At 40.2% G+C, this 144,179-nt stretch overlaps 2 protein-coding genes across 5 annotated transcripts; one reads left to right on the top strand and one right to left on the bottom strand.

Moving 5' to 3' along the window:
• Nucleotides 1-31,442: 31,442 nt before the first annotated feature.
• Nucleotides 31,443-61,172, top strand: Tbpl1 (TATA-box binding protein like 1). Of its 4 annotated transcripts, none has more exons than XM_042682098.1 (7): nt 31,443-31,719; nt 54,587-54,659; nt 56,500-56,582; nt 56,746-56,809; nt 58,135-58,238; nt 58,336-58,430; nt 60,636-61,172. In XM_042682098.1, the coding sequence occupies exons 1-7, from the start codon at nt 31,568-31,570 to the stop codon at nt 60,713-60,715; spliced, it is 651 nt and encodes a 216-aa protein (XP_042538032.1). In that variant the 5' UTR covers nt 31,443-31,567; the 3' UTR covers nt 60,716-61,172. The 4 variants fall into 4 exon arrangements, with proteins under 4 accessions (XP_042538032.1, XP_042538274.1, XP_042538112.1 ...); XM_042682340.1 differs by having other exon boundaries at nt 31,637-31,719; nt 54,482-54,659; XM_042682178.1 differs by lacking the exon at nt 31,443-31,719 and adding an exon at nt 32,423-32,729.
• Nucleotides 61,173-64,093: 2,921 nt separating this feature from the next.
• On the bottom strand, nt 64,094-113,529 carry Slc2a12 (solute carrier family 2 member 12). Its single transcript, XM_042681981.1, has 5 exons — nt 113,300-113,529; nt 92,547-93,887; nt 74,040-74,162; nt 70,579-70,711; nt 64,094-64,913 (listed from the first exon to the last, which is right to left on the bottom strand). The coding sequence occupies exons 1-5, from the start codon at nt 113,412-113,414 to the stop codon at nt 64,760-64,762; spliced, it is 1,866 nt and encodes a 621-aa protein (XP_042537915.1). The 5' UTR covers nt 113,415-113,529; the 3' UTR covers nt 64,094-64,759.
• Between the last annotated feature and the right edge of the window lie 30,650 nt (nt 113,530-144,179).

Consider the following 144,179-nt stretch of genomic DNA (forward strand, 5'->3'; position numbering starts at 1 on the left):
GGGGATTCTAATTTGATTCTTGAATGCATTGGCCATAATTAGAAATACCAGCATAGATTCATCTCAGTTTTTCTCTCCTTTTTCATTTCACAAAGTACATTTTATATGACCTATCATATTTTATCTTCAAAATAGCCCTGGCCAGGGGACATTATCATTCTTACTTTTCAGGTGAAACAACTAAAGCTCAGAAAGGAAATATATATATATATATATATATATATCCCCAAAGTGATATATTGAGTAAGAGAATAGAGAATGGAGGAAAATTCCTGGGTTCCAAGGAAACTGAGATGGGCTGCTGCCCAGAACATAGCCAGGTCCCAAGATTGAACAAATCCCAAAGTAAATCACAAAAAGGAAAGAAATGGTTCAAATTAAACCGTGACGTGATGATTTGTTTAATATGATGCTCCTTTCTTTTCATTGTTATCTTCAAATAGCTACACAAAGGTATTGCCATTTAACAAAGCAGTTTATGAGTACAATGCACCTTGGTCATCATCACCCTTTTCAACATTCTCACCCATCCCTCCCAGACCCACCCCTTCCCTCACTCTTCTGAATTTTATAGGATTTACATTGGATTCTTGACTATATTCTCCCCCTTTTCCTCTTCATTGAGATGACGTTTTTTAATTAGAACTTTTACCTTCTGCTTATTTAAAGGTCTCTTGTAGAATATGCTATGATTTAGGTAAGTATCTCTAAAGATTAGAGGCTTTTACTCACCTGTGGCACTATTGGGAGGTAGTGGAAACTTTAAAATGTGGAGCCTAATGGGCCATGCACAGAAACAGACATCTAGACCAATGGAGTTGAAGAACCAGAAATAAACCCAAAAGCTTTAGACTTCTGATTTTTGACAAAGATGCAAAACACATACATTCAAAAACAGACAATCTCTTCAACAAATGATACTAGGGGGAAAAAATCACACATAAAAGCCCAAAACTAGATTCCTACTTTTCCCTTCATACAAAAACTCTAAATGGATCAAAGACCTTAATGCTTACATTTGAAACTACTAAAGAAAAATGGACAAAGGCAACTACTTTCTGAATAGAATCAAATAACCCAGGGGGAAAAAAAAGCAAGAGGTAAATATGGAATTGAATCAAAGTTTGAAAATTTCTGAACATTAAAAGAAACAAATGCTAGAATAAACAGATAATCTATAGAATGAAACAAAGTCTCTGCCAGATATTTATCTGATAAAGGATTAACAGGGAGCCAGAACATATAAAGAGCTCAAAAATATGAAAGAACAAAATAATCCAATTAATAAATGAGCAAATAAATTGAACAAATAGTTCTCAAAAAAAAAAAACAAATGTCAAAGTAAATACATGAAGAACTATTCAGCACCCATTACATAAAGGAAATGCAAATCTGAAAAAAAGACAATGAGATTCTATCTCTGCCCAGTCATATTAATAACCATCAATATCAAACAACTAATAAATGCTAGAAAAAAATTGGGAGAGGGAACAAAGGATTCTTATAAGTGTGAAGTTTCCTCAAAAAAATGGAAAATAAGCCAGGCACTGGTGGTTCACTACTGTAATCCTAGCTGCTCAGGAGGTTGAGATCCAAGGATCATGGTTTGAAGTCAGCCCAGGCAGAAAAATTCATGAGACTCTTTTTTCAATACTTTTTATTGTAAAAATACTGTACAGAGGGGTTACAGTTACATGAGTAAGGTAATGGGTACATTTCCTATCAAGCATTGTTTGCTTCCTCCTTTGTTTTCCCTTACCATCCCTTCCTTCCTACCTCTCCAACTACCCTCTCCCCCACCTCCACCCCCCTCCACTGAAGTTGTAAAGTTCATTTTCAACATAGTGTCTTCTACATCTCATTGTTACAATGGGTCAACCTGTATCCCTATTTAAACATTTTGTTTTTTCCCTTCCCCTCCCCAAATTAGAAAAGTGTATATACAAGATGCAGGGCACCAAAATCTTATCTACAATAAACTACTTAGGAAAAGCCAGAAGTGACACTTTGGCTGAAGTGGTTAGCTTTGAGTACAAAGAGGCTCAGGGACAGCAGATAGACCCTGAGCTCAAGCCCCAGGACTGGCAACAAAACAAAAAACAAGAAGCAAAACAAACAAAAAACCCTGAAAACATCAAATGCAGCAAGTGGTACTCAGTACTACATTGAAAATGAACTATACAACTTGTGGGGGAGGGTAAAATGGAAAATCTGAGAGCAAAGGAAGGGATGACATTGTCCAAAAAGAAATGTGCTCATTACCTGACTTATGAAATGGTCTGTATATCACCTTTATAATAGCAATTTTTAAACAACTAAAACTATAACTACCATACGATCCTCTCATATAACTCTTGGGCAAATACCCAAAGAATAGACCCTATAACCAGCACTATTCACAATAGCTTAAGTTATAGAATCAGCCTAGGTGCTTACCAACCAACAAATAAAGAAAATGTAGTATATGTATACAGATGACCATTAGTCATTAAAACAAAATGATGTTGTTTGCAAAAAATAGATAGAACTGGATATCATTACATAAAGTGATAAGTAGGTATCAGAAAGATAAACAACACATTTTCTCTCATGTGTCTGATCTAGACCTACCTCCCCCCCCCAAAAAGCACAAATGTACAAGGAAGACTCTTTACAGGGGTCAACAAAGAAGAGAAAAGGCAAAAGGAGAGGGGCATGAGGGCATGAAAAAATTAAAATATACTATGTTAAAACTGTGAGAGGCCTAGTCGGAGGGATTTTTGGTTGTTGTTATTTTTGTTTTTGTTTTTTCAGTCATAGGGCTTGAACTCAGGACCTGGACACTGTCTCTGAGCTTTTTCACTTAAAGTTAATTAGCTCTACCACTTTGGGCTGCAGCCCAACTTCCCAGTTTTCTGGTGGTTTATTGGAGATGAGAGTCTCACAGATTTTCCTCCATGGGCTGGCTTTGAACCTTGATTCTAAGATCTCAGCTTCCTCAGTAGCTAGGATTATAGGCATGAGCCACCAGCGCCTGGGTAGTAGGAGGTTTTTAGTTCATTAGAAGCATTCCTTCAAAGGGAATAATGGAACTCCATACAATCTCTTTCTCTTTTTGCTCCTCATCAATGAGATGAATGTTTTCTTCACTGCCACATGCTTTCAGTATAATGTGCTCTGATGGGGTCAAATCAATGGGGTTAATCAATTAGGATTCAAACCTCTAAAACTTTCTTTTTTCTTTTGGTTGGTCATGGGGCTTGAACTCAGGGCCTGGGTACTGTCCTGAGCTTTTTCACTCAAGGCTAGTACTCTACCACAGTGCTATTTCCAGTTTTCTGGTGGTTAATTGGAGGTAAGAGTCTCACAGACTTTCCTGCCTGGCTTAGAACTGCAATCTCTTTGTTCTCAGACTTTTGAATAGCTAAGATTACAGGCATAATCTATAAAGCTTTCTTTTTATGTTAAGTATCTCAAGTGTTTTTTTTAATTTATAGTGATAGAAAGCTAACAGACTTACATTTATATTTTAGCACCATTAAAGATACATAAATGGAAACTTTAGTCAGACTAATATACCAATAATAAAATATTAATTTTAATGTTTAATTAATTTAAATTTATTTATTTAAATAATCAGCTGATAACACAATAAAGTATTCCAAAGGTACTTTATATTCATAATACTGAAAATCTGGTGATTATTCACGAAGAATATATGAATTAGTCTTTTCCATATAGTAGCTCAAAAGAAATGAGCTTTTGCCATTGCTCACAGTGCTATGACTCATTTGTGACCTAGGCCAAGTTCTACTCTTCTTACTGGCCTAACTCATGTAACTGTGGTGATTTGCTGGGAGCTAGCTAATAAAGGATAGCCACAATCACCTGTCTGGTGTTTGGCTGGTGTGAGTTTGACTGAACCATGTGTTACTCATCATCTGATAGGCTAGTTTGTACTTGTTCTCATGGCATCTAGGGAGGAAACAGAAGTACACAGGGCCTCTTGGGCCTAGGCTCAGAACAGGCTGCTGCCCTTGCTGCCTGTGTTCTATCAGCCAAAGCCAGTCACCAGGAAATCCCAGATACCAGCCATGGGGAAATGGATTCTACCTCTTGATAAGAGAAGCTTCCAAGTCATGTTCTATAGAGCATGGAGACAGAGAAGGGTGAAAAAAAACCCACTCGAACTATTTTTATAACTAATCTACCCTGTAAAGATTTTCCTAAAATTTCTTCATGCTGCAGTCCAGTTCCTCTGAATCATCCCCCATTATGAATTGTCAATATCTAGTGATTTGGACCCAAAAGTGTCATCTTAGTTATTATTAAACACATTTCTCAGATAAGTTCCCTGTTGTTGCTAAGGCTTTTTTCACAACACTGATACTGGTTCTACAAGTTTTAGGATACTCACTAACAGGATACTAATCAACTTTCTTTCATTTATTATTACAAATATGGAAGTTCTCTGATCCTATTTCATTGTTTGATATATATAATGGGCCAAATGATGGCCCCAAAGATATCAGAACATAATCCCTGTCAATTTTAAATAGTATCTTATATCTTATTTGGAAACAAAGTCTTTATATATTCACATGTAGATGAATATTAATGATATTGGCATGCAAATATTATCCTTCATTATTTAGGTAGGGACTAATGGCCATTATAAATACCCTTACAATACAAAGAGAGAAAGAGATTAGATGCACACACTTATATCTTATTTGGAAACAAAGCCTTTATATATTCACATATAGATGAATATTAATGATATTGGCATGCAAATATTATCCTTCATTATTTAGGTGGGGCCTAATGGCTGTCATAAATGCCCTTACAATACAAAGGGAGAAAGAGATTAGACGCACACAAAAGGTGAAAAGTGATGTGAAGACAGAAACTGAGACTGGAGAGATGTAGCCACAAGCTGAACATCAGAGGTTCCCAGGAATTGAAAGAAGCTGGAATGCATTCTTCCCTAGAGCCTCCAGGGAAAAGATGGTCCTGCTGACACCTGGATTTTTGCTCAGCAAAGCTAATGTCAAACTTTCTGGCCTCCCAAACTAAAAGAGCATAAATTTCTGTTGTTTTAAAATCACTGTTTATTGTAATCTGTTACAGCAGCCATGGGAAAATAATACAGTACGGGTTAGCCAATTCTCTGCATGTATCTTGACAGTAAAATGTGACAGGATCATCTATTTATGGTTCACTTCCTTTCTTACATCATTGAAAGTGCTCTGATATTCATTTGTTAGAAATGCTAAGTTATGGACGCTTTCTAATTCATGCTTTCATTATTAAACTCGATTTACATTCCTTCCTGTGCACGTATGAAATTAGTCAATCATCTTCTTAAAGACACATTTAATTGCAATGAAGCCCAGCATGGGCACTACAGACAATCTCAGTAATTGAAATAGAGACCAATGGTAAGATATGTCCCAATTTCAGGAACCTGAAAACCCAAGGGAAGAAATGCATACTACAATGATGACATACAGCAACTCATTTCATCTCGTTCATCAATACCGATGGTCTACAATCCTGGCTCATGAACTGGATGGAAATGAGTAAGATGACACGCTCCGGATCTTTAGCTTGAGACTTTCTCCCCAGAGAAGCTTTGACCACAGATGAACAACAAACCAAAACACATTTCTTTTTTTAAAAACTTGCCTTTGCACAAAAAATTGTGCATGAATATTTGTAACAGCTTTATTTACAGTAGCCTCACACCATAAACAATTCAGGTATCTTTGAACAGATGAATGGATACACAAATTTTGCTATTGTTATATCATACTGCTCAGTAACCAGAAAGAAAATGAGCTATTAATACACATAACCCTCAGGAGGAACCTTTTAAAAATATGCTATGTGAAAAGGCCAGTTAACATTCACAGGCAAAGAAGTTTCTGCATTAGTAGAGTGATTTTTCTTCTTCACCAAGGGGGCATTGGGTTGCTGCTTTGAAAAAAAAAAAAAACAGCAAAGAAGACTAGAAGATAACCTACGGTGTCTCTTAGTGCAGCTAGTTCTTTAATTTTTGAGGTGGGTATGTTCTACAAAATAGCTTCAAACACTGAATTAACAAAATATGGTGCACCACTGTGTCTAGGGGCTATATTTTATATAATGTACACATATCTAGCATAAATTATTTTTAAATCCTGAAACCAAATCATCCTGGCATCTATTTTCTTTGTTGTACAAAAATGAAAAATACAACCACTGTCTCAAAAAGTTTGAGTTGTTTTAAGTGAGATAGCTCAAACTTGCCAAATGACCTGCCTGAGGCCCGGTGCATTACGTGCCAGAATTTTACTTAAACCTCATCAGCCACAAGCCCTAATGACTGGAGCGTCTTGCTCTTTATTACACTGCCCTCTACTGGTCCCATCCTGTAATCATCTTTATAAAATAGTCGGAAAGCATTGCCTTCATGGCAATCTAAGATAGAAACACTCCCAGCGAAAAACTTTATTTTTCCTCTTCTCCTCTCAGATAACCACATGAATCTGCCTTTTCCACTTGCCTAGCCAGCCCTATAATTGTGTAAAGGAATTCCTCACAATGAATCTCTTGATGTATATCTCTCCTGACTTGACTTCTCTGATTGACCCCTTCCTGATGGGGAACTAAGCTTGCTAATCAACCGCAGCTAACTTTAAGAAAGAACAATCCTCCTGGGTTATCCAAGGTCAATGGTTGTAGTAGCCCCCCACGGTCCATCAAGGTGGAGAAGAAGGCGGGAGACTTGTCAGAGTGATACAACATGAGAAAAACCTGACCAACCAGCTATTGCTGCCTCTGAAAAACATAAAAGCAATTCCAAAGGAGGACTAGAAAGAACCACAGGCCAAACGCTGGCAGCCTTTGGGAGAAGTTGAGGAAACAATTTCCCTAGAGCTTTGGGAAGAGGAAGCTCACATGTCTTGACTATTGCCCAGAAAAATCAATTTAAACCTATCTCCTCCATACTTACAGTATAACAAACTTGTCTGGTTTTTAAGCCACCACATTGTAGTAATTTGTTTCAGCTGCAGTAGAAAATTAATACACCAAATCTAAAAGCACTGTTAAGATTTTATTAGAATAGAATGGGAAGTACACAAAGGGGTTTGCAAACACAGCATGCGTGCACTTAAGTGAATATGTTAGTTTATAAAATATATGAATTCATATAATTAGTTTTCACTCAAACCAACCATTGGCTTCCTTTGTTTATGCTTTATAAAGAAATCTTAGAAAAACTAAATTTGACACTGGTGTTAGCCCTTGTATAAGACAATTCTCACACTGAAGTTTCAGCTGAGAGAGCAGAGGTAACAGATGGAAGAATCAAGACTGAGCATCTTATGTAGCATTTATCAAGGAAATACCCCCCCCCCCATGGTTGTATGACCCTTAAATCCTTCTATCAAATAAAAAAAAAAGTATGGAGAGAGCAGATATTTTTGTGTATATTTGAGATCTTTGGAAGAAGATACTATGAATGGTGTAGGATTCAAGTGTGTGCACCAACCACCACCCCCTTTCCTAAAGGGAGAAAGGAGGGACTTCTGTGTCAGGTGGGGAGGGAGTTTCCTGAGGGCTTCTCAGAGAGCCATTAGTGTCACGCCTGCCCAGGCATTTTCTTTCATTGAAGCCAGGTGCTATAGTAGATGAGGATCTAGATAAAATCTAGATACCCAAAGCATGTCACCCACTGGAGAGAACCACACGTGAGCTCTATCTCTTAGGGCTCAGCATAAGTTCCACCTGAAAAGGCAAAGTGACCCAAATAGGGAGCTCAAGTCCCTAGATCAAGTCTCAAGCAACCTTCTGAAGTAGAGTTGTATCATTCTGGACAAAACTGGTGCTAAATACTGGCAGTTCTGAACACAGTGGAGTCAGGTTAACACTGATGCCCTGCTCTTAGATCTATCCTTTCCCCCTCAAGAATCTCCAAACCCAGCTTTTCCTATTTTAACTTTTAGGTGCAGAAAACAGCAGGATTAAGATAAAGACAAAAAGAGAGGGCTTACGGCCAGGAAACGAACTCCATGCTTTGTTCCACCTGAACCCTGTGAAAGATCTATGAGGGAAACTGAGCTTTAATGCATGCTATAGTTCAGAATTTCTATTATCTCGAGTTGGACTTCTAATTACTGAATTGTTGCTCTGTGATATTTAGAACTGTCTATGGTCTCAGGATCAGCACAATGTTATGGAGATCTGCCATTTTTTAGGGGAATAAGAAGAATCCCCTGTCAAACCCTGAAAGAGGCATGAAGAAAGTGGATAAATAAGTAAAAGAGAATGTTTGGGCAACATTGGTATGCTCATTCTATTTGCCAACGGGACTTGCCATTCCTCACAGATGATCCCAAAAAGCCTGGAAACTCAACACTAACACGTAGCCTCTCTGTTCACTGGATGCAAAAACTGTCAAGTTTTCGCTTGTAGCTACCCATTCAGAGTAGAATGCATTCTTCCTTGACATGGCTTTTATACGTCTGTTTCTAACTTTCCATTTCCCATTCCTCAGACCTGTGAAAATAGGGTGCAGTTTCATGATAGCATGCATTGTAACTCAATTTCCCAGCATAGATCTTTCAGAGGGTGGAGGTTTCTATGTTTCGATGTCTGGCATTCAAAGTCTTCCAAACTATAACTCTTCCTACTCTGTTCTTACTTGCTCCATATCCAGTGTGTTTATTCCAGATGAATGGGTACACTGCACCTTTCCTTCATCTGGGATGGTCCTCATGATTGCAGCTATATTTTTTTTTATTCTTCGTTGGTCATGGGGCTTGAATCTCAGCATGGGCCCTGTCTCTGAGCTCTTCAGCAAAAGGCAAGTGCTCTACCACAGTGCCACTTCTGGTTTTCTAGTGGTTAATTGGAGATAAGAGTCTCACAGACTTTCCTGCCTGGGCTGGATTTGAACTGCAACCCTCAGATTTCAGCCTCCTGAGGAGTTAGGATTATTGGCATGAGCCATCAGCGCCCAGCCTATAGCCATATTTTTTTTAAAATCCCATCTATCCTTTCTGCATATGGAAGTCACTCAAACATCCTCTTTACATATTTATCTACTTTCTTGATGCCTCTTTCAGAAATTGGTGCGGGATTATTCTTATTCCTCTAAATAAAAATGGCAGACTCCATAACATTGTGCTGATCCTGAGATCATAGACAGGACTAAATGTCACAGAGCAACAATCCAGTAATTAGAAGTCCATCTCGAGATAAAAGAAATTCTGAATGATAGCATGCATTGTAACTCCATTTCCCAGCATAGATCTTCCAGAGGGTGGAGGTGGAACAAAGCATATCACCACTTCCAGGAAGCTTTGCTCACTCACCTCAGCTGCAAAGCATAAGCTGTAGATTCTAAACAGGTACACATCACCCTAACCAACCCATAACAAGAAGAAACATCCTATTTACAGGTTCCTATCACTATTGATTGGACTCTTCTGTGAAACGTTCATATAAAACAAAGATGGGATCCACATAAAGAAACAACATCCCTATTATGCATTAAAAACTTCTCAGAGAAAATATGAGAGACAGAGGAAATGGAGTCACAAGAAAGGTACTTAAATGACAGGAGGAAAGACGTTCAGAGAACACGTTATGGTATATTCCTACTGAGAGAACAAGCTTGAAGGAGAAGTCCCCTTCTCATCGCTGGGGGTCAAAGCTTACTAAAGAAATTCGTTGGACAGAGAAGGTCCCTGGATGTTTAGAAGCAGACTCCCTCCTCTCCCCTCCCCTCACCCCCCCCCCCCCCACTGATCTGAGCAGAGACTAGTAAACTAGGAATTTCAGCGGTAATAGCTGGTGAGTTGAAAACAACAGCTACTAGAAATGACTGGGAATTTGCCCTTTGGGGTTCAAGAAAAAGCCAGTCACATAGCCAAGTCCTTGTAAAGCCGCCTGATGCGATGCCACGTGGACAACTCCACGGGGTGGTGCTGTGTTCTGGCCACCAGATACCACTGGCTGCAAATGCTTGACTTTCAGAAACTGGTATACCTGCTCGGAAGAATGCAGTGGTGAGTTGGAAAGAGCCCCTTCCTCCTTCAGTGTCCCTCTGCTGCCCTCTACTGACAAAACTAGCCCACTGCAAAGAAGAGAGGCTCATCAGGTCCAGCTGCTTGGGCTTCAGTGGAGCCCACAGCAGAGGGTAGATTTGGAATTTTATTCCTTCTTTAAAAAAATTTTTTATTTGAAAATGCTAAAAAAAAAAAAAGGGTTACAGCTACATAAGTCAGACAAAGAGTACATTTCCTTTTGGACAATGTCACCCTTGCCCTCACTTTCTCCGCTTTTCCCTCCTATCCAACCCATGAGTGTATAGTTCATTTTCAACGCAGTGTCCAGTGAGAACCACTGCGTTTGTTCACCCTCTGTCCCCCCATCTCTCCATTCTTATTGTTCCTTAACCCTAATTGTTCTGTTCATCAGACAAACTGGATTTGCAAATAAAAATTTCAGGTTCCTAAACCCCATAGTTTGGGGCTGGGAGGGTGGCTCAATGGTAGAGCACTTACCTTGCATGCATGAGGCCCTGGGTTCGATTCCTCAGCACCACATAAGCAAAAAGAAAAAAAGCCAGAAGTGGCACTGTGGCTCAAGTGGTAGAGCACCAGCCTTGAGCTGAAGAGCTGAGGGACAGTGCTCAGGTCCAGAGTTCAGGCCCCACGACCAGGACCCCCCCCCAAAAAAAAAAACCCAACTAAACCCCACGGTTTCTCTAGATCTTTCTCCCATCACCACTGTCATGAAAAAATTCCAGAGGAAGAAAAACATATTTATTGAGACAGGTGTTTATACACATTATCTTTCCGAGATAAGATAATATAATGGGCAGCGTACAGTTTTATAAGCAATGTATAAGCACTGCTGCTGTTTTTACATTACAGATGAGGAAACAAGTTCAGTGACATCATAGATCTATAGCTTTTCTCCTGGACACATGTGAATAGAACATTGGTGCTCTATTCACCATCTTAGGTTGAGTTTCTCAAGTGTAATGAGATGTGCTTGAAAAAAATTGCAGGTTCTAAGTTACAAATGTGGCTCCTCTGATAAGGTCTTGCCTTTGAAAAAAATCTGCTGACAAACAATTTTGTAGATGACACCTTCTTTATAAAGCCTTAAGAATGCAATAGAAGTTAAGTGTTTCCATATGAAATTTATTAACTTCAGTGTGAAGACACATAGTCTAGGCACACACACATTTCTACTACAGGTGTTTTTGGAGCTGTGGAAGAGGCTAGGCAAGTGACAAATACCAATGTGCTGTGTGTGTGTGTGTGTGTGTGTGTGTGTGTGTGTGTGTGTGTGTGTGTGTGTGCGTGTGCCAGTACTGGGGCTTGAACTCAGGGCCTGGGTGCTGTCCCTTAGTTTTTTTGCTTGAGGCAAGTACTCTATCCCTTAAGCCACAGCTCCACTTCTGGTTTTTGCTGGTTAACTGGAAATAAGTCTTTAGCAACCCTCAGATCTCGACGTCGTAAGTAGCTAGGATTACAAGTGTGAGCCCATAGCACCCAAATCAAGTATACCCTTTGCTACATAGTCTTTGTCACAACCCAGGTATTATTATTCTGTTTTCCAGATTAAAAAAAACCACAAAACAAAACTGTCCATGCCCAGCACTGAAGGTTTTTTTCCTTTTTCTTTTTTTTTTCTTTGTCAGTCATGGGGCTTGAACTCAGGGCTTGGGTGCTGTCTCTGAGCTCTTTTTGCTTAAAGCTACCACTTTGACATACAACTTTACTTCTATTTTTCTGGTGGTGAATGGAGATAAGAGTCTCACAGACTTTCTTACTTGGGCTGGCTTTGAACTGGAACCCTCAGATCTCAGCCTTCTGAATAGCTAGAATAACAGGCATGAGCCATCAGTGACTGGTGGATTTTTTTCTGACAGACTAGAAAACTGAAAAGTGGGGAGATTAGTTAACTTGACCAAAATGATGACCTACGTGGTGCCACAAATAATTCAAATTCCACGGCTCAATTTCTTGGCCATGCCATGAGGTCAGAGCCCATACACTCGACCTCCACTGCCTTCTCTGTTAGGCAATTTTTTTGTTTCAAATATTCTAGATTTTTATATTTTAAAAGTCTGAACCTGGAGCGAATTTATTTCTTAGCTGCTTTCAGTGAAAGGAAATGGTGCAAGGTACTGGTGGCTCATGTTTGTCACCCTAGCAAGCGGGAAATGGCTGAGTTTTGAGGCTCCAACAGAAAAGTCCATTTTATCTCTAGAAATGAGCAAAAAGCCAGCAGCCCTGAGTGAAAAAGCCAAGTGAGAGTGCAAGGGTTGACTTCACCCCTAGTACCAGCACACAGACACACAGAGACACAGACACAGACACAGACACAGACACAGACACACACACACACACAAAGTTGCCTTTTTGAAATTCACTCAGATCCCTTAGGACCATTACACCGTCTTGCAGGGCGGGGCTGCTTTTGGTGATCCAGGAGGGACACCCCTGACTCATGGCTTCTGCCCATTCTAATCGATACTGGTGACGCAGAGCAATGGGGTAGGACATGCCATGAGGCAATTGGAAGCTGTCTAAGATAGGGCGAGCCGCTGAAACGTAGTCCCCATTGTCTTGTGTCACGTCCTGGAAGATTTGCTAGAAATGTGTCCTCAGGGTGGGTCTTTATGAAGTTGTGAGGCCTCTTGGGTCTCCACTTTATGTGTAACAAAAAGCAGATTGGCTCAGTGATGCAAGCCTGTAATTTCAGTACTTGAGAGGCTGGAGGATCTAAAGCTGAGGCTAGCCAGAGATACATATTTTTTAATGGGAATAAGCACAACTCAGTGCACACTTCTGTGCACACTCAAACTGGAAAAGAATGTGCACAACTGCTGAAGGCAAAAATCTACTTTAAATAATTAAAACAAATATTTTCTTCCCCTAGCATTCATTAAAATTCTATTTATTTGTAATAAGGGGTAAAGACAAAATGATGAATTTCAAGAGTTTAATATCCTATAACATTTAACTTGATTTTATGAAGTAAAATTGGGTATATTTATGCCTGTTTTTAGGTCAGCAAATTATTCAGAACAGCCTTCCATGACATGATGAACATCTGTCAATGATCAATTCTTTCCTGCACCAGGATCTAATGGTTGTGCCAGGATTTCCTGAGACCACAGGAAGCTAGAGAAAATGTCATATTCTTGTAAACTCCATAGATCATGATAACAAATACAATTACTCTTTTGCAAATTATTGTTAAAACCAATGCATCATTTCCGCACTGCTCTTTCTCTTTCCTTTCCATTCACCATGTCCACCACATGGGGGCAGCCTGAGTATGAGGTTTGGGAAGAAGAAAAGCAAAATCTTCAAAAATCGACTGTTACAGAACCACATTTATTTTATTAAACTAGTCATAAAAATAGTATGAAGTTGTTTTCTTATTTATAAATCTGAATGAGGTAAGTGTGGTGGTAGACTCAAGTAATCTCAGAACTGGAGAGATCAGGGCGGGAAGATTGTGAGTTTAAGGCTAGCACAGGCTCCACTGTAACACCCTGTCCTAATAATAATAATAATAATAATGCACACAAACTCAAACAAGATGACCATTAAGAATCCTTTCTTGCTCTAACTTATGATTCCTAAGCTGACTGTCTACATTGAACTTGGTCCTTCTAAGCTTGGGTTCAATGGGGGGAACTTCAGACAAAATAAACTATGTGGAAAGGCTGAGATGAAGCACTTTTCAGAAAGAAGTTATGAAAACAGCTCAAAAACCGTCTTTGAAAACTTGAGGGTTTCCAGGTCAAAATGAACTAAGAAAAATTGTGGCAGAAGTTGAAAGTGAACTAGAAGTCACTGAAACGTAAGCTGGATGCCAGTGGCTGCTGCCTGTAATCCTAGCACCTTGGGAGGCTGAGAATGTGCTGAGGATAAAGCTTCCAACTTAGCTGGGATAGGAAAGTCTAGGAGACTCTGTAACCAGGGAAAAAAATAGGGCTGGAAGTGTGGCTCAAGTGGTAGAGTGCCAGCTAAATGAGTCAAAGCTGAGCCAGCCGAGCAAGCTGGAGCATGTGAGTGCAACCACAACAGGCAAAAGGAAAGAAAGAAAGGAAGAAAGAGAAAGAAAGAAAGGAAGCAAGGAAGGAAGGAAAGACAGTGTGTGTGTGTATATGTGTGTGTGTGTGTGTGTGTGTGTGTGTGAGAGAGAGAGAGAGAGAGAGAGAGAGAGAGAGAGAGAGAGAGACAGAGAGAGAGAGAGAGAGAGAGAGACCTATTCCATAACCTGGAAAAACATGCTAAAATCAATCCTTGCTGATTTAAAAAAATTACCACCTCAGAAGAAAATTAAAATGAATCCATTCCTAACTAACTCTCTAACTAACCATTGCTCAAAGGAGAAATGCAGAATCACATCCAATCAAGGCATAGTTTCAGAGGAGAAAACAAATACCTACCTGGTCTGTAATCGTGTAACTCCTTTGAAGAAAAAGCATAAATAAAAGATAATCATCTAAGTGGTGCTTCTTTGAAAAGGAAAAAGAGAACAATTTTATTTTCCTTTTGTTCAGGAGAGACAGTCTTGCATATTTATATATATATATATATATACGCATAAATAAAAGATAATCATCTAAGTGGTGCTTCTTTGAAAAGGAAAAAGAGAATAATTTTATTTTCCTTTTGTTCAGGAGAGACAGTCTTGCATATATATATATATATATATATATGTATACATATATATATATATGCCATTTGAGGTATGGGTACTTTCAAATAATGCACATACTACCTTAGTACAATCTGTTTGCCTTGATGAATAGCCAAGTCATTTTCTTTGGGTGAATTTTCTGATCATTGATGCTCTTTGCTATGGAGACACTATCTCAGTGTCAATATTTATTTGGAAGCAGTACAGTAAAGTGATGCAGAGTGTACATTTTAGAATCAGGCAAAGCAAGTTTAAGTCCTTGCCCTGCTACTTGAGCAAGTTAGTCAGCTCCAACTATTTTCTCATCTTTATACAGATAACAATAACACAGGGTTACTTGTGAAAATTAATGAGACAATAAATGTGAAGTCTTGAGCAGAGGTTCTGGAATACAATAGAGACTCAACCATTGTAGATATTGCTACCAAGAACGTAATTCATTGGATTTCATTGATTTCAGTGGACATTTTCAATTGATTTTATTGGGGTACTCAGACCAATCAATAAAGTAATTTTGCTTTGTCTTTATTAGTACTATTGCTTCTTCCCACCCCTTCCTTCATTTCTTAGAGAAATTGTGAAATCTGTTATTCTGGATAAGCTTGAATCTCCTGTAATTTTATGTAAATAGAATCATAGATACTAACTTTTGACTATCTTTTACGTAGCACACTTGTAACTAATGATGCAATTTATTCATGAATCTCAAATCATTAATATTATTATTTCAGCAGCAACAGCCACTTATTTTTAATTTACTTATAATACCACCATTTGTTTACCAGTTCACTTATTAATGAATATATTTAAATTGTTTCCTGATTTGAGCTGTTACAAATAAAGCTTCCAGGAACTGGTGTGTGTGGGTGTGGGTGTGTGTATGAACTGGTAGAACTAAGCAAAGCCCTGGTGTGTGTGTGTATGTGTGCGTATGAACTGGTAGAACTAAGCAAAGCCCTGGTGTGTGTGTGAACTGGTAGAACTAAGCAAAGCCCTGAGTTCAATCCTCAGTACCATAATACCTGTCTAGATAAATCCTCCATGAACATTTGTGTATACGACTTTGTACAAATGTGTGTTTCATTCCTGAGTGGAATGGCTGAATCATATGGTTAAGTATAGATTTAACATTTAACAGATTGTTAAATGATTTCTGAAGTGTTTTTACATCCCCTTCATCAATGTATAAGAGATTTAGTTTTCTTCACGTCCTTGCTAAAACTTGGCAGGATCAATTTTTAAAACTTTTAGCTGTGTATCAGTATCTTGTTATGGTTTTATTCACATTTCTTTGCTCACTAATGACGGGGCATTTTTATGTGCTCTTCTGCCACCTGTGTATCTTAAGTAACATGTCTATTTAAGTCTTCTGCTCATTATTTTATGGAGTTATTTTTTAGAGGTGAGTTTTACAAAATACATGATTGCAACTATCTTCTCCAAATCTCTGGCTTACCTTCTCATTCTCTCTATAAGGTATTATAAAGAATAGAAAATTTGATTTAAATGATATCCAAGGTATTAGTCTAGGATTAATGGATATTCTTTCGATACAGTACCTATTTGCCAAATTTGATATCCTAAAGGTTTTGCCTATGTTTTCTCTTAGAAGTTGTATAGTTTTAGGCCTGAAATCAATTTGAGTAAACTTTATTTGTGATATAAGGTATAGATGGAATTCTCTCTTACTCTTTCTGGCAGTACAGTACTGAATTCTCAGCCTCCTTGCCATTTGTCCCACTCCTCCAGACCGTTTCTCTCTCTCTCCCTTTCTCTGTCCTTCCCCTTTCCTCTCTCTCCTCCTTTGCTATTCTTCCTCCTTCCCCTGTTCTTCCTGACCTGCCCTTCCTTCATTCCTTTCATTCTTCCTTAGTTCTCTCCCTCTCTCCCTCCCTCCCTCTTTCCTTCTTTCTTCTTCTTCCTCTTCTTCCTCCTCCTCCTCTTCTTCCATCTCCTCTTCCAAATCCTCTTCCAAATTCTCCTCCTCCTCTTAGTTCTCCTCTCTCCCTCTCCGCTTTTGGCTACCAAATGATTTCAACCCTAGTTTTTGAGATTATCACTTTTCCACTATTTACTTCAAGAAATTTGCATAACTTTTATTTCACATTCATTTGGTTACCTTTTTTGGTAACAAATCATTCCAGTTTTATAAAATGAAGCTGGAGGCATTTTCCATTATTCAGCATACATTATGTAAGATTTCTCTTATATAATTTTCTAATTATTTTATTATTTAAAATATATTATGTAAGACTGCAATTGAATTTTTTCTTGGAGTCTTTGGCAGATGTACAAAAGCCATCTGAACCTGGAAGTTTCTTTGTAGAAATACTTTTGACTACTAATTTGAAATCTTAATTACGAAAATTTTTTTCTAGGAATAGTTCCTAAAGGAAGAAAGGAGAAGAGAAAGGGGGAGAGAGATAAAAAGACTAGAGGAGTGATCCAAATGGTGAATTCAAATTAAAATTCAAAATCCAATTCAAATTTGAAATCTTCATACTCATTGTTTATAGTAATGTTTATCCTGTCCTTTTACTGTTTTAAATAGCTACCCTATCTATAGTGATTTTTTTGTTATAGCAAATGTTTCTAACTTTCTTTTCTCTAAATTAAATAAGTATTTGTAATTTTAATGGTTATTTTAGGGAATAAACTTTTGGCCCTATTGTGTTTTTTTTCTTTAAAAAACTATCTGACCTAGCTATATTAACTTCATTTTGGTTAATGCTTATATACTCTTGTTCATACTTTTGCTTTGTCTTTTTAATTTTATGTAATAGATACATCTTATAAACTGTATATAGTTGGATTTTGCTATTTTATTTTTCTTAATCATCTTTGATAAGCTTCACTTCTAACCACATATATGTAACATAATTTTGTATGTATTTAGGGTTTAACCTACCATTTTTGTGCATGCTTTTTATCTTTCTGCTTACTAAATATTTCTCTTCCTTTTATACTTTTCAATTAATGCTTGTTACTTAATTTTTCTCCTTTACTCATATAGGTCATATAGTTCATATGTACTTTGTTATCCTAAAAATTACAACAAGCAGAGTTAACCTTCTTCCTTTCTAATAATACAAGCAGCTTGTTATATATAATTCTACTTATCTTTCCTTAACATATGTTATTATTAATTGCACTTCAGTATTCTATGTTAGATGTCAAGTTATTGCATTTGATTTTGATGTATATATTATGGAGCTAGCCATCACTTTTTTCTCTTTATTCTTCCTTGTGTCTTCCATTTCCTATCTGCATAATTTAGCTTTTATTTAATCAAATAATAATCATAGTTTTTCTATTACCTGCTTTGTGACTTGATGAAATACACTCACTACGTAGTTGTAGGTCTATTTCTATTGTCTGTTGTTTCTGTTGGATCTTGCTTACACTGCAATCTATCTTCACATGCACATTTAAATCTGACTACATATGTGCTGGTAGTAAGAGAAATGCATTCATAGAAATAATTTGAAGTGTGATAAAACTCTCTTTCTACAGAGAGATCTTTTAGTTTCTGCTAGGCATCCAAATGACACTATCAGTCTGAGATCACCTTCATCTGAGTTCAAAGCTGGAAATTCCCTAGACAACAAGGTAATAGAAACCAAGTATACGAGAGCTGGTTTACTTCAGGTATGTCTTCTCCTTGGGATAGAGGCTTTTATGTCTTACTTTAGAGTCAGAAAGTTGTCCTGTTCAACTTCCCACTCCCTTTGATCTCTGGGAAATTATGATTACTGAGAACATCAGAATGAATGCTCAAACTCTTACATCTGGCCACTGGTCACAGAGCATGATTACTTCCTGTATTCATTTTCCATGTTTGGTGTGGCTATTTTTTTTTGGGGGGGGGGGGGAGGGTCTTGGCTATTGGTGTATGTATCTATTTATTTTGGTCTCATTGTTTCTTGTTCTCTTAATATTTGTCTTCAAGAAGAGTTTCTAGATTCCCCTCTTCCAGCATTTTGTAGTAGTTGTAGGGTTGGTCAATTGCAAAAATTCAGTGTTTCTTCTTTCTACCTGAGTCACTTGTGCTAAGCTATCTTTTGATTTTTATTTCATCAGAATGTTCAATTTTATTGGCAGGGGGTTGTTCATGGTGTTCTCTTTTATATTCGCTTAATCTTTGTTATATCTGAAGTTAGCATTGCCTCTGGTTCCATTCCTAATTGGTTTTGAGCATCTATTAATTTTCTAGGTGGTGGCTTCCACAAAACCTGACTCATTGCTTTTATTTTAAAAAAATCAAAATAATTTTCTCTGTCTTCAGTTTCTTTTTTACTTTATCTCAACATGTTTTCTACTTTCTTTCCTTTTTCTGGTATCATTTTTTTCATTATGTTTTAGTAGTACTAGGATTTGAACTCAGGGCCTTCTGCTTATAAGGCAAGTGCTTTGTCACTGTAGCCATGCTTCCAGTCCTTCTTGACTTTAGGTAATTTTCACCCAAAATAAGATCATGACTGAGCTGTTATTTGTTTCTTTGCTTGATTGGCTGGTTTTCGGTTTGGAGTTTTGTTTTTTCGTGCTTGTTTTTGCTTTTCTCTTTGTTGTTGTTGTTGCTGTTGCTGCTGTTGTTTGACCTAGGACTGATGGTGAGCTATAATCCTCTCACCCCCCATCTCACAAGTATCTTGGTTTACAAGTTTGTACCATCATGCGCAGTCCTTTCTAGTTCCTTTAGATGAATTTCGAACCTTTACTCTTCAAAGTAAATAACACATTTGTTAATTGTATTAGTTAAATGTTCTGGATCTCTACTAATTTGTATCTACTTTATCCAGGGAAATTTATTGTCACACTTTGATGTAAATTTATCAATTTCTCACCATATATCAATTTTGCTTTTACTTTGTCTAATGTTAATATGGCTACTAGTTTTTATGATTAGTATTTCCTGGAGTCTTTTCTTTTTGTGAGATAGGATTTTGCTGTATTGTTGATTGGGATAGTTCTGGGTGATAAGTTGAAATGATCTTCCTGTTTCAACCATCCAAGTAGCTAGCACTACAGGTGTATGCCACTCTGTCTGGTTTCTTTTTCAGTTTTTTTAAAAATTGTATTGTATTGTAAAGATGCTGTACAGAGGGGTTAACACTTACATGAGTAAGATAATGAGTACATTTCTTGTCGAGTCCTTTTCAGTTTTTTTATTTTCCATTTTTCCAGTCTATAAATATAAAGAATATCTTACAAACAAAGGAGTTCCTTTTTGTTTGCTTATATTTTAATGCACCAGAATAAATCTGTCTCTTAACTAATCAAGTAGCTCAATATAAAAATATGTATGTGATGTAGAGTTATTTTGACCAGTTATATTTTGTGTCATTTAGAGGGTCATTTTATACATTTATAAATATTAAATCAGCCAACATTTAGAACTTGTTTTCAGTATCTTAGTACTTCCCATTTGCTCTATTTTTTGTTTGTTTTATTGTGTCTCCTTCTGACTTTATATTTGCTAACCTATATACTGCTTTTCTTATTTCCTGTTTTTTGTTCTGTTATAAAAGGATTTAAACAGTATGTGGTAGCAATCTAGTTTTCCTAACAAGGAGAGATATTAAACTCACCAAATTTTTCTTTTGAACAGTACAAGACTTAGAGACTAACTTAATTGAGTTGTGAAGTTTGCAGAGTAGAAATAAAGCAGATAACTTTCCCCACCACAAGAGGGTGAAATGCATTTTTAAAATAATCATTTATCTTATATATTTCAAAATAATGTTAATATTTGTTCTTAATTTTATCTTGGTTCTAAATTGTATTTTTAATGCCCAATTGAACTTTTGACCTAGCAATAAATATTTATCTCTTTACCCTTCCAAAATTCAACTGAATTAACAAAAAATACCAATACAAAATTAACTTAGAGAAGTACTAAAAACCAGTCTGAGAGGCACCAGGAGACCACAGAAATGGAGAGTCCAGACTGTGTAAATAGATGTTCTGAGAAGGATTGTATGAGATAAAGGGAATTGCAGGCTGAAAGGGATTCAAGCTGACTTGATTTTGTGCATGTATATTCTGCACTTTCCAGATAAAATGTATTCTATGTTGTGTAGAAAAAGAAGTTACATAATCATTTATAAACCAACTATATGAATATTGAATACAGATTTGTCAATAAAACGTAGCAAAGCTGAGTATCTTAGAAATCCATTTGACAAATGTACAGAACATCTCCCCAAAGCAGTTAAGCTCGGAGACAGTAGGTGTCTATAATCCATGCAGAATTTATTTGTGTCATGAAATAAAGATCTTACTCTCTGTATTTCAAACAACTGATTGACTGCCTTCATTAACAGTTGATACTTTGCCAGTAGAGTTGAAATGCCACTTTATCACTTGCTATATTCCTTAAAACATATAGATCTCTACTTTCTGATCTTTTATACTCAGAGTTATGTCCATCCTGTTCTACTACTGTGCTGTATTACTTATTTTGGCTTTTCAGTGTGCCTTTTGTATCTATCAGTGTTAAAATTAAAATGGAGTTACTTGTTCTTTTCCTTTCAAGATACCTCAGGCAGAGAGGTCATGAAGAAAGGGTTCCTGAGAATAGATAACTGACCCAGGAGACAAGTCCTTCCACCAGATATCTTTATGTTAAAGTTAAATTTGTATCTTTAATAGTTTCTATTAAAAATATTCCCACTGATTACAAATATTTTAAGTCTATATTCATAGAGTTATTTCATGTCAGGGTGCTAATAAGCACACAGTATTCTAGGACTTACATTTGTAAACAAAGACAATATCAGGGCTGGGAAGGTGGCTCAGTGGTAGAGTGCTTGCCTTGCATGCATGAGGCCCTGAGTTCGATTCCTCAGCACCACATAAGCAAAAAAGGCTGGAAGTGGCACTGTGGTTCAAGTGGTAGAGTGCTCGCCTTGAGCTGAAGAGCTGAGGGACAGTGCCCAGGCCCAGAGTTCAGGCCCCATGACCAACAACAACAATAGAAAAACAAGATAATATCAGATCCTGTCTTAATGATTCTTTCAAATCCCTTAATGTTTTTGCATATATTATTCACATATGGGAAAATATTACTCTGTTGATATATTCTAATATTTTTTGTTAATGCATTTCCTTCCTTAATTCATTGTATGGCTTCTAGTAAAATATAAAAACAAAAACAAACAAACAAAAACAAACAAACCCCACAGGATGCTTCTAGTGTCATCTGATCCTGACAGTTGAACAATGAATTTCCCATCTTGCCCCTTGATAGGACAATACTGCAGATCCCTGCCAGGTCCCCAGAGGGACAACACCTCTATTAAATGAGGAAAGACTGACCTCCATCGATCAGCTTCCCTTAAGATTAAGGGACTGAATTCAGTTAGAAGGAAAATAAGGCAAGAGAGGTCATAGGAAAATGAAGCATAGGAAACATCAGTCAAGAATTCAGAAATAAACCAGGCTCTGGTGGCTCACACCTGTAACCCTAGCTATTTACGAGGCAGAGATCTGAGGATCATGGTTCAAAGCCAACCCAGGCAGGAAAGTCCATGAGACTCTTATCTCCAATAAACTACTCAGAAAACCAGAAGTTTTACTGTTGCTCAAGTGGTAGAGTGCTAGTTAGCATTGACCACAAGGCTCAGGGACAGAGCCCAAAGCTCTGGGTTCAAGCCCCAGGATTAGAAAATAAGAATAATAATTCAGAAACAAATACTGTATTAATGAATAGCTTGACTGAATGCACAGAAGCACTATTTTTTTCTTCACATGCTCTCATAAGCTGCAATGTTTAATAAAAAGGAAAAAAAAAGAGCACTTTTGCTCCTCACCTTGCCTGCAGGCTCAGCAAGTTAGTACTCTAAGACTGAAGAAAGACAAGAGATACTTATTCAGAGAAATGTTCCTTTGGGTTCACAGTCATGCATGTGCAAACATGCATGCGTGCACACACACACACACACAAATGCACAAATGCTTACTGAGAAAATATTTATCTCAAGAATGAACACCGTTCTTGAAAGCAGCTTGTGACAGGAGCCATCCTTCATCTGGACAGAAGTCCAGGCATCAATGACTCAAGTTTGGAGAAAAATCCATCAGTCTCTGGGCCCAAATGATACAATTTTAATAGCAAAAAACAAAATAAAGGCCAGGTGACCATGGCTCACACTGTATTCCTGGCTCCTCAGAAGGCTGAGATCTGAGGATCCTGGTTCAAAGCCCAGGCAGGAAAGTCTGTGAGATTCTTATCACCAATAAGCCCCTCAGAAAAGTGGAAGTGGTGCTGTAGCTCAAGAGGTAGAGTGCAAGCCTTGAGCTGAAGAGCTGAGGGACAGACAAAAAAAAAAAAGGCAAAAATCTATCAAGTGTTAGAACAAAGGGCAGCACATTTCCTAAGGTGAATTTGAGCCAAACCCCGACTTATTGTTCCATGTAAAGACCCAGGAAGTTAAAGCACTCACATCGCATGTGTTGTCAGATGTGCCCATGCCCATATCTGGGTTATATACTCCATCTTCTTTTCTCTTTGTTTTACTATTAAACTTTCTTGCTCTCTCCTTTGATGTCTCAGATTCTTCTTGGTGACATCAAGAACCTGTTACCTAAGGACCAGGCAGAGGCCTTCTCTCTTTGGGAACCTTCTTCCTAAAGCATCATTGCTCACCGATCCTGTAACAGCAGTATCATCAGTATTCTTCCTTTTTCCATTTCCTGGGACACATCCTTGAATTTTCTCTTTCCTAGGATTATTGGTTGTGATTAAAATAACATTAAATTTATCAGCTACATTTTGGGAGAAGTGACATCATTATGCTACTGAGCCTTTCTATGCAGTCTTAACACTTGCTTGGGTTTTCTTTTCATCATTTGTCTCTGCTTTTCTCCATGTCATTTGTTACCTGCTAGCGAATGCCATACTCTTTGTCACAGAGGAGACAAGAGATACTGTTTTCAATTCATATTCCTCTTGGTTTCACTCTCAGAAAAGGAAATGGTTTCTCCTAGATGTGCTTTAATAAATCCTGAGGTAGGCAATTCTTGGACCTGCTTTGGTCCCATACTTCTTATCCAATCTCAGTAGTCAGCAAGGTGGGATTTGATTCGGTGCCCTGCATCTTGTATATACATTTTTCTAATTTGGGGAGGGGAAGGTAAATAACAAATTGCTGAAATAAGGATACAGGTTGACCCATTATAACAATGAGAGGTACAAGACACTATGTTGAAAATGAACTTTACAACTTTGGGGGAGGAGGGAGGAGTTGGGGAGGTAGGGAGAGAGGGGTTGGTAGGGGAAAAACAAAGGAGAGAGTAACAATGCCATAGGAAATGTACTCATGACCTTACTCATGTAAACTGTAACCCCTCTCTACAGTATCTTTACAATAAAAAAAAATTTTTTTTAAGAATTCAACTAGGAGAGAGAACACACCCCATAATTGAAACAGAGACTGTAAAGAATTGTTATGTTGAATGAGATTAGAGTAATAGGGCTTGGCTGGTAAGGAAAGGAAACTCCCTGAAATACGGAAATAACACATATATAGAGCAGGCACTACACCTAGTGCTGAGTTGGAAGTACCAGGTCTGCTGCGCACGCGCATGTGCACACACACACACACACACACACACCATGGCTGAGCTCCCGATCTATTTGTTCATGCTTCATGGAATTTACTAGAAATCTGTTGTTAAGGAAGGTAGCTTATAGCAAAGTGAGGGGATAAAGATAGGGTAACTACTACAGGAGCTGCACATTAGTGCAGCTGTGTAGGTCTCAGGGGTCACACCCTAAAGAGGCTGATCATAATGTGGAGGCTGATGATACTGTAGCAGCCTGTGTACTGCAGGCCCCTATCTGACTTACTCACCTTCCGCCTTCCTCCTTCTATAGCCAGACAAGGCTATCTTCTGTGTAGTAAGTTACAATGAACTTCACCTTTTCCCCCAACTAGAAAACAGAATCTTAGGAGTCATTGTATCCATCATAGACAATGTATCCATTTTCAAATTCAGCTAGAGTTCAACTTAACATGCTGCTGTCTGAAGAATAATTGTGAAATTAACTTCTAAAGGGAGTTGAATGTGGCTTCAAAAAAGTCTAAAAGTAACAGTTTTGATCCTGAGGTAAGGGACAGAGGGTAGTTGGAAGCCAAATAAGAATGGCTACTAATTGTTATAGTGTTTCTTTTTAGACCAGGAAAACATTCCAACTTAGATTGTGGGGAAGGTGCACAACTCTCTGAACAAGCTATAAACAATTTTACCCACTTGAACTGAGTTAATTGTATCAAGTATAAATTCTATCTCAATCAACAAAACTGATTTTTAAAATTATTATTGTAAGGGTCATGTACAGAAGGGTTACAGTTACATAGTTAGGTAATGGGTACATTTCTTTTTGAAGTATCACCCCTTCCCTCCCTTTCTTACAGTTTTTCCTCCTGTCCCCCTCCCCCGTCCAGCACAGGTTGTAATAATTCATTCTCAACATAGTGTCTAGTGAGTATCACTGCTGTATTTGTTCACCCTAACACAACTGATTTTTTAAGAAATGATATAAAGTCCTACCCTTCAGCCCTTTCAACTGGACACTCAGAAATGCAACCTTGACAAATATAATTAAATCTTGAGACAAGTCTCCTATTTTAAGAGCCAGGCCCTAAAACCAATGACTGGCAAAAAAAAAAAAAAAAAAGGAGGTTTAAAGGAAGAAATGATGTGGAGATAGAAGGAGATTAGGGTGACCCTGTAATAAGCCAAGGAATGCCAAAGAATGTCAGGCAGCCATCAGGAACTAGGACAAAGGGCTGGAACACTACTTGGAGCTTCTGAAAGGAACCAGTCCTGCTAATACTTTGATTCTACATGTTTGACTTCCAGTCCTGTGAGCGAACATATTTCTGTTGCTGTAGGCCATCAAGTTGTGGTACTTTGTTATAGCAATCATGTTGATAATTTGAATATACAATTAAAATGGGAAGGATTTAAAAGAAGAAAATGGGGTTAATAAGCACAAATAGACAAACATAGTGAGCCAACAGAAAATATGCAGGAATACCACAGTCTTTTTGTTTCACAGGCTCTAAGTGGTATCTATGGCTTTCTTATTCCCTTCCTCAATCTGAATCCCTCCTGCCATCAACTAGAACCTCTGCTGCTTAGGATTCTTTACCTGATGACATGACCCAAATGTTCACTTTTTTCCAGGGTCCAGGTCCTCAAATGACCTACCTTTTATCTTTCCTTGCTCTCACTTTTCACACTTCTTCACGCTGCCAAGTATTTAGAGGATTCCCCTGGCTTCCTGATTGTCCTCAAGCCAATTCCTCTTTGGTAATTAGGCTCCATCACTCCAGCCTGTCGACTGCCTCCTGTTTTTGCCTTATTCTTTACTGTGTTAAGAACTCAAAATGGCCAGGTAATAGTCTTATCGAATTTCATGGAATAATTAATACATCTCCCGACAGTAGCACTCTTTGCTTGGATCACTAAAGTCTCTAAAGCAACAATGAACTTCCCAGGCAAGAGCAGAGACATTCTGAAAGGTTCTTAGGTAAATTACTGCCACACCTGATTCAAATAAATCTTGCTATGGGAGAGAGAGTGCTGCACGACTTAGCAAATATACTATGTTAAGCAGAATACCATTTTCCCAAGGTATTGTCTCTTGGCTAGGATCACAACTGGGTTTTCTGTAAGTTATTTCACTGTTCAGTTAAGCCAGCTCTTTCCCAGTGGTGGTGTATTCCTCAGGTACTTCTTTTGGTATGAAATGAGTTTCCCTGAGCAGAGGCACTGAGGATAGTTAAGGTACTTTGCTCATAGATACTGGTGCTGTTAGAAAGATTACACAGAGTAAACGTAAAACCATTTCAAGAGTATGTGATTATTCTAATAAGGATGAATCTTTGTTCCATCCCTGATGGAAGTGATCCAGTGTAATCAACCTGCCACCAGATGGCCAGCTCATCGCCCCTGGGAATGGTGCCATGTTAGAGACTCAACACTGTTCTCTGCTCTTAGCAGATTAAGCACTTGGCTGCAGAGTTGGCATGGTGAGTGTAAGTGAGGCCACTTTGATCAGAGGACCATTGATCAAGCAGTGATATGTCGGGGCAAAGATGCTGATAGACAACTTCAGAGCACATCACTTATTGTACATTATGATAGAATGTAAATGTCTATATAGTCTCTGCCTATTCAGGCATGTATATCCATATACCTCTTTCAGAGACTTCCTTGTCAACCATTTTCCAATTCTATTTCATCCAAATTCTTGACCTTCAAGATGAACCATTAGCAGCTGGTTAGCCCATTCTGGTTATCTCTCACTCCTTGATTGTCTATCTATCTACACTTTAATTATGTTGTACAGGCTGGCTCAAGTGACCTTCCTGCCTAAACCTCCTAAGTAGCTGGAATTACAGGTATGTACCCCTTACCCCAGCTTTATCTCTTACTTTTGACATTTTGCACAAAACAAATAATCTCTTTGAATGAGGCCATTTGGAGACTTTGTTACTGTTCTTCAGACCTCTGAGGAAGCCACCTCAGGTGAAGGAGGATTCTAGTTCAACCTTCTATTGCTGCTAGAGCCTGTTCCTAAAGCATGCTGGGATTGGGAAGAAAACCCTGTCCTATTTCAATGTCTCTCCAACATCCTCAACTCATAAAATTAACCTTGCAATAGCATCTAGTGACTGATTGAAAGGTTTAGATCTATCTTTACAGTGCAGAAATAGAACTATTGGAAACAAGAGGTAGCAAAAATACAGAATAGTTTCTACCAAGCTAGCACAGCTTAGGTCAGAAACACTTCTCTATCCATCACTGAGGATACTGAGACTCTCTTTCAGCTCTCTGGTTAGATTGAGCACAAGCCAAGCAGAGTAGTTGTTCAAAATAAGGACAAGCACTCTTCTTGATAGAAGAGTTCTAGGCTAATAACTGAACACAGATGGCTCATGCCTGTAATCTGAGCTTCTCAAGAGGGTGAGATCCAAAGCCAACCCAGGTGATAAAATCTGTGACATTTTTATCTCCAATTAATCGCCCAAAAGCCAGAAATTAGCTGTGGAAAGTGATAGTACTCTAACTTTAAGCACAAAAACTCAGGGACAGCTCCCAGGTCCTGAGTTCAAGTCTCAGGACAGACTTTTTTTTTTAAATTTCCCTTTCATTTCATATCTGTGGACTTGCTCTTTGAAAGTTTTTCCACATGTAATCCAGCTGAGATACTATGATACTGTTGGTTTATTTTAACCATTGAGCCTTTTGTTATGTCTGTAAAGTTTGTCTTAACTCATTTAATAAAATTGTTCATCTGTAAAATAAGTCCTCCCTACACACACACACACACACACACACACACACACACACACACACACACACACACACACACACACACACAGAGGTATGTGTGTGGTGGGTAGGTTTTGTTTTGTGCTCATACTGGGGCTTGATCTCAGAGCCTAGGCTCTATCCCATAGCTTTTTTTGCTCAACGCTGGCATTTTCACTTAGCCACACTTTCACTTCTGGCTTTCTGGTGGTTAAGTTTCATGTACTTTCAAGCCCTGACTGGCTTCAAACCTCAGTCCTCAGATCTTAGCCTCCTGAGTAGCTAGAACTATACGCTAGAGCCACCAGTGCCTGACCAGTATGACTTGAAATAGAGCCCCTTTCCTTGTTTTTCCTGCCTGATGGAAATTTAGCCTGGTTGCTCTGCTGGTCACCTAAGATCTTTGTTCTTTGATTTTTGTTTTGGACTGTCTAGGGAAGATGGGAGGGAACAGGCTGGGTTATGAAGCCAGATTATAACACCAGGCTCCATCCACAAAATTAACTAAATGTGGCCTATGAAGTTATCTTTCTGGTAAGGCACATCACAGAAGATATTTGTGACAAATCCTGAAGGAGACATCATTGACTCCACTGTTCTCCTAGATCTCTGCATTCATTCTAGTGTATTAGTTTTATATAAAGTAGGAAGGTTATTTCAGTTGGCCAAGTAGATATTATCTGATCCTTTAATATACAGGAAAATTAATCCACTAGCAGAAAGACTTCTCCTAACAATATTTGTAACCCCCCTACTGCCACCCCATTACCTGTCTTTCTTTTTCTTTTTTGGGGGGGTCCGGTCGTGGGGCCTGAACTCTGGGCCTGGGCGCTGTCCCTTAGCTCTTCAGCTCAAGGCTAGCGCTCTACCACTTGAGCCACAGCGCCACTTCCGGCTTTTTTCTTTTTGTTTATGTGCTGCTGAGGAATCGAACCCAGGGCCTCATGCATGCAAGGCAAGCGCTTTACCACTGAGTCACCTTCCCAGCCCTACCTGTCTTTTTCAGAAAGGTCATGCTGAACTACATGACTCCTAACCCTTACAGCCAAGAAGTAATCAACATATTACAACAGCCTGTTTTAAAAAATAAATTGTTCTACTTAACACACACAGCATAAACCTTTGTACATTGTATATAATCTATAAAATTTTACATATATGTGTGTTTGAGTATGTGTTCTGTAACTCTAGAGAACTACCACAGTTCTCTCAAACTGATAAAAACAAAATTTTTTTTTTATATATTTATAAAGTAATATATATTTTTTGGTAATGGCACTGGGGCTTGAACTTAAGAGATTTGGACTTAAAAACAGGCATTTTACCAGTTGAGCTACATTCCCAAGGCCTTTTTGCTCTAGGTATTTTTTTTAGATAGTATTTTATTTTATTTATTTATTTAATTTTTTGGGTCCGGTCGTGGGGCCTGAACTCTGGGCCTAGGCACTGTCCCTCAGCTCTTCAGCTCAAGGCTAGCGCTCTACCACTTGAGCCACAGCACTACTTCTGGCTTTTTTTTTCCTTTTTGCTTATGTGGGAATCGAACCCAGGGCCTCATGCATGCAAGGCAAGCGCTCTACCACTGAGCCACCTTTCCAGCCCTAACAAAACTTTTGTTTAGTCACCAACCTGTCACTAACCCTCCCTACCTGCCTTCTTTCCTTTTTCTTTTTTCCAGTTCTGGGGACTGAATACAGGGCCTCACATAAACTAAGAAAGCTCTCAACCACTTGAGGTCAGCCCTTTTGTTTGCATTCCAGTTCAGAGATAGTGCTGATAACTTGCCCAGTCTAACCCCTCAATGGTGATCTTCAAGATTACCTGGAATTACAGATATGTGCTGCCATGCTTAACATGCCAAAATGTTTCCACAAAGTGATATCTTCAAAGGCCAATGCTCTATCAGATTATTTCAAAATGCTCCCATTTCTACATATATTTCATTGCTAACTAGTACAATCTGCAGACTGGCTTTGGTCTGTGTATTGGATCTTTCTTGGGGGAGGGTAGGGGAAGGAAGTCCTGGGGCTTGGACTCAAGGCCTGGGCACTATCTTTGAGCTTCTTTTGTTCCAAGGCTAGCAATCTACCACTTGAGCCACAGCCACTTCAGGCTTTTTTCTGAGTTTATTAGAGATAAGAGTCCCAAGGACTTTCTTTCCCCAGGGCTGGCTTCAAACCAAGATCCTCAAATCCCAGCCTCCTGAGCAGCTAGGATTACAGGTGTGAACCACAGCTTCCCGGTTTGTACAGTGTATTTTTAATAACCAATCTCAGCAATGAAGTTTGACATTTTTCCAGCCTAGGAAGAATGAATCCTCATCCTCCTCACCACCTTGAGTAACCTAGGTCTACTTTTCCCGGGACCAATTTTTGTATTAACGGAGTTAAGTTCAGAACATATACTTCATATTCTGACTGACACTATGTTCTAACCTACAGAACCATATTCTAAACAATGCATTCTTGAATAACAAGACTCATTATAAAGAGCAGTGACTTTTTAATCTCATTGCCTCTCATTGTGAATTTGATTAGAGAAACTGTGTGATAGCATATATGCATTCAATAAATCTATTATTAATGAGGCATGGTGTTTGCACAGAAACCATATCCAATTCCGGAATGAGGAAAATTGTTCACTGACTCATGACCAAAGTCCAGAGTTACTGACATGCTAGATTCCAGGTAACTTGCCAGCCTGGAAGAAGAGGGTGTCTTAGTCACCTGTTGTAAATTTGACTTTTCACCAGTGGCAGTAGCCCCAGGTACAGGAACTTTCTCCGGCCAATTTCCTTGGTTTGTCAGATCTTGTTAATTTTCCACTTTCTCTAGCATTGGAAGAAAACTTAAACCCCTTTAGTCTGAAAAAAAAAATGCATGGTCCCCCAGGCTTTAGTTTTACTCCAAATTTTATCTTGTAATTCTTTTCTGTGTTCCTGATGTCCTATTCAGCCTCGTTCAGCAACACAGCAAGCTCCGAACATACCTTCCTCTCAGACCCACAACTCGAAAATGTGACCGCACAGGTATTACTTTATAACCCTGATTCCTGTTCTGAGTTATATGTGGTATAGGGTACACTGACTTGATATTCCTCACAAATAAATTAGTATGGAAATTGAAACAAATGCCACGTTCCACAGAGGTTCCAAAGACATTTATTTTTCTCTTAACATTCAGCGAGAAGCGAAAGCTCAAGAAGCATTCTTGGAGAACTGGTAAATATCAGATATTCAAGTGGATACATACTCCCAGATCCTCAGAATTAATTCGTCCATGTCTTCTCTTTCTAAAGGACAGCGGCATTTTCCGTTTTCATCATCCCGCACACCAATCAGAAGCCAGACCCCCACCCCCACCCCCACCCCCACCCCCACCCCCCGAAGCTGCCTCGTGCCTGGCTTTTTAATAATTAAATCGGAGTTCCCTCAACCAGGGCCGCAGGGTTTTGACTGCAGCCGAACTCGAGAGCTCCAGCCTGGGGTTCCCGGACACCCCACGCGGGCGTGGCGTCCCCCACCGCGGGGGCCGTTATGAGAGTCCAGTCCCGTGGGCAGCCCCGCAGACCACCCCGAGGTCGCACTCGAGCACCAGCTCGGCGGTTCAAACTGGCGAGTGTGCACCCCAGGACCCCCCGATCACCCGAGCCGCGGACAGTACCAGCCCTTCGCTGCCCCGCGTCCACGTGAGCGTCCTCCCACCCCGCCGGCCACAGCGGCCGCGCCCCACTCCCGGGCCCGGCGCTTCCCCCCGACCCCGCCCGACCCCTGGGGCCCAGCGCCCCCCGCCCTATCCCAGGCCCACCCATCCTCCTCGGGCTGGAGCCGGAGCCTCGGACTCGCTGGTGCCCGGGCCCGCAAACCCCAGCGGCGTCCGCCGTACCCGAGGGACCCGCGACGGACGCGCGCGGCCCCGGCCCGGCCCGGCCCGCTGTCTCCACCGCCGCGACTGCAGGTTCCGAGCGAGCCCCTTACCGCGACGTCGTAAAGGATCGCGCGGCTGGGCGCGGAAGCCGAGCAGGGCTTGTCCTCGGGAACAGGCCAGCGGTGTGGCGTGAGGGCTGTTACCACGGAGGTGGGGGCGGGGTTCTGACTAAGAAGGTCTGGTGTGTGGTGTACCGTAGGCCAGAGACCCTGCTTAGAAACCAGCAAAGACCACCCCGGGGAGACCCAGTTCCCCAAGCCCTTCCCGAGCGGGTCTCCTGCCCCGCGCTCCTTTGTCACGCCGCCAGCCCCAGCGGGAGGACTGGGGCGCGGGCGGGGCTCGGCCCCCGGACCGGAAGGAGGAAGCGGGCGGGAAGCGAGGGGCGGGAGGCGAGGGCGGGGGCGGGGCGAGAGTGACGGGAGCAGTGAGAGCCGGAAGTGATTGGCTAGCGCGGAGCCCCGGAGAGGCCTGTCCGGCGGCGCTCTAGCCCCGCGCGCGCCGTCTCGATGCTCCTCCGCGTCTCGTCTATTTATTGTCGCGGGGAAGCGGCGGCGGCTCTGTACCCGGAACAACAAAGCCCGAAAGACGGGAGCCCGAGCCTCGGGGGGAGGGGAGGGGGCTCCTAGCAACGGGCCGGGGCGGGAGTTCCATGGAGACTGGGGAGCGCGCCCGCCTCATCTTCATCCTCGTCCTCCAGCTTCTCCTTCGCATCCGACGCCACCGGCAGCAGCGCTGCCGCCGCGTCCTCTGCGGCCGCCCCATCTTCCCACGGTAACCCCGTCGGCGACGCCGGGCGGGGGAGGCGGGCCTCGGCGGCCCGGGTGCGGGCCGCGGGGCGTCCGGGCGCGCGGCGGGCGTGCGGGCGCCCGGGCCGGCCCGGGCGGGCGGGGGCGGGGGGCTGCGGGGCGGGCGGGGACGGGGAGCACGGGCGGGCGGCCCGGCGGAGCCTGTACTTCCGAGGGGGACCCGGGGTGATAGCGGGGCACCGCGCGGATAACGGGGTGGGGGTGGGGCGCACCGCCGGGAGCGGTGCCCAGCAGGGTGCCGGCTAAGCCGCGCTGGGCTGGACCGGGAGGGGAGATCCCCCCGTGCCTCCCGAACCCTCACCCCGAGGAATCGGGGCGTGCGGTGATGCCGGGGTCCCACGGTCCCCGGCCCGAAAGACTGACTCCCGAATAGCGGCTTGGTCGGTCGGGCTCCCGCTTCTGGCAGTGCCGGTGGAAACGGTCTATTAAAATAATCAGCGGCTCACGCCCGTAATCCCAGCTCCTCGGGAAGGCTGAGATCTGAGGATCGCGGCGCGAAGCCAGCCCGGGCCGCAGAGTCCGTGAGACTCTGACCTCCAGTTAACCACCCAAATGCCAGAAGTGGAGCTGTGGCCCAAGGGGCAGAGCACCGGCCCTGAGTGCCAAAAGCTCAGGGACAGTCAGTGCTCAGGCCCCGATTCCAAGCTCTACGACCGGCTCGCACACACATAGCCACACATCTTTATCATTACTGACCAGAATTAGGCTTTGACAAGGAACGGATCTGGAATTGAGGAAGAGAAAATGAATTATGGATAAGGGTGAGCAAGGATTCGAGTAGTGATAATCGCTTAATGATAGCCAGTAACAGTCCCCCGAAAGGATAATAATGAATGATGGTTTGTGAGTATGTATTAAGAAGCTCTCCTTCTGCCAAGATGTGCATCTGCTGGCTTTGTCAGTGTGTGCTTTGCAATAAGACTCAAACTGCAGCAATGTACATCTGGAAGCTCTCTGCATCTGTCACCTGCAGTTCCAAAGCGACACTGGCAGTAACTGGTATGAGCTTGTATACTTAGGGTTAAAAACAGTGCCTTCAAATTGTGTCTGCAGAAAAGAAATTAAGCTTGTTGTGGAGTGTTTGTGTGTGTGTTGTGTGTGTACATATGTAGAAGCAATGACAGATTCCCTGGTGAAATTAAAAAGGAGAAACACAAGGAGAGGACCATAATTTGTAGTCTCTTTCAAAATTTAGGAAAATGGCATTTTATTCAAATCAAGAAGTGACAGCATTGTCTGGTTGAAAACTCAGAGTTTGGCCTGTTCAGTTTGCCACAGTTTGTTCTTTAGCCTCCATGACAAACGACTTGATGGATTTTGAGTTCCTAAAACCATTTTAGGTCAGTAAGCGAGTTTTTTTCTGTGGCACACTGGAAAGGTCACATACCCATTCAATAGTAATAACATTTTTGTGGTCATTGGGAACAAAGCTCTTAATATAAAGTTGAAGATTAATTAATGTTGAAAATTAAATTGATAATCAGGCAATTATGTCAACTACAGATTCCATTTGTACTTTTATTAAGCCTGCATTTCTTAGGCAAAACTGTGTCATGTTTGGTCCTGGTCCCCTCTTTTCTTAGTCAATGCTCAAACAGTAGGAGGAACTGTAACGATTTAGGAAAATATGCTCTCCTGAAAGAGGACTAGTCAGTTTTTTAGTCATGCGTTTTCATTTGAATCTGGAATTCAGGTCCATTGTCTGTAATTGAAGTAATTTCAGATATGTGCAAAGAGTTCGACAATTTAACCGAGATTGGAAGTGTAAATATTAGGAGACTTCAATTTTAAAACTGACCAAAAAAAAAAAAAAGCCCAGTATTATGATCTTTGGGATGATGAATGGAAAGCTTTTCTTAATCCTTTCCTGTGGCTGTGTGTGAAGGATATTCTGGGAGGACCTCACCTAAGGCTATGGATACTGAGTCCTGGGAGTCATCTTAGAGTGTAGATGAGATTTAATGAAGTTCCTCCACCTCAGGGCTGTGATCAGGCTCACTTTGGTGGAATGTTATTTGCTGAGGCTTCTGTGCCTCTGGGGTCAAGTCCTAGCTTCTTTTATTAACAATCCAATTTCTGTTTTCTTTGGTCTCTGCCCAGCACCTAGCATGTGATAATGTCCTAGTTCCTTGCCTTACTCAGTCATCTTCCAATCAAAAGAAAATCATTTTGTTACTGGTATTTTTTTTCTGTTTCTTGAGGACATTTTAGTATATGTTCTAACAGTTGTAAGTACATGAAATAAGAGCTTCATGTTGGAACTCAAAATATAGTGTTGAAACAAAAAATGTGAAAATCATTGGCCTTTTCAGAAGTCTAGGTGGTGATACTGAAGTTGTAGGCATAGTCCCTTTTTTAAAAGTAAAAGGCTCTTCAGGAGCCTGCTGTATGTCTTAAATTGTACCTTAGATTTTCATAGTACTCTGTAAACATATGTCTTTCTGATTATTTTGTATGTATTTTGCAAAAATTACATTTGCCAAATTTGCTAGCACTACCATTGTGATTTCTACATGATTTTCTTCATGCGGACATTGTTACATCGAAACTGTTGAGTGGCTCCAAATACATAGTATGTATAGAAATTTCTATAAACAAACATGAAAAATACTGCAGAATTTGTTTTTATCATAGGTGTGGCTGATATTTAAAAGTTAGCAAAGATTATAATGTGGTAGAGAAGGTGTGAGCATTATTTTTAGATAAAGGAGGGTGAGTGATTTCCTTCGGTTGCATCATAGACCATGTGATGAAATTATTGCTATGAAAAATAAAATTGTAATTGGTTTTAGAATAATTGATAGTGGAACGTTTCCACAGTGTCTCCAAATCAAAATTTGTAGGACCTGAAACTTTGTAGTTATATTGTGACATCTGAACTAAGAAAGATTTTCTGAAATGTTATAGTGCCTTTATATGCCTGCTGCCACTCAAGTGTGCAAAGCTGGATAAAAGGCATGCCCTTCGTGCAGTGTACATGGCAAAGAAACGACAGATATGGTAACAGAACATGGCAGGCATGAATTTGAATTTTAGGTAGTTTTTTACATACCACTAGGAATATAGGTGCCATCCTGCCTGGTAGATGGGAAGTTTCCTGAGGGTTAGAACCATCTCGTCATCATTGTGCTGTATGTTCATATTCTGTATGTGTGTCTTTGGAAGAGTAATGCATTTCTGATGGAGCTATGTGTTTATTTTTATTCCACTTCAGTGACTGACCCAGTAGATGAGGAACCACTCCCACCCCTCCCAATGCTAGGGCTCAAACCCAGAGGCTAATCTTTTGAAAGTGAGTTATTGTTGCCTAAAATTTTTTGTCCTGGCTGCAAAGATGCAAGAATTTCACAGATTTATTTTAACCAGATGAAACAGCAAAAGAAAATGATGAAATGCTACCCCTTGAGTGGATATTGGGTTCGCTCTTGTTACATGACTACCATTTTCAGAGATTTCAAAAGGGTGAGTCTACAGATCTGAGTTCCTTGATGGCTGCATAGACCAACTTGGTTTTTAGGATACAATCATTTGTGTAGAAGAGAGATGGAATATGTGTAGTTGTGAAAAGGGTCACATTGGAAATTCTGCTCATTAGTCTTATGAGTAAATAAGAGATAAAAGCTTTGAAATTTGGCTTAAATGACTGATTTTGTGCTAGGAAGCATGTTAAATGCTAGTGTTTAATAGCACATTAATACATACTGACCATCACAGTGAAGTGATTTCTGGGGAAATTCTGGTGTTCATTCAGATGGGAATCAATAATGAAACTTTAACAGATCATCAAAAAATGCAGCACAAAAGTTTGGCTGTTACTTTCACTGTGTCACAGTATTTATTCATTCTATATTTGGACTGGATCTAGTAGTGCATGCCTATAATCCCAGCTATTTGGGAGGTGGAAACAAGAGTTGCTGGTTGGGAAATCAAAGGAGGCAAAATTGCCAAGACTCAAAAAATAAGCCTGTAATCCCAGCTACTATGCAAGTAGAGGTAGGACTAGGTCACAGTTCCAGGCCCACCCAAGCAATGTTAGTACAAGACCCTATCTGAGAAAAAAACAAAAAGCAAAAAGGATTCAGGGTGTGGATCAAGTGGTAGAGCTCTTGGCTAGTCAGTACAAGGCTCAATCCCTAGTTCAATCCCTGGTCGGACAAAAAAAGAAAGGTCGTACGTTACAGAGTTTTCGCAGGACATGTGAGGAAGGCTGCTAGCGTTGATTTGTCCTGAACACAATAAATATGTATATATAGACACTGGTGTGTTTTGGTTTAACTTAAGACATCTTGAAAGAAATAGTACAATTTCTTCCATTAATTAAAGTGTTCAAAGAATCATGTGTTAAACTTTTTCCTCCTGATAAATTACAAGTTTTGGTTTTGTTGTTTTTCTGTCAGTTCTAGGGTTTGAACTCGGATTCCTGCTTTTGCTATGCAGGTGCTCACATGGTAATGAGCCATACCTTATTCACTTTTTGTGGAGGATCTTGAGTTTTTTTGCTGGGGCTAGCCCCAAACCACAATTCTCCTACTATGATCTCCAACTAGCTTAGCTACCTCCCTACCTACCTTTGGGCTCCCAAGTGGCTGTATTAAAGGCACATGCATCAGAAGGCCCAGCTTATTGTTGAGATGGGGTCTTGCTAACTTTTTGCCTGAGCTGGTCCCTGAAACTCTCCCGAGTCTTCACCTCCTGAGTAGCTGGGATTACAGGCATGCCCACCCTAACTGCAAGCTTATTATCAGTCAACAGTTTTGATCAATTGTAATTTTCTAGGGATTAGGATTTATACAACATTTGATAGTGTGGGCTGTGGATATAAGCTCCCTATGTATGTCTTCCCCTGCCCCGCCCTGGCCAAGTCCTGGAACTTGAACTCAGGATCTGGGTACTGTCCCTGAGTCTCTCTGTGCTCCAGACTAGCACTCTACTACTTAGGCTACAGCGCTGCTTCTGGCTTTTTCTGAGTAGTTTATTGGAGGTAAGAGTCTCAGACTTTCCTGCCTGGGCTGGTTTTGAACTTGGCTTTGAACTGCACTGTGATCCTCAGATCTCATCCTCCTGAGTGGCTAGGATTACAGGCATGAGCCACCAGCATCTAGCCTGGATCTGTGGTCCTTGAACTCAGGGCCTGGGCATTGGACTTGAACTTCTTCAAGATTAGCACTATACCACTTGAGCCACAGCACCAATTCCAGCTTTTTCTACACATGTGGTACTGAGTAATAAAACCCAGGGCTTCATGCATTCGAGGCAAGCACTCTACCACTAAGCCACCTTCCCAGCCTGGATCTGCTTTTTATGAGTGGTATTTTATTAGTGCTATGGTCTTGGACATGTTTCTTTCATTGCCCCCCGCATCAGAATCCTCATCTGCAGTGTGGAGTTAATATTAGCTCTGCCTCATAGGGTTGCTCTGAGAATAAAGAAATATTATCAGGTGCTTCTAGCAGCAGTACCACGTAGTGCATTCACAGTGAGCCATTAGATCACGTGTGTGTTCCACCAAAGCATTGGAGCGTTTTCTTCTTTGATCACAGACTAGTGGACTCATCTCTGCTGTAAGCTTTGGGAGTGGATGTACTATTTTTTTTTTAGGTTTTTTGTTTTTTAATTGTCACAGTCATCTGGTTATCACTTAGGGCAGATGGGCTAAGTAAAGAGAGACATCTACGTTTCTGGGAAAAGAAAGCCAACAAAGCCTGGTCTGACACCAGGCTGCAGCTATTGAAATGCGATTTCCCTGTGGACTTGACTGATTGTTTAGCTGTATGATACTTCTGAATAAAAGGAATGGATCCCACTAGTTTCACTTAGCAGAATTAGTTTTTTTCTTTGGAAAACACTGCTTTTTTACTTTTATAGCCTTTAATTGATGGTAAACCTGAAAAGTTGTTAGCGTCAATGTCAAGCCTTCAACTTGAGTTTCCTTGGTCACTATAAATATTATAAGTAGTATAGCTTCCTTGTAATTTTAGAAGTTGCTGAAATTGCTGCTCTGCTCCAGTAATTCAGATGCTTTCAACTTTTATGATTGGTTAAAACCAAATACTGAGGCCACCTGATCAGGGAAATAATTTAATGATTATAGCTTTGTTTAGGCTATTATTGAGATGACTTTTTAAAGTTAAATCCCAGTGTTAGAGATAAGTTAGACATTTGAAACTACTAAAAAGTAACTGCCTCTGCTTAAACAAAATGTTTGCCCTTTTGTCTTTCCAGGTCTTACTTTTATTTTATAATAGAAAGTGTTATAAACTACAGAAGTTTTTATAAAATGCAGTTTAAAAGTTAAGCTTATTTTTTATTTGGGTTTAATAAACTTTTACACCTGAAGAAATAATATATTTGTATTCAGAGATCTGACTTTTGTTTTCCTTTTTAAAGAAGGTTAAATCTGATTGCAATTGGTTTAGTTTTGCAATTGGATTGGCCAAAATAGGTTCTGTAACGATGTAATATTTTGTTAACATTGTTCTAGACATTATAAATTCCATATATCAAACATACTGAGATGGAGAAGGTGACCATGACTATGCTCCCCCCAAAAATATTAAGATAGAGATTTATAGCTTTTAAAAAAATAGGCACTCTAAAGATAGTGTTGGGAAATTTTTAAGAAAGTAAGTCTCCAGGTGACAGAACTATTTCCTACAATAGAATTGGCCTGTTCTGAGACAAAGGTCTAATTCGTTAATGTTTCCCTAGTGTTCTCTGCACCATAACGCTTTTTCAGGGGCAGATGTTGCTGTCAGTCAGATATGAAGATAATAAAGCCAATGTGCAACCCTAAAGTGCAAATATGAAGATGATTAGTTGATTTATGGCTCTGGTCAACATTTGTGGAGCCTCTTATTGTGTGCATCTCAGCTAAGACTCACGGTGAACCGGAAGCTTTTATAGAATAAGAACCAACCCTTTTTATTTATTTACAAGGTACTTTTGGTGAACCATAGAGCCTTTGCCCTTGCATCTGCTTAGGCTGCATCTCATTATTTGGACACATGTGAAGCCTAGTGATGGGGTACTGAGCATCCCTCACTTGATCATGGATAACCACGTGCCAGCATCTTTGCTGGGTAGAGATGCACAGTCATGTTGAAAGCGAAGTCACCAACTTAGATGACCCTCAGTACACTTTGTGTGCTGAACAATTTTCCATTCTCTACCTTGGGGTACGTGAGAAAAAGGGATGGCACAGCAAATAAAAAGCTTTATGAATAATAATTCTATCAGCTCAACAGCATAATCTGCAGGTCATTAAAGCAGAGAAAACATTTTTTTTTCCTGTACTAGGAATTGAACTTAGGTTTGCACACGCTATTCAGTCTCTTTACCAGGTGAGCATTGTTTAGACAATAATCTTGAGCTTTTGCCTGGGCTGGCTTTTGACAGTGACCCCTCATACCTCTGCCTCCTGAATAGCTGGGATTTTAGCCATGTACCGTGATTCTCTACTTGCTTCTCAGATAACTCTTGATAACTTTGCCTGATTTGCTCTCAAACATGGTCTTTCCATTTCTGCCTCCCTGGCCAGTGATTTTAAAACTTCTAGTTCAGTATATAGTACAAAACTAGTTTGCTAGGCCACCTAATGATGTAACATTACTAATGTAGATATATATATATGTAATAAATAGTGATGTATATGATATATATTAGTATATATATGACAATGGTCTTACAAGTATTATAGAACTATACAAGCATTATGGAACTATCACCTGATAGTTTTGCTGTTTCTTTTCTATGTTTAGATATGATTAGTTGCACAAATACTCTCCATCAAGTTGCAGTTGCCTACAGTATTCAGTAAAGTAATGCATAGGTGTAGCCTTGGAGTTGGGGTAGACCTGAGTGTGTGCTATAGGCTGAACCATGTGAGTTTGAGGAAGTTCATGTTGTTTGTTGTTACACAATGACAGAAATTGTCTGTTGATACATTTCTCAGGCTATGTTCTTGTCAGAGAGGAACACCTGGCTATATTTCACTATGTGTAACTTAAGAATGTCTGCCTTTTATTTACTCTGTTGATGGTTTTAGTTTTTTGCCTTGTTAAAATTAGAAGAGTTTCAAATGCCTAAAACAATATTTTTTTCTTTGAAATGTGATTACATTATATACCCCAGGCTGGTCTCAAACTCACAATCTTCTTTTCCCAGCCTCCTGTGGTATTATAGACTTGTGATACCATGCCCAGCTTCGACGCCATATCCTTGTTTGTCTTGTGCTGCATTCTCACTCTCACTCTCACTTTATAAATAGAAGAGGAATACCTTTATGAGCTGATAATTAAAATGTCCTGAAAATGATTGGCTGGTGAGTCACTCTATGATAACCTGTTGTCTTGAATAGCCTTAAGATATGAATGAGTTAAAATTCTTGGGAGAAAGTAACTTTAAAGAATTCTTAACTGGAAGTGGTGCTGTGGCTCAAGTGGTAGAGCCCTAGCCTTGAGCCAAAAAGGACAGCACCTAGGCCTAGAGCTCACGCCCCACGCCCGACAGAAAGAAAAAAAAATCTTTAAAAATCTGAGCAGTACTAGGGTGTGAACTCAGGACCTGCTTCAATGCAAAACTCCTTGGATAAGTATTTAACTTGGGTACACATTTAGGATCCATGCCCGTTGATTTATTCTTTCCTGTGTGAGTCTTAATCTCTAAGATTTTTATCATCAGCTTAAAAACGTCTACTCTTCCCTCTTATCCAAAAGCCCCACCACCCTTTCTTTGATTTATTCTTAAAGAATTCATGTAATTGAACTACTTTTTAGTGAGTTTAGAACCAAATGTTAATTATGGAGCCAAGATCTAAAGACACACTTTAGCTAAGCAATTCTCTTGTGGAAGCTTGGTGCTTACAGGCTAAAAGGCAGTTTCAACACAGATTCATTTGCTGAGCCTTCTGTTGCAGTTCCCCTCTCCCAGTGTTTCATGTGACAGGCTTCTTAAGATTTCATTTTAACAGTCATTTCTCTTCAGGAGGGTGACACGTGAGGATCACAATTCAAAACCAACCCAGGCAGGAAAACCCATGAGACTCTAATCTCCAATAAACTACTCCAAAAAAGTCAGAAGTGGAGCTGTGGCTCAAGTGCTAGAGCACTAGCCGCCAGCAGAGGCAGCTTGGGGACAGCACCCAGGCCCTCAGTTCAAACCCCAGGACTGACACCAAAAAACAGGCATTACTCATTTCTAAAGTAGTTGAAATGTTTTCCCCACGTCCTTCCTCTTACATTTTTCTCATAACGTTATTTATTTCCTAAGCCATAGTCTTCTATTATTATTGGCCTATTAGCTATTTTTCCCACTGGAATATAATTGCTGTGAATGATCCTTGCCTGATGGTTTTGTTCTGAGCTATATTCCCAGTGTCTGCCCACAGGCCATTTGCCATTGAAAGCAGGGTGGTATAAAGTTGAGAATGTTAAGGTATATTACAAGTGGGAACTGAGGTTACAGGGGGAGATTAGAGATGAGAAGTGTACTGCATTTCAGGCTAAGCAAATGAGATTCAATTTTATCCATTTAAGAAAGCCCTGAGATGTTTTAGAAGTAGGAGTGTAGCAAAATTAGATAATTCTGGTAGCAGTGTGTAGATGGACTAGATCTTGGAAACTTCGAGCAGTGAAGAGTTTCATTCAGAGGCTATGACATGGAAGAGAACCTAAAATAAAACTGCTGCTTTAGGGCTGGGAAGATGGCTCAGTGGTAAAGTGCTTGCCTCTCATGCATGAGCCCCTGGGTTTGATTCCTCAGCACCACATAAGCAGAAAAAGCCAGAAGTGGCACTGTGGCTCAAGTGGTAGAGTGCTAGCCTTGAGCTGAAGAGCTGAGAGACAGTGCTCAGAGACAGTGAGTTCAGGCCCCACAACCGACCAAAACAAAACCCAAAAAAACCTACACCTGCTGCTTTGGATACAGAAAAGATAGATTTAATGGGCATTGGAGAAAAGTGATAGGTGAAGAATGATCCTGATATACTTTATGTAGGCAAGTGAATGTTGTATGGTGACACTGTTAATGAACATTAAGGGGAGTGGAGGTGTTTCTAAGAGGATAGTGGGTTTGGCTTAATAAATTATGCATAGTAGATAATGGGAATATAGAATCAGATCTGTAGTCAGGATTGCTCTAGAAGTCTGCCATAAGATCATGGAAAGCTCATTGAAGTCTGCAAAGCCTCTGAAGAACTAGGGTTTACAACAGTGGTTTAGAGTCTTTTCACATCAATTATTAAACCCATTGAGAACAGGAAGGAAACAATGGTGTCCTCAGGAACACATGTAGATTTATCTATATACAGTTTTTCAGGGGTTCTAGAACTATTGTTTTAACCTTTTCAGGGACTGAAGTAGACTTCAGCTAACAACTTCTGGGTTGCAGGGATAACCCAGGAAAGGTACTTCAGAAACCTGATTACAATGTAGGTAAGGATGGAGAATTTTGAGAGGCGTTCACAATGCTTTGTGCTCTGAGAGGAACAGTAGGCGGGAGTTTCAGCTGCACTGGCAGACAACTATCCATTCCGAACTGTTGGTACTGTGTAGAGGCAGAAGGCAAATTTTGTCATTTTAGAGCCTGAAGTGGGATTCAGGAAACAAGGCACAGTAAACACAGTGAAGAAATCTTGATGTTCTTTATGATAAAACAGTCCTAATAGAAGAAGGTAGCCCATTTTAGTAACTTACCGAATGGGAAATTCCATTGCTTTGGTTACCTGTGATGATGTTTCAGCCCAGTGCTTTTCATCTAGCTGTAGTATCATGTAAATGTTTTTAAAAGGCAAGGGCTACTAAGGTTAATTAAATCTCAATTTCTGTGCAAGTGAGCATCAGTATAATTTTTTCTTTTTGTTTTTTTTCCTTTAATTTTTTATTTCTTTTTGGCTTTCCCTTAGTGGTTTAGAACTAGAGTTCTTGCTATAGTTTGACTATGGTTGATCCCCACAAACAATACAGGCAGATAGATAGATAGATAGATAGATAGATAGATAGATAGATAGATAGATAGATAGATAGATAGATAGGATTTATTATATGGTATGTAGTAATGGTACTCAGAAGGTAAGTGGTACCTTTGAAATATGATTAAGTTTAGATAAAGTCATTAGTATAGAGCCTTCATAATTGAATCCTTGTGACTTTATAGAAGAGGGCTGGAGACTAGACACACAGACGTGTGCTGTCTTGGGCTCTGCCAACAAGAAGACCATCACCATCACTGAGCAGGTAGCTGCCAGCACCTTCCCTGTGAACTTCCAAAACTGTGAGCTAAACAACTCTTATTTATACTTAGCCTACATCAAATATTTTGTTATAGTAAATAAAAGTTGACGAATGCAGTTTCAAGATGAAATCTTTATCATTCATGTAGTATCTTCTTAGATATTTTGCGGTAAAGTTATCATCAGATCACTTACCTAATGGCAGTGCTAGTTTTAAATCAGTTTTCTTTAGTCTTTGTCATAGATCTTAATTTCCAATTAAAAAAAAATGGATGGCTTTCTGCTAGTCTAGCCAAGTTCTTCATATTTATCTTTTTTTCGTTGTTTTTTTTGTGGGGGTTCCGGTTGTGGGGCCTGAACTCTGGGCCTGGGCGCTGTCCCTCAGCTCTTCATTCAGCTCAAGGCTAGAGCTCTACCACTTGAGCCACAGTGCTACTCCCAGCTGTTTTCTTTTTGCTTATGTGGTGCTGAGGAATGGAACCCAGGGCCTCATGCATGCAAGGCAAGCGCTCTACCACTGAGCCATCTTCCCAGCCCTTGGTATTTATCTTTTTTGTGAGCAATACAACCCTCAGTTACTTAGGTCTGTTTTGAATAAAGTAAGAAATTCTTAATGGTGCTTCTTAGAGGAATATTCTGTAGGTCTTTTTGCTTTCAGCATGTTGTAATTTTTGTTCTTTTAACCAGAAAAACATTTTAACCAGAAAAATTTGAATTCTACACTATTTTCTTCAATAATTTTTTAGTCCCTTCTAAAGATGTCATTAATGAATACTATAGACATTAAGTGTTTTGTCTCTTCTCAGGCTGACATTTCATATGAAGTGGAGCCCTGTAAAGGCAGTAGAAAGCCAAGTAACCAGAGAAATGTAACCTATTGTATTTTCACCTTGCTGTGCTTTCTCTTCATCCTTTTTTTTTTTTTTTTTTTAAGAGAAGTGACATGTGGATTTGAAATTAAGGCTTTATACTTGCTTGCTTGGCTAGCACTTTGCCACTTGAGCCATGCCTCCAGTTCTGCTTTTTGCTGGTTATTTTGGAAACAGTAATGGAATTTTCTTCCTGGCCTGGCCTTGAACCTCAATCCACTGCATATTAACTTCTTGAATAGCTAGAAGTACAGATGTGAGGCGGCACTCCACTGATTAATTCTTGATGGTATCAGTGGTTCAGTTTGAATGCTGCACTCATATTCTTGAAATAAAAATTAAATACAGAGAAGTTTTATCTTATGATATGACAACTCTTGATACCAACTGGGAGCTAGAAGAGGATGTGTTTGGTCTTTCTAGCTGGTGACTATGCTTGGAAATAAAAAAAGGTTTAAAAAAAAGGGTTTGAAATGTGACTTAGCAGTAGAGTGCTTGCCTAGCATGCATGAAGTCCTGGGTTTGATTCTTCAGTCCCACAGAAACAGGAAAAGCCAGAAGTGGCGCTATAGCCTTGAGCACAGAGAGGCTCAGGGACAGTGCCCAGGCCCTGAGTTCAGGTCCCAGGATTAGCAGAAAAAAAAAAATTTAATAAAAAAGAAAAAATAACCTTAAACTTTTCATTAGCATTGGTTTAATAACTAAATTAGTCTTGTAAATTGGAGTCTCCTTTTCTAGTCTCCTTAAGACAGATATCAAACTTCTTGGTAAAGAGATAAATTTCTTAGTGTTGTAAATGACAGCCTATAGTAAATAGGGACACATATAAGACCTATTCAAGAAAACTGATACCTTATAATTGGAAATAAGCATCTTAAGTTTAATTTTCAGATTTAATGTTCAAAGCTGTTATTCTTATTTTCTGGCATATAAGGTACATACGTAGAAGTTAGCAAAACATCTATTTAGTAATATATAGTACTTGGTTAATCTTTCTCCATCTCTTTCTATTTTCCTCACCATCTTTCCCCCAGCTTTCTTCCCATTACCACTTCCCTCTAACAACTACCCATCAACATTTACTGTTCATTTTTCTTTGAAATAGTTTTGCTATTTGTTGGGATCTTTTTAAACTCATGGTTAGATTTAGAGGTTTTGTTTTTTTTTTGGGGGGGGGGGGTGGTCCGGTCCTGGAGCCTGAACTCTGGGCCTGGGCGCCCCTCAGCTCTTTAGCTCAAGGCTAGCGCTCTACCACTTGCTACAGCGCCACTTCCGGCTTTTTTCTTTTTGCTTATGTGGTGCTGAGGAATCGAACCCAGGGCCTCAGGCATGCAAGGCAAGCGCTCTACTACTGAGCCACCTTCCCAGCCCCTAGAGGGTTTTTTTTTTCTGTACTAATAGTATTTACCAAGTACATCAAAACCCTATTCTTTATTTTATTTTCCAATTTTTTTTTTTTTTTTTTTGGTCGGTCGTGGGGCTTGAACTCTGGGCCTGGGCACTGTCCCTCAGCTCTTCAGCTCAAGGCTAGCACTCTACCTCTTGAGCTACAGCGCCACTTCTGAACCCCTATTCTTTATTTTACCACTTGCTTTTAAACTTGAAAGGGAGATGATCTAGTTTTGTGTTTCAAAACCTGAAGAGTGCAATGAATCACTAGTAATCCTTTCCATTTTTGAACATTTTTTTTCCTTCATATAAGATGAAGAAAGGAGATAATAATAGTAATGATGAGAATAGCGAAATTTAAATGTTTACCATGTACACATGCTGTGCCAAGCACTTCATAGAAGCTTTTATTTCATTTTCACAACACTGTTAGCTGCTATATTTTATGGATGAGGAGTATGTAGGCACTAGAGGGTTTAGTAATATTCCCATGGTGGTATGGCTCCTAAATGGTAGGTTTGGATTTAGCCCAAGCAATTTGCTGAGCTCTTAAGTGTCTCTGTGTGTGTGTGTGTGTGTGTGTGTGTGTGTGTGTGTGTGTGTGTGTGTGTGTGTGTGTGTGTGTGTGTGTATAAACCTTGCCTTTTAATCTCAAGATAACAGCTTAGCTCTGTAGACATTTTATTGAATGTGTATAATGCTCTGGGAACTGTGAGAAGACTGGGGTACCAAAATAAATAAGGTTAGATCATAATTCTGAGGAGTTTATTATTTATGAGTAAACATACAAAGTGGAAATATTTCACTGTAGTGAAATTTCACAAATGTGGAATGTTGCTGTGATAGAAGTCAGATCAATAATATATAATGGTATTCAAAATATGAAACACGGATTTAGTCTTGGGTATCAGATTTCTTAGTTCCTTATTTTTTAAATTTTACCCATGATGATTAAAAAAAAAATTACTGTGGCTAGGTGCTGGTGTTTCACACCTGTAATCCTAGCTACTCAGGAGACTGAGATCTGAGGATTATGGTTCACAACCAGCCAAGACAGGCAAGTTCGTGAGACTCTTATCTCAAATTACCTACCAGAAAACTGGAAGTGGCACTGTAGCTCTCAAAATGGTAGAGCACTAGCCTTGAGCAAAAGAGCTCAAGTATAATGCCCAGGCTCTTGAGTTCAAGCCCCATGACAGACAAAAATAAGGTAATTAATACTGGGATTTAAATTCAGGACCTTATTACTCTTGTAAGCCAGCTACTTTTCACTACTGAACCTCACTGCCAACCCTGATCTTTGCTGGTAAATTTTATAGGGTTTTGATTCCTACCAGGTTGTATACCTAGCAGCAATCCACCCATATCCACAATGGGTTAAGAAGGGATCTCTTAAAATTTTCATAGACAAACTATGAGCTTCTTCCAATCTGAGCATCCCAGGAAGCTAGAATTACAGGCATGAGCTACTGTCCAATATTACTACCTTTTTAATTAACTTGTTTATTAGGATTTCCAGGCTTACACTGTGTGTACATGTGTGTGTGTGTGTACATGTGCATGCAGGCACACACATACCAGTACTGGCACTGAACTCAGAGCCTCTATGCTGTCCCTTAGCTTTTTTTGCTCAAAGCTGTTGTCATTTGAGCCACTTTCAGCTTTCTTGTCATTAATTGGAGATTGTCATTTAATTGTCAACTAATGGGGATTGTGATTCTTAGATCTCAGCCTCCTGAGTAGCTAAGATTACAGGTGTGAACCTGGCTTCCAAATTCACATTTCACGTCTAGACCTAACCTCTCCTCATCCCCAGATTATCATCTCCTCATCATTTTTAAGTGAATATATAAACCATGTTTTTTATGGGTTGTTTTTTTTTTTTCCTGCTCTTTTGGCTCAATTTTGCTCTTAGGATAAATCCAAAATCCTTAGCCAGATACCAGTGGGCCAGGCCTCTCATTCTAGCTATTCAACAGGCTAAGATCTATGAAGTGAATGGTCTGTTTGCAGTTTACAAATAAAAAGTAGGCGCAATTCAAGTTAATCCATTGTCACAGATCTTCAGTTAGGATTGTGTCTTCACATTCAGGTTTTTAAATTATGTTTATTTCTCTGTTCCATCAAATTTTTACTAGGCTGGTGTTTAAATGCTTGGAGTGAGCATTAGATTATATGCTTTTATATTGCAAAACATATAGCATCATTTTAAGTGCCCACCACCACCTTTTGGGCAGCACTACAAATATTAACCATTAACTAAAGCATATAAAATGAGCTTGTCATTACCTGTGTGTGTGTGTGTGTGTGTGTGTGTGTGTGTGTGTGTGTGTGTGTGTGCTTAATATTTGCTGACACCCATCAGAATTAATTTCCATAGGAAAGAATATTTTTGTAGCTCTGCAGATATTTAAAATCATTTTGATGCAAGTATTTGCAAGAGTGTAATAACTATGTTCAGACTTTATAGACTGTCATAGGTGAAAGATCTATGCAGTGAAGGTTAACTTTCTGTTTTATTTAATGCAGTGATGTTTTTGCTTTTACACTTAAACATTTCTAAAAGTTTTATGTAACGTACGTGGTATACTACATAATTCCTCTCCTTGGGAAGTTTTGTTTTGTTTTTGTCTTGGGTTCCTTTTTTTTTGTGGCCAAATGTACAGTTAAAGTTTTCTTTACATTGCTAGACTGGCTTATAAAGTATGAGCCTTTGGTCCAAACACTGAAATGCCCTTGTGATACACTGTCACCCTACCAAACAAGTTAAAGGGTTTTAGTTTTTTCATGTGGTTGTGCTGTTACCCCTCTAATGCCTCTCACTGTCCCCTTACTGGCTCTGTGAACAGCAAGGAATCATGTTAAATGGAAAGTGGCAGGTTCAGTCTTAGGATGATAATTTATCTTAACTGGTACTAGAATTAAGACAACAGTATCATTGTTAAATGAGTCTATGAGTTTTCATCGTTTATGTTAAACTCTTGGAGGCTTAGAATTAGATGCTATGTCTTTGAATAAATATTTCAAATTTTCTTGGTCCTGCGTCAAGATTTCATACGTAAGAGCATCAGATGAAATTCTACCCACATCTATTTGTAACTGAGTTAAGAATAGTGAAAGACAACATGTGTTTGATATTTAACGTAAATCACAGATGTGACATTCTATCCAGAATATATCAGTACAGTCTCTTAAAAAAAGCATATTTGTCTAGTTAACTACCAATTTCCTAGTTTTATCACTCAGATCCATTCAGATCTCTCAGCTCACTTATCCTGATATGTTTCTTCATCCAGGATCCAATGAAGTACTGGGCCCCATAGTAAATATTTTGTAGGCTTGTGGGTCATTTGATCTTTGTCAGACCCACTCAGCCATACTGAATAGTCAGTACAGGAGCACATGAGCGTGGCTGTGTTCCAGTCAGACTTGGACAAAATGGGCACTGGCCCAATGATGGTAGTGGACTGACCCCTTCCTGACCTGTTATGACCTGGTTTTTTCCATCGGTTACTGTAACAGTTCTCAAGGACTATCATTTCATTAAATAATAATGTTTAGTTATAGTATTTGACTGAACATGGTAGTTGCTATGTTTTTTACATAGATAACCACATTTAATCTTTCAAAACAATCTTGATAATACTGATGATACTATCACAGATTTATTTATAGAAGTAAAAATGAAGATTTAGAGAGAAGTTAGGTGAGTGACAAGCTGAATGTAAACGCTAATTCAGCATCTCCTTTGTAGGATTTATGCTGTGTTTTATCAAGTAGATGTAAAAGACAGACTATACCCTTTCTAGTCGGCAAAATGATGCTTTGTCTTCACGCTGGTCACAAGCTTATGCTGTGAGACTTGTCAGATAGTGTATTGGAATCAGAATTTCTCATCTTCTGTTTTGGGAGCTTTATAAATAATGTTAGGTTAGGAAGTGGTGCTGTGGCTCAAATGGTAGAGCACTAGCCTTGAGCTGAAGAGTTCAGGGACAGCGCCCAGGCCCAGAGTTCAGGCCCCATGACTGACAAAAGAAAAAAAAGAGGAATGTTAGGTTAATTTGGATGCTCTGTCTTATCTTTTAGAACAGTAGGATCTCAAGGTGACTCAACATTAGTTATGCTTTCAGTACTGATCTATTACCAGTCGTCCCCTGCTTCTGCCAATTCTCAAATTATCCACACTAATTTTGTGGTTAAGTTCTTGAGACCTCTCCCCCAGCCTAATCAACTGCAATATAAATATAGTCCAAGGAGGGGGTTTCTACTTTTGTGTAGAATATGATTTATTTAGTTTGAATTTTTGAACTTTCATTATGAATTTGAGTTTTGTATGACAGTGTTTGTAGTTGCTTTTCAGTTTTCCTTACTTGCCTGTATGGAGAATGTAAAATGTAGTCATCTTTGCTGAAACTTATCTTTAGGACCAGGAGGTGGCAGTGTTTTCCAGGTAATTTAAGGTTACTGTGTATTACAGTTGCTGAATTAAGGGTTTGCAATGCTACTTGTAAGTTGGAAGACCTAAAATAAGGCTGTATATATTCTTGTCCATAAAGAAGGAAGAAAATGTTTTTCAGCATTCAGGTGCATTTTCATAGCTTTTATAGAGAGCTAGAAATGGCATAGTTTTTAACTTTCAAACTTTTCCTTTAGGAGGGAATCTTTGACAGATTAAACTCTTATTAGTCATTTACTTCAGAAACAGAACAAAGCACTTGATTGAACCCTGCCTTAATAAGTAGGCCATGGACAGTGGGCAAGTTATTGATACTTACTTAAATAAAAAAGGAAAATCTATTTTTCTTTTTTTTTTTATTGTAAAGCTACTATACAGAGGGTTACAGTTACATGAGTGAGGTTATGAGTAACATACAACATCAAGACTACCAAGTAGAATGGGAAGAATTAATGCCAGTGACTCATACGTGTAATCCTAGCTGTTCTGTAGGCTGATGGGATCTGAGGATTGCAGTTCAAAGCCACCCTATACAAGAAGGTTTGTGAGACTTTTATCTCCAATTAAGCACCAAATGGTGCTTAAAAGGTAGGCACCTAGGCCCCGAGTTCAAGTCCTAGGTTTGGCACCAGAAAAGAAAAGGAAGTCAGCCTGATGTACCAATCCTCTGGATAGAATACTTTTTTTTTTTTTTTTTTTTAACATTTTGGCAGGTATGAGTGTTTATAAGTGCCTACATAGAGAAAACAAAATGTGCTCATTATCAGACTTAGGCAGTTTTTTCCCACTAAAAACAATGTGGAACTGTAAGTTTATGCTTTATGAAAGTATATATAGTAATGTGTTAAATGGGATTTGCTGTGCTTTATTTTAAATAAACAAGTTTCTTATTAACAGAATTTCTACATATAATCAATCTTATTGTACTTAACTCAGATATTTCTCGATATGCATGCTTAGTGATTATAATTCTATATAGCACTACACACACACACACACATACACACACACACACACATTTTAAATTGAATACTAAACACCAGATGACTTTTTGTACCAAATCTGGAAGAAAATTCTGGTTTACTCATAACTTTGCCAGCCCTGTGTTGCCAGTATAAGTAGGTGCTACATGATTCGTTTAACATTTCCTTCACTACTAAATAAGCTGAAAAAAAATTCTAAAAGCAAATCATTTCTAAATCATTTATACAAAAAATAAAATTTAAATATTTTTATATCAAGGGTATAATGGCCTTTTAAAAAAAGAGCAAAAGTGTAATGTACTAAACATTCAACTTAAATACTTCACAATATAAGAGATTAGAAAAAGTAAAGTATATCAACAGAAGGAAAGAAATGTTTAAACATGGGTTTAAAAAATTCATAGAGATGATTTAAACAAAGTAGAAAAGCCTTACATCAAGATTGAGAGAAGGCCGGGCACCAGTGGCTCACTCACGCCTGTAATCCTAGCTACTCAGGAGGCTGAGATCTGAGGATAGCCGTTCAAAGCCAGCCTGGGCAGGAAAGTCTGTGAGACTCTTATTTCCAATAAACCACTAGAAAACCGGAAGTGGTGCTGTGGCTCAAGCAGTAGAGCACTCGCCTTGAGCTGAAGAGCTCAGGGACAGTGCACAAGCCCAGAGTTCAAGCCCCACGACTGACCAAAAAACAAAAAAAAAGATTGAGAGAAGCACAAATACTGATACTGGTGTTTAAGCATGTTCTATTTGGATCTGCACAAACTTGCAAAAGTACTACGAATCATGATCAATTAAACTACATACACATTTTCTTGAATTTTGTGGTAAAAGGCTTACAGAGATGAAAATGGCTGTTTTCACATTCTTGAACATGGGTAGCATTAGGTTTGCTGCAGATAACAAAAAGCCAACATGAGAGAAATTTCTCTCTCATGCTCATGAGATCCAGAATTAAGTGCAGAGACAATAGGGAGATTCATAGCACAGGACTGAGGCCACGTCTGTCTTAACATTGTCTCATGGCCCTAGATACCTACTTGAGCTCCAGCTCTCATTTCCAAGAGTCCTTGCTGGCTTAGTTTCTCTTTCTAAGCAGACATCCCAGAAAACAGTAACATATTTATGGTATTAGCCAGAACATAGTCATATGGCCATTTTGGCAATACCTGTTGCTAAAGAGTCCAAACACTATAGTGTTTTATTTCTGTCACTGTGTCATTATGAAGGAAGAATAGAGTGAGCAACCAGAAGTTTCTGTCTCATAGTCACTTCATAGTTTTTGTAGCAAAATAGCTGAAAACCTAGTGGTATAACCCATAAGAATTAATAATGAGAAATACCGGATTACTTGTTGTATTTACCTTATCAGTAGTAATGACCATCATCCATCATCATTTTGAGGTGAGGTACTGGGTATGGAATCCAGGACTTCATGCTGTGAGACAAGCTGTCTACCACTGAGCCCCACCTCATACGCTCGGGATACTCTCCACACCACTCTGTAGTTGGCACCATCTGCCCTATGCTACATGTGAAAACACTAAGGCACAGGCCTCGCGGCCACCCTGCTCCATGCCTGTCACAGGAGGATTTGAGGTAGCTCAAATGTACACAAGGAACAGAAAAACAAATTGATACACTGATTAAAGAGAAAATGGGAATGAAGGGGAAAACTTCCCATGAAAGTATGTTTTTAGGAATAATGTAAGCATTTTGCACTGTAAGTACTTGTGAAGGTGTTATTATTTATTTAATGTTAGCCATTTGTAACAGTACTTACATTTGAAACCAGAAAAGATACACAAAATTGATGCACAGAGTTGAATATTACATGCTGCTCTTAAAGAGGTATTTTGTCACTTAGATTTGTCACAAACTAAAATGCAGAAAAGAATTTTTTTTAATTGTGAATTTTTTAATTGCAAATTTTCTTTATGTGGACTCTTGGCATCTTCAGTGTATCATCATATAATTTCACTCATAAAGGAGAATTTTTTACATATTGTGGCTGTAAGGAATCTTGAAGGTTATTATAGTATGTTGTTATTATTTGCTGGTTTGTGTGAGGGGAGAGGTTTAGCTTAGCCAAATTGCCATTGTTTGATTAGTGTGTGTGTGTGTGTGTGTGTGTGTAAATGGGCACACATGTGCATGTATATCCATGCTAGTACTGGTGCTGAAGCCCAAGTTCCAGACACTGTCTCTTAGCTTTTTCACTCAAGGCTAGTGCTCTGCCACTTGAGCCACAGCTTAATTGGAGATAAGAGTCTCAGACTTTCCTGCCCTGGCTGACTTCAAACTGTGATCCTCAGGTGTGAGCCACCAACACTTGGTGCCACTGTTTCAAGTTAAGAAATCAGTTAGTATGCCTGAAATAGAGCAAAGTACTACCTTCCATAGCCACAGCAGGTTGTGTGAGGTGGGTATAATTCTAAAGTCTGGGCATTGTTACTGCTGAGTCCAGCTCCTTAAACGTGGTACATATCAGGTCTCACCATCACTGTGGTATGCCTTGGACATAGAAATATTAAAAATGGGTTGCTAGAGAAGAATCCAGCAAATTCTTGACATGTTGTAAAGGTTATTATTTAAGGAAAGAAAGTTATGTCCAGAGTTTGAACGACTATTACATTGCCCCCTTTAAAGTGACAGTTTTTGTGGAGAAAAGGAACATGATTTAATCCTATAACCTTCAAAAAGAATATAGATTCATTTCATTCTTTAATTTCAAGATGATTTGTGTGAAATAAATAGAACATTCATTTAGTAACTCCATTTTGTTTTATTTCTTAGGATGTGATCTTCGTGGTGGGAAGCTCAATTGTAAACTTTCCCAATGGATGCAGACAGTGATGTTGCTTTGGACATTCTAATTACAAATGTAGTCTGTGTTTTTAGAACAAGATGCCATTTGAACTTAAGGAAGATTGCTTTGGAGGGAGCAAATGTAATTTATAAGCGTGATGTTGGAGTAAGTATGTGCATTTTGGTATGTATGCATACATATGTGGCCTATATAGTGCGGTGAAGGATGCTGCAGTGCGTGTATCTATAGATAGTTTCTGAGGACATATGCTCAGCCCTTGGATGCTACCCCTCATCTTATGGAGGGGGCAGGCTTTGGAAATAATATTGTAAATAATTTATTTCCAAGTTTTAGCAAAGCTCATTAATTATAGAGACATATTGTTCTCTCAATTTCTTTAAACTGAAGCAAGGAACCTTTATGCTTTTGTGTTTGCTTATTCAACTATTGCTACAATAATTTTAGGATGTTTTTAATTATTACTTTTTTTTTGGTCGGTCGTGGGGCTTGAACTCTGCGCTTAGGCGCTGTCCCTCAGCTCTTCATCTCAAGGCGAGCGCTCTACCGCTTGAGCCACGGTACCACTTCCAGTTTTCGAGTGGTTTATTGGAGATAAGAGTCTCATGGACTTTCCTGCCCAGGCTGGCTTTGAACCTCGATCCTCAGATCTCAGCCTCCTCAGTAGCTAGGATTACAGGCGTGAGCCACCAGTCCCCAGCTTATTACATTGTGCTTTAGTCAAGATAGATTTTTTTTTTTATTTATTAACAATAGGTAAAAGTAATATTGTAATATTGTTCATATCTTAACCTAGACATTTTAAATTTAACTTTAGTGTTTTTCAAAACCTTTTTTTTTTTTTTTGTGGAGTAGGGGATCATGAGTTCTTACTAGAAATGAAGTTACAGTTAGTTAAATTCAACTAAAATTTCAGAGATTTAAAGATTTTTAAATTTATTAGTGATACCTTAGTTTTGGGTTTTTTTTTTTTTCTTTTTGTAGGATGAGTTTGAGGCCACCTTGGGCTACCTAGTTAGAGCATGGCTCAAAAATAAAATTGAAGCCAGGTACTGGTGGCTCATGCTTGTAATCCTAGCAACTCGGAAGGCTGGGGTCTAAGGAACATGGTTCAAATATAGCTTAGGCAGGAAGGTCTGTACGACTTAACTTCAATTAACCACTAAGAAGCCAGAAGTAGAGCAGTAGTAGAGTAATCTAGGCCAGCTTTAAGCAAAACAGCTAAGGGACCGTGCCTAGGCCCTTAGTTAAGCCCTCCAGTACTGGCACAGAAAAAGTAAAGTAAAATAAAATCAAATATTTTTTAATGCCTTTCATATATAAGAATCTCAAATAATAACTCCAGCTTTTGCATTTCTCCTGCACTTTGTACTTTGAAAATCATTCCCATTTGGAATTTGTATATATACAGTGGGCATCTCAGCTGTAAGATACGCTATGAGGTAATGACCCATGAGTGTTGTGAATTGAGAATGATGGAGGGATGGGTAGTTTTGGGGCTAGTCAGGGCAGGGTTCTCCATGAAGGTGATGTCTGGTGTCAGCTTGTTGAGGAAGAGTACTCCAGATGACATTAGCAGCAAACACAAAGCTCTTGGTGTGTGAAGACATTTGGCATGTATTAGCACCCATGTAAATTCCATTGGTGTGACTGGAATAAAATGAGAGCTGAAACGTTTAATGTGCCTGTATATTGTTGATTCTTTGTATATAACGAGAGATTTATGTTGATCTCACTTTTAAAAAGTATACTTACTATTATTGTACATAGCTGATATGCTGTCTCAAAGAAAATAAGTCCTTGGGGAATAGAATAATTATGTCTTTGTGTTAAGTATTGAAATTGATTTCAGAATGAGCAATTTAGAGAACAGGTATTTCAACCCTGATAAGCTTGGGGTAAACCTTGGATATTTAACATAGCCACATAAAACAACCATATGGGAAGGTTAACAATGCTTACTAGGTAATCTTTTTTTTCTTTCCAGAAAGTATTAATGAAGCTTAGAAAACCTAGAATTACAGCTACAATTTGGTCCTCAGGAAAAATTATTTGCACTGGAGCAACAAGGTAAACATACTTGGGTTATTAGTTTTTATTTTCTGTATTTCTCCCCATGGAAAGGACATTTTTTGAAATTAAAAAAAAATCATATGTAAACTTTGATGTGTTACTCAGTGTAAGATTTACTTCCTGTATAACTGATCATATTTTTTCTTTCCTGAAAATGTAGTGAAGAAGAAGCTAAATTTGGTGCCAGACGTTTAGCTCGCAGTCTACAGAAGCTAGGTTTTCAGGTAACATTTTCAAAAACTGTCCATACTGAAGTACCCAAAGGTTTACTTGTGTAAAATTCAAAACTTTAATAAATAAAACACAAGAGTTCTTATGATGGAACTTTACCAGGAATTTTTTTTAATTCTGCCCTTGGTGTGAAAACTAACAACATGCCTATGTGATATTTTTAGAAGATCTTATCCTTTCCTCTAAATTATCCCATTAAGTCAATTGCCTGTTCAACAGCTTTAGTTTTTTACATACCTGTCTCTCTCCTCTTATCCCCCATCCCCAATTAAAAATATGCTTGGTCATCATGAGAATGCTGAGTCGGGCTGGTAAGCAGAGTTGCAGACCCTATTGACCTGAACCCTGGGTGGCAGTAAGATGTTGAGTTGACTTGCTGGCCTGGCAGCTTTTCAGTTAAAATTACTGCTTGTGATGAAAGATTTGCTAGGCCATTTGCAGATGAGTTTGTGACCGTGGAAGGTGAGATGTGGCCCTGAAAGAGGTGAGCCAGCCTGTTTGGGATGTGGCAACATTCACAGAAACAGCTATAGGAAATTGTTTATCTGACTTCAATCTCAGAGGTACAAATTCAGAATGAAGTTCCAGTAGAAAGCCGGGCTTTTGGTGTTGACCATTGGTATCAGAGAGCCTTGAGGTGTAGCTCTGTGGGGGTGCTATCTGGCATTTTGCTGGCTTTCTATTGCTTTGTACAAGTACTGAGTTGGAAGGATGGTTAGTTTTCTCCAGAATTCTGGTTTTAGGCAGAATGTTGAAAAGATAATTAGATGAAACAGTTCAGTTATTTGAATGGCTATTAAGAGAACATTTTCAGCCTTGGAGCTTCTTAGGAAAGCATTAAAAGTGTTGAGGAAGGCTCAGTCAGTTAAACACATAGTTTTATCATCCTTACTACAAGGAAAATAAACATTAAATTTACAGAAATGTTGTTTTACCCTATTGAATACAAGAGCAGTATATCACCTTTGAGCCCAATGCACACTCTGTTTATTGACTTTTTTAAATGAGAGCTTTCTGTTTTGTTTATTCAGAAGGAAGACCTGGCTTTGATTTTTTTTTTATTTTTCCCCCACTTTCTCAGTAGTCTAGAATACCCCATTTTAAAGAATTAAAATTAATCTGAATGTAATATTCAAAAGACCTCAGATATTTAGACTTCATTATGCAGTTATAGGCTTTTGCTATTTTCTAATGAAGTGTTTATTTTTTCTATCAAATTATAGCTTTCAGTTAATAATAGACTCCTGCTTAGGATATCTGTTAAGCAGGTTTTTCTTGTTTCAAAATAACTCACTGTGTTTTACTTTTTCTCCCAAAGGTAATTTTTACAGATTTTAAGGTTGTAAATGTCCTGGCAGTTTGTAACATGCCCTTTGAAATTCGTTTGCCAGAATTCACAAAGAACAATAGACCTCATGCCAGGTGGGTCTTTGAAGAATCAATATAAACTTACCAAATTTGAAATTGCCTATCAGCTTTAAATGCATATACTACTTGTACCTTTTTTTTTTAAATATAGTTACGAACCTGAACTTCATCCTGCTGTGTGCTACAGGATAAAGTCTCTAAGAGCTACATTACAGATATTTTCAACAGGAAGTATCACAGTAACAGGTAATCTATGATGGGGAAGCCAAACTTGACCAAACAGATTGAGCTATGTAAGAGATAACCATACCAAAATTGAAACATTGTCTGGTTTGTCCTGTTTTAACAGTATAGATCAGTATTATCTGCTTTTGTGCTGTCTGTACCTACTACTTACTGTGCTTTTTGTCTTGATTTTTCATAGTGAGCTTTGTCTGTGTTGTTCCCTGTCATCCTTACTAGATCAGTCTCTTGGTTTTCCAGTGCTCATTGTGTGAGTGTACTCTCCTTAGATGGTTGAGTAGTTTTCAGTTTTCTCATATATATATATCATCATAGTATACTTTTTTTAAAAATTTAAATTTATATCTTGCATATCTTCCCAAGAGGAACAGATTTACATAAGCAAAAATATTCAACTCTAACTAGTACCTATTTACTATGTATTTATGGCATTGTTTGAATATTCAACTTTTGGGAAGGGTGGTTTCAGAAGATGAATCCTGCATGTCAAAGGGTAGTGTTGACATACAGGGTGATTTGTAAAGTTGCCACGATTATAAATTACACAAAGGCATTGTTTGGGAGTCAGACCCAATGTTATACATACTTGAATTAAGGAAAATATCTTTAGTTATCTTGAATACTTCACATCTTCGAGGAGAATGAAAATATCAACAAGTAAGCCTTAGGATTTTGTTTTATTTTATCTTGATTTTTTTTTTTTTTTGTTTGTGCCAGTACTGGGATTTAAACTCAAGGCCTGGGTACTGAACTGTCCCTAAGCTTTTGCACTCAAGGATACCACTCTGCCAGTTGAGCTACAGCTCTGCTTCTTTTTGGTGGTTATAGATAAGAATTTCACAGACATCCCTGCCCAGGTTGTCTGGCTTCAAACTATGATCCCAAGATCTTGGCCTCCTGAATTATTAAAATTGCATGAATGAGTCTCTGCCACCCAGCCAAGCCTTAGTTTTGACTCATCCTGTGGGTTTTCTCATCTTCCTTGGGGTTCTTGACACCAAATGCCAGGATCCTACATGAATCTTAAGGAACAGGTCTTCACTGTCTTTTGCTTTGCTCTGAGCCAAGATTCTGAGACTCTGACATAGACTTGCTAAATGTAAAATCAAATAGCACACATGTAAAAAATATATTTTGTAGACAAACACCATAACAAACTGAAGACAGTTGACCTAGTAAACTACTATGTAGCTACAGTGGTTAACTATAATAGAACTATAGAAATATAGTAGTTAACTATTATACGTCTGAAATATCAGATGAAATGTGAATGTGCAATCACTGGGCCTTTCTATGTGCTATTCTATGTGGAGGGATTAAAATGAGTTAGAATGGAACAAACCAAGACACAGGATATGTTCATTACCTTCAAAGTTTACAGTGAGTGAATACATAAGTTTTCATGGTCTTCTAAAGAGGCCAGTTGCATTAGTGAAACCATTTTTGTTATTTATATTTACTCTTACTGTTTTGTGGTGCTGGGAATAGAATCTAGGCCAAACAGAGAAGTGCTCTGGTAATCTATCACAGAGCTACATCCACAACCATGAAGCAGTTTTTATTCAAAATTTATGAAAATATTTTTTTCAGTGTTTTTAAACATTTGTCCTTGCTTAAATATTACATTTTTCAAGGTTTCTCAAGAGTTCTACGGATTAATAGACAACATTGCCTCATTGCTTGTGTTTTCCCATCCACACTGACTTTGGAAGAGCTTAGGGGTAACTGTCCACTTAGCGGTAGACACATGGGTGCCATGTGGTGGGAAATAAGAGGGGAAGTTAGGTCATTTAGTGTAAGACATTTGACAGCAGCTTTGTTTCATTCCACTGAGTTTCACCATACTTCAGTGATCCTCAGTTGTCTAACCAGCAGACGATTACCAAAAGGATAGTGGGCATCTGGTTCCATTTGTTATTCTCTCCATGCTCCTAAGGTCTTTGATTCTCCTCTTTGATGATGTAATTTTTATAGGCTTTGCTTTCATACTGGTGCCCTAAAAATAAATCACTTTATGCTTCAGACTCTACATTGTCCAGAGAAAATTCGCATTCCCTCGGTAATTATTTTATGTGTAAGTGTAGTTTGTTGTTTAATGGGGTTGTAGTCCCCGCTCCGCACCCCTCCAGTGTATATATATACCGGAAGTTGGTTTTTCCTAGTGTGCTCCTCAGGTTGGCTCACCCTTCCTCTCTGTGTGTGTTATAGGGCCCAACGTGAAGGCTGTGGCTACTGCTGTGGAACAGATTTACCCATTTGTGTTTGAAAGCAGGAAAGAAATTTTATAACTCATCACTTAATTGGTTAGAATCTCTAACTGAGCACCTTTAAAGCCTGCTGCACATTGGACTCAAAATAAAAGGAAAACTGGACCAACAGTAATTGAGGAAAGAGACTCTTTTTATTCACTCGTGGCTACAGTGTAAGCTCCAGTCCCTTTGGATTTTATTTCAAACTTTGCTGTAATATAAAAAGGAAGTTTACAAGACATGACATTGCTGCTTTTAAAAAAGGACATTCTATTTATTTTCGCAGTAATTCTCATGTCCCATAAGCAGAGCTGTCACAATGTGCACTACCTTAAATTGTTTTATTGTTGTCATTGTTATTTTTTTTCCAGTTTGAGCTAATGTGTTTTATTTGTGAATAGTCTTTTACATTTTTGTATGCTGAATATGGGCACCAAAGAACCTGTAAAAGTTATCTTTTTCAATTGAATGTGCACAAATAAAAGTTTGGAAAAGATCTCTCTTCATAGCCATTCTGTAAGTTTTATTCCCCATTTTCTATCTTCAAAAAATTGTATTCATAATTCTTCTGTTTTCTTTTTAATCTATGCAAGCTTAGACTTTGGCTGAAGTGTGTTGGCTTATTTTTGAAGTGTGTTTTACAGATAATGTATATACTGTGTGTGTATAGTATCTTTTCATGCTCTGTTACCAAATATCAAATAGGAATTTTTTTCTTGCAGATTTAGGAATAAAAACATGTATATAAATTCTAGGGAACTTGGGTAGAACTTTATAGATAAAGGATGTTTTATGTTGCTAATTAAATATGGTAGGAAAAGATAACTTTTAAAAGTTAAGAAATTATAGTTTTGAAACAGAAACTTCTTACCCCCTAGATGGAGAGCGATGCTGAGATGGGCTCCACCTCTCACGTACCTGAGTTATTCTGGAAGGACTCAGCTCTAGATGTAGGACGTGATTGAGGTTCTGAGCCTATTCATTTCAGGATGTTACTCAAGGCTATTCTAAATTTCTTCAGAGGTCGATAACATTGTGCTGTTTTCAGAAGAAGTGCCCCCAAGCTGCCTCTGTGCCACAGGATAATTATAGTTCAGCTTGGACTTGAAAGCCATTTTGCAAGATATGTCTTTCCCCTCTGTGTTTTATGTAATGGAGCTAAAGAGTGACTTCAGTACACAAGATTGCTCCTCTTAACGTTTTAACAGATGAACATTTATGAGACAGGGTCCTAGCCTACAGGGCTTGGAAATGGTAATGCCGGATCAGTCCACAAACTCACACCTATGGGTGCAGCATAGCTAGTCCTGATTTTATCTAGAAATAAGCTGGGTGTAGAGTCACAGTCTCCTCTCAATGGAAACATAATAGAAACAGTATTTCTTATGAAAACTTGCAACACCTGAGCCTCCGTGGTTAGTATATTTTTTTGTACCATACACCATATTATAAAATCTTGAAAAGCTAACTTAAGCACTGACACTGAAGAGTACATACTATTTTTTGTTTTCTTCCTTCTCAAAAGCCTTCCCCTACCCTGCTTCTCCCCTATAAATAGGGAGGGAAAGGCCATTATACATTTTTATGAAAGATTTGTGTGATTTTTAAACTTTAATTTTTTACATTTGTGCTTTTTAGTTATCAGTAGCATAGCTAAACCTCTAAATAGAGAATAAACTTAGATGAAAGCTACAAGCAGACCTTTTTAAAGTTTTGAGATGTTTCCATTTAGTTAATTAACAGTAATAAGTGAGTCTCTATTTTGCAGTACACACACACACACACACACACACACACGGAAATACAGGAGAGAAAAATGTAATTGTATAGCCAAGGTGCAGATCCAGATGCATTTCTTTTGAGTGTTCAGATGACTTGGAAACCAGGCAGATCAGAAGTTTTGGAAATGCCTGTCAGGGTCTGGATGCGGGGCAGCTGCGTGCTCAACACCTGCCAGTGTCTGTGGGTGGATCCCCTATACGTAACAAAGCTAGGACAGAGTGTATCTGATGTCTTCTGGTTTTTCACAAGTACTGTACATTTTTTAATAAATAAAAACTGTGAATATATGCATACAAATTATAAGTATCTCCCCTTTTTATTTTTGAAAACCATAACAGTTTATTTGGCGGGGGGCAGGATGGGGGGGCAGGGAAGGGGCAGGTGGGTATTGGGTTATCTTGAAGACAACAAAATTGTTGAGTTACAGACAGGATAAGAAAAGGAGAATAGGAGAGAATGCTGGCAACACTGAAGTTGAAGTCTAGTAGTAAACTAGCTTGGTTATTTCCTGCACATTTGCAATGAATAGCCAAACCAGAAAATCACCAAAGGTTATGTAGTGTCTGAACTTGAACTGTGCAACAGTTTTTAAAACTATCTGATGTTTAACCAAATCAAAAAGTTCATGTTAATAACCTGTTTTGGGTTTTTAAGACTCTTGGCATGTAATTCCACCAGATGGCATGCTAAATTAAATTGATCCTTACAGAATGCACTTTCCCTTCACTTTCCAAAACAAAATACATGGCATCCTCTTAATTGCGTATGAAACATACCACGATAGAAATGAAACTTCCGGTCTTCCCTTGTGGCTTCTTCTGCCAGCTTTAGATGACATGTTTCAGAAGTAAGACAGTCATGCTCCTTAGTCATAGCTAATTTCCATTTTACTGTTGCTTACATAGATTTATAGTCTTCTTACTTAAAGGGGAGCAAGATCATGAACCCTTCTGCCAATGGTGGGGACTAGTAGGAAAATTACAACTTAAATAACAAAGGAGTTTAGCCTTTGGCTTCTCTTTTCTTTAGGTTAATCATAATTTTTAAAAAGTTATTTTCAAGCTCTATCATCTGTGCTTTTCAAGCTTTTGTGTTTCTATAGCTTATATTGGTAAAATTCCCTATCAGATCTTTAAAGTTTTAACTAAAGAAATACAGGACAGAGCATTCCATTGTATGGGTAAAAGCCAAGTTGCTGATGTAGGTTGGCTCTTTCTTCACAACGAACATAGGAAAGAAATTGTCCTAATGTCTGAATGTCATTTATTAAATCTGCATTTATCTATAAATCAGCATTGATTGTAGCCTGTGTGCCGTAATCTGAGGTAGTTTCTATTCCTGAGCAGTGAGAAGAATTGCAGGAAATTGAATTACTATAAGCCATCATGAAAAGCATCCAGGAAGAGAATAGGTGACTTAATAACAAACATAGTTGTTCAGAGATTTAGATAAATTGCCAACTTTTTGATGCTTTATTAACAGCTGCTTCTAAATAATATGGTCCCCAGATTTTGAAATTGACCTTTCTAATTACTAAAAAATATAAAATAAAAATGGAAAAAAATGCTTATTTTTCTCAATCTTACAGAAGCATTTCTGTAAATGTTTTATAATACAAAATTCATAAAGGTTTTCCATTAAATTGCACTTCATAATTTGTCAAATAAACTGCATAGTTTTTCTACTTGTGGACTAGGAATTATCACTAAAATCCTAGCCAAAACCCTATCCTAATCTAGAACATAGGTGCAATTAAATTGTCCTTATTATGTGTTCTGGGCTTTTTTTTTTTTTTTTTTTTAATATGAGACCCAGGTAAGTGTATCTTAGTAGGAAAAGATGAATGGTAAAGTGACTGGCCTTCATATATACATACATATGTATGTATATATGTAATGTTTGTTGTTTTTTGTTTTTTTTTAAAAAGGTAGATCTCAACACTAGGACCTGGTCTTTCAAAGACTGCTCTGTGAAAAAGCAGAAAGTGTTGAGTCTGTTGGTTTTGTGTGTGTGTGTGTGTGTGTGTGTGTATGTATGTGTGTGTGTGTGTGTGTGTGTGTGTAACCTAATACCTTGTTCATAATTAAATATTGCTTAGGTCCTTATAAGTCATCTATCTCTTGTAGTTCCTTACAGGGAAAAGCAGTTAAATATTGGGTATGTTTATAATGTCAGTGTGTCTCTTAAAAACAGTTCCTGGAAGAAAGGCATGGGCGTGACCCATGTGTGTTGGTACAGAGACACTCCACAAATATTGTAGTGTTCTTGTGCTGTGTCCGCATGTGTAAGGTCTTGAGGCTGTCAGGGGTCTAGAGAAAGCTGCCGTGGCTCTTCGCTCCCACACAGCTTTTTACACTCTGGGATCTGCTCCTGGGGTTTTCTTTTTTGAAGCTGTGTTGGCACTAACTCTTCTTTGTGATGACTCATAAAGCAAATGTTGTTTTTCACATAGTTCCTGAGAGAAAGAAACACTAATGAAAATGTCGTTCTTAGTTTACTTGAAGACAAATGTGTGGGCTATTATTTTAAAACCCACCCAGGGATTTTAATGTTTTAGCTGTGATAAATGTATCCTGAAATTCAGTCTATATCACAAACATTTGGTCATGCAAAGGATAAGTTGGGTTGTATCCTCAACACAACCATCCTTCTGCAGACCAGGACTTCCAAAGGTAGCATTACATACTAGTAGAGAGTTCATCCCAAATCCTATTTCATTGTCTTTGGTTTTTCTAACTCAACCAGTATGCCTGTTAATTATGTCTGCATGTTTTTGCCTTCTTGCATTTACCCCAGCCTCCTGCATTAATACATTGTTTCTTAGAGGTTGATTCCATCAGCATAAAAATAGGATACAGCACTTAGCTTTTATTTTTTTAAAAAATTAGAGAAGGGAGCCACCTTTGAAATTCCCTCCTATTTAAATCTTTTTTTGTACCTTAACCAATGAACCAAGTGACTGTCACATTAAGGTAGTATGGGTGGGGTGGCTGAAGGCTTGTTTTCAAGGAGAGAAACAGCATGACATTTTAAGTAGTAAAAGTGCTAGTGAGGAAAGTAAGCAGGGAAAGGGAAAATGAATGACTTGGTTGGGAAGGATTGTATTACAGTTGACACCCGCTAAAGAGACATTTGATCCCAAAGTGGAACATAGAAGGAAACCATGTGCAGAATTCCAGAGAACTGAAACTGGGGACAGGTAAATAGGTTGGTCCTTGGAATTTGAAGTCTTCAGGGCTGTATTTTTGGAGGATGGGGAGTACTTCATCTTTGTATATTTGTGTGTGTTCATAATCCTACAGCAGGTGGGAATGGATGGCATAATCATTGTACAAATAGAAAGCATTGGCTTATGTACCAAAGCAGAATATGTGTATAGATGTGGGTAGGTTAGATCTTGTGGCGGGAGGGCTGAGCGGGTTCCATTAGTGTTCTCTCAGTGAACTAAAGTCACCCACAGAAAAAGTGGGAGGTGGTGCTAGAAGCTTGAGAGAGTAGAGATGTGAAGTCACCATGCCATGCTGGAAAGCCAACTCCAGAGAACTGCAATAGCTTGCAAGTCTGCCATAAAGATCTACCTGCAATTTATGTTCACAAATGTAAAACAAGGCTGTCAGCATAGTGTATATTTTCTTTAGGCATACTAGCTCCTTAGAGGGATGAAAGTTGATAGAGTCAGAGTGGTGTTTTGTGTGAATGACTGGGAAAGCATGAAGGGAGGGAGAGGAAATACATAAAGCAGTGAGCCTGGTGGTGCATGGCATACAGCAGGATAAGAAAGGAAGGAAAATGTGGGCACCTTGGTGGCTTCCAACTCTGGAGGGACTTCCCTGAGGAAGTAACTTGAGAAGACAAAGATGGTGAAAGGGACGCTTGTGACTGGAGCATTGACAGTCTAGGATGTAACAGCACAACCTCTTCATGGAGTGGACTAGAGCTGATGCCTACACCTCTGTTCTCTAAAGCCCGCACTCCACTGAGACTACCCAACAAACCTATGTACCCCTGTTTGTAACACCCTGTCACACTTCATTTGACTTGTGTGATACTCTAGTCTGGCTTTCCTCCACCCTCACTGTTGGCTCCTTTTAATACTTCTTTACCTTTCCTTTCTTTGATCTCTTAAAATTTGTATAACCTAAGGCTTAGTGTAATTTTAGGTCTCCTTCTCTTCTTTACTTCTAACCAGATGATCTCGTCTGGTTCCATGACTTGAAAGCCACTTACGAGCTGATAGCCTCCCACATTCAACTCTAAACCAAAGACTCTCCAGAAACGTCAGACTTATATATGTACCCAACTATCAATAACATACCTCTATTTTGATGTCTAGTGGACATCTCTAGATAAATATATTCAAAGCAGAACAGTCATTTCCTGTGCCCTGAAGAGTAGGTCTTTAAGCCGTCCCCCATCCTACCTGCCACCTAGTTCTTCAAGTTAAAAACTTGAGGTGTCACCCACTGCAGTTATATGCAAAGAGACTGTTCCAGGTGCTGAGAAACAGCAGTGAGTAAAAATTCCTGCTCTCCAGGAATTTAAATGAGGAGATAATAAGCCAAGTAAAAGAATGTTTCAGCTTTGGTTAAGACAGAAGTAGGTCAGTAGATGTATAAAGTTGGAGATGTGGTGGTTTTAAACGGGATGGCAGGAAAGGTAGGAGATGGAGCAGTGAGCTGTATGTTGAGGGGAAAGACATAGAAAACCAGTGCAAACCCATTTTTATGAGTTCTTTGTTGCTTTGTATGTCCCTCCCCCATGTTATTAACCCCTGTTTTCACTGAATTTGATGTTGGATTAATTTGTGGAGGGGAAGGGAAAAAACAAATTGTTTAAAATAGGGATACAGGTGGAGGCGGGGCGAGGCGGGGGAGGGAGATAAGAGGGCAGGGAGGGAAGGGATGGGAAGGAGAAAGGAGGAGGTAACAATGCTTGATAAGAAATGTACTCATTACCTTGCCCATGTAATTGTAACCCCTCTGTATGGTATTTTCACAATTAACCCCCCACCCCCCCCCCAAAAAAAAAATAGTGCAAAGACTCTGGGTCTTGAGCCTGTCTGGTGAGCCTGGGCTATAGCAGAGGCTGGTATGGCTGAAGAAGGGAGATGGTAGAGTGGCTGAAAGGATTGGCCACTCCCAGGAGTATTGGGAAGGAGGTATAGTAGTGTGTGCGGATATAAATCCTGATGTGGATGGTGTCCTGTTGTGTCTACTTACTCAGTGAGTTCAGAGCAAGAATGCCCATGCCAAGTGGAGAGGTTAGGAAGTTTCTGGAGAGAAGAGGTGATATTGGGCATTGTCTGGAACAATGGCAGATTTAGTGGACTAGGGATCTGGGTCGTTGCCAGCACTGAGGGCCACTTGACGTCAGTCATGATTGAAAACAAGCCCTAGATCTGTGCTGCTCTGTGCCTCATTTGGCAGCAGATGTTCACTTGAGCATACCTTAACATAAACTACTGGCCTGGGTAAAACCCTTTGGTGGTCTGTGAACTGAGGATGAAACTCCAGCTCCTCACGAGGTCTGCAAAGCTATTCACACTGGTCTAGCTAACACTTCCTAATTCAGCAAGCATCTGCAGCCTTCTGGTCTTTTAATTTTCCTGAAACAGATCAAGCCTGTGTTTGCTTAGCCTGTGTGTGTGTGTGTGTGTGCGCGCGCGCACGCGCGCCCACACATGCGTGTATGTGCTACTGCACAGACTTGAACTCAGCACCTTGCACTCTCACTTGACTTTTCACTCAAGGTTGGTCCTCTACCACCAATCTTGTATTTTGCTATTTTGCTGGTTAAGATGACAATCTCACACATTTTCTGCCCTCAATAATTAGGGTTACAAGTGTAAGCCACCAGCACCTGGCCCTAGTTAGTATTTAAGCCAGCTCTTGTTTTTGTTTTTGTTTTTGTTTTTTGGTCATGGGGCTTGAACTCTAGGTGTGGTGCTGTCCCTCAGCTCTTCAGCTCAAGGTGAGCACTCTACTACTTGAGCCACAGCAGCACTTCCAGTTTTCTGGTTGTTTATTGGAGATAAGATTCTCATGGACTTTCCTGCCCCAGTTGGCTTTGATCCTCAGATCTCAGCCTCCTGAGTTGCTAGGATTACAGGAGTGAGCCACCGGCTGGCAAGCCAGCTCTTCTTGATACAAATCCTCTCCCTACCCCAATCTTTCAAGTAAAACTTACCTTTTACAATAACCTCCTCTGATTAACCAACCAAAATAGTCCCTCCCATCCCCCCAAAAACCATGTTTTAGTTCTGGTATTTTTGTTCTTTTTTTCCTAAAGTGGATGAGGCATCCAGATCAGTGCAAAGCCTATTATAGGTGCTGACTGCTTATTTAGAAGATGCACATTTGCCTGCAAGAATGGCCGCCTCAAATTAACCACTAAAAGTGGAAATAATTGAAGCCTCAGAACTCAAATCTGTATAAAACATTTGCTTGTTTGTTTTCTCTTATTGGGAGGGAAAAAAGAATAAAGTCACAGTTGAAAGAGCAAATAGGGCAAACATTCTAAGATTATAGCTGTCAGAGCAGATCTTCAGACCAAAATCCTTTCAAATTGCGTTATAGCAGATAGCTTTTCTGACCTCGCAACTTGAGTCACTATTTATTTTCTACAGCATGTAACATCCTTGGAAGAATCTTTGTTTTCTCAGCTTTTGTAAAAAAGGCAAAAGAACCCACCTTGCAAGTGGAGACCAAACTAGTAAGCAATGTGTAGTACCAAATTTAAAGTTAATCTGAGATTTTTAAATTTCTTAGTTGTTAGAACCCATTGGAGTTTTAATCAAGACTGATTTCCCTGGTTACAAAAGTTGATTCCTTGTTTTGTTAACTTCTAAATTCCTAAAGGCTCACTTAGTTCAGCAGTGACCTTTCTCAATGAGTTCACTTCAGCCACTATGAACCAGCAAGTTCTACAGTTTTTCCACCATCCTATATTTCCTTATAATTTGGTAACTTACCAGTTTTGATTTGCTTTTTGTTACTGACATTTCACTCCAAGATAACTTTGTATAACACATGCTTTATACATACTTGGATCAGTTTATGTAAGTCTGTTCATATTTTCACTTAAAAGCTGTGTTTCTCTATTACACCCGGCAAAGCATGCCTATAGCTCTTTAGTATTGCATGCATAAGAGTTAGTCATGATTTCTAGAAGCAACTTTGTTCTTTCGGCTCCCAATACTGGGCAGGCTTCACCATAACATACACCTAAGAGGTACTGGTGGGATTGTTTTGCCAGCATCTTTTCTGTCTGTCTGCACTGATATCCTCTATTTTTGTTCTTAGCTTCGGTCCTGTTCTAATTTAAAATTTGTAACGAGCTTGGGGAGAGCATGGATTTAAATTTTAATCGCATAACACAAAAGTAACAAATGAGCCATGTACCTGTGGTTCATGCTAATAATCCTTGTTACTCAGAAAGCTGACCGGTGGAGGACTGCAGTTCGAACCCAGCTTGGGGGTGTGGAGAAAGTCTTCAAGATTCCATCTCCAATTAACCCTAACCAGCAAAATGTGGGACTGGAAGTAATAGCTTGAGTAGTAAAATGCAACTTCTAGTACAGCTTTTTGCTGGTTAATTGCATATAAGAATCTTTCGGATTTGTCTGTCTGAAGTGCAGTCCTCAACTCTCAGCCACCTGAGTAGCTAAGATTATAGATTTGAGCCACTAATGCCTTGCACCTTCCTTAATACTAACTTGAATGTGCTATCTTTAAGGCAATTGTAGACATTTAGACCCCAGAACTTTTCTGCCAATCATATCCTTAGTAAGAGTTGTGTGCTCAAAAACCCATGAGCCTGATAGAGATAAAGAACTAAAGCAATCATTCTGGCCCAGAGCTGGGGCAGCAGGCTTGCAATCTCAATACCTATCCCAAACCCCAAACAAAGTAAGCCTACTTGGCAAGGTTCTCAATCCTTACTAACAGAGCGCTAAAAGGCCGACTTGTTGGAAAACTATGGTTCTGCTTCCTTAGGTGAAGCAGTCACACTAAAGACAAAGCAGAGAGAGCCCCTTGTCTTACGCCAAGGGCAATCAGATTTACATTGTTGGATATACAAACTACATTTTGACCAAAGACTACTGTTGGTTAAATACTTACGCTTTTGCTAGCTCCATTGATATTTGTTCCAAAGAGCACCCTTTTGTCTCAGGTATAAACAAAATAACAAACACGAGGGATGCTAGACTCATGATTGTGTAAATAAAGCATACCCATGACAGGCCAATAAGATCTGTAACAGACCAAAAAAAAAAATTGATTAGAAGTGGGTTTTGTATTTCTTTAATCCCATTTGTAAACACTGCTTCTTAGAGTAGCTCTAAAGCCTTATGTGTTTTCACACGTCAGCAGGAAGTAGATTCGCAAATTAAAACATAGGCTCTGGAAGTTTCAGTTTTACAAATGACTCCAGCTTTCTTGAGTAAACAGCTGTTACCTAACCACCACAACTCAAGCTCAATGTCATCTTGATGGCATTGGCATGTTTTCCCTTTTCAAAATGGTAAAGCACCTTTATTAATATTTTACAAAGCACATGCTCTTTACAAAAAAAACAAAAACAAAAAACTTCAATGTAGAAGTACGCAGGGAAGGAGGTAAAACATCTTAGTGTTCACAAATGCCCTCCTGGGAATCACCACTGGTACAGATTGGTTTCTATTTGGTGGACAGTCTTGTTTTTTGGCATTTTTCTTTTTCTTTTGGGGGTTTCTAGTGATTTGAACTCAGGGCCTTACACTTGCTAGGTAAACACTATCAACTAAGCCATACCTTCAGACTTTTTTCCGCACTGGTTATTTTATTGTCAAGATGATGTACAGGGGCATTACAGCTAGGTAAGTAAGGTAGTAAGTACATTTCTTGTCTAACTTGTTACCCCCTCCCTCATTTCCCCCCCCCCCCTTTCCCTCCCTCCACCCTCAATCTCCCCATTGCACTGGTTATTTTTGAAATACATTTTACCTCCTTCCTGGGCACTTGCTTGAACCTCGATCTACCTTTTGGAGGCTTCCCTCATAGCTAGTATGACAGGTGCATGCCACCGCACCTGCGTTCTTTTGTTAGAATGGAGTCTCACAAATTTAGTTCTCCTGATCTCAGCCTCCTACATAGTTAGAATGTTAGGTGCACACCACTGGCACCCAGCTTGGTAGACATTTTTAATGTCATCTATGTACAGATGGGCTTTTCTTGGAATGAACTCTCTTTACTCTGATTTGAATAAATGATTTCACACCAGCAATACTGCATTATTTTTACATTTATTTATTTATTTATTTATGTCGTGGGCCGTGGGGCTTGAACTCTGGGCTTGGGCACTTTCCCTCCACTCTTCAGCTCAAGGCAAGTGCTCTACCACTTGAGCCACAGCACCACTTCTGGTTTTCTAGTGGTTTATTGGAGATTGGAGTCTCATGGAGTTTCCTGCCCAGGATGGATGGCTTTGAACCATGATCCTCAGATCTCAGTCTCCTAAGTAGCTGGGGTGACAGGCATGAGCCACCGGTGCCCAGTTCATTTATTTATTTTTGTCTGTCATGGGGCTTGAACTCATAGCCTGAGCACTGTCCAGGCTGTATCCACAAGAAGGAAGAACTTCAAGATTTTGATAGATTTCACTTGTCAACCTAGTTTTTCCCTAGAGTCCTTCTAGCCAAAGAGATAGAACCTTTGGAGTCACTGGTCAAGTTCAAGTTATGCTAAGTGATGAGAGGTGGTCCCCAAATGAATCTACCATTGGTACTGTGATGACCCCTGGCTCAGCAGCAAAAATTCCAGTATATCAGGGAGCCCTGGGGAAGTAGCTGGCTCAGACCAACTGCGGATGAGATCTACAAATAGCCCTTGACAGCTGCAGTCACAACCACAGTGGGTCGAGCAGCAAAAGTGGCCGAGTGTTGTATGCCGCGGCCATTTTTATAACTGCAGTGTGGAGGGATCTAAGCATAGAAACCATTAGTCAGTGAGCCCTGCAATTCTCTTTGCAGTTTTAACTAGTCCTTTCTCTCTGTGCTTGCTACTGGTTCAGGATTTGTCCAGCTGGTTGCTTCATAAAGCCCTTATAGCATTGGTCCATCTTTCGCCTCTCTGGATAGAACTTGGGAAAGGTGCTATCTGTGGCTCATGCCTGTAACCCTAGCTACACAGGTAGCTGAGATCCGAGGATTCTAGTTTGGAGCAGCCCAAGTAGGAAAGTACATGAGATTCTCATTCCTAATTAATGGCCAAAATGCCAGAAGTAGAGCTGTGGCTCAAGTGGTAGAGCACTAGTCCTGAGTGAAAAAGGACGCAGGGACACAGGACATGTGCTACAAGTATACTGAACAAAATCCAGGCACTGAAAAGATTCTACAGAACAAAGGAACCTGGTTCTACGCTAAAATATAAGATGGGGTAAAGGGTACAGGGAATGGAGGCAGTTCTCAAATTACAAAACACACTAAGAAAACTGTAAGTTATGTGTTTGGACCCGATTTATCCACAGTATAACAGAGTTATAAGACAATTGGTAGCCTGGGAACACAGTGGATTTGTGTCTGTCTGTCTTTTTCATTCTTTTTGGCACTACTGGGCCTCAAAAGCACTCTATCGCTTGAGCCATGCTTCTATCCCCTTGTGTTAATTTGTTTTCCAGATAGGATCTTGAGCTGTCATCTAGTCTACACTGTACTGCAGTCTGCCCAACTGCTTCTTACATAGCTGAGAGTATAGGTATGCACCACCAGGCTCAGTTTATTTGTCGAGGTGGGAGTCTCAATGACTTTTTGCCCAAGCTGACCTCAAACAGTGATCCTCTCCTAATCTCTGCCTCCTGTGGAGCTGGGATTATGAGCATGAGCCACCTCACCTGGCTTGGGTCTTGCACTTTGCACTAGCATGGTCTCAGACTATGTTCCACCTACCTCTTCCTTCTGAGTGGCTAGGATTACAGATGTGTGCCACCATACCTGGCCCCAGAGTAGGTATGATTATTAATATTCTTTTTTGTTTTCCCCTCGGTTGTGGGACTTGAGCTCTGGGCCTGGGCACTGTCCCTCAGCTCTTCAGCTCAAGACAAGCACTCTACCACTTGAGCTATAGCACCACTTCCAGTTTTCTGGTGGTTAATTGGAGATAAGAGTCTTATGGACTTTCCTGCCTAGGCTGGCTTGGAATTGCAATACTCACATCTCAGCCTCCGGAGTAGCTAGGATTACAGGTGTGAGCCACCAGCGCCTAGCCGATTATTAATATTCTTATATTATGTATAGAGACTGTATTATCATTTCATTTTCTTTTAAATGTCTTATCCTTTGGAGGTCATGGCTGAAATTTTACAGTCAAATGCCAGTGTGGGATATGACTCAAAATAACTTGAAAAGGGGAAGAGCAGGCCAGATGGTAAGTTAATTAACACTGAGAATTGTGTTGTGTGCTGGGTGTCAGGTTCCTTCCCATCTCTCCTGGATGTGTGTGAAAACTTCTACAACATTTTTTGTGTGTGTGTCTGAAGACAAACTTCTCTAATATTTGCTCTGAGAGGACAAGATCCAGGCAGGAGAAGAAAACAACCATCTTACCGGTAACTGTCAGAAAGGTCAGTGAGATGAGGAGATTGATACCCCAGTTCATGCTGGAAGTTAGAGCCATGGCCCGTCCTCTGATGCCACCAGGAAAGATCTCGCTAAGCACCAGCCAGGGCACTGGAGGAAGAGAGAGAGGGACAGATGACCACAGGGCCAGTGAAGAGAATCAGAGCCCAGGGTGGATGACTTACCTCTCCTCCCTCATCCTACCTGCATTTGTGCTTGGAGCCCAAGGCCATTTTACATCTCAACAGAACAGCCAAGAAAAGGGCTCCTGTTAGCTTTACCTCTGGCCCAGGGAGAGAAACTTGCATGGGAGGGGCAGAGCTGAGCTGCTGGGATCTGACACAGGCCTGGGAAGTGCAGCGCGTGGGGTAAGCGAGAGCCAGCTTTGTCTGTGTGCCCAGTGCCTCAAGGCCAGATTCCAGCTGCACTTGCTCCGGACAGTGCCCTTCCCCAAGTCCTCTTTCCCCTTGACCTTGGAGAAGTCTGCCATCACAACTGAGGGGTGACCGGAAATAAGGCACAAAGGCTAGAGGACGCCTGCGGTTCTCCCTCCTCCCACTTGGGCCTCTTGGCCTTGGGGGAGCTGGGTAGAGAAAAGCCTGAATTAAACTGAGCTCCAGATAGGATGGTTACACCAGACTAGACATGTGAGTTTTTGCGAGATGACACTTCCTGGCATCAAAATGGATGAGAGAACTTCATTACCAATAGTAACACTAGCGGGACTGCTTGGGAGGATGAGCCTAGCAAACCAATTTGCCTAATGAAATAAAGATGAGTTCTTACTTCAGCCTGACCTGAATTTGCACACATTTCTACAATGCTGTCTCATTTGATCCTCACCAACTCTCACAAAGTAGGAACTAAAGGGGCAGGCGAATGGAGAGAGGAAAGGTGGGTGAATGCATTTGTAATAGCCCATGTACAGATGCACAAAAGGAACCAGGTAACTTGAGAGGATAAGAGGGGTTGGGAGAGGTGGGGAACAATGCTGAAAAGGGTGATGTTGATCAAGAGGCATTGTACTCCTAAGCTGACATGTTGAATTGAAACCCTTTCCAATGACTTCTTAAAGAATAATAATAATAATAAAACAAAGAACCATTACTACTTGTCTTCTGTGTAAGAGATTGAGGCTTTGAGGAACTAATTTCTCAAGATCACAAAGCTAAGATCCTAAGTGACAGAGGTGGTATTAAACGCTGACAGGCTTAGGAGTGCATGCATTTTAATCACTTGTGCTTCCTGGGTAGTGGCTCCAGTAAATGTGTGTTAATTAATGAATGGGAATGTAAGCAGAGCTGATTGTATGGAAAGGACGCGGGAGCTGCCCCAGCCCTGCCTCTCTGAAACCTAACACACTGCACGCTCAATATCTCCACCCACCTACCACATAATCCTCACCTGGGAGCAGCACCTAGCAAGCCAGGGAGGGGCCCACCTGCCAGCAGCCTCTAAGACTGCCCATTCCCTAACTGAGCAGTCAGCTGTGCCTCAAAATGAACAATTTCCAGGGCTGGGAAGGTGGCTCAGTGGGAGAGTGCTTGTCTTGTATGCATGAAACCCTGGGTTGGATTCCTCAGCACCACATAAGCAGGAAAAGCTGGAAGTGGTTCTATGGCTCAACTGGTAGAGCGCTAGCCTTGAGCTGAAGAGCTGAGGGACAGCGCCCAGGCCTAAAGTTCTAGGCCCCATGACCGACAAAAACAAAAACAAAAAACCAATTTCCTCTCATGTCATATCATAGGCAGCAGAGAAGACATCTGCTTAGAGTAAATGTGTTGTTTTAAAATAAGAAAAAAAATGGAATCGAATTGTAGAAGGGGACTGGAAAAATATTTTTTTTTCCCCTTGATGATCTTCTCCAAATGAATCTGTACCAGGTCTCCTTGAAGACATGACAGATAACTCATCAAAGCAACATGATTATCATTGTTCTAGTTCATGAGGAATTTTACTTAGTATGCCATTTGGAGGTACTGGGATTTGTACTCAGGGCCTTATACGGTACTCTAACACTGAGCTATGTCTCTAGCCAACTGTTTCTAAACTGTCTTTAAATTTTAAAAAAATTTACAGTTTTATTGTTATTATTAAGGTGCTGTACGAGGGGTTACAGATACATGAAACAGTACAGAGCCCATTTCTTTTTGGACTATGTCACCCCTTTCCTCTCTTTCCTCCACGTTTTGCTTCCCATCCCCCCCTACAAGTGTGTAGTTCATTTTCAACATAGTGTCTAGTGAGTACCACTGCTGCATTTATTTACCTGTTCTCCCTTCATTTCTGTTCTCCCCTTGGACTCCCCAATTCAGTTACTTGTTAATTAAGGTCTCAAGTTCTTTCCTTAGACAGCAGTCCTCCTAGCTATAGCCTCCTCCAGCACTGGGATTACGGTGTGAGCCACCACACCCAGCCTTAATGCATTCTAAGATACTCTCCATGCCTACCCTCTCACCTCATTTTCTTTTCTCCCACCCCTTTCTACCTCAGAAGACTTTCACTAGTTCTGACAGATGATAGCCCTGATGGAACCCTTTACCTGAATGAAGCCAGCTTAGTGTTCAGGTAACCTTTCCCCAGCTCTGCAAGGCTGAGGCCCTTCCTTCGTAAAGAGATACCTGCAGAGTTCAACAAATGGTCTTTGGGGTGCTTTTTTTTTTGCTCTGGTAATTGTCCTTGGGAAAATATAAAATAAAATTCCATAAATTCAAATTTTAAGCCAAATAATCTAGGCCACAGACTGGTGTATGCCCCATTTTACCATAGGTACTTGATGAGGTGGAGCTGAGGGTCCCTAATGCCTTGTGCTCTCCAGTCGTGGGCAAGAGGGAATGGGAGCTCCTTCCTTCCTTCCTTCTTTCCTATCTCTCTCTTTCTTTCTTCCTTCCTATCTCTCTCTCTCTTTCTTTCTTTCTTTCTTTCTTTCTTTCTTTCTTTCTTTCTTTCTTTCTTTCTTTCTTTCTTTCTTTCTTTCTTTCTTTCTTTCTTTCTTTCTTTCTTTCCTTTCTTCAGACCAGATCAACTTTAATGGAGAGTTGAAGAGGGATGCCATGGTGGCCTGAGCAGGGTCAGGAGACATGAGGCATGGTGCGCTGGTGGCAGCGGTGCAGGGCTTAAGTAGGGTCATGGTTATGGACAGCATCACAGGGAGCTTGAGGGTTCAAAGGGTCTCAGTTTCTTTTACTAGAGGAGTTGTCTCAGGTTTTCTTGATCCACCTGCCAGCCCTACCTTAACATCATCTCTCCACTCTCTTCTTCCTGATTCCACCTTTCATCATGATGCGCTCTCTCTCTCTCTCTCTCTCTCTCCCCCTCTCCCCCTCTGTGTGTGTGTGTGTGTGTGTGTGTGTGTGTGTGTAAAAGTACTGGGGCTTGAATTCAGGCCCTAGGTGCTATCCTTTAGGTTTTTCCACTTAGTGCTGGTGCTCTACCACTTGAGTCACACATTCTTTTCCAGCTTTTTGATGGTTAATTAGAAATAAGTATCTACTGGAAGTGGAGCTGTGGCTCAAGTGGTAGAGCGCTAGCCTTGAGCTGAAGAGCTGAGGGACAGCGCCCAGGCCCAGAGTTCAGGCCCCATGTGTGGGGGAGGGGCGAGAGGGAGGGGAAGAAGAAGAAGAAAAGAAAAGAAATAAGTATCTAACTGACTTTCCTACCTGGACTGGCTTCAAACTTCCATCCTCAGGTCTCAGCCCCCTGAGGAGCTAGGATTACAGACGTGAGCTGCTGGCACACTGCTACATGAGTTTCTCAGAAGCACCTGATGTTATTTGAGAATGTTACTGCTGGGTCATCAGAAACACCTGGCAGCCAGGAGTAGTGGTGCGCAGCTGTGATCCTTAAGGCCCCAGAAAAGGCCCTCTTTCACAAAAACCACAAAGCCACCAAAGAACCTCACTGCATCTGATGAAAAGGAGCTGGTCTCTGTGCAATCTAGAGTGGCAAATATCATCAGTAAGAAAACAGGACAGGTGGACAAAGCACTGGTCATACATGCTAGGTCTCAACTGCCAGTGTCTGGTCTAGAAAAACTCAAGATCACACTGAAAGCTTGCTCTCAGCCTGCATTCAATTCCACAATGGATTGACATTCTGGGCAATTTAACCTGCTTGAATAAAGAGCTGAAGATTGAAACGTAAACTTCCCCTAGCCAGCGTTCTGATGAGAACTTGTCAGGCCCGCTCTGCATCTGACATTTCCCAAGCTAAACATATTACTGCCTGAAAGCTCCTACTTCCTTTTTGATCTCAGGAGAAGAACCAATGCCTTGGTTGAAATAATATTGACAAACTGGCTGGTGTAGCAGTTGGAGGATGTTTACTTCACTCACACTAATAAGGAACGTGTATGTCTTTTTAATATCCAAGTCACATCTTTTCAGATCCAGGAAAAGTGAAAAAAAAACCTGAATGTGGCATTTATGGCAAGAGAGTCCTTGCCTAAAAGCCTTAAGAGTTCTCTGGAAAGAGCCTGTGAATGTTCAAATCCTAACAAACAGAAATGCTCTTTCAATTTCTGAGAACACAGAAGTATGAAACACCACAAGGAAATGTAATCTGGTGATGTTTAAAACAAGCAGTGGAAGTTTTCTTACAGGTCATGATTTGCAAGGCATGATAGCGCACACCTGTAATCCCAGCACTCGAAAGACTGAGCCTGAAGTGTCAGCCTGCTCTATTCCACAGTGACGACCTCACATGCCCAAGGGCTGGGGCCTGGCCATGTTCATAGCTATGGAACTCCTATGTCACAGAGAATCACATTCATCAAGGCTGCTCATCAGAACTTGCCTGACCTAGATGGGAATCTGCAGGTTTATGGTTTACAGAGTGTTGTAAAAAGACAGAAAAGGACATATATATTGACATCTCTGTGTGTTCAGTGGAGATTAGGAGGGATGTTTGGTAGCAATAACAATGAGCCTATTTCAGTTATCCTATCTATTTCTTGCCTCTGGCTTATTTCTGGCCACTGCCCCAGTTTTTCCTCTAGAAACTGGGTTTAGCCTTTCCCATTTTTGGAGTTAAATCCCGCAGCTCTCCAGACACACCTGCCATTTGGCTTGAGTTCCTTTCTGAAGCATCTGGCATGCTAACGCCGACTTTGAAAAACTGACCGAGGTTTCGAAACTCCTGCCAGAGGACTCCTAGCAACTTTGGAAAGAGTCCTATAACTCAGGCTGCTGATAGATCTGATTGGCCAAGAAAGCCAGGCCCTTGCTCTTCGTAGGAATAAAGCCAAACCCTGCGGGTTTCATTGCCTTTGCAAGCAGACTGCAGCACACTTAGGTCTCCCTTGGTAAGGGGCGATTAAAATGTGAATCCTGAGCAGGAATAGACTACGCCAGCCAGCCAGGTGCTTACATTTTGGCCTGAGTTCCCTAAGTGGAAAAATTATGTACTTTAAAAACGAGACTCCACCCTAGGCCATCAGCAGTGCAGTAGCTTTCTTTCCTTTCTCTGTTTTGAATCTCACTTTGCTAGGGCTCCTTGCTGGTTGTTCTTGTGGCCTTTTGTAAAAGAAATACTTAAGAATATTATTTGAGATCACTTAGGTTACAAAGCAATGAAATGAAGTGTCAATATTTCCCTAATACTTTCTAATCCAAAATGGCTGAACGATTTTTCAGAAAAATATTTTAGAGGAAATTGGACTAAGTGGAATAATACAGAAAAAAAGAAGAGAGAAAGTAAGAAAAAAGAAAGAAAGGAAGGAAGAAAGAAAGAAAGAAAGAAAGAAAGGAAGAAAGAAAGAAAGAAAGAAAGAAAGAAAGAAAGAAAGAAAGAAAGAAAGAAAGAAAGAAAGAAAGAAAGAAAGAAAGAAAGGAGAGAAAAAAGAAAGAAAAAGAAAGGAAGGAAGGGAGGGAGGGAAGGAGGGAGGGAGGGAGGGGGGAGGGAAGGCAGGAAGGTAGGCAGGAAGGCAGGAAGGATGGAAGGGAAGGAAGGAAGGAAGGAAGGAAGGAAGGAAGGAAGGGATGAAGGGAGGGAGGGATGGGGGGAGGGAAGGAAGGAAGGGAAGGAAAGGAGGAAGGAAGGGAAGGAAGGAAGGCAGGCAGGCAGGAAGGAAGGAAGGAAGGGAGGAAGGAAGGAAGGGAGGGAAGGAAGGAAGGAGGAAGGGAAGGAACAAAGAAGGAAGGAAGGAAAATCAAGTGTTCCAAATAGAACCTGGTAATCCAAGATACTTGAAAAACACAGATGGGGATGGCAGACCCTCCTATCCATGTCTGAGATTACAGACATGACTCCACCGTGCCTAGCTTAGAGGATGAGATGCAATATCACTAAGTTTTTGCTTTAGCTGGCCTTACGCTGTCAAACTCCTCATCTCTGTTTCCCAAGAAGCAAGGATTATGGACAAGCACCAGCACACCTGCCCCACAAATGTCTCTTAATGAGATGCTGAGACAGTTTTTTTCTTATATGTCTATGGATGAATGTCACTTATTTCTAGAATAACATTAGAATGTTCATTTAAATATAGGAAATGTACTTTACTGAAGAATAAATAGAGGAAGTTGAAGAAGTTTTGTGCTAATGATGTCACTTCTTTGAATTGGCAATGAGTTACCTGTGAGGCTTGACTGGGTCATCCTTTTGTAATTTTCATCCAAAACAAAATCACTGGGAATATGATGTCTAATGCAAAGAGTCCAGTCATCTGACAGATTTCTCAATACCTACATGAAGGTATTTCCAAGTATCTTTTTGATTGGTGTTATTGTGTTTTTAAACATTGTCATTATGTATCATAATAAGAGTTCAGATAGGTGATAACTGAACTTCCTTTTAAATGGGAGAACCTTTATAACTGGGGAGACAGGAGGGAGAGATTTTAAGAGAGATATACTTTAAAACCTGGCGCTCTGGAAGTTGATTACCTCTGAAGTATTACTGAAGCAAAGTTCATTGGAAAGTAAACCACCCAGAGTATTGATGTATGCCCCAATTTGCAAAACACTGAACTAGAATTCAAACTGAAACACACACACACACACACACACACACACACACACACACACACACACACACACAGAGAGAGAGAGAGAGAGAGAGAGAGAGAGAGAGAGAGAGAGAAAGAGAGAGAGAAAGAGACACAAGAAATTCATCTTTTCTAGTTTGAGATCTAACTTGAATAACATGGATTTAGATGTACTATTTTACACTGTATCTTTTTATTATTTAGACTTCAATATAGAGCGTAGTGTGAGTTTTTTATGGTGTTTTTTGTTCATTTGTTTGGTAGTATCAGGGAATGAAACTAGGGTCAAGTGTATGAATGTTAAGTACCACCGAGTCACATACCCAGCTCTTTTCATTTTTTAAATTTTGAGACAGGCTTTTTCTGCATTTCCCAGGAGGGCTTGGATTTGGGATTTGAATAACCAGCATGACAGATGTGTGTCACTATGTCAGGGATAACTATTACTGTTTTTATTGTTGCAGATATTTTTTGGAATTATTGTTCATGTGGCCTAGAAACTAACAAATGTTTGTCACAACCCTAATCTGTTTTTACTATCTGTTCTGTCCCATCTTTATAATGTTCATGGGTACAAGGCTCTAAAAGCAGGTCAGGAGGGGAAGTGAAAACACTCTGTGTTCTGTGAGCAATTGCTGATGGTGATAGAACTGAAAGTTCCTTGTCTCCGTGTGTGTATTGCTGCTTGTGTTATAAAGATGCAGGGGTTAGGCCCTGATTCCACAGAAGGAAAAAGGTTTTATAAGCTAGACACACGTATTTACTTGTTCCCTCTGGATTGGAGGCAAAGAGCTATATGCATGCTATTTTTATAGACTTTGTGTTAGACTTAGTGATTATTACCAGAGGATTAAATAATTTGCCACTTTAATTAATCCCAATGATATTTAACCTAGTTTACTGGGGGGAAGGTAACCTTCAGTTAATATTGAGGATAGTTAAAACTTAAAAGATTTTGAACATAGGCCCGGTATTGATGGCTCACATCTGTAATTCCAGCTACTTAGCAGGCTTAGATCAAATTCGTATCTCAAATAACCAGCCAACAGCTAGAAGTGTCACTTAAATGGTAGCGCACTAGCTATGAGCATAAAAGCTAAACAAGAATTCAAGGCCCTGAGTTCAACCACCAGTACAGATGCAAATTAATAAAAGAAAAGAAAAGGAAAAAAATGAAGGTAAAAGTTTTAACATAAACCTTTATGTGATTGGGTTGTGTGCATCTGGTAATAGAACTGTTGTGTTAAAAATAATAATTTTGGCACTATACCTTTTTTTTCTAAAAGTATGTGATTTCATTTTTTAAAACAATGGAAAAGTAAGCCGTGCACTTCAAAAGCTTTTACTATGCTAGTTCTGAATGTGTAGGGCCTGGGGTCTGGGAAGAAGTTTGAGGAAAATCAAGACCTTCGTTGACACCCTTCATGTACTTCTAGAATATCAGATTCATTGTCTTAAACCCAGTGTGTCTTACAATGAAACAGCTAAATAAACTTCCAAATTAAAACCAGCTGTTCCACATCCCTGGAATTGTCAAGGGTTTTAGCTAGGACATGAATGATATCTTTTGAAGAGCCAGAATTATTTGGTTGTGGAATCTCAATTTAAATGATGACTCTACTGCCTTCTCCTGATACCCAAATCTCCAAAACTCTGGTTCAACTCCATAAAATGAAACAGCAACAAAAACAGGCCTGTGATAAAAGATCTGAGTCCTCAGAGCTTGAGTCTCCTCCTTTATAAACCAATAATTGGGTCAACACGTTGCCCAATGGGGACAGGGGTTGGATGATCAACCTCAAATACTGGTATTCTGGCCATTGCTATGAATATAAACCATTCTTTGGCTCTGATCAGAGTCCTGTGTCTTTCATCAATATTCTACTTACCTGATGTACTGTAAAATCTCAGCCTCTTTACTGTTATTGCCAGCTTAACTGGTTATACTATGCTTTTCCAGAAAGGCCTTTTATGACACATCTGTAGGATTCAATGTGATTTGTAAACCTAACTTAAACCATTGAAATATTTCTATAAATAATAAAGGCTGATTAGAAGTCTCTCTAAATTCTAGGTTTACATTGTCCCATGCTCTCTTAAGAAAATCATGAAAGAATTTCCTCAACTCTTTTAAGAGCCAGGTCTAAATATATTCAACTACTGAATCAAAATAGGAGTAGGTACTTTTGGAATGGTTAATCCCCACAAGAGTGGCTAGCGAGGACTCATAGTTGGACAGCAAAGTGAAAAAATGTTAGAAATGGCCGTGTCATCTAACATGACAAATTTTTGAAGTGGCCTTAATTTAAGTAAATTTAAAACATTAACTGTCTTTAGTCATCAAATATTGGAGAAAGCCTTACAACCTCAACCAAACAGTTTTATTCTGACAGTTTTTTGGCCAACTGCCCATAGAGTTCCTCACAAAACCCATATTGACCTGTCATTCCCTACCTACAGAGGAGACCAAGACATCAACCCCAGAGTAGAGAGCTCACAGAAAAAGAGTTCTTGAAGTACTGGTCTTGATTTATCCAACAAATATTAATGACAGGCCAAGTTTTATGTTAGATTCGGGAAGCCACAGTAAGCAGAACAGTGTGAGCACAGGATATATGGTCTCAATTAGTTATATCAGTTTAGAAGAATGAAGATTTGGGTGGTTTTCAGTTGAAATCACATCATTTACCTTTTACTGAAACCAGTCGGGTTTCCTAAGAAATGTTCTAAACGGTGGGTGGTCTAGAATTGAACTACACTTTCCACACCCACAAGGCAATTTCTATAGTCTTAACCCATTTGAGATAAAAAGGAAGTTGAGGTTGACCATGCCACCATAAATCAATACAGAACCACAGAGCTCTTCCTGTGTGTTCCTGAGTGGCTTGAGCAAAACACCAGCTGAGATCAGTGCTGGTTTTACCTGAACTATTCTCATGTCTAGATCCCTACCAGGTGTTTAATGCCCCTCACCACTCAGTGTATTGAGTCCATGCTGGATCTTAACATTGCTTATACACATGGTTCATTGCATTCCATGGTTACCACAGTGAAATATTTACTCCCAAGCCATTTTCTAGATAAGGAAACTGAAGCTTCGAGAGAGATGAGCTGCCCAAAGTCGTACAATACAAAGCTGGGATCAAGGCTAGGCAGTTCAAAATCAAAGGCCTCTCCAAATCCCAGCACTATGTTGTTTTAGGCAAAACACACTCTTCTTGCTGTTCTCCCCTAACTCTTCAAGGTCATGTTCACCTCAAGATCTCTTGACCTGCTATTACCTCTGCTTAAAACTCCTGCTGTGCAGATCTTCACACTGCTTTCTTCATACAAGCCAGGGCCTCAGCATCGCAACCTCAGAAATGCCTTCTGTACCTATCAGGTCTGCTCTTTCTTTCTAAGTGTGCCTTTTCTCTTCTCCTTTTTCATTTTTTACTGACTTCCCCTTAAATCTTAACACTTGTCTTTCCTGAAGTTGTATTACACATGAATTCACTTTCTTGCTCATTACCCATGTTGATCACTAGCTCCAGGAAGGCTGGAAATTCCTGAATCTCCCCATAGAGCCCCATGTTCTGTATGTTCTGGCGAAAAACCCACACCTGCTGGGAGAGTTGGTTGATTTCCTACCACTCTCTCCTCTCGCTGCTTAAGTAAGCACATGCTTACTCCTGTCCATAGCAGTCCTCAGAGCCACTAAAAGAGATTGGAGGGAGATTGTTTAGTTTTCTCTGCCATTCACTCTTCAGTGTGAGGTTCCACTTGAGCATATGAATCAAAGGTTCACACCTCTAATCCTAGCTACTCAAGAGGCTGAGATCTAAGGACCCCAGTTGGAAAGCCAGCCTAAGCACAAAAGTCTGTGAAGCTGTTATTTCCAATTAACCCAGCAAAGAACTAGAAGTACAGCTGTGACTCAAGTGGTAGACTGCCACTTGAGTCAGCTAGAGCGTGAGGCCCTGAGTTCAAGCCTCAGTGCAACCAAACAAAAACAAACTTTGAAGAAAAGAAGAAAGACAAAAAGAAAGAAAAAGCAGTTGAAGTATAACAGTCACAGACTCATTATTCATTTAATATATTACCTTGGGACAAATTTCTTCCATCTGGGCCTAATCCAACAACACTAATAATAAGATAGAAGATAGAGGTTAGTTATGGGCACATGAACTTTTGGGTTTAAAAAGTCCTAATAATCACTGTAAACAGCCACAGATTTTTTCCAAGTTACAATGATTACTTTAAAGAGGGCTAAGTTTCTACACAAGTATTACCTCAAAAGAACTCATGAGCTAATAGTATTAGGTCTTGGGTTTTGGCCCATCTTATGAAGCACAGGCAGAAGAGAAATCATTATAGATCTGTGTCCTCACAGTGGCAAGGCACTGTAATTTTGCCCTGAAAAGTGCTCAGTTATTAAAAGAAGCTAAAATAATGCACAAAAACACATTGGACAGAGGTGACATTGATCAAGATGTATTGTGCTCCTAAACTGACATGGTGAATTAAAATTTTGTATAACTACCTAAAGATAATTTTTAAAAACCATAAAATTAAAACACACTGGAAACCCAGAGACTGACTTGGGCTATGTCGAGTAAAAGATGAGTGTGGACAACAAAATATCTAATAAAGGTTTCAAATAATGTCAGTAGTGTTTACACCTGATTTCATTTGATAGAAGCATTTTTTTAAAATCAGTTGTGGGGCTTGAACTCAGTGCCTGGGAGCTGTCCCTGAGCCTCTTTGTACTCAAGGCTAGTCCTCTACCACTTGAGCCACAGTGCCACTTCTGATTTTTGAGTGGTTAATTGGAGATGAAAGTGTCACAGGGACTTTTCTGCCTGGGCTGGCTTCGAACCATGATCCTCAGATCTCAGCTTCCTGCATAGCTAGGATTACAGGTGTGAACTACCAGTGCATGGCTTGGTGGAAGCGTTTGAATTCAGTCACCAAGAACTAGAAGACAGGGGCCACAAATTCCTCAGCTGAAGCCAGTGGACAACTTCTTAGAGTAAAACCTTACTTTTAAAATGTATTTAGAATAAATACAAGTACATAGGATTGTTTGACACCATGTTAATGATCCCTCCTAAATTCTAGAAATTCTTTGACAGTTTGGGAAACGGAGGATGAGAAAGTTCAACAATGTAAGGCAGACACTGTCTCCTAAGAATAGAAACACTTTCCTGGCAGTAGCAAATCATGCTGTGATCTAATACAGCTAAAGAATGCTGTTCAAAGCCAACCTATATTTAAGAAGATTTAATAAGGATGGCTTAATCTTCATTTCCATGTTGCTTTAGAACAGCCAGTACTTTCCCATTTCTACCTCTATTTACACAAAGGATTTGTTTGTATTACAAGCAATAAATTCTCAAAATGATGAAATATCAGAGCAATAATCACATCAGGTTAATAAGTTTTACAGTGTATTTAAAATATGGTATGAAAATCTTTCTCCCAATAAAAGTCTTTTTAAACTCCAACTTGGTTTAAGCCAATGTCCTAGCACACAATTTTGAGGAATGAGATAGAATTTCTATGGTATGTTTTCTTTAGAGAAGAAGAGAGTTGAGTGTCAGTGGCTCATGCCTGTTATCCTCACTACTCAGGAGGCTGAGATATTAGCATTGAAATTTGAAGTTAGCCTAGGCAGGAAAGTCATGAGACTCTTATGTCCAAGAAACCACCATAAAGTTAGAAGTGGAACTGTGACTCAGGCTGTGATGCTAGCCTTGAACTCAAAAGCTAAGTGATAGCACCTAGACCCTAAGTTCAAACTCAGGCACACACACACACACACACACACACACACACACACACACACACACACACACACACACACAAAGGAAAAAGGGAAAAGGGAAAGAAAGAAAAGCAGCTATGATGTGACTATGCTGTATAAGAGATATAAATGTCTCAGCAGGTGGGAATGAAGGGGATAATTACTTAGATCTTCCTAAAATCACTAGGATAAACTATAATCCATAAACATAGTGAGAAGTGAGTGTTCTCCTGGGAGAGTGATTCAGATGTCTATGTCTGTTGGCATGACCCAGCTTCTCATGTGAACACCAGGCCAAGTCCTTGTAACCATGATGGGTCAGGCCATGAGACAGGAGAGTTATTCCTTTTCCCACACCCAAAGTTCCTTTAATCCTGAAATTCTTCATCTCACTCATGTTACTTTTGGTTTAAGAAGTTCTCAAAAAGACTCTTTCCTCTATAGTGTGACAAAAAGCAGAGGTATCCAAGAAAATCCAGTACAGAACGCCATGTCCAAATAGTTATTTCTGACTTGACACAAGAATGTCCTAAATGCTTCCCATTAGTTGGTTCTGAACACTACGATCTCCCCTGCATCTTTTCTTGCAGACAAAACCATGTGGAAGTAACGGGTTGTTCTAAAAATCCCCTTGTGATGGTGTCCGCCAGCAATGAGACTTCTTTGGCAGCCTGGCTATAATGCTATAAAATAGCATTCCTAACTTACTGGGTCCTTCATCCACCCACTTAGTAGCCTGTTTCTGCATCACATTTTTAAAGATTTTTTTCCTCCTCCCCTCTTAGCAACCCAAATGTAACCCAGCATGATTTTAAAATAGATATGCAGTGCTCATGGGAACAGAGATAAAAAAGATGAGATGTGGTTTCTTCCTTCAGAGAATTTATAATTTAGTAGCCATGATTTAGTTAATAAACCAAAAGAAACACAGAAAAGTACTACATGATGTCATTAAGGATTGATGATCTGTGTTATTCCTCTGTGATTCACATTAATACTTTGCTCCTTAAAACAAAGCATAATTTATTTGACAAACTCTCTTATTTGACAAGCATTGATACTCTAGTTGATAGGACAGGCCCATTTCAGAAATTTGAAACAGTTGAGAGAAGAAAAATGGCTCGAAGGTTACACAGACAAAGTTAAAGAGCTGGGATTAGAACTCAAGTCTTCTGATTTTTAACTCAGGCTCTTTGTAGCCCAGAATTGAATAACTGTACATTGAAAATTACATAGGAGTAGCTCACACAAAAAGACCTGTAGCAGATGGAGTCAATTCCTAGAGATGTGATTATAATAAAGCTTCACAAAGATAGGGAAGATTTGGATTGAGCCAAAACAGGAGAGATGAAAAGCACTTAATAGTTATTGAATGGAGGAGAAGCTGAGCAGTGGGAAATAAAGAAACCCCAAATGGGTAAATGATTGCCTCATTGTACAATGCCTGGCTCATCACTTACTGTGAATGTAGAGTTTTCACATGTTTTAGGTTAATAGTGACTTGGAAATAACTCCATAGACTACAATATGAATGTACAGCTGCCCTTACAGTTGGGTAGGATGATGGAGAGCCTTTAAAAGCAATATTCTCATCAAAGTTAGGTTCTATATTGGCAGACAGCATGGAAGTGTCCTACAGGGATCTAGAATTCTAGATGTCAGTGTGAGTATCTTTTGCAGCTTCTTATTTCTTTTCAATAAAAGGAAGTGGTTGGACTAAAAGCTTTCTAATCTTTCATCTTGAAAAGCATTGATTTCTCTGATAGGGTATAAAATAAGACAGCATGGAAGATTTGAAAACTTGGGAGACAGGAGGAAAACCATATTAAGAGAATACTGGAAGGGAAGATGGATGGGTATGAGAGGGTCCTGGCCTGGAAGAGTCTCTAGTAATCTAGGAATAAGAACATAGAGCTAGAATAGCATGGCAGAAATAGGAAGGAAACAATGAACATAAGAGCCATCTAAGAGCTTTTGCTCACTGACTGGTCTGAGCAAAGGGCCCATGGCATCTTCCCTGAGTGGCTGGAGGGAAAAGTGGGAAGAGATCCTGGCATAAAAGCAAAAATAATTCGGCCTTGGAATTGTGTTTGGCTGACAGTGAAATATTGAAGTAGGAAAGTCTTATACTCATGGGGGAAAGAAAGAACTAGCAGTCATGTGAGATGATAGAATTGGAGATAAGTAGAATCGTCAGCTCAAGGGAGATCATTAACGTTCTTGAGAAAACAAACATGAAAGCATTTACAGTGCATTAGCCAGAGTGGTTTTCACTGTTATAGTTAAAGAAACATGGGTCAAATGACATTAATAAAACAACCTCATTTTCTTTTCTTTTAGAAGTGAATAGAATGGAAGTTAGTCATACATTTTCATAATTAACCTTGCAGTTTTCAAGAAATGTTTATCGAAGCAACTGAAGACTGAGTTGTGGACCTTTAACATTTCCATAAATACATTTATATTCCATTCCCACCTATTCTCTCTTACTCTAGAATTTCTTATTCTGATGGTTTTGTACTGTGTCATGTTTGGCTATATATACTGGAACTACATTTCCCAGAATTCCCTTCCCATGCAGACCTGGATGAGAATTATCAAGAAGAAAAACTTGCTGAGTTTGGAAGGCCAAAGGGATACTTTGGGCCTTTACTTGCTGATTGGTGCAAACCCTGCTGCTGACCACTGATTTCCCCTCGTAGGTGTCAGGGAGAAAGTAAGGTTGATCAGATCCTCCAAGTCCCAGGCCAGGCACATTGTGAGAGGTTTTGAAGAAAGGCAGCCATTGTTCTGTAAGTGGTCTGTATCTCAGATGGTTTTTACCTCCCTCTGCTTTGATTTCAGTCATAGTAAGCAAATAGAGGCTCTACTAACTTCTCTTTGTGGCTCTGACTGATAAGTTTGTGTTTCCTTCTAGACCTTTCCTCAGCGTCTCTCACAATTGTGTGACACCTGAAAGAAATTCCTTATGCATATCACTCGTGATCCTGGTTTGAGAGCAGCTGCTCACACTGTTACATGTGATCAGTTTTCCTTCCTGACCTTCCTTTAATTGACTGTATGATCTGTGCTGTGCTTATTCTCAAAGGATTACTAGCTACCTGAAAGAATACTGGAAGAGAGGGAAGGAGAAAGAAGACAAATAATAGCCAATAATTATCTTTAAAAATTGAACTGAAGCCTTTGAAAGGGAACTCTTGTTCTAATATAATTTTTTTTAAAGAAAATTGCAGTCAAGACTGAAGCATTGACTTCAGTTTTTTTGGGGGGGCGGAGGGGAGGGTCTGGTCATGGGGCCTGAACTCTGGGTCTGAGCACTGTCCCTGAGCTCTTCAGCTCAAGGCTAGCGCTCTACCACTTGAGCCACAGCGCCACTTCTGGCTTTTTTCTTTTTGCTTATGTGGTGCTGAGGAATCAAACCCAGGGCCTCAAGCATGCAAGGCAAGCGCTCTACCACTGAGCCACCTTCCCAGCCCATTGACTTCACTTTTTTAAGTTGCCCCCAAACTAAAGATAAAACAGTGGCATGCGATTGAAAAGACCCTAGCTAGGAATAGGTTGATTCTGGAAGTTTAAAGCCAACATCTCTCTTATTATAGTATGTACCACAATATAAACTCAAACTCAGGAGTCTCTCTGAATTAAAACCAGTCCTTTCTACCAGCTGACATTTTCTTAGATTCTTTGCTGATTCTTAATATTTCAAAATATTGTATCAAGGGCTGGAAAGGTGGCTCAGTGGTAGAGTGCTTGCCTTGCATGCATGAGGCCCTGGGTTCAGTTCCTCAGTACCACATAGGCAGAAAAAGCTGGAAGTGGTGCTGTGGCTCAAGTGGTTGAGCTCTAGCCTTGAGTTGAAGAGCTGAGGGACAGCACCCAGGCTCAGAGTTCAGGCCCCATGACTGACCAAAAAAAAAAAAGATTATATCAAGAAAATTGATATCTAAAGGAGATTTAGTTTTACAATGAACATATAGGAAGAAAAAAAGATTCCATCAAACGAAATCAGTGGATTGGTAACTACCACCCAAAGTTCATCAAATGAATAAAACTTCTTCATATAGAAGGTTCCACAAGCCTGGCGCTGGTGGCTCATGCCTGTAATCCTAGCTACCAAGAGGCTGAGATCTGAGAATCACAGTTCAAAGCCAGTGTATGCAGGAAAGTCCATGAGACTCTTATCTCCAATTAACCACCAGAAAACAAAAAGTGGTGTTGTGGCTCAAGTGGTAGAATGCTCCCCTTGAGCTGAAGAGCTCAGAGACAGCACTGAGGCCCAGAGTTCAAGCCCCATGACAAAAGAAAGAAAAAGGAAGGAAGGAAGGAAGGAAGGAAGGAAGGAAGGAAGGAAGGAAGGAAGGAAGGAAGGAAGGAAGGAAGGAAGGAAGGAAGAATGTAGGTTCCACAAGATCTGAAACCTTTCCCATGCTAGACATCCCCAGTCTTGCCACAGCCGATTAGGTCTTAACTGCCATCACTGACCCAGCAAAGATCAATGTCCATCAACTTAATCCCTTCTCACCTCTCTGAAACTTGAACAAATCAAGATCCAGAAACTGGTATTTTCCAACTTGGAGTAGAAGATGAATAATGAAGAGGTAGAGCGGGGGAACAGGGGGAGGGGCAGGAGAGCTATACCATCTGTGCAAGCCTAGTTACTAATTCACAGAGTTGGAGCAGGGCAGTTCTGCTGGTCAATACCAAGAAGAAGCTAATATGGAGATGTAGCATAGTCCATTCACTCTTAGCCTACCTGATGACAGGAATAAGGCCTGGCTGTTTGCTCCTATTTGTCTTGAATTAAGTATGGGTTTTGGTTATACATGATAGATGTGAATGCCTGCTTTTGAGTTAGCAGTGGTTGGCTAGAGCAAGCCTGTACATGGTCTTGCCAGAAACCTTGTGCAACATCTGGCCCAGAAGACCTACATTCCTCCCCCAGACTCCTTCTTCAACACCATCTGTGTCTTCTGACGTTAGTCGGGAACCTCCAACAATTATCTTCATTTGAGACAACTGGTTTGCTGTTTTGATCCTTGTAAACAAGTTTCAAAACTGACTCTGTTGTAGAGAAGAGATATTGAAAGAAAAGAGGAAAAGGGAAAAAAAAAGAAAAAGAAGGAAAAGGAGGCCAAAAGGGATAAGGAAAGAAGCAGGTAGGGAATAAGAATGGGGAATAGGAAGTGAAAGTGTTAGAAAAAGATTTTTCTTCATTTTTTTTAAAAACACTTTTTCTTGCTATACAAAAGCCTTTCGTAACCATCCTATAAAAATGTTTAGACTTTGGGTGTGAGGCTAAAAGATGTCTAAACTGCAAGTGACAACCTACTTTTTTCTAGTCAATCCAAACTTAAGAAAGTTTTCTCAGAAAGATACTCAGGAATGCCATGGAGAAAAATGTAACCCAGTAAAATTACTTTTATAAGACAATATAATGCCCCTGGGCAATACATCTCTTTCCAGGTCTGATTTATCCTCAGTCCACTGCGTTAAAGAATACAGTGGAAAACTTACCCTTCAGTTGAATACTAGCCTTTGTGCTTTCAAGTAGCAAATACAAGCCAAGCCAAGCTTTTTACATTAGCAGAAACATCAGGTGATTAGAATTATTCTCAGCTTGCTTCCAGTACTTATGTAGAATGAGGCATTACACCACAGGAGATTGCTCTGCCTGATCAAAAGCAGGACAAGAATATTTCTAGGTAAGGAAAATGAATAAAGTACTTACTTGGTCCTAGACCAATTGAGAAAGCAGCCACGTAAACCAGCAAGCTGGCTAAGGACAGCCATTTCAAAACAGCTGGGACGGGGGCAGGGTCTGTGACCATCTGGTATTCAGTGTGGCTTCGACCAACATTTGGCCAAGATGTAGAAGTCATCTCCTCTGTCTTACCCATGTCACTTCCTGTGGGTGCAAGCGAGCCCCCCATGTGAGAAGTGGTCCCTTTAAAGTGCTCTTTGACAGTAGTGTTGCTGGTTGACAGATTTCCAGCTTCAAAAAACACAGTCTCATCCAAGGACTGGTTGCCATGATTGGGACTCCTGCAGATGGTGGTGACATTCATATGGATGTTGAGGTTCACGATGCCCATGGTCAGCAAGGAGGCCGCCATCACGGAGGAGCCGATGCACAGGAAGGTTTTGCTTCCGATGTGGTCTACCAGAAGAGTGGCTGGGATGGTGCTTACCACCTTGACCACCCCTACCCCAGTAGAGGCCAGGCTAGCTGCCTCATTGCTTTGGAAGCCAACAGACTTCAACACAGTTGATGCATAGAATAATATGTTTGGCTGTCCAGTGACTTGTACAAAAAATACTAAGGTGAGCCCGATCATGATTCGGGTCCTCATGTTGTCCTTGGGACGAAACAGATCCCCAAAACTGTACTGATACTCATCTTTCAAGGATGACTTGATCATCGTGAGCTCCTCAGTGGCATCTGCAATCCCTCTTAACTTTCCCAGAACCTTGCTAGCAGCTTCCTCCTGTCCTTTCATCACCAGGAACCGAGGGCTTGGCGGAAGGAAGTACATGGCGATCGCTTGCAAAACTCCCAAGGGAATAACGAGGCCAAACATGTACTTCCAGCCCTGGGCAACGTTGGCAAATGCATAATTTGAAATATAAGCGAAAAGGATGCCGGTGACAATCATCAGCTCATTGAGTGACACCAGAAGGCCTCTTCTGTGTGGTGGGGCAATCTCTGCGATGTACACACAAGTGGCGATGGAAGAGAGGGAAATGGAGACCCCTATGGCAATGCGTCCCACAATAAGCATTGTGTAGGACAAACTGAGTATCAAGACCAAGCTTCCAAGCCCAAGTAGACAGGAGGACAGGATGATCGCAAGCCTTCGGCCATACCTGTCTATGAGGAAGCCTCCTGTGAGAGATGCAAGGAAGGCTCCGATGAGGAGAGAGCTCACCACCCTCTCCTGTTCATGGCAGGTCAGGGCTAGTAGAGTTCGGATCTGCAGGAGAGCCCCAGAGATGAGCCCGAGTTCATAACCCATCAGGAGGCCACTGACAGCGGCGGTGACAGATGTCAGGAAGATAAACATGCTGCAGTCTACAAGCAGAGAAGAGAAACAGAGAGGTCAGTTCTGTGTTGTTATGCTGAACACTTACTTTCCACATGGAGACTTAACCTTGTATACGTTTTTCAGAATACTGAGTGCACACGAATACAGCAAAACAACGCATTAACTAAAACAGCTAGAGAAAAAAAAAAAACAATTATTTTCCTTGTTTAGGAAAAAAGGACAAAGACAGGAAGTCCAGTTTCCTTTTATCTATGAACCTTATGTTGTTTTTAGTTGAGTCTGGATGGCTACTCAAGATACACAGATGATTAGACCTGAGCAAACAAGAGGACACAAGTTAGTGTGGGTCTTGGGGTTCGATTCAAAATTCATCTGGCCTTTTAGGTCCATTCCTCCCCAGTTTTCTTAAAGCAAACTTCTAAAGGCAAGGTAGAGGAAACAGGAAGCTCTAGAAAGATTACACATTTTCTACAACAACTGAGGCCCAAATGAAACCAGCACACTTTTCTCTGTGTGTCCTTGGCCACAATTGGGCAAGAATTGGCTTTTGTAAATGCACAGAGTGTATTGGAACGTGAGGTAAAGGTATGGGAATGGTTTAACAAAGTTAAGGCGATGTTAGAAGGGAGGAAGGGAACAAACTAGAAGAAGGAACGTGCAGTAGAGCAGGCTGGCAGGGGACCTCTTTTGTTGTTTTGTTATTTTTAATATCAAATACTAGAAGTATGTCAAAAGGTGCACAGCTATGAATTTCTTTCTTTTTTTTGGGGGGGGGGGTCTGGTCGTGGGGCCTGAACTCTGGGCCTGGGCACTGTCCCTCAGCTCTTCAGCTCAAGGCTAGCGCTCTACCACTTGAGCCACAGCACCACTTCTGGCTTTTTTATTTTTGCTTATGTGGTGCGGAGGAATCGAACCCAGGGCCTCATGCATGCAAGGCAAGCGCTCTACCACTAAGCCACCTTCCCAGCCCCAACATAGCTATGAATTTCCAATGGCAGGTGCTCACATATCTGTTTTATGCTTGACAAATAGGTCGATAGAATAGAAACAAAACAGAAAGTGCCAGAGGGAAGAAGAGCATGCCAAATACAGTAGAGAGAAGTTTCCAGACAACAGGACAGGAAAGCTGCAGCCATGCCTTAGGGAACTAACAGGTAGCCAGCACACAGTGTGTGGAACACAAAATCCTATGTGGTGTGAAGAGTGGCTGAGTGGCAGAGCACCTGCCTAGTAAGCATTAAGACCTTGGATTCAAACCCAGTCCTCCACCCCACCCCCACTATCCTGGGAGTGGCTGGGAAAAGACAGAAAGTGAATCTGGATAGATGCAGAAAAGCTACTGCATCTCAGTGACATCTTTCAATGTTCTCTGAGTCATTCAAAAGGCTTTGGCAACATGGATTTCTTCTTTATAAACATACTGTTTCTGCTACATGGAAATGAGTGTGTGTGTGTGTGTGTGTGTGTGTGTGTGTGTGTAGTGAAATAAAACAGATCAAGGCCTTGCCTCCAAGACACAAAAGCATCCAGTGATATCTTTATTACTTATTACGTCCTTTTTTTTCCTCACAAAAAACTACTTTAAATCTGCTAGGTCTATTTATGATCTCAGTTTCCACATCTTCTTTTTCTCATACAATCTTTTTAAATTAGAGATAAGAATCCCATGGAGGCGGGGCACCAGTAGGTCATGACTGTAATCCTAGCTACTCAGGAAGCTGAGATCTGAGGATCGCAGTTCAAAGCCAGCTTAGGCAGGAAAGTCTGTGAGACTCTTCTCTCCAATAAACTACCAGAAAACCAGAACTGGTGCTGTGGCTCAAGTGGTAGAGCGTTCGCCTTGAGCTGAAGAGCTGAGGGAAGGTGCCCAGGTCTAGAGTTCAGGCCCCATGACCCACAAAAAAAATTTTTTTCATTTAGTATCAATTAGTTATACAAAATGACATGTCCGTAACATGCATACAAAGTGCCTTTATTAAATTCAACCCTTCCTCCTCCTGGCCTCCCCTTTCCCAAACCAGTCTCCACAAGCTTCATTGTCTCATTTTTTCACTAAATCCCCAGCAACAAATCCCTTTACTGTAAGGAAAAATTAGGTCAAATCTTCCTATTTGGATAATGTATTATTCTTACCTCCTGTAGACATTGTTCATTTTATCTATGATCTGCTGGTTATCATGTGTGTTAATCTCTTGGCATTTAGTCTCTGTTACTCTGACTGGAGAGTTAGCTGGAGACACTGAGTTAAGGATGTTCAAAAACAGAGTGACACTGAGCTAAGAAGCTGACGCTGGAACTGTATGGGCAGCAAAAGATTGTCGTTGCCTCTGTGTCTTTCTCCTTCCTCTTCCTTGCTTTCTCTTGTAGTAGAAAAAAATGGCATGTCTCTACAAAAATCAAGACTCCTCAAGATTCAAGGGTCCCTTCTTTTTATGTTTTACTATCCTCCCTTAGAGGAGGTGGGTTTAGCTGAAGATGGTGGCTTACACTGACAGCTTCCAATTGTCTGGCGAAAACACTACTGACAGAGGAGGGGTCCAGCTTCTGCTGCTTTCTAGACAAAGGTTACTTGCCTAGCTCTTTAGCCTGGGGCTCAGAGAACACTGACAAAGATGTGCGCAGTCCAGAAGCAATCCCAGTGTGTCAATATCCCTATTAAAGTCCAGAATTTAACACTCACTATAATCATTCAGAGATGTAATGCAAGTATTTACATATGAATTATTTAAAAATTAAATGTTATTACAATGTCTTATTTTCTTATTACTGATGTATTTTTATCTCTAAACAATGAACCTCTAGATGTTTAAAAACTTCCACCAGGTCATTCTCTGGCCATTGTTTCACATGGAAAGTTGTATCAAGATGGGGTTGATGTGCTATAGAACTGAGCTGAGGTCTTAGCTGTATGAATCTTAGTTGCCCCATTATATTGTAAAAGTTTTACTACAAGCTAACATCCTCGTTCACCTTATGACTGGGATTGAAGACCGCTGAACTTCTACTGCCATGCACAGTGTCTGATTAGGCTTGTGAAATTCCAGTTCACTGTAAAAACTACCCAGAATGCTTCCAAAACTAGGCCATTTTAAGTCTTCCATCAGAGGCACATTTTTTCCTGGTGCTACTTTCTCACATCTGGGTTAGATGAATAGACTAGGAAGCAGCCAGGGCTACAAGAGTGGGAACATACAGAATTAGTATTTAAACACACACACACACACACACACAAACCTAGCTCTGTGTTTGATGGTAATGATCATAGTATCTATCCTCAGCCACTTGCTCATAGCCTTGCTTCGTGGGGCCCCTGATTCTACATCTCTGTCTTCCTTCAAAAGTACCACAGGGAATCCTCAGCTGCTTCAATTTCATATGGAAATCATCCAAGTGCATGCTATAGGACCCACAAGGCTTGGAGTTTGGCTTGTCCCCTGTCTTTGGGGGTACTTTTCTATAAAAGGAAAGGCTCCAGTGTGCCCCTTGAAGCAGTTAAGATGGCAAGAAGACATGACCACCATCAAGAAGCCTTATGCAAATGAGCCCCCAGACCCCCAGCACTGAGGGGGAGAGGGGGAGAGGGGACTGGCACTGGTCAAGAGATGGTAGTGCTGGCTGCTATAATAATAGCTGGATTGTCCCTGCTCACACGGCGAGTCACGTGAAACCATGACTATACGCAGGCAGAAGACGCTCAGTTTTTCACAATATTTGAGTTTCTGCCTACTTCTTCTCCCCGTTCTTCCCCAGATGTCCATTCCTGAGCATGTACATAATGAGCCCACAATAGATTCTTGCCGCCTGACTGAATCCCACAGCAGACCAAAAAACAGGCGTACACAGGTCTCCTTGGCAGGCAGCCAGGTCATTATCCAGCTTGACCAATTGTGAAAACTTGGCAAATTACAAAGAACTCCTTTTTTCCCCCTGGTTTGTTCAAGAAAAGCTTGCAATGGTCCCCGAAAGCCCTTGCTATTGTTATCTCTGCTTTCTTTGCTCCTTCCCCCGAAATGCCTTCCTCCCAGATCATCTTCCACCAGGAAGACCCTTCAGCGTCATTGTTTTACCCCTGCCCTGTTGGATTTGGTGGCTTGTTCCCCACTCACTGTAAGGGGACTCACTTTGTGGACCTGTTTGTCTTCACTCTTAGACTAAAAGTTGCTCGCAGGCACCCTGCCTTATGTCTCTATTCTCACTTCTAATGTTTTGCATGATAGTGCTTGTGGAAATCCTCAAAGAGTGAGCAGAAGCAGCAACATTTCCAAATATGGAACCTCAAACCTCTCCTTCATCTGCAACGATCAGGTGAAGGTTCACACGTGGCATTGTGTGATGGTCAGCATGCAGAATTTTGTAGTTACATAAATGCTTAGGTTTGGCTAGGATGCTATCAGCATTTCCATAAAGCTTTCTGTCTTATCATGAGCTTATTCAAAACACCATTACAGGGATCATAAGGTATTTCATTGCCATGTGTGGTACATGTATGTGTGTATGTATGTGTGTGTTTAATTAAATGTCAACTCTGTTGACATTTAATGAGGTTGGTCTTTCCCCTGCCTCACATCTCCCCTCACAGCCTAGCAAAACCTAATTCATCTTTAAAGGTCCAGCTCAAATATCCCTGCCCCTACAAAACAGCCTGCCATTGTAGTTAGAATAGCAGTGTCTCTATACCCAGCCATTGTGTTTCCCCTCAAAATGAGATAACACATTCATACCTCTGTACCCAGACATTAGTTAAGATGAAATCTCCTGAGTTCATGTTTGAGCTGGCCTTAAACCAGGATCCTCTGATCTGATCTCTGCCTCCCTAGTAGTTAGGATTCCTGGCTTGTTTCCTTCCTTTCCCTGACTCCCTCCCTCTTTCCCTTCCTTTCTTCTTTCTCTCTCTTTTGAAATAGCCTAGCCTGAAACTCATGATCATATCGCCTCAGCCTCCTGATTGCTGAGAGATTAGAGATATGTGTCACTACAATGAACCACAGGCTACTTTTTTTTCAGTTTCTGTTTTTTTTGTGTGTGTGTGAAAATACTGTACAAAGGGGTTACAATTACACGGGCAAAATAATGAGTACATTTCTTATCAAGCATTGTAGCCTCCTCCTTTGTTTCCCCTTCCCATTCCCATCCTCCCCCCCCACCCCTCCACCCAATCCTCCCCGCTACACCCCCCCCCCCGCACCGAAGTTGTAAAGTTCATTTTCGACATAACGACTTGTACATCTCATTGTTGCAGGCTACTTTTAAAATTATATTTACAACAAAAGTAGTTGCGAAAGCAACTACTAAAAGTCTCAAAATGCATTTTTTCCATTCTGTGTGAAACGTTGCTGATACCCAGGTTTACTGCATTAAATTCACCTTTCAAGTCAGGCAAACTTGAAAAACAGCCTTATAACATAATGACATTTTATTAATCTAACAAGGCCACATTGGGTATGGAATTTCCAAGGGTTCCCCTCGGCTCACCATTCTATTCCTGCTTCCCCAGAGAGTTTCTCTTGTTCCCTGGCTTTTCACACATGTGCAAGTGCCATCACATCTCCACACCACCAGAGCCAAGGGCCGGAGATAATGGAAGCAGACTCATAGCTTATCTCTGAAGCCTCTCTCCTTTTATGAGAAAGCATCCTGGAAGACTTACTGTAATGTCTCATTGATCAGGACCAGTGGGTCATTGGTCAAACTTGGTCACAAGTTTGGCCTGGGCAGTGAGTGTTGTACCTTATTTTAGTTACCCAGAAACAAAAGATGGAAAATCAGAAGTGAGTACTCAGTATCTGGCACACTGACTAGCCAGTTAGAAACTCTGAGGTGTGAAACTGAAGGCAAAACTGAGGGATGTTAGCCCAATTCCTAAGCCCGAAGTTCCTTTCCTGGTATAGATCTACTGGATTGGAAAGGAAATTTCTGCTTTCACTTTTTGGTTCCTCGATTATGAACAGGGGGCATCATTCCCGGATCATTTAAAGTAGGGTGTCGTTCTTCGTCAAAAACAATGTGTAAAAAACTAATGGCTCTCTTTACTGAATCCTTTCTTCCCATTTGTTTCATGTTTCCAAATGCAATGAGTCACTGTCTTTCCTATCCAGCTCAGAATTGTTGAAGTCCTGGGGATTGTAGCTCCTGAACAGAGATCAAGAGAGAAGTTTTGGGGTGGAAAGAATTGGGCTTTAGAGAAAAGATCCTTTGGACCTTTGAGAAGGCAGCTCTAAGTGTCTCATGGAGTCGTCTTGCCTTTCCCTGGCTAGTGAAAAATGGATGTCCAGTGGATCTCATAGAAAGCTGACATTTTGCTGCCCCATTTCATACATCTGCATTTTGTTTAGTATAAAGTACTAACTGACTGACAAATAATTATGACTTTCAGTGCTTTTGTCATTGTACATGTGTCTGTGTTTTCATGAGGATTTTTGAATGAACGATGAAGAGGAATTGGATCTGAACAAACTAGCCACTGGAAGCTCATGCCTGGAATTCTAGCTACTGAGATCAGGTACCTCAACCAATGTCTGGGCACAGTGGCATGCCTGTTATCCTAGCTATGTGCAAAGCTAGATATGGAGGACAGTGGTTCCAAGAAAGCCTGAGAAGAAAAGTCCTCAAATGTCCATCTCAAGAGTCCATCTTAGTGGAAGAATCAAGGCAAGGGGGTGGCATATACCTGTCCTTCTAGAATAAGAGGATTATAGTCCACACTTGTGCTCAGGCAGGGAATAAAATTTTATCTCAAAATAACTAGCACATGGCTGGGAATGTGGCTTAGTGATAGGGTGCTTGCCTAGCATGCATGAAGCCCTGGGTTCGATTCCTCAATACCACATAAAGAGAAAAAGCCAGAAGTGACTCTGTGGCTCAAGTGGTAGAGCACTTGCCTTGATCACAGAAAGGCTCAAGGACAGTGCCCAGGCCCTGAGTTCAAGCTCCAGGACCAGCAAAAAAAAAAAAATAATAACCAGCCCAAAAAGGGTTGGAGACTTAGCTCAGAGGCTGAGCACCTACATAGCAGGGCCCTGAGCTCAAACCTTAGTGCCACAAAGAAATAATTGTATTGTCAAAGCTCATAGAATTCACAAACTTTATAGACCATGATAATGACAATTTGCCTTGTGAAGGTTAAAATGTGTTTGTGACTTTAAGTATTATTACTTTCCCACCATACTGTGAAATATGCAAATTTTATGTCATCACCTGATCTCAATTTTTTAAAAAGAAAAGAAAAGTGAGAGAAGGGATGGGTTAGGAGCGATGGGTGTCAATGTTGTCAGACACTTCATATTCACATACTGTTTTGGAGAATGGGAACTTCTTTGTACAACTACTTAAAGATAATAATAATTAAAAATGTTTTTTAGAAAACCTTAGTGCCAGGGGGGAGGAGGGATGGAATGAGGAAGAGGAAGTGGGAGAGGGAAAGAGAAAGAGGAGAGAGAACAAAGCAGCAGCCAGCCTATCTAGATGCCTTTGCTGTCTCTAGATGATGATTCTCCGTATGTGGGAATCTATATTGAGCTGTAGGCATTTAAAACTTCCCCAAGTATGATCATTTTATGTTGAAAAAAATACCATGCTTTTTGGTTTTCAAATGTATGGAAGTTTTCGTCGTTGTTGTTGGGTTGTTTTTTATTTCGGGGGGGGGGGGGGGTGTCAGTCGTGCAGCTTGAACTCTGGGCCTGGGCACTGTCCCTCAGCTCTTCAGCTCAAGGCTGCACTCTACCACTTGAACCACAGTGCCACTTCTGGTTTTCTGGTGATTTATTGGAGATAAGAGTCTCATGGACTTTCCAGCCTGGGCTGGCTTTGAACTGCGATCCTTAGATCTCAGCCTTCTGAGTAGTTAGGATTAGAGGCATAAGCCACTGGCGCCTGGCTTTTATGGGAGTTTTTAAATTTGATATACCAATGAATACACAGTAGCTTTCTGCCATTCTATATTTTCTAGTCAATCAAAATAAAACTGCAAAGATTATTACATGAGAATTTGAGGTTATTTTTCTATTTACAAAGGAATCCATATATTCAAAATGCTTGAGAATCAACCTCTTTCTGCTTTAGTTTAACAATTGAAGAGTTTAACTTCAATAAGGGTAAAATGGAAAGTACATAAATAATATTGTAAATCCTATAGATGGGGGTCCTTTTATGAGGAATACCTTATTTGTATAATTATCATCTAGATGCTCACATAAGAAAAACCATGAATGGAGCAAGGTGAATGGAGCCAAGAAATAAGAGAAATGGAGGAAAGGTTGAAGATCGCGGTTCAAAGCCAGCCTGGGCAGAAAAGTCTGTGAGACTCTTATCTCCAATAAGCCACCAGAAAACCAGAAGTGACGCTGTGGCTCAAGTGATAGAGCACTTGCTTTGAGCTGAAGAGTGCAGGGACAGCACCGAAGTCCAGAGTTCAAGCCCCATAACCAACAAAAAAAAAAAAGAAAGAAAGAAAGAAAAGAAAAAAAGAAGGAAATTCAGTGGATTTGAAAAATCCACTATAGGAAAACAATCCACTATAAGAGAAAAATTGTGTGTGTGTGTGTGTGTGTGTGTGTGTGTGTGTGTGTGTGTGTGTGTGTGTGTGTTGTGTGTGTGTGGTACTGGCCTACCAGTACCACTTTACCAGTCTACCACTTCAGCCATGTTTCCAGCCCTTTCTGCTTCACTTTTTTTTTTTTAATTAATTCAGGTTTAAGGTGTTATCGTTGAGCTTTTGTGCTCAAAGCTAGTGCTCTATCACTTGAGCCAAAGCTACATTCCAGATTTTTGGTGGTTAATTGGAAATAAGGGTCTCATGGATGCTCCTTGCCCTGGCTGGCTTCAAACCATGATCTTCATATCCCAGCCTCTTAAGTAGCTTGGATGACAGGGGTGAGCCACCGGAAAGCAGCATTCACTTATTTTTTGGATAAGGTATGTTTATTCCTGGGCAGCCCTGTACTTCAATCCTGAGGGGACTGCAATAGAATCTGCACCTCCATGCTTATCTAATAGACAAGGGCAGTAGTACTCTTCAAATCATCAGTGAAAATGTACTAAGTGTTTATATGAAGAGGACTTGAGAATGTGAAAGGAAAGGGCCTGTAATCTAGGAATATCTAAGAGCAGGGATGGGGGGAAAACCCTGTTGGTGGGAATAAAGAACAAGACATCCCAGGAAAACACACAGCTGGGGAAGGAAGCAGTCAGAAGAACCACAGTTTCCTGAGGGTTGTGACTGGGAAGAGGAAGGGGTGGGAGCAAGAAGCTGGGAGTGTTCAATCACTGACTTTATTTGAATATGAAAAGAATGGGGCTGGGAAGGTGGCTCAGTGGTAGAGCGCTTGCCTTGCATGCCAGGCCCTGGGTTCGATTCCTCGGCACCACATAAGCAAAAAGAAAAAAAAGCTGGAAGTGGTGCTGTGGCTCAAGCCTTGAGCTGAAGAGCTGAGAGTCAGCGCCCAGGCCCAGAGTTCCGGCCCCACGACCAGACCCCCCCAAAAAAAGAAAAGAATGGAAGCCTCTTAAAGCTAGGGAGATTGGAGACATGCAGGTATGGTTTTCTAAGACTCCCTCATTGTATCCGGAGTATCATTAATCCCAGAAACATTCTCTATTTCTCTAAAGTATATAGTCACCTTCTCAAGAATTCCGGCTCCCATGGTACATACATAATGTACATACATACATCCCAGTCACTGCTAACAGCACAGATGCCTTGGTCACCCCCTTTCTGTGCTTTGAATTCTGTGTTCACATCATACTTAGATATCTGCAGTTCCCTGAAGATGTTATTCTATTTTCTCCAAACATATATAGGCTATTTTCTAGGTTTAGAACATTCTAGAAACACACACACACACACACACACACACACACACACACACACACACACACACACACACAATCAGTAATGGGTCTTGAACTTGGGCCTGGGCACTGAACTCTTTTGCTCAAGGCTAAAGCTCTACTACTTGAGCTATAGTGCTACTTCCAGTTTATTGGAGAAGAGTCTCATGGACTTTCTTGCCCAGGCTGGCTTTGAACCATAATCCTCAAATCTCAGCCACTAGGGTAAATAGGATTACAAACATGAGCCACCAGTGCTTGGCTCTCTATCTTATATATTATAGTATTATATCTTATACATTATATATTATACTTTATTTAGTTACTTATTGCAATTAGTGGATTTGGAAAGTCTGGCTGCTGTTCCCTAGTTTTTTTTGCCCAAGGCTGGTTCTGTCCCTTGAACCACAGCTCTACTTCCTAGTCGTTGTTTTTTTTTTTGCTGAGTTATTAGAGATAAGAATCTCATGAACTTTTCTGCCTCGCTGGCTTTGAACTGCACTTCTCAGCTTCTTGAGTAGTTAGGATTATAGGCTGACCCATAGCTTCTGGACTAAACAGCCATATTGTCTCCAATGACATTCAGGAAGTGGCTGAACATCGCTCTGTGTAACATGTGCACTAAGATAATATGTGTATCTATCTCCTCCACTGTAGGATTCTTGATCTTTTGCCATTCTTATCTAACATGACAGTAAGCATCTGCACTACCTGGATGTCACCTGTTTACCATTGGGTCCTAGGCCTTAGCATCATATCTCATTTCCAGTAGACACTCAATATTTATTGAATATCTCACAGTCATATTGCTTACAATAGAGATATATTCTGAGATATGTTGTTAGGCAGTTTCACTGTGGTGCAAGCATCACAGGATGTACTCACACAAACCTACTACATGCAGAATGGACTATGTAATACTGCTGATTGCTCTTAGGCTCTGCGGTTTTATAACATGTAACTGAACTGAATGCAGCAGATTAGAATAACACAATTATATCTGCATATCTAAGCATAGGAAAGCATGCTCAGAGGATGAAAAGAAAAGGTCCCTTAAAGAATATTAAGGGAGTTCTGTGCAATTTAAGTCCACAGGGGATCACATTTGTTAAGTAGTTCATGACTGTAGTTAGATTTTTTATCTTTGTGATGAATTAGGAAAATCTATCCTTCTTTACCCTGAAACATCCAGTATTGTTCCTTTTCAATAGTAGGTGCTCAATAAATACTTACTGAATAAAAATCCTCTTTAGTTCAACAAGCACTTCTTTACTCATTTGCATATTGACCAATCACGCATGTGTATTGTCTGGGGCATAAATAGCAGACAAGGATTAGCAAGATGATCCGTGCAACCAGCTTTGGTGGTTATGTTCAACACACTGTTGACACATATCCTTAGGTTATATCTAAGGGTAGTACTCAGAACACATGTTTGTAATCCATGCGAAGAAGTCATAATTCCTACCTATCATGACTATGAGTAGTCATTTTCTAGGCATTAGCAACTCAGAGCTTTCCTTACTTATTTATGTTCTGCCAGCACTGGCATTTGAATTCAGGGTGTCACATTTGTTAGGTGAGCGTTCTTATCAATTGAGTTACTTTTCATGCTTTATTTTTTCAGATAGGGTCTTAAAATTTTGCCTGGGTTTGCCTGACATTGAGATCCTCTTGATCTCTGCCTTGGCAGTATCAAGAATTAGAAGAGGGAGCCAGGAGCGTGGCTTATCTCAGAACTTTAATGGGTACAAAAATATAATTTTTCTAGGAACTTACAATTCTATATTAAAATGTCTCATGAAAAAAAAATATGAGCACCCATACGATAGAATGCAATCAAGTTCTGTAGTGAGTGTAACTGATACCCAAATTCCCAAATTGGACAGAGTGCTGATTATATTATATTACTGGCCAAAGGGGAAATCTTTGAACTAGATTTGGGGTGAGGTGCCACTGTGCTTGAGGGGGCAGGTCTCGGCTTCTTTGCCAGCTGGTACCTGATCTGAATGGTGAAGGACTGTGGCTTCAGAATGCTTGATTAGGTAGGAGCTAGACTTGGGCAAATCCAACCAGCCTTTAAACTTTCTGTTCCTATGGGGTTTTTTTTAATTATAAGAGAAATATAAAATAGTATTGCCTAACTCTCAGAATTGTGAGAAGGAAGGAGGGAGAGGCACCTGTTAGATGGTAGGAAACACTTGGAGAATGCTGGCTGTCTTGAACTCTGTTTACCTCTGGGTCTTAGAGGAGAGGATGGCTCACTGGGCTGTATAAAGGTAAGAAAAGTTTGTAGAAGCATTGCCCGCCCCCGCCCCCCCCCCAATCACTTTCACAAAAGTCTGTTTGATCAGAATTGATATGGTAAAATATCGATAAGAGGGGCTGGGAAGGGGGCTCAGAGGTAGCGTGCTTGCCTTGAATGCATGAGGCCCTGGGTTCGATTCCTCAGCACCACATAAGCATAAAAAGCCGTAAGAGGCGCTGTGGCTCAAGTGGTAGAGTACTAGCTTTGAGCTGAAGAGCTGAGGGACAGTGCCCATGCCCAGAGTTCAGGCCCCACGACCAACCAAAAAACAAAAGCCTATAAAATGAAAGTAAAACTTTGAAAGAGTCCCTTACTGATATCAAACTCAAGAAGACAATAACTTTTTTTTCTGGTACAACAACTGTGCGTTTTCATAGGTTCTGGAATTCTTACTGCCTATAATTTTAGCTCTTCAGGAGGCTCAGATCTGTGGGCATGGTTTGAAACTAACAGGGGCAGAGAAGTCTATGAGACTATCTTCAATTAACCACCAAAATGTCAGAAGTAAAGCTGTGGATCAAGTATTAGAGTTCCAGTCTTGAATAAGAAGACTAAGGAATAGTGTCCAGGCCCAAGTCCAAGCCCCACTACACAACACACACACACACACACACACACACACACACACACACACACACACACGCGCACACACACACACACGCACACACACACACAAATTCTTGAATTGTTTTTCAGAGTCGTCAGCACCTCCATAATTGGCATTCCATCATAAAATAGTCTCTCTATGAGTTTTCCTTATGGTTTATTACAATTGAGTTTCCCAATAGAAATGAGAAATACGTTGTTCTCTCAGCATATAAGTTCATCCTACTGATAATTGTCCCCGTCTGTATTTTAAAAGCCTGTACGTCTGAGGCTCAGATGTCAGGTTTCTAAACCATGGGCTGTGAGCTTGGCACATAACTCCCAACTGCAACATCTACCAAGTGGAGAAACACTGGCTGTAACCCTATGTGGATGTTGTCCATAGCCTCTGAGCAGTGATGCCAGGCAGACCTCAGTTATGAGTTCTGTGGAAAACAATTATGTCCAAGGGAATCACAATCAAACCATTTAAAGTGAAATCACACTTGATCTACTTCAGGAGAAAAAAAAACTGTTGTTCTAAGTGAAACAAAGGACTGCCCTTTTCTCTTGATACTTAGACAAAATCATAGAAAATGGAGACATTGTTCAAAAATCATAGAAGCTGATAATATTGAAATGTGATCAATGATGTTCATCTCACTACATTTATATGTATTGTATAGAATAATTAGTATATTACAGAGGCATAGACATTTACAAATGAATGAATGAGTGTGCTGTGATGTAGAAAGAAAAATGGTTATCTGCAAACAAAGACAAAGCAAGAAAACAGAAGTACTCATGTTTAGATATCTGATTTATGAGGAAAGTTGCTTGGGTCTGTTTTAGTTGGAAAATATATTGAAGGGGTTTAGTTTCTGATATTTTAACCGAAAACAAAAAATGTGTGTATATCAGGCACTAGGGGCTCATGAATCTTAGCTACTAAGAAGGCTGAGATCTGAAGATCATGGTTTGAAGCCAGCCCCGCCAGGAAAGTTTGTAAGACTCTTGTCTCCAATTAACCTCCAAGTGGTAGACTACCACCTTGAGCAAAATAGCTAAGGGAACCAGCACACGCACAAAATAAAAAAAAAATATTATAGTATATTACTTTTATGAAATAGGGGTTTAGAAATGTTACAATGAGACTGGATACTTTCTGAGGGGACTGTGTGATAAAAAAAATTATGCTCATTTGATATTTGGTCAAAAAGTCTTTGGGATGAACGATGAAAGTTGATTGGTTACAAGTATACAAATAGAGCAGTGAAACCTGTTGAAATTATTTTAGAGAAAAATGGAGAAGGGGAAAGAGAGAGTGATATTGAGGGTGAGATTGATTAGAATATGTTATAATCATATCTAGAAATGTCAAAATGAAATCCCCCACCCTTAAGTATACAAATAAAAAAATAGACCTTGGGGAAGGAGTTATCCAAATTTTCTTTTCTTACCACCATAATTTTGTGTCTTTTAAGCCATTTGATAATTCATACTTCTGAAGAAAACTTCCATGAAGAAAAAAAATGAACTAGACCTCCCCCCAACCCCCACAACTCCACTTAGCTTAAAAAGTCAGCCAGTTCTTGCTCATACTCTGAGTAAACAATTGCCTTCAATCTTGGGAGCCATTGCTAATTACACACAATGGAAGGCCATGTAGCTCTTAGAATTTTTTTAACTCTAAAACTAAATCATACTTGGGTTTCTCCTACTGAGAAAATACTACCTATGAAACCAGAATTTATGGGCTATTTTTGAATGAAAGATAAAACCTCACAAATCTTCAACAACTAAAACTTGCTATTAAAGACAGGTTGATTTCTTTTTCTTTTCCCTTACACCTATAGTAAAGTTTTTCAGGGCAGGAAGTAGTGGCTCACGAGTGTAATCTTAGCTACTTAGGAGACAGAGATGGAGCAGGTAGATAGTTTGAGGATCGTCTGGACAAAAAACAAAATAGAACTTCATGAGACCCTATCTCATAAAATATCTGGGCATAGTGGTATGCACCTGTTATCCCAGCTATGGTGGAAAGTGTTAATAGAGAAACTGAAATCCAGGCCAGCCCAGGAAAAAAAAAATCAATGCCCTATCTCAAAAAATGACCAGGTCAAAAATAAAAAGTACTGGAGGCATGACTCAAGCAATAGAATAACTACCTAGCTAGCAAGCATGAAGTTTGTTTCTATCGGCTAGTGTTAAGACCTAGAACATCAAGACATATTTTCTGGAGAATTCAAAAGGAGTATGTATATAAGTATGAATGTATGCATGTCGACATCTATCTATCTATCTATCTATCTATCTATCTATCTATCTATCTATCTATCTATCTATCTATCTATCATCTATCTCTCTATCTATATACTGTGGGCTTACCTTACAATTCTATCAGCTACCACCAGGCAAAATCCTGGGAGATCAGTGTCTCGGCTACTGTTACAAATCTGACTGAGAACTAAATGATGTTGAAAATATTTAATAACCAGAACAGAGATATTGACCTGTCAGAATTGACTCTAGCTATAAAAACCAGTTCAAGCATGCTAGTATATACTGCTGAACTCTCAGCATGCCCAGGTGGGCCCCAGGGTTTGGCTGGCTGGTCCTGTGCCAGCTGTAGCTATGCAGCTGGACCTTTTACAGCCTCAGAGCCTGCTACAGGGGATCGGTGGCAAGAGACCACCTCTCTGCCTTCTGTGGGTAATCTGTCTTTAGAGAGAAACGAGCACTACTCTTGCTTACTATGTGTGCCAAACACCGTGGAAGGTTTATGGTACAATACACCCCACCATGTTTGTTTAGAGCCTCTCTCTTCCTAGGAGGTCCCGGAGGAGCCATTTGCTCAAGCCGCACAGGCATCCAAAAACTCAAGTTGAGACTTTTGATGTGATTTCCAAGTGAGGTTGAATGTACCATCTTGAGAGAGGTGAGGGCTGATCTGAAAGAGGAGATGTTTACCGTTTTTTAAAAATGTGTTATTACCAGACACAAGGCCTCCAGTTCTTAAAAAATTAACACCCCTATCATTTCTTTGGGGATATCATAGTACATATAACAAAATTAAAGCATAATTTGATTTTTGTAATGTAGAGAAAGCTTCAGGGAAATTGGGAATGGCCTCACAACTTCCAAACTGAGAAGGCCTGACCCTGGACCTGGCTTTGCCCAAGATAACAGGTCTGTTGTTAGAACCTCTTTTCTGACACTGAGGCTCTACCACGAGGTCCCAGTGGTTGTCCTGGAGTTCACTTCCCCAGAGATGAGTTGATTCCTACAAGTCTTCTCCATCTCTCTGTGTTGCCCAAGAAAAGTCTGAAAAGGCCAGATGAGCTTAACTCAAAGGCCCCAATTTAGGCTATACCTGAGATAATAATATTGAATAGGGTTTTACTTACACTTATGTCTTACATACTGACTGTCCCTCAGCCTCCAGAAGTAGAAAGGTGCTCACAGCTTTAAAATATCTGAAACCAACCACCTTGTGGTATTCTGAGTAGTGAGTGTGTACTTGTTAAGTGCCAGATTGTGGCCTCTTCAAAGTGGTGAAATGTTGCCTTTTCAGTAAACTCTGTAAGTCCAGTTCTGTGGGTTCTGAATTCCAGTTCTAAAACTCTGAATTCATAAAGTTTCAGAACTTTGGATGAGCTATGAAAAGGTGGTATTCAAGGGGGCAAAGAAGCCAGGCGCTGCTGGCTCACACCTGTAATCCTAGCTACTCAGGGGGCTGAGATTTGAGGATCTCGGTTCAAAGCCAGCCCGGGCAGGAAAGGCCATGAGACTCTTATCTCCAATAAACCACCAGAAAACCAGAAGTGGTGCTGTGGCTCAAGTGGTGAGCACTAGCCTTGAGCTGAAGAGCTGAGGGACAGCGTTCAGGCCCAGAGTTCAAGCCCCATGACCAAGAAAATAAAAGTGTGGGGGGGGGCACAAGGGAGACTTCACAGAACTCACTCCTTAGTCAATCATTCAGATTGGGAAATAAGGGAGAGGAGAAGGAAGGAGCAAACATCCAACCTGATGGCCCTGAGTGAGTTAGTTCCTCATTAGCCTCTGCATCAACTTAAGCCAATTACCAGTCCTCTGACCCCAAGTTCTCAGATGAGAGGTGTTCCAGCCAGGTCATTTCTTTCTTCACCTTCATCTGTCATCAGCTCTAAGTACCAGGATTTGAATTGTGTTTTAGCCTTCTCTACAAGGTCAATTAGAATTTGCACATTAAAGCTGAAGATTTTCCTAATAGATTCCCTTTGAGTCATGGCTTCATGAAAATGAGTTAAGTTGCTTAGCCTCTAAGTCTTTGGAATAAAGCAACCTCTCTGATGGAGAAGTTGGTCAAAACGTTCCATTGTGTGTAATAGCATTAGGAAGGCTCAGCCTCAGAGCTTAGGGGTTTTGCTTTCTTTTCTTTTCTTTTTCAGTATCCCACATGATTTCATCACCTTGTCTTGGCTTAGCTCACTCATTCCTCTTGGTACACTGATTTTCCTATACAAAAACTTACTACTTTCGAATACAGAAATATAGTGATAATTACTAAGCGTATTTTAAATATTCTGAATTTCTTAGATAAAAGAAAGTATAGATGTTTAAAACACAAAGAGTATGAAAGAAGTGTTGGACAAATATTATTTAGAAAAATCTTAACATCTTGGTAAAACAGAGAGAATCCTGGGGCTAATAAATGGAGATGTGAAGTGACTTTTCAAAACCACACATCAGAGGGAATGAAAGGGTTTGGAGATGGAGGAGAACAATGGAAGGGATGACAGTGATCACTGCACATTTTACTTGTAACCTGACATGATGAATTGAAACCCTTTTCTACAATTACTTAATGATGATCATAACAAACTATATAAAAAAATTCACACATTGACCCTACGTGACATACTGACTTATACATTTATGTGTTGAGTTACTTTGGGGAGCCAGGAGAAATCTACAAAAAGTAATTAAAAAAAAAGGTTTTAAATCTTTGTTTTACTCATAGCATAACTCTAAGCTGTATTCTCCTGAGATTTTCAGGAATAATTTGTCTGTGTCTCCTACATAATGAAGGTTCTTTAGTGAAGGTTCTTAATTTAAATATATTAAATCTCAGAGAGACTTTCTGGTATTTATTGATCTTTTGGGAGGGATGGTCCTGGGACTTGAACTCTGGGCCTGGGCACTGTCCCTGAACTGCTTCTGCTCAAGGCTAGTACTCTACCACTTTAGCTACAGCACCGCTTCTGGCTTTTTCTGTGATTAATTGGAGATAAGAGTCTCACAGACTTTGCTGCCCAGGCTGACTTCAAACTGCGATTCTCAGATCTCAGTTTCCTGAGTAGTTAGAATTACAAGCGTGAGCCATCAGTACTCACCTAAATAATTGATTTTTAATAGCTACTAAAATGCCCTTTTTGGACAGTTTCTTTTCATCCTCTTGTTACATGTGACATACTGATTGCATCTAGTTAGCCCTTTCTTTGCATTACCAGTTCAGTTTGCTCTGCCGACTATATTCTGGTTCAGTTTCTCGGGAATTTAGAGAACTTTATATTCTAACCTCTACTCCCTAGTACAAATTTTTAGGGGAACACTTCAATTTGACCAGCAAGCTTGGCTCAAATCTGACAGGGGCAGATCTGACAGGCCACATTGAAAGATGGCCACAAGTATCCATTCTTGACTAGAAGTGGTAAGGCAATTAAGATGCTAGGCCGAAAGTAGCATAGAGATGAGTGACAGTATCTCTATTCTTGAGAAGGGGCCACTTCTGAGGCTCCATATGAGGGTTCTTGATGCAATTCCAAAATCAGGCAAACCCACAACCCAGACATCAATGTGCCTGCCAAGGAGAGGCAAATACCTCTGGTAGCATTTAATGTTTCTGATGACTCATGAAATTCCAGTATGGAGTTTGGGACCGTAATGTATGATTCAGGAGAAGAAAAGCTGAGGGAAGTGGGAGGCAGAAAAGAATTATTCATAATTGCCTTCACTTCAGATGACAACTAGCCTCTACTCCTTTGCTAGCTAACTAAATGAACAGGCAGTGTGACATGTAGTTGTGGGAATCATAAATGTGGAGATAAAGACCGGCGTTTGTGTTCACAAAGACAACTCCAATGAATGAAAACTTCCAAATTTCATTTCTGCAAGGGAAAACGCATGAAGTGTCCTTTCAAAAGGCCAGTATTAAGGAAAGTAGGAGCAAGGAAAGAAGAAGGTTTAGACTTAGAGTGACTCTTAGGTTCCAAAGAAAGTTATGCTCATCAGCTACAAACTAATCATTTTAAGATGTCCCCTTAAAATGTGAACGTAGAAAGCGGTGCTTACAAGGATCACTTGTCCTATTTTATCCCTTTGTGACAAATAATGGGGGTGGGGGGAAGTGCGTCTGATTACAACTCAGTTTGCTGAACTACCTTTCCAAAATGAGAAGAGTTACACACTGCATTATATAAGCCATGGATGGGACCCGCGCCAGCGCGGGCTGTGTAGGTAACTCACACTTGGCTAAACGCATAAAAGTCCCAGCCTAACTTCACCCCTTCCCTTGCAGCTGGGGGTGGCTCTGCGCCCCTACCCGTCCCCTCAGCGCCTCCTTCCTGCACGCAGCTCACTCCCAAGGACTCAAGCACCCGCACACGCCACGGCCCCGCGGGGCCCACGGGCACAGCCTGGCCCTCGGGCCATCACGCCGCCCGGCCGCCCCACGTTTACCTCCCACGCAGGCAGGATGCCGGCCGCCTCGGGTTCCGCAGCTGCCATCGGTCTCCGCCTGTCTCCCTTTCAGGCTCAGCAGATTGGGGCCCTCTGTGTTTTCAACAGGTACCATGGTCACGCAGGAGTTACAGCCTCTCCCCGGTCACCAAACCACCCCGATCGCCCCCACGGACAGCACTGGTCACTTTCTCCATGGTACCACGCGAAGAAGATTGGAGGGAAACGGGGTGGGGGGGGGGCGGAGAAAAAAAGAGAAAAAAAAACTTCGGGCAAAGCCCTGTGATTTGTGATCAACTTTGTTTCTATTTCCGAAGGCTTTGCCCTCTTCGGTGACACAGGCTGTTGCTATTCCAAGCAGCCTATCACAGGCGAGGGGAGGGACGGGGCTCCAGATTTGTTTTTGCCTTCGATGCAGAGTTGGAAGCAAGAGGTTAAAAGACTTGGAAGCAGGACCCAGACGACAGTCTCCTTTCAGAGTCTGGCCAGGAGCTGGGGCTAGTCCTGGAGTTCCCACTGCACACACGCAAACGCTCTCTCTCTCTCTCTCTCTCTCTCTCTCTCTCTCTCTCTCTCTCTCTCTCTCTCTCTCTCTCTCTCTCTCTCTCTCTCTCTCTCTCTCTCACACACACACACACACACACACACACACACACACACACGTCTTACATGCAAGCCGAAAGTGCAGATGGAGAATACTCACAGATGGCATCGGTTGATCTTGAAGAACAGCAATTAAGACAAAGGTGTACCAGAAAGACAAGCGTGTTAATTTTTGCTGTTGTTGTTTTGATAGCAAGACTGTTATTTCAAAAGTCATGACACCAGTTTAACCAGATTTTTTGGTCAGTGGTAAATGCTTTACATACTTCTCTATCCACGGCCTGTCAGATAAATCCAGGCCTGCAATCAACTTTGTAGCAACATAGTCTGCTTTTTTTTTTTTTTTCAATGCATGATTGACTTTAAGCAAGAAGCTAAGTAAGCTTGCCTCTTCCATGAGGGTGCAAGCTTGCCTGGGTGGGAGAAGGAGATGGGGGTGGGGGGAGCAGGGAATTAGGGAATGGGTCAGTACTTAGTGCCTCAGTACTTTTCACCATTCAGAACTTGTAACTAAAACATTTAAACTGATTTTGAATGAAAGTAAAGACAGATCTCAAATGAGAAAAGAGAAAGAGAGGGCAGGCTGCATGACCTGTTGCATGGGTACCGTGATCATATAATATGAACCAAATTGAGATGTGAGAGGGACTGTTATGTTGACATGTGACTACCATTTTATATACATATATGTGCAGTCCTACAGAATTACCACATAATTAATTTTAGTAGTATATACGCCTCAAAACCCCTTATAGACAAAACTGGGATCATCCATTGGACTGAAACTAAAATTTACAAAGTACTTATGTGTCAGAAATTATGATAAGTTCAGTAACTTGAATGGTTCTTTTGAAAAAATATTGAGATAAATGCTGATTTTGCAGAAGAAAGTGATGGAGGCTGAGGAACTTGCCTGAATTTTCAGGGATAGTCAGAAGCAGATCTGGGATTAAGAAGCTGGAGGCCAATGCCATAATTTTCCTATAGCCTAACTTCCCAGCCTTGTCTGAATAAAAATAAATGTTTTCAGTTTATTTGTTTTTGCTTTTCTTTTTCTTGTTGTGCTGATCTTTGGGCTTGAACACAGGGCCTAGGTGCTGTCCCTGAGCTTTTGTGCTCAAGGCTAGAGCTCTACCACTTGAGCCAACAGCAGCCTTTCTGGTGGTTAATTGGAAATAAGAATCTCAAGAACTTTCTTTCCTGGATTGGCTTTGAGCAGAGATCCTCAGGTCTCAACCTCTTGAGTAGTTAGGGTGATTCTTATGTATCCTAGGACAACCTCCAACTTGCTCTGTAGCCCAGTCTGGTCATGAACTTATGATCTTCCCACATCAGCCTGGAGTTACAGTATGCACTTTCATATCTAGCTTTTAGCTTTTCTTAACCTTGAAATGGTACTATAAATACAGCTTTTAATTCTATTCATTCATCTGGACAGGGAAGCAGGTTTCACATATTGTACATTTCCTTACTCATCAGTAGATATTTCCTATCCTTCAAGGAGTCAGGTAGCACTAATTCCACTAGTATTATGTACCTGTTTGTGTGTCTGCTGATAGAGCTGGAAAATGGAAGCCTTACCACCATAGCACACCCCACTCTGACTAAGGGGGTAGAAGTTCAACTTCCAGATCAGCTTGTCCCCACTACAGAATGAGTAGTGCAAAATGGCTTAGAGGACCATTTTTATTTGCTCCCAAGGTGTGCTATAAAAGTGTGGGTACTGAAGTCCTCGCCTGTAACAAACACATATATTTCTCAAGTTTTCTTGGCTCCTCTCTTCTTTCTGCTCTGAATCACTAGGAATGAAGCAATGTTGCTAACATGGGTGAGTTCTATAATTAATTTGTTTTGTGCCCCTCAAGACCTGTGTCAGCAGGAAGTGTTAGGACGTGTTTGTTGTAGTGATTTGAGTAGACATAAGACAAATCCAATTCTGGAATACTTTAGATGGTTAACAGCAATTCTAAGTTTGCTTTCTGTAGCTAGAGTATATAGGGACTCCACAGGCATAAACGAGAAGTAAGAAGGAATGAGGAAACAACATGACTGACCACCTTGCCTACTACTGTACCTACTTCTGTTCTTTGTCCCATTGCGAGGCTGACAAGAGCCACTGACCAAATCAAGCTCCATCCTGTGCCCACTTCATGCTGTTGCATCAAAGAAAAATTCAGAGAGGGACATTTCTTTTGCTCAGGCATGAAGGTGACATTTTTCTTTATAAGCTCCCTTAAGAATACTCTAATTCTCTTTCTCAGTATATTCCTCACATATTTCAATGAATGTAGTTATGATTTGATTTTACTTGATCAGAAGCCCCATAAATTGTGGACTATCTCTGTGTGGTTTACTGTGGCAGTTGAAGTACCTGGCACAGAATAAATACTCAGTAAATATTGCTGGCTCTCTTGAAGCTTGGACTTCAATACTTCAATACTTCAATAGTATGGCAGTTTGAAAATAAATAAATAAATAATAGCATGGCAGTTTGGCATGCTAGGATGAGCTGAAGGATATTGGAAGAACCTCAGAAGCAAAGTTACTCTGATTGTCTTCTGCCCTTCTGTTTCCCATATCTCTTCCTATCTCCCCTGTCTCTTTGTCACTTGTCTTCCAATTCCTGGTGCCTAGGAATTCTATGACCCTGTGAGTCATAGAAAATATAACTACTCCAAAGCAAGCCAGAAAATCTAGAAAGGCCTTTCTCTTTCCCGTTTCCCCTAGAGAGGGCTCCTACTGCATATTCAGGAGGAAGGAATGTTTCACAGAGTCCAGGAAGAATGGGAACGCCCAGGCCTTGCTGATTTTTCTACTCAATGTAACACATCCCTTCATTCATTTACATTTCTAAGCTGGGTGCCAGTGGCTCACGCCTGTAATCTTAGCTACTCAGGAGGCTGAGATCTGAGGATCACGGTTCAAAGCCAGCCCAGGCAGGAAATTCCATGAGACTCTTATTTCCAATAAACTGCTAGAAAACCAGAAGTGGCACTGTGGCTCAAGTGGTAGAGCACTCGCCTTGCGCTGAAGAGCACAAGGACAGCACCCAAGCCCAGAGTTCAAGCTCCACAACCGACAAAAAAAAAAAAAATCACATTCCTATATAAACTGTTTACTCTTTATCAAACCTAAGCCTAAAAATGGACAATTTTCCTTGACACCTTTGACCTTCATTTCCGAAATCTCTTGTGTCACACAAAACTTTGGTTAAATGAATGTGTAATTTTTTTTTCAATAGCCTGGTTTTGGTTGTGCTGGCCATGACCCTTAGGATGGATGAGTAATAAAGAAGGATATCATATATTAACATCCCTATAGCTAACAGAGTCCTGTAAACCCAACAGATCTTGTTCTTTTATTAGAACATGAGCTCCAGGAAGACAGACAGCTACGTCTGTACATTCATCTCACTTTGTATCCCCTGCTCCAGACAAAATCAGGGAAAAAGTACATACTCAATGTTCTTTGTTTTTTTTTTTTTTCAAGTAAAAGTGCCCAGAAGTAGAGCTTTTAGTGAGTCATATAATAACTAAGTTTTAAAATATCAACATCCAAATGATGATTGCCTGTGACCATTTTCTTTGTCCCTTCTCTCTCCTTTCTGCCAATCCTTTCGGAGTAAGTACTGCCCCAGCATGTCTTTCTTCCCTGGGGTCTGACCCTCACCATCATTGGAAGCTATTCCTCCACTCAAGGATTATATAATCACCACCAGCAGGGAGTTCATTACTTCATCACCCCAATAACCTTTCTTTCTTTCTTTTTTTTCTTTTTTTGTTGGTCGTGGGGCTTGAACTCTGGGCTTGAGCACTGTCCCTCAGCTCTTCAGCTCAAGGAGAGCACTCCACTGCTTGAGCCACCGCACCACTTCCGGTTTTCTAGCGGTTTATTGGAGATAAGAGTCTCATGGAATTTCCTGCCCAGGCTGGCTTTGAACCATGATCCTCAGATCTCAGCCTCCTGAGTAGCTAGGATTACAGGCGTGAGCCACCGGTGCCCGGCTCCCCATAACCTTTCAACATACCAATTTAGACCATATCTCACTGGCAATGCAGCCAAATCCCAAAGCATTTAGGGTGATTATAAACTGACAAAACATTGAATCAAAAGCTATATTTTGTCAGGTAAATACTGTTGTCTCCATCCTTCAGAAATCATAGCTAGGAAGTTTATAAAAATAGGCCCAAGGTCAAAAAGACATTTTCCAATGTTTGATAATAATTTTGAGTGCTGGGGAGGTGACTCAGTGGTGGAGCGCTTGCCTTGCATGCCTGAGGCCCTGGGTTCGATTCCTCAGCACCACATAAGCAAAAAGAAAAAAAAAGCTGGAAGTGGCGCTGTGGCTCAAGTGGTAGAGCGCTAGCCTTGAGCTGAAGAGCTGAGGGATAGTGCCCAGGCCCAGAGTTCAGGCCCCACGACCGGACCCCCTTCCCCCCCCCAAAAATAATTTTGAACCAAAGGGACAAATCTGCATTCTATAACCACATTTTAACATGCGTGTCCATTCGTCCGTCACCCAATTTTTCAATGTGTCCATTGATTCATATTAGTTTTTGTGTATTTTAAAGTTAAAATGTTCCTATGAGTATCATAAATTAGCCATCAATATTTACTTAGATTACTTTTTCTTTCAGGAAAATTTTACATATAATTCAGAACAGAAATCCCAACAGTGCTTATTTAAATATTCAGGAAAACACATAGACTTATAACCCCTTTCCCTATTTGGTTATGAAACATGACCAGTTTTCCAGAAAGTTCTTTCACATCTCTACTGAACAAATTCCTAATCACTAGAATTAATGTTCTGGTTGTTCCCCCACATAAGTTCCCTTTGCCTGTTCTAAATGTTCCTATAATAAAGAATACCTTATTCTTTCATAATTTGAGACACATCCAAGCTTTTGTGTGTGTTAGTAGTACATTCTGTTTATTGATGAATTGTTTTCCATGAGTGAATGCACCCATTTATCCATTTTTCCCATTGATGGACGCCTGAGTTGTTTCAAATCCTTTACTCTTACAAATAAAGCTATGATGAACATTCTTGAACAAATCCTTCTGCAGAACATAACATTTCAAAGCTCAGCAGTCCAAGTCTGTTTGATTCCAAACCCGCATGTTTTCCAGGCTCCCCGCTGCTTCTCTGCAGTGTATTGCATTTCTGTGGAATGCACCTCTAGGTTTTTTTATTCTAAAAGGGCACATTACTGTGTAAACACAAATGGAGAAAGAGGATCTCTAGACAAACAAACAAAAAATCCAGATAGAAATTCACTTTTTATTAGCTGTATGTCAATAGAATACTCACCCTGGTAAGATTATTTGAAAGGAGATTAATTATATCATCTGTTTATACTATCTAGATAATTCTGCCTTCTGGAATTCCTTATGTTTAGAATTATTATCAATCACTGCATACTAATTAAAATTCCTTAAGCTTAAAAATATTATACTAAATTCATTATAGGCCCATTATAGGTAATATGATAATAAATATTGATAGATCAATAATGATAGTGAGAATAAAGCATTAAAATGAAAAGCTATGTAGTAATGCAAAAATTATTTCTATTATCTTAGCTGGGAAGATCAGTAGTAAATGACATACTGAATATTCTTAAAATGTTTTTAGAAATGAACAGGAATATGGTTCAAGGCTAGAAGTAAACTTGAGAAAACAAAACAATTGCTGTGGGGTGACAAATTATTTAAAAAATACTTTTTAAGAACTGTTCGCTTAAAGCTATGTACATATGACCATATAAGATGATGTTAAGTGAAATGAACCCCATAATAGGGACACAATGGGTTTTTCTTTTTTGCTGTTGTTTTTAATGTATTTTAAATGCACTATGTGATATTTTTGTTTCTTTTGTATGTTCTTCCCCCACACCCCTGTTTTCACTGTATTTGATGTCGGTGTCCTGCATCTTGTATATACATTTTTCTAATTTGGGGAGGGGAAGGGAAATAACAAAATGCTGAAATAATGATACAGGTTGACTCATTGTAACAATGAGATGCACAAGACACTACATTGAAAACGAACTTTACAACTTGAGGGGGGGAGGGAGGTGGGGTGGGAAGGGATGATAGGGGAAAAACAAAGGAGGAGGTAACAAGGCTCGATAGGAAATGTACTCATTATCTTACTCATGTAACTGTAACCCCTCTGTACAGTACTTTTACAATAAAAACATATATATATATACAGATGTGTGTGTGTGTGTGTGTGTGTGTGTGTGTGTGTGTGTGTGTGTGAATTGTTTGCTTGCTGCAGGGCACAGATTAGTCAGAATGCATATTTGCCCAGCATGCCCAAGGTCCAGGGTTCACACTTTTTTGTTCAATATTGTCTGAATAGTGTATATAAAACAAATGTAAATATGAAGGAAAGTACTTTATATGAAGAGTTTCAACACCATTGCAACCTTCTTATCTGCAAACAACTTTCTTATTTATGGTTAGTGCTCTACCATTTGAGCCACATCTCCAGCCTGCCTTTTTACTAGTTAACTGGAGATGACGTCTCAAAAACTTTTCTGCTTAGGCTGATTCAAACTTTGATCCTCTAGATCTCGGCCTTCTTAGTGGCTGAGATCACAGGTATGAGATAGTGGTGGCCAGTTCCTACTTTCTTTTGTTGGAATGGAAATGTGTCTAACCATTTCTCACTCATCATGAGCAACAAAACTTACACAGCTATCACAAAAGACAGGAGAACAAGAAGAAAGCAAAAAAAGTTCATACACTCAAAGTTTTCCATGGTACAGGAACCTATCTTCAGAACAGAAGGCCTCAAAATCAGTTTGGTAGCATTTCTCTGTCATCCTAGTACTCAAGAGGCTGAGACAGGAAGATCTTTAGTTCAAGGCTACCCAAGAGAAGAAAAAAACAAAATAAGAAATGAGGCTTCAAAGAGAAGTAGTCTATTTTTATACTTAGACATGGAAGGCTATGCAGAAATATGACTAGACAAAGGATCATGTTCTAATGGTAACAGAATGAGGGGAATAAATACAAGTCTCTCTGCTCAGATTCTGTTGGCCTCTGTGTATAATTTCTTCCTCTGTAGAATGCTTTAGGCTCCCTTTAGAATGAGAGTCTTCGAGGGAGAAAGGAGAAAGTGATCTTTCTAGATTTTATGGCTTGCTTTGGAGAGGAATAGTTCTGGTTTCTGTGATTCACCCTAAGAAGGAGGAATTCTGGCTTCTATGACTCACCTCAAGGGATAAAGAGTAGGGAAAGACAAGAGGACAGACAGACCTGTTTCCGAGGTCTTCCAATGTCCTCCAGTTGAAAGAACCAGCAAGCCAAAGAGGCATTGTTTCCTGAAACCCAACACTTTGTATTTAAGACCAGGATCTGCCAAACAGCACACCTTGGATTCTACATCTGAGCTGATGGCATGAGATAGTGGGCAGGCAGTATCTAGGGGCCCCATCCTGGAGAAGATGGAGTCCCAAGGTCAGACCAAAATATTGTGCTCAAGGTTACTTAATAAGCAAGGCATAGTATTCTCTACTGTGTGGACAGACTAGTTCAAGACAACACTTTGGGTATAATTTTTTTTATCAGGTTCTTTATATCATTTGACGTAGAAATGATCATGGAATATTTGGGTCAATTAAGTTGTAAAAATATGGGTCTTAGTTCCTTACAGACAACTCTCAGGCATTTCAGTGTATCGTTAAAGCTTTGCCAAGTCTCCCAGTATAAGAAAGGATTCCAGAGTTTCTCCTGCTACGCACAGTGCCAACTCATGTTGCACTTATCCACATGATCATTCCTAGGGCCCAAAGATGAAAAGGCACAGTAGTAGCAGATGGCTGTCAACACGTCCCTATTCTGTAGTTCACAGGGTGATGGAGAAGTGCTATGCTATACGACTGGACTCTTTTGTTATTTCTATATAGAAAATAATGTCACAGAAAATACTGTGTCCTGAGACTGGAGGCAATTGCCAGCTATGAGCAAAAAAGGCAAATAAGAGCTTGAGGCCCTGAGTTTAAGCTCTGATGCCAGCACTAATCACTATGAAAAGGTAATCAAAAGATATAAAAATCAGAGAATAAAAGGGGGAAAAAAGTACTATAGATGTACCAGGCAGTTTGTACATTATAGGATTTGCTTAATTCGTAGCTTACTAACACACATACGCATATATATATATATATATATGAATTTATATATATGAATTTATATATATGAATTTATCCAAATATTCATTTTCAGGCTGGGCATGATGGAACATGCCTGTAATTCCAAGTATGTAGGAGCGTAGGTATGAGGATAACAATTCAGATTTGTCTGGGTAAAAGTTCAAGATCAGATCCTAAAAATAACTAAAGAGAAAGGTAGCAGGAGTGTGTGTGTGGGGGGGGGGGGGGGGGAGACGGAAAGCACAGATCAAGTGGTAGATCATCTGCCCAGCATGTGCAAGACCTTAATTTCAAGTCACAGTCCTGCTGAAAGAAAATCACTTTCATATTTAATTTTGTATTCTTAATTTCAAAAATAGGAGTCTCACATTGTATATACTTAGAGCCCTACAAAACTTGAATCTGCCCCCTGTGAAGATATTTTGAAAATACAGCTCTTGTCAGATGACTATGCTGAGTACAAACCTCTCAGCTTCCCACAGCTGCCTTCTCAATCCAGACCACTCGCCACCCTCTCCCCCACATGGACAGCACCAGCAGCCTGGAATGAAGTAGAAAGAACTAGAACATGAATCCTTATCAAGTCAAGCCCTTCTTGGACAATAACAGGGTTATAGCCAGAAAGTCCATTTTCAGAGGGAAACTGGAAAGTTTCTTACAGACAACAAATTTGGAGCAAGAAGTGAGGGCCAGCTATCCAGCATGAGAGGAACTAGTCCCTGGAGATGGAGCATTGTCTTCCTGCCTGCATTCTTGCTCCCTGAAGCCCATTCTCCAAAATAAAGCCAATGGGTCCCCACTCCCCAAAGTCTATATTTTTTTTGTTTTTTTTTGTTTTTGGGTCCGGTCGTGGGGCCTGAACTCTGGGCCTGGGCGCTGTCCCTCAGCTCTTCAGCTCAAGGCTAGCACACTATCACTTGAGCCATAGCACCACTTCTGGCTTTTTTTTTCTGCTTATGTGGTGCTGGGGAATCGAACTCAGGGCCTCATGCATGCAAGGCAAGTGCTCTACCACTGAGCCACCTTCCCAGCCCAGTCTATATGTTTTTAAATAGCTTCAATTGTCTCAAACTTTTTGCCAGCTTCTAGTTGTTCTTTGGATTGGTCTAATTCTTTATGGGGCAGAAAAGGCCCTCCAAGGTCTAGCACGAGCTAGCCCTCCAAGTTCACCTCCTGGCATTTTCTGGTGTGAGCTCTGCAGTCACTGTGTGGAGACCAGGCAGTCACCACTTCCTGACAACCTCCTGGACTGGCTCCCTCTCAGAGCTCTGCCCTTACTCTTTGCTGTGGCTTCATTGTCTTCCACCTCTCCCAAAACAGCTCTATCAACCACTGGAGCAAACAAGATAACATGGCCTGAATTAGGTGAGGGAATGATAGTGTCCATCAGTATTCAGTACAAGAACTTGAAGCGGGAAGGATTTAACCCAGGAAATTTACAGGATTTCACGGGAAAGCCTGAAAGATCAGATCCAAGACATTCAGGAATGATTCCTAGAATAATATTGAACTGACAAATGAGCTGAGCTCCTACATCTACACTTTGTAACGGAGTTCAAGAATTCATTGTTTAATACGTTGTTAAGTTGCTCAAGAATGACTAGACTAGACTACTTCTGTCAACATAACCAGGGTGCCTTAAGTGCTACCTCAGGAAAACCTCATCATTAGACCAGCAGAAGCTTTCTTTCTTTTTTCTTTTTTTGGTTATGGGGCCTGAACTCTGGGCCTGGACACTGTCCCTCAGCTCTTCAGCTTAAGGCTAGCACTCTACCACTTGAGCGATAGCACCACTTCTGGCTTTTTCTGCTTATGTGGTGCTGAGGAACTGAACCCAGGGCCTCATGCATGCAAGGCAAACGCTCTACCACTGAGTCACCTTCCCAGCCCTTTCTAAATAGGCAAAGAAAATAGTTTCTCCATCATGTATATCTTCATGCAACATCAAACTTGTATTTAAAGCCTTGTTGCAGGGAAGTCTGAGAAGCATAGCTTTCTATTTTCTCCAGTGGAATGAGAAATAGAATGGAGGGCCACTCTACCTCATCTTCCAAAATGGTGAATGTTCTGGTTAACAGATTGTATGATGTAGGGTATGGAGCCAGAGATATGAGAAACCAAAGCAAGGTGGAAGTTCTACCAGATGAACAGAAGAGACATAGAAACAAGAGAATCAGATAATGCAAGCCCCACAGTGAAGCAGAAAGATGGAACTCTGTGACCCCAAGAGAATGGTCTTGGTTTGGGTTTTCTGTGATGCCTAACTGTGTTTCAATACCAGAGAGAGAGAGTGGTCCCTTCTTTTCCCGCCTTTGCACTTCCTACCCAGCCCCTACTTGCCAGGTCTCGTCTTCTCTGATCTTCTTTTCCCAAGGCTGAGGCAAGTGTTCCTCTTTACTAATTGTTTTTCATGCAGGCCTTATCATTCACTAGCTCTGGGAACCTCAGTATGCCTCAGATCCTTTCTCTTTAAATAGAGTAATAGTAGTACTCAACCTTCTTAAGAGGCTTCTTGAAGTGATTAAATGAATTAATGCCCAGACACGATCAAAAACAGAATTTGACCCGTGGTCCTCAAGAAATGATAGTTGTGGGAGGTAGGGAGGGAAAGAATGGTAGGGGAAAAACAAAGGAGGAGGCTACAATCCTTGAAAAGAAATGTACTCATTATCTTGCCCATGTAATTGTAACCCCTCTGTACAGTATTTTCACAATAAAAAAAAATAGGGCTGGGAATATGGCTTAGTGGTAGAGTGCTTGCCTAGCACTTATGAAGCCCTGGATTTGATTCCTCAGTACCACATAAACAGAAAAGGCCAGAAGTGGTGCTGTGGCTCAAGTAGTAGAGTGCTAACTTTAAGCAAAAGAAACTCAGGGGCAGTGCCCTGGCCCTGAGTTCAAGCGCCAGGACTGGCAAAAAAAAAAAAAAAAAAATCAGGCCTGGGTGTCGGTGGCTTGAACCTATAACCCTAGTTAGTCAGGAAAGTGAGATTTACAAAAGTGTGATTCTAAGCCAGCTTAGGCACCAGCTGGGCAAGCACACTGGTGCTTGCAAAACAAACCAAACAAAAACCAAGTAAGATTATATGAATTCTATATTGGATTTTTATTGTACACATGACTTTGGAGCAAATTAAACAATCCGTGTAGGTTCAATTTCCTCATCTTTAACAAGAAAACATACACTTGGCTTACATATAGCTGCTAATTATTTGCCCAGAAGCTAAGCTCCTTCCTTCTGGCAACAGTCCTGTAATACTCTTTTGAGAAATTGATGGGCCTGCCAATGAATGTACACCATCACCTAGCCAAGGGTGGACTTGCAGCTTCTGCCAGTTAACACACACCATCCCTAGCTAACAGGTAGGCTTGCCACTGCCTATGGAAGGAACTGGAAAGTCTATCCAGGAATGTAGGCCTTAAGAGGTGTCAAAAGACTGGGTAGAATAGTCTTTCCCATTGACACAATTCTACCTCCTGTCACCTGATTCTCCTGGATGATCCAGATTCTTCTCAAGCTTTGTTCTTCCTATTTTCTGTTTAGTTCTATGAACCACGCTAAAGCTCAGAAACCAAGTCTTTATGGCAAGTATTAGTCAGAGTCTAACGATTCTCTGGCATCCACACTCTCAAAGGATTTTTGTTGAGATAAAAATTGGGTACAAAAAAAAAATTGGGTACAGTATTTGAAATTGTCTTTAAAATTGCTAAGGTCCTACGTAACTTCTTGAGGAACAGCAATAGCAGATCTAGCAGAGAATCGAGTTAATGTTTAATCTACTCATTTATGCATTCACACCATGCTGTCTCTTCCTAAATAAGGATGGAAATAGCATATGACAGTAGACTAACAACGGATACAACAGTGATAAACTAGAAAAGTCCACAAAACTCCTAACTTTACAACAGCATGGCCTAACTCAACATTTTAGAGACATATATCCAACTGGAGGCCCCTGGTGAAGCTTTAACTTCCAGGGGAGAATTTAAGATCTAGTCTTGCCTTCCAGCACTTCTACAATAGCTACCCAGGAACAGAAATGATCAGGGTAAAAGATTGGATGATGTCTATATTATTCAATTATCCATTTTTCATCTTTAACCAGACAGTCCACTCTATGAAATGGCATTGATCAAATTTTCCATCTTTTCTGTCCTTGTTAACAAATAGATTGGATACTGTAAGGCTAAATGAATCAACTTCAGCATAAAGGTAGGAATGGATCTCTAGGACAACATTTCTGAGGTTGTCTCTAAGGATTTAGGATGCCCTTAATCCATCAATGGATATTTCTAGCAACTAAGGAAATAGAGAAGCTGGCTCATCTTCCAGAATGACTGATGAATTCTTCATAGTGTATACTGTTCCTGGAACCCAAAGAGGCATTTTATATCTAAGGAATTTTGCAGAATAGATTTTCAATTTTGAATTCTTAATTTCTGTCCCCCTATTCCCCCCCCCAAAAAAAACCCAAACATGACACTTTAACTTTTAGAAGTACAAAGTTGGGAAAAATCTGCTTTTAGGTATTTATGCAAGTGGGATGGTTTAGTTCATACGGTCACAGAATTGAATTTCGTCTTCTCTGCTGCCCCCTTTTGACACACAGAAGAAAGAACAGGATTCCAGTGGCAATGGACAGAGGAGGGAGACTGCAGGGAGACTGGATGCCAAGGTCTTCTGTACTGGGAGAGATCACCACTTGAATTCTGCATATGCTCTTGTCAACTGCCCTGTGACATTCCTGTCACCTGTTAGCTGCTTGTCTGTGCCAAATAAGTGCCAGGGGTCTTAGAGCCCAACAGAAAAGGGGATGTACTGTATGATTCATTCAGAAACGTATCCATCCATCTAAATATTTATCCTATGAGTCTGGTGCAAAGTAAGGTGAGAGAAACAAGCCAGTGAATGAGCCATAGAAAAAAAACAAGGACTCGCCAAACTATCTAACGACCTTCGCTAGACTAGTCTTCTTTTGAGTCTAATTTCTTTCCTTTCTAAAGGTGAAGTATGAAGATGAAAGTATTTGATGTAATTTTTGTCTTCCTTCTTACCACAGCACACCCAAAAACATCTTTCTAGGCTTTCCAGATTTAAACACTACTTAGTAAGGACACAGTGGTTTTTTTTAAATGTATTGGTTCTGAGGCTTGTACTCTGCACCTGGGCATTGTCCCTGAACTTTTGTGCTCAAGGCTAGCCCTCTACCACTTGAACCACAGCTCCACTTCCAGCTTTTTTGATAAAGATGCTGAGCGGTATTGTGTTTTAATCATTATCCTGATATCATTATGCACTTTATTTTTCTGTCTTAGTTAACAAATGGTAGGAAGCAGAATAAATAGTTTCTGGATCATGATCTGTCATCATATCTGATATCTACAAAGATAACTGTACTTTTTTAATTAAGTTTTTTGTTGTGTAGATACTGTACAGAGGGGTTACAGTTACATGAGCAAGGTAATGAGTACATTTCTTATCCAGCATTGTTGCCTCCTCCTTTGGTTTTCCCCTACCATCCCTTCCCTCCCACCTCCTCAGCTATACCCCCTCCCCCTCCATCCCACTCTCCACCCCACCCCCCACCCCCGCCTAAATTGTAAAGTTCGTTTTTTGACATAGCATCTTGTACGTGTGTGTATGTGTGTATATGCGTGTGTATGTGTGTGTATGTGTGTATGTGGGTGTATGTGTGTATATGTGTGTGTATGTGTGTGTATGTGTATTTGTGTGTATGTGTGTGTGTGTGTGTGTGTGTGTGTGTGTGTGTGTGTGTGTGGTCCTTGCTAGGCAAGCACTGGACTACTGAGCCATACCTACATAAAAAATACAAAAACATTTGATTCTTTTGGAGAATTTATCAGTAACACTGAATGAGGGCTTTCATAAATTACTTTTTTTTTTTTTTTGCCAGTCCTGGGGCTTGAACTCAGGGCCTGGGCACTGTCTCCGAGCTTCTTTTCTCAAGGCTAGCACTCCACCACTTGAGCCACAGCACCAGTTCTGGCTTTTTCTGCTTATATGGTACTAAGGAATCTAACCCAGGCTTCGTGAATGCTAGGTAAACAAACACGCTACCACTAAGCCACATTCCCAGCCCCGTAAATTACTATTGATTTGAAGAAAATCCATGATTTTGAAGTTGTATCATTTCAAAGATCTGCAAAATGCTTTGAAACTCCTGGGCAAGATGCTTAGTGACAAAACGTCAAAAATAAAACTCAAAGACAAACCTGCCTGAGTTTATTGAAGCAATTTTGTATTATAGCTCAGAGGAATGTCAGGAAAAAGAACAATACAGACAGTGATCTTCTAGGCTGTTATTTTGAATTCTGAATTCTTTAAGAATTAGCCTCCCCCTGCCCCAGCAATACACGAGCAGCTTCAGGGTAGTGCCATGTGCCCTTGCTACTTGAGTTATACAATAAGCTATTGGGATGGATAGTGAGAAATGTTCCTGGTGGAAATAAGTCTGAAAATAAGCCACCACTGGTTGTAGGCTGGGAGAAGCAAGAATATTATATATGACTCCACCGTGACAGATATCCAAGTCCACAAATGATATCAAATGGTCAGATATCTCAGAAATCCTCATTTCTATGATGGTGTGTAACAGAGCCACCTGAATTGCTTAAACAAAAGACATTTATTTTTGCAGAATGTTGGAGGCCAGAAGTGAAGATCAAGGCATTGTTAGGGCTACGCTCCCTGGACTTGCAGACATGAATAAACCACCAGCACCAGTTTGAAGATGACCATTTTTAAAGGTAAGATAAAGAGTGATCCATAAGATATTGTGGAAACAATCATCCATAGATCTAAGGATTAATATCAAGGGTGGCATCAGTCCATAGGCAGACAGGAAGTTGCTGGACAGATGTCCTTGTAGGAATGTTTTTTGTGGGCAAGGTTGTGTTTCTGATAGAGGCTTTGGTGGTAGTTCTTTCTTGTTATCAGGAATATATGTACAAGATTTCTGCCCCCCCACCATACCTACCTATTTTTATTTATTTATTCACTTACTTATTTTGTAAGATTTGTGATAAGTGACTCTACTTTAATTCTGAAAACATTTTTTTGGCCAGTCCTGGGCCTTGAACTCTGGGCCTGGATGCTATTTCTGAGCTAATTTTGCCCAAGGCTAGCACTCTACCACCTGAGCCACAGGTCCACTTCTGGCTTCTTTTGGTTTGAGTAGTTTGTTGGAGATAAGAGTCTCATAGACTTTCCTACCTAGGTTGGCTTTGAACTGCAATCCTCAGATCTCAGCCTCCTGAGCACCTGTCTCTAATTTGGAAAACTTTCACGTCTACCAGGAGAACTTTTTCTTCAGACACTGTACCTGCATATTCAAGGACTTCAGAAGAGTCTCTGGTTAAGAGACTACATTTATATTTGCCAAAAATTGATCTTCTGCTGGAACCTTTAAGCCAAACACTGCTCCTTAAAACTCAACATGTGACTTCATTAGACTAAGAAAATTCCAAGACAAGGATGCAGGGTGTGTTGCTGAGGCTCCTTACCTGGGTTCTGGTACTCTTCCTGCAGACCCAGACTTACTTTATCTATTCCAGAGGACTTTGGGAAGGCCCCTTATCAATTAAGAAGGCCTGGCTTTCTTGGAGGAACAGCAGAGTAAGAATTTCAGAATTTCCTTTTCAGACTGAAAGGTTGTTGGGGAGGTGAGATCATTCTTTTAAAATACCAGTTTGCCTTTGGGTTTCCCTGATATCTAGTCTGTTACCACCCCCATCCCAGAAGATAGCCCCGCCTTTGTGTTCCCTGCCAGCCACAGAAGCTTTTGTGTGGCACCGCAGCAAGTACAGGTTGCCAAGCACTCAGAAGACACCCCCTCCTCCTGGCTTTTGTTTTGACTAGGCCTGGACTGATGGAGGGGAATTGTGCTGCCTACTAGGAAGAAAGAATGGAGAGGGTGCTCAGAGTTGAATAGGAATAGGTTTTTCTTTTTCTTTTTTTTCTGGAGCTCCCCTCCAAAAGGAGAAAAGGAATAGAGCTCTTTTGTGTGTGAAGCAATGCTGTCCCCACTTCTCCCCCACATCACACTAACACGAGCGTGTGGGTGAGAAGGGAGGCAGCATCTCGGAGGGCTAGGCTCCTTTGGTTTATCCAGAGGGGCTCTTCCTCCCCTCTATCCAGTCCTGGTAGAAATTAGAGATGCTTCCGGCGGCTCCTCTCATGTATGACTCTCTCCTACACTGTGTTCTGCTCAAACTGGGTTCCAATTCACCTTCACCCACACGTACACCATCACCTCTTCTCTCCTCCCAATGTACTGTAGTTATTCTGAATTCCTTCATTAAACTTTTCCATGGACCTTAGATTCTCACTCTTCCACCTTTCATCTTCTGTAACTGGCTTCATTTCCCCATACTTTTATAGTTTATTTTATGGTTTTAGCTTCTTTAGTTCTAATCCGTTTATTTATGCTTTCTATATTTATGCTTTCTATATTTAACACCAGCACTCACCCATACATCGTTTAAAATCAGTTTGATTATGGCTATATTGTTCGTATTAAAATTAAGTGAAGTTATGCTATAGGATAAAGAAATATTCATTGTGTCACTAAAAACTGTGACACTAGAACAAACTATGACCAAATGTTAAAATCATGTCATTTTCACGGTTATTAATTTCTCAGATTTATACCACATTTTAAATTGCTTTGTGATATGGGATAGGCAGGTAGAAATGGAATAATAGCACAAAGGAACCAAGGATCAGGTGTAGTACTGTATCTCTGTACATTCTACTGAATTCCAGCTCTACCATGGTCCAGGAGTAACAGTTAACGGTGTTTGGTTCCCACCCCCTTCCTATCCAAATGAACATAGACCTGGAACTATTTATTAGTATTGAACCCACTGTCTTCCTCTTACTGCCACTCAGTCTAACTAAGGTCTTAGATCATGAAGACACATCTTTTCTTCTATGGTCACCTAAATAGATGGAATAGTAATTACTAATCTTCTTTAGGGATTGTTATATGCACAAAGTTGTGGTTTGTTGATTGCAATAGCTTTTGTAGCCAAGTTTCCTTATCCTGAGTGGAGAAGAGATCAAAAATACAGTGTCTAAAGCATTGAAATTGATTACTTATTGGCTGAGCCATGCTCTTCCAATCTAGTAACAGAAAAAATATATCACAACCCAGCGGGGGTGGGGGGTGGGGGGGAGTGAAGCTAAAGAAGAAGGAAGTGGTGAACAACATTAAAGTTAGGCCTTATTTGTTGTAGAGGAGAAGAAAGTTAAGAAAGATGAGGATGGACAAATTGCCATTGGATTTAGTACCATAGGATTTAGTACCATAGGATCATCATGACCTTGGCAAGAGCATCTTTAATGAAATAATGGAGTAAAAGATTTTTTGAGATGGTCTCATTAGAGAATGAAAGGAGATAAACTAGAATCAGAAGCTATAGACAATTCTAGAGGAGGGATCTATTAAAAGAAGCAGAGAAAATGGAGCAAGAGTTGGATAAGAATACAGAATCAAAGGAAGGATTCTTGCCAGGTATAGTGCTCACAATCATAATCCTAGCTACTGAGGAGGCTGGGAGATTTGTAGTTTGAAGCCAGGCCAGGCACACTAATCTGTGAGGTTCTTATCTACAGCTAATCAGCAAAAACAGCCAGAAATACAGGTGTGGCTCAAGCTGTAGAGCTTCAGCCTTGAGAGAAAAGGCCAAGAAAGAACTTGAGGTACCAGCATAGAAATAAAACAAAAGGGTGACTGGTTTTGACCAGATCTCCTTGCAAATGTTAATGATATTTGTTATCAAAGAGCAAATCAGTTGCCAGGTGACGAAGTAATCAATTAGGATAATCTAGAGCTTTATGCATTACTCCAATATGAAGACAAAAATCAACAAATTTTCAGACATGCCCAGCTGACTGAACAAAATTGATGTTTCCTCTACATTTATCTGCTACTACTCTATCTTCACTTTTAACAGTAGACTTGTAAGATACTGTTTTCTGATTTCCACAGTAAGCAGTTCTCCAATTCTCCATGGATACAAATTCTTGTCCTCAATTCAATGAAATTCTGACAGCGTCCACTTGAAGTGGCACAGCCCACAAATGTGTAGGGTTCAGTCCCCTAGCATTGTACCCACTCCAGATGCCAGCTGCAAGTCTAGTTTCTGACCTGATCTCTTGACCCTCTGCTATAAACTGGAGGTTCCCATAACTTCCACTTTAGGTTTGATGACTTGATTTGCTGGAATTGTTCACAGAACTCAAGAAGCAATTTGCTTAGTAGGTTACCAGTGTATTTGAAAAGATGACTCAGATGAATGGAGGGGCAGGGCAAGGTCTAAAGGAAAGGGCATGGAGCTAGTCCACCATCCTCTTTGCACCTCCGCATGTTCAGCAAGCTGTGTACTCTCCACACCCCATCCCTGGAGGTTTCACAGAGGCATCCTCACATAGATGTGATTGAATGTATGATTTGACTATTGGTGATTGTCAGTCTCTGCCCCTCTCCCCCTTTCCTGTAGGAGTAAAGATGACAGTGTCAAATCTGTGACCACAGGGCTGCCCAAATCTGAGCCACCCGAGGGGCTTTCTAAAGTCACCTCAGATGTGGTTGGAAAGAGATTGTGAACAATAACAAAAAAGGAATCTGTTATCACCACATTCACTTCGGCAGTTACAAAAGTCTTTAGGAGCTCTGTGCCAGGAGCTCAAAAAACATACTTTTATTCTATGGAAATAGGATAATAGTTAAGAGATTTTTCTGCAATTCATCCTTTGGAAAAGAAAAGGGAGGTTCCATTCCATCCAAACTTAAAAAATGAATACAAAGAAAGTATTAGATCGAGGTGGCATATAGGAATTTGCCTGGAATTTATGGACTTTGTTGCATGACACACTGGAGAATGGACACATCACAAATGTCTTCCTTTGAAGACAATGATGCTACCTAACATTGTTTATAAAACAATTGTTCGGGTTAATCACCTGTAGAAAACTAAATCTAGATCCTTATATATCACCCTGCACCAGAATCAACTCCAAATGGATCAAAGACCTTGGAGTCAAAGCAGACACCCTGAAAACATTACCGGAAGGAATAGGAGAAACCCTAGGTCTCCTTGGCACAGGGCAAACTTTTCTTAATAGAGACCCAGAAACACAACAAATCAAAGAAAGGTTGTACAAATGGGATTACATGAAGTTGCAGAGCTTCTGCATGGCAAAGGACATAACTAGCAAGATCAATAGAAAGCCCACAGATTGGGAGAAGATCTTCATTAGCCATACAACAGATAAGGGTCTCATATCTAAAATATACTTGGAACTCAAAATTTTAAATCCCCCAACAACAAATCCTCAAAGAAAAATCTGCCCAATTAACAAGTGGGCTAAACACTTACAGAGAAACTTCTCTGAAGAGGAAAGTAGAATGGCCAATAGACATATGAAGAAATGCTCAACCTCTCTAGCCATAAAAGAAATGCAAATCAAAACAACATTGAGATTCCACCTCACCCCAGTTACAATGGCTATAATCAAGAACTCTGATAACAACAGATGCTGGAGGGAATGTGGCCAAAAGGGAGCCCTACTGTATTGTTGGTGGGAGTGTAAACTTGTTCAACCACTTTGGAAAGCAGTATGGAGGTTCCTCAAAAGACTCTACATAGAGCTCCCCTATGACCCAGCAATCTCACCTTTGGACATTTACCCAAATGATCACAAACAAGAATATATTAAAGCTACCAGCACAACTATATTTATTGCAGCATTATTTACCATAGCTAAGATATGGAACCAACCCAGATGCCCCTCAGTAGATGAATGGATCAAGAAAATTTGGTATGTATATATATATATACATATATATATACATGTATATTATATATATATATATATATATAATGTAATTCTATGCCTCCATCAGAAAGAATAACATTGCCCCCTTTGTTAGGAAATGGAAAGACTTGGAAAAAATTATATTAAGTAAAGTAAGCTAGGCCCAAAGAAACATAGGTCCTATGGTTTCCCTTATTTGCAATAACTAGTATATGTCTGAGACAAGCAGAAAAGGTCAAAAGCTATGTACATATGACCAGATAAGATGATGTTAAGTGAAATGAACCCCAAGATAGGGACACAAATGTTTTTTTTTCTTTCTTGCTATTGTTTCTAACATATTTATAATGTACTATGTGATTTTGTTGCTTTGTGTGTTGCTCCCCCACAGTATAACCCCTGCTTTTACTGTATGTAAACTTCTCTAATTTGGGGAGGGGAAGGGAAAAAATAAAATGCTTAAATAGGGATACTGGTTGACCCATTGTAACAATGAGATATACAAGACACTATGTTGAAAAATGAAGTTTACAATTTAGGTGTAATGGGGGGGAGTGTAGTGGTGGAAGTGGGAGGGAAAGGATGGTAGGGGGAAAACAAAGGAGGAGGCAACAATGCTTGATAAGAAATGTACTCATTACCTTGCTCATGTAACTGTAACCCCTCTGTACAGTATTTTTCAATAAAAACGTATTAAAATTTTAAAAAAGAATTGTTCATCTGAAAACAAAATGCACCATCAGGTGGGAGGGCAGACGCTACTCTGTGAGTAGGATGTGCAGAATTCTTCTCTGATCATTTTTGCTGTTGTATAATTCTGCTTAGTTCCCTGGGTAAACTTTGATTTCTCCGGAAGTAGTCATTTTGTTTATTCCTCCCAGGTCCTTCTAGTTTGAGCACAGATTTGGGGAGATGACTCTTGGTTACCTGGCAACAATCTAGCTATGACTGGTAGCTCACCCTTCCCATGAAAAGACTGGACTTTCCTATGTAATCAAGGGCTTTCTTGCATCCCAGGGAGCTAAACTCACCTTTTCTCAGTATCAGGTACCCTCAAATTCTTCACATGTTGGCATCTGGCATTTTCTGGGAAGTGACTAGTACCTGGGCTCAGATGTCAGAGTAACTGAAACCCAAATATTTGTTCCTTTCACATTGAAGACCAAGAACTGAGGTCTCTGAGACCAAGAACCCATGCTGTGTTCAGGGGCTCCTGGACCAAGCATGCTCTTCTCCAGGGTGTGAGTGATGAGGACTCCAAGAACTGTTTGTAGCAGAGGTAGCAGAGGTCTAGTGAGCCTTGGTTGTCTGGACCTGAATAGCTAGACTACAAATGCATGTGATTGGAATGGTTTTGGGAGCAACTGAATAGGTCTGTTCTTCCAACACATTTTTTTTTCTGAGATAGCCACACTGTCTGGGGTATGGTGTGTGTGTGTGTGTGTGTGTGTGTGTGTGTGTGTGTGTGTATAAGAACACACTCTGAATGACAGGCTTTACTTTGGAATGAAAGCCCTGCAAGAGAATTTTATTGATTAAAAAGATTTAGGGAGGGCTGGGAAGGTGGCTCAGTGGTAGAGCGCTTGCCTTGCATGCCTGAGGCCCTGGGTTCGATTCTTCAGCACCACATAAGCAAAAAGAAAAAAGCCAGAAGTGGTGCTGTGGCTCAAGTGGTAGAGTGCTAGCTTTGAGCTGAAGAGCTGAGGGACAGCGCCCAGGCCCAGAGTTCAGGCCCCACAACCGTACCCAAAAAAAAGAAAAAAAAGATTTAGGGACTTACCCAGACTCTGATGACTCACGCCTGTAATGCTAGCTATTCAGGAGGCTGAGATCTGAGGATTGCAGTTCAAAGCCAGCCTACCTGGACAGGAAGGTCCTTGACACTCTTATCTCCAATTAACCACCAGAAAACCAGAAGTGGAGCTATAGCTCAAAGTGGTAGACTACTAGCCTTGAGCAAAAGAGCTCAGGGCCAGCACCCAGGTCCAGAGTTCAATCAAGCCCCATGACCAACGATAAAATAAAAATAAAATTAAGGATTGACTTCGACATGCCATGTCCACCATTAGAGACCCAGGCACCGTGTGATAGGTCACTAGGTTTCTTTAGAAACCAGATCAGGTCTTTGTGAGGTTTTTCCCCCCTAAGGCTAAACGCATGAGTAGCCCCTTGCTTAGTAAGTATACAATTAGAGACACTAGATGAAAAAACAGTCACTAACCTGGCTAGTCAGTAGGTTTCCAATAATGTCTGCCTCCCACCTCTGCTCTTATACCTGTCAATGCTACAGCAGAGCTTATCCAGAGCTTAAAGTAAATAGTTCTACTATTCCTCTACTGCAGCCTTCTCCTGACAGCACTGGGGTTGTAGTACCAAACCATACCAACCTACCTATTTCCCTAGTCCAGAAGTCACTTAAAATCTGAAGCCTACTCATTGCCCATTTGGCTTGTTTTCATCCCCACAGCTTTCTTACTTGAAATATGTAGATACTCATCCACATTTTGTACTGAGAATAGAATCCCATTTTTTAAGTAAAGTATCTGGGTTTGAGACAATAGGCTACTATCAAATCTGCCTTTTTTGCTTAAATAAAACGTGAAAATAGGATTTTTTTTCCTATCATTTTGACTATAGCTGCAAAGATGAGGCTAAAAAAAATAGGGGTAAATGTTCTGCATTTCCAAGAGATTCTGACTTTCTAAACTCTACAGAGTATCTATAATCTACTTTATCTGCCTGCTTTAAACATTAAAATAAATAATACATAATAATAAATAAATTTGTCACTCTACCATGTGTTAAGACTCAAGGTAGGTATGAGGATTTAGGAATAAGAAAAAAGTCTGTGTTATACGGCCTTGAGTCTGGTGGGAGAGTTAGACACATGAAAAAATTACAGCACCAGGGATCATCATCATTCAGACATATATGCAAAAGAAATCTGTCTTTTCCTATCTTATTTCCTGTCCTATCTCTTCTTTATTTTTCTCTTTTTTCTTTTCTTCCTTCCTTCCTTCCTTCTTTCCATTTGGGGCTCTTTTGGTAGAGATGAGTCTCATGGGCTTTCATGCCCAGGCTGGCTTCAAACTGCAATCCTCAGATCTGCATGAGCCACCAGTACCCGGCTCACTCACATTTCTGATCTGAGTTTCCTTAGAATTACATTTGAAATTTACTTATTAAAATCAAAGCTTACTTAGGTTGAGCCACTGTTCCCAATTTGTAATTTCATAGTAGAAAAAGAATTGAGTCCATAATGGAATTGGAGAATAGAGTGGGGTCTAGGCCATACAAAGGCTGAATTGGCTGAGCCCAACAAGAATTTTCACACCTCCCAGATTTTACTGAGAGCCAGAGCTCTGGCCAAGGAACCAGTTTTGTAACAGCTATTATGCAAACTAATCCCAATTCTCAGTGATTAGAGCATTGTAAAAATTGGCATGGTAATATATTGAACAAAATCTTCAACTAAACTAAAGCTGTTTCTTGAACTTTATTTTTGCATTTGGCAAATGTTATGGCAAATGAGAAGAAAATGGAAAATTTTTAAATGCTTTTGGCATTTGTCCCCAGTCACAGACAAGAATTAAAGATGAGAATAATAATAATCTAGTTTAAAAATCTTCTTCCTTGGAGTTTCTGAAATCAGAACAGGGGACCACAGTATTCTTCACCCCTGCTCTTACCCTCAGTGTCTTCAAGAAGTATCTTGTCAAATTAACTGATACTCCTTCCTTACAAATATGGTATTTTGGCCATTCAGCTTCTAAGAGACTCGTTTAGGGCCAGAAAGTATAGCTCAGGTTATAGAGCATCTGTCTAGTAAGCATGAATCCCTGAGTTTTCCAATTCCAGTACTGAGACAGAGAGTGAGTGATCAAGAGAGAGAGAGAGAGACAGACAGAGACAGAGACAGAGACAGAGACAGAGAACTTTCAATCTGACAGCCATTGAATAACAGTTTCAATTTATTCCATCCCAAAATAGCTAAAAATATTTGTATGGAGAGAACAGATAGCTACATTTTAACCATTCTTTTTGTTTTGTTAACATTTTGCCTTCCTTACTTTGAACCCAGTTTACTATAAACTGAATTCTTCCTCTTCACATGATAGCATGGCTTTGTGCGAAACAATCAAATATACCCCCAAACAAAACAAAAAATATCCCCCCAAATTAAAAAAAACATATTTACATTATTCATATAATTGTTCCAGTGTTGAACAGAAAGCTTTTCCAACATTTCCCTTCCTATCACAACTTCTAAATCTTACAACTAGCAACTGCCTTTCCAAAAGAAATTTAAATAATTAGCAGTAATAATGAATTTGATCACAGTAGTTTCGTATGAGAAATACTGTACATTGTCTAAATGAAATACATTAGTCATGTTCTGGAGTATAAATTAAGGACTTGAGGAGGTACAATAGTACCCCCTATATAAAAAAGGCATTTAGCTTTACTTTTCATATCATTGCCACAAATGAGAGACTTGTCTCCATCTTCCCACAGCTGAGTATGGACCCAGGCATATTGTGGGTAGTCAACTAATGTTTGAATGAAAGAATGAAAGGATAAATACTTAAGTAGGTTCTTCAGCATGGCCAAGATGATTTGTTACCTCAGTATCCAATGCCAGGACTCATAGTTATTGGTGTCTCAAGAAGTTATGCATAGCATCCCCTTTCTCCTTGAGTTCAAGAGCAACTAAGAGACAGGTGTGGCTATAGTGCCCATGGAGCGAACACACCGCTTCAGACCTTGATGAGGCAGGGATGGTTTGATAACATTAGACCTCAGAGTTAGACTGGTTCACCACCCAACCAAGGCAGCTCTGGGCAGCTGAATCCTGCTTCCTTGGAGAACAGCCCGAAAAACCAACAGCTGAGCAGATCAGGGAAACATGGAAGGGGAGGAGGAACAGGACATGTGCATTCCTGGTTTCATCCTCCCAACTTCTGTACAACAATGCTTCTCCTCCCCTGGGAGGACAGGCAATGACAAATGGAAAGAGGTCAAGGGTATGATGGGTATGGATTCTCTGCATGGGAGGAAGAACTTAGAAAGAAAACAGTACACCATTCCTATTGTCATCAGCATTCAATGCCTCTCTTGGTTATGATGAAGATCTTCATGTCTTCTAAAAACACAAGCACCATTCCATCAAAGTCCAGACTACTAGGACCCCCTCATGCCACACAGTCATCACCCCCTGCATCTCTGTGAGCTTAGTTCTCCCTCTTGTGTTCACTATGTTCATCTTCTTCCCTCAGGCTGTTCTCCTAGGACAAAAACTGAGCCTAACAGTTGGTAGCACAAAGAAGGACTTATTCTGATGCCTTTCTCCTTTTGTCTTTAGTTCTTTAATAATTAAAAAAAAATCCAAAAGCCATGAATCACAGAATCTGAATTTGGTTTCTTAGGATGTTCTCATTCTGCAAGGTTCCTACAGGAGTCAGAGTAAGATGCAAATACTATGCCAATAATTTCTGCTGCTTCCCTTGTTAAAATAGAATTTGTAATTTAAATAATAGACATCTCAACAAATTGGTTCAGCATTTATCATTGCTAAGATAGAGGAAAGATGACAAAGTTTCTTTCTTCCTGCTCATGCACAGAAGCTCAATCATTGTAAGTCAGCAAAAAGTGGTGAAAACTGAATCTGGCCAATTAGCCAATTTTTTAAATGGTACTGAGGATTGAACCCAGGGCTTCGAGTGAGCTAGGTGATTGTCCTACCACTTAAGCCTAAGTTCTACCCCTAAAACAGTCAATTCTTAATGATCCCCCTTGAAAATGGGCCTTCTGTGGGTACAGGTAACTTCCTGATGGAAGATGTGTCATTCAGTATGACTTTCAAGACAAATCTACAAAAAGTCAAGCATCAAAATCTAACTATGAGTACAACCCTGGAAGGCTTTCTCTAGAATGTGGAAACATCTCACCAGGTATTTGTCACAATCTTAAGACACACAGTGGAGCCAGCTTTGTGTATTTGAGCAGGGCGAAGCTTTCTTTCTTCTCTTTTTTTTTTTGCCAGTCCTGGGGCTTGAGCTCAGGGTCTGGGCACTGTCCCTGAGCTTCTTTTGCTCAAGGCTAGCACTCTTCCACTTGAGCCACAGAGTCACTTCTGGTTTTTTCCATGTATGTGGCACTGAGGAATCGAACCCAGGGCTTCATTCATGCTAGGCAAGCACTCTACTACAAAGCCACATTCCCAGCCCAAGGGTGAAGCTTTAAGAGCATCTTTGAACTTACAAGTCACACCAGTCCTATGATTCCTTGGAACTTTTGACTTCTGCAAACATAAAAAGAATTTTCATTATTTGAGCCAAGAAGCGGGTAGACACAAATATTTTTCAAAGCATGGAAACAAGTGAAGCTATTTTCCACCATGATTTTGTCCTTTTCATTTCATTCTTATTGTAAAGCAGGCTTTCAAAAATAAACAGAACAGGGGAAATACTAAATGAGAGGAGTGAAAGAAAGAAAAGAGGGAAAAGGAGGAAAAGAAGACAAGAAAAAGCAGAATGTATTTTTAAGTCAGACTTTAAACCCACATTTTCCTCCCAGACTAAAAGAAATGAGAAAAATTAAAGCTATTCTGAGAATTTTTATAAAGGTAAATTACTCATTTAAGGGATTTTTTTCTTTATTCTGAGATAATTTCCAACTTTTTTCCTATAAAATATCCCTGGAAGCATGGGGATGAAGGAGGAGAGAAAGTGGGATTTAGCCAAACAACTTTCCACTTCATTATTTCATGTCTTACTAAAATGGTACCAAGTAGTTATAGAAAAGGAACACAAGTTAAGTACTTGACAACAGATTTTTTTGAGGTTAGTGACGTCTACTATACTGGCATGTTTTATGGAGATGCTAAATTTACATTCTATCCAATGATGGAATTTACTCTAGACACATTGTTTTGATTGGGAAGAGAGTTCTAGGTGTACAATGAAAATCTTCAATAGTTCAAATGCAGAAACACAGGCTACATTCTCTGGAAGCTTCCTGACCCTCACATTTCAGCAAGGACAAAGATCTAGCAATTATAGATTGCTGTCCGGTGCCTTGATTTCTCAGAATATGACTTTCTGGAATTGGGTATAAATTTATGGGAAACACTGAAGTTAAGATGTGGTCAGGCTATTGTAAGATGGGTTCCCAATTCAAGGTAACTACTGTCTTTGTAGAGAAGGGACACAGATACAGGCTCCCAGGGAGACCACAGTAAAGAGTTGCATGAATGTGGCCACAAGTCAAGGAACTCTAGAGCTCTGGGAGAGGTAGGATGGATTCATTCCTAGCATATTTGGAGACAGCATGGCCAACTAACACTCTGGCCTTAGACTGTAGCTTCCAGAAGCATGAGCCAATAACTTTCTGTTGTTGAAGTCACCTGGTTTACAATAGTTTGCTATAACCCTCCTGGGGGAATAAATAATTAAACATGGAATAATCCATATTAAACCCAGAGAAAAGTCTTTCTCAACCTTTTCTCACATACCACTCAATACAAATCCATGCTCGATATAACTGTCTTGCCTCTTACCAATATGTTCCACCGTTTTCCATGGTATGCTTTACTTTGCTGCAATAAATCAATTCAGCCACCTTTATTTAGTAAGCAAGATGGGTAGCCTTTGGCTAAAGTCCATTGGTACAGTTTTCTTTAGTAATATGTATAATTTTCCTGGTGTCAACCATCTGAGATTTTCCTAGCAAACCATGACTCTGCTCTACTATTGTCTCTTTGTTATGAAAATGCTTTCTATATCATGGATTGGATTTTATGCAACACCGAGTTTGCACTCTGTTGCTTCAAAAGCAAACTTCTTAATTCTATTCCAGAAATAAAAGATTTCACTATCTTCCTACTGTCATTGTCTTGTTGTATTTTTTCTTTGTAAACTTCAATCTTCCCTTGCATAATTTTCTGCTTATTTTAAATAGGTAATGCAGTTTTGAATCTTATTAAAGTTGCAAAAAGTCTTCTCTATTTTTCTTCTGGGTTTAATATGAAATCATTTTCAGAGGTTTATTGTTTTGTTTGTTTGAGTGTTCAGTATAATGAGTCTCTTCTTTATTTTTTGAAGTCTTCATGATGTTTTCTTGGCATGTATGGTAGACTCTATAACTTCATGAAAAGCATATTTGCCTTATCGAGAATATACTTGGTTAAGCCCAGCCTAATTCAAACAAACCCTAACTCCAAGAAGATGAATACTTGCTATGATATGCCACTAAGATTTTGTACTTGGTCATTAGGAATCAATTGCTAATGGAGACACTACTGTTTCTCATTTGTGCTCATTTATTACTCCACAGGAGATTATAACCCAGGCCTAAAATTTGTTAAAGAGGATAGATACACACCCTTAGTTTCACTGTTTAAGGATTGGGGGCTGGTGAAATTGTCTGTTGAGATTTGTGACTGTTTTATAGGTTGGTATACTTGACTCCTATCCCAAATTCTAGTGGCTACCAAATTACTTTCATCTTTCTTTGATTTGTGTAATTGATGGAATTTTATCCCACATCACCTACTTGACACTAAACACAAGAGAATATGGGAGCTGAGTTCCTCCAGAGTTGGGACTCTGTCAACACACTTTAGTCATGAAGAGTGTAGAATCCAAGATTCAATGTCTCCCCTTCTTCTTGTCCAATTGTCTTCTGAGAGCTGAAGTGCCAAAAGAGAAAGCAAAAAGACACCAATAAACACATGGAAGAAGGGAATCAAGGTAGGAAGGGCAATTTTTCAGTCTAAAGATCAATAGCCAGAGCAGAGAAGATATGCTTTTTGTTTGTTTGTTTGTTTTCTTTGCTTTTTAAACCAAGGTCTTGCATTCCTGGACTCCGGGGGCTGAAGTTTAGAAGGTAACTTTTTAGTTTTCTGTGTCATAGCACAACCTGGACATTTCTACCCAGGTTATCCCTCAGGCTTAAGGAAGAATTCTTAGGATTTGAGATGTTGTTGGTTCTCATTTTTAGGGATGAAGGCTTTTATATATTTCTCTTTTCCTGAAAATATTAATAAGTAGAAAAAATAGGTCAGAGGCTTCTTCATAGATGCCATTTTAAATGAGGGAATAAAAATGAATCAAGTTATATAACCAGAGGGTTTGTTCCTTATGGGAATAAACTGTTTTTATATTTCTTAGCTAATTTATAGCATAGTTCTGGGCACACAATGATTATTCAATAAATTTTCTTGATGGGTAAGATCAATTTGATGTAAATCATAGACAATCTCTAATTATCCAAATGGAGCTTCTTGGCAAGCAAGCAAGAAATTTCACATCCATTTCCAAGGTTAAAATATCCTGCTGCCAAGATACCAAGCCAAGTCACTATTTACTTGATTAAATTAGTGCCAACCTCATAATCTGATTGTGAAGATTAAATAAGAATATTGCTTAAAGCAGTTAGTATAATGTTTTATAATACACTGTACCAGCAAGTGTGTCTTCACATCTATTTAAATAGGAGCTTTTAATATAAGCCACCTGGAATGCAAGTTCCTTCATAGTGGAGTCTTAAATGTCCTCCACTTTCATACCCTAGATATCTAGGGGCTTATACCCTTTTATTAAGTGAATGTATTAATCAGAGAAGCAATAAATAAAATCACATCTAAAACTAAGTCTTCTATTTCAGGAAGGTTTTGAAGATTACTTGTAGATGGTTATTATGTATGATAGAAATAATATTAGTATATATTTGGTAGTACCAAAAGAAGCAATGAAAATTCCAGGATCATTAATCTTAAAATAGATACAAGCAGTTACAAGTCAAAGGAGATATTTCCTGCATAAACTTGCTCATGATTGTAAAAAAGTAAACATGATAGGTATTAACAGGAGGAAATTCATATAAATTAGAATTGGGCCCCTGAAGTAAAACAAACTGAGAGAAGTTTCCTTGAATTTGAGTTCATCAGCTCCTTGAAATATTCAGGATCCACTGTTATCATTTGTTTGTCATAAAAGTTATTTTTGCTACTTCTAGTGGGAAAAAACGGGCTGAGCAATGATATTAAGCATCTCAGGAAAATGAGGCAAGTATGTATTTACTCACATTGTTTACATGACATAAAATAAGTGACAAGAGATTTTCTACTAAATATTCAATTTCTCTTGCTCATGGTAGTTCTATGACTTAAGACAAGGTCTAGAATATCTGGAAAGATATGACTGTGAACTCTGACTTCGAATCAGAAGATTTTAAATCTTAAATTACTGTCAGCTTCTGTGTCTTG

Source organism: Dipodomys spectabilis, unplaced genomic scaffold, assembly GCF_019054845.1.
Source record: "Dipodomys spectabilis isolate Male_0828 unplaced genomic scaffold, ASM1905484v1 ptg000001l, whole genome shotgun sequence".
NCBI classification, from domain to species: Eukaryota; Metazoa; Chordata; class Mammalia; order Rodentia; family Heteromyidae; genus Dipodomys; species Dipodomys spectabilis.

Bases quoted from the DNA above. Each gene is read 5' to 3' on its own strand.
- Tbpl1 (XM_042682098.1), top strand. From the start codon at position 31,568: ATGAGAGTCCAGTCCCGTGGGCAGCCCCGCAGACCACCCCGAGGTCGC. The intron at 31,720-54,586 runs GTGAGCGTCCTC...CTGTGTTTTTAG, and splicing joins CTTCGCTGCCCCGCGTCCAC to AACAAGATGCCATTTGAACT. The intron at 58,431-60,635 runs GTAATCTATGAT...TGTGTGTTATAG, and splicing joins AGGAAGTATCACAGTAACAG to GGCCCAACGTGAAGGCTGTG.
- Slc2a12 (XM_042681981.1), bottom strand. From the start codon at position 113,414: ATGGTACCTGTTGAAAACACAGAGGGCCCCAATCTGCTGAGCCTGAAA. The intron at 74,163-92,546 runs GTAAGTACTTTA...CTCTTCCTCCAG, and splicing joins CTCAATTGGTCTAGGACCAA to TGCCCTGGCTGGTGCTTAGC. The intron at 70,712-74,039 runs GTAAGATGGTTG...GGTCTGTTACAG, and splicing joins GACCTTTCTGACAGTTACCG to ATCTTATTGGCCTGTCATGG.